This window comes from Lissotriton helveticus, chromosome 4_1, assembly GCF_964261635.1.
Source record: "Lissotriton helveticus chromosome 4_1, aLisHel1.1, whole genome shotgun sequence".
In the NCBI taxonomy this organism is placed as follows: Eukaryota; Metazoa; Chordata; class Amphibia; order Caudata; family Salamandridae; genus Lissotriton; species Lissotriton helveticus.
In genome coordinates, this window is record NC_136063.1 from 426,048,126 (window position 1) to 426,192,304 (window position 144,179).

Genomic DNA, 144,179 nt, shown 5'->3' on the forward strand with positions numbered 1-144,179 from the left:
GGTTCGGCTGCCTGGCAAAAGTGTCTTCCCCAACCTGGTGAGAGATAGAATGCACTTGGTCAGCCAACTCTTTGCAATACTCTAATACCAAATCATCAGATATCTTCAACAGCTTGTGTCCTAGAATATATGATTGCCTCATTGCCCTTCCCATGAGTATTTCATGGAGACTCAATCCAGTATTTTTGTCTGGGATACTTCTGAGTCCCATCAGGACAAGAGGTAAAGCATCAGGCCACTCCAGTGGGGTGGATGCACACACTTTCCCCAGTCTTGACTTGATTGTGCCATTCAATTGTTCCACCACTCCAGAAGCCTCTGGGCGGTATGCACAGCGCAGCTTATGTTAAATTTGAAATGATGCACAAATCAATCAAATTATTTCATTATTAAAATGAGACCCTCTCTCTGATTCAATTGTTACTGGAAAACCGAATCGTGGAATAAGTTCCCTCAATAAGAGTTTGGCCACTGTCAAGCTGTCATTCCTTCTGGTTGGGTATGCCGTACAATTTGCTTGGATTCCCTCTAACAAATTGCTTGTGGGCAAAACCTATAAGTCTTCTGTCTGGACGAGTCCCTATTAAAGTATGGTCTATGCTCCACATGCAATCCCTACTGTCTATTGAAGCTGAAACTCCTACTTTGAAGATTAATTTATTGTTTACTTCTACACTAATGCTTCTCCAATATCAGCACGTCTTTTATTTTGATGACCAATCAACGTTTAGTTTACTTGAAGTCAGTTTCGCTCCTCGGTACTCACCCCTCCTTTACAATTTTACCTCACCTACATACCCGCTGTCTCAACCAATCCCAGCGCTGCTCTCAGTGACGTCAGTTCAGCACCCGCAACTGACCCCTCCTTTGCAAGGTAATGCGAAATCTCGATTTCTTTCCATTTTACTCACTTATTTAATTAATTAACAACATAAAAACATTCGCTACTGTGCCTGATTTACTAAATTCTAAGAAAAGTCAATTTTATCCACTGCGAGTAAAACCTTTCCGCCTACTCGTCACACACTACTCGTTCTATGTTCCCTCCGCTTAAGTACTTTCCCAAGCTTTTTTTCCCACCCGCATTTCACATTAGAAACATATACATTGTATGTGAAATTTGACTTTTTCTTCTTCTCCTCTCCGGGTCAAGAGGTGCTGTTCCCAGGCACGTCTTCCTAATCAACTGTACTTGGCAGAGTTTAAATGTCACAGCTTGAAGTTTGACAGTGTCCAACGCACCTGCACACAACCCGGCAAGATGGAGATTTCAGTCACCCTCTAGGCCCAAATACGAACTAATAACAAAGTAAAAGAAAAACATGTTAGAATACGAAAATAAATGAATGCACTTATTCCTACTCTAATCCCTTTAATTTATTTTAACTATTACATAAGCTGTTTAGTAAGACATGCAAGGTTTAGTTTAACCATACCCATGTGCATTTACATGTGAGGTTAAAAGCGGCCATCTTTAATACTACTGCGCAGCTGCACAGATTTTCCCACCAAAGCGAAAGACGTCATACTACGTAGATGCAGTAGACGCATGCTCAGAAGATTCCCGCGTTTTTCGCCAGCCATATTAGGGCACTCGGGTTACTTGTTAGTAAAGCACATTGATAAGCTTCCCCTAGATTAAGTCAATGTCGTGTAGTGCAATTATGAGTATTCACAAAACTTGTTGGTTACATTATTACAGGTTATTTGAGAGGATTGAATCCAAGCAAGTTTCTTATGTACGAAACCTTGTTCAATCATGATACAATTAGGTGCAAGATCTTGTTTAAATCCTACACTGTCAGCATTAGAAAAAATAGTTAGTGTTAAAATAATTCCGAACTATGAGCATTTCCTGTTTTCCATAATACAAGTTGTGAGATATCTGATTTCAGATTGGCCAAGTTTCATAGAGGATTTGTAGGTAAAAGCGAGATAGCAAAATCTATATCTATACTAATATAATAAAGAGGGAGCCCAAAACTTTGAGGCGGGTAATCTCAGGAACCACAGCACCAATCACAACACCCAATACAGCGTTGGAAAGGGCAGTTGCAGCAGAAGGACATAGGCTATGCAGACGCCGACCATATACATTTAAAAGGTAAAAGAACCGTGCCAGCAAAGTAGTCCCTTGTGGGCGTGTCTGCGTTGTGCTGTGGGCTTGTGCTGGGGGCGTGACAAACGCTGGGGGCGTGTGGTACGTTCCGCCCTTCATGCCATGTCTCATATCGTGTGCTGTGGGCGTGTGCTGGGTGCGTGGGCGTGTGCGGGGCACGGGATTACGGAAAAAAAAGCGAGGGTTGTGCCCAATATTTCATTGTTTTTCCTTCCCAGGTTCTGTACATTCTAGCTCCGGGTGTCCACCCTGCTCCATTTAAATACACCTGCACCCCATAATCATAACCCACCCTTACTCCTTAAAATACCCCAACACCCTTAAACACTAACCCATCTTAACCCTATAAATATACCCTGTACCCCAAAACTCAAACCTATCCTTAAACCCTAAAAATACCCCTGTACCCCAAAACCCAAACCTAGCCCTGAACCCTATAAATAACCCTGTATCACAAAACCCAAACCTACCCCTGAACCCTAAAAATACCCCTGTACCCCAAAACCCAAACCTAGCCCTGAACCCTAAAAATACCCCTGTACCCCAAAACCCAAACCTACCCCATAACCCTTAAAATACCCCTGTACCCCAAAACCCAAACCTACCCCTGAACACTAAAAATACCCATGTACCCCAAAACCCAAACCTAGCCCTGAACCATAAAAATAACCCTGTACCCCAAAACCCAAACCTACCCCTGAACCCTAAAATACCCCTGTACCCAAAAACCCAAACCTAGCCCTGAACCGTAAAATTACCCCTGTACCCCAAAACCCAAACCTAGCCCTTAACCCTTAAAATACCCCTGTACCCCAAAACCCAAACCTACCCCTGAACCCTAAAAATACCCCTATACCCCAAAAGCCAAACCTAGCCCTGAACCCTAAAAATACCCCTGTACCCCATAACCCAAAACGATATCTGAACCCTTAAAATACCCAAACACCCCAAAACATATACCTCAGTACCCCCAAAATATATACCCCTATACCTATACTTACCTTATCCAACCATTTAAAAAAACATGCTTTTACCATTCATGCATTTATAACAAATTTCGTTGTAAATGTATGCGTGGTAAAAGCATATAAAATATAATACATGCGTTATAATGGCATTGCGGAGTCATGGTACTTTCGTAATGAAAGTATGAGGAGTGATGGTATGCGGAAAGAAACCCTCCCCCGGTAAATACATTGTTGGCACGGCGGCCCACATCTCCAGCAACATACTCATATTTTTTCACCACAGATTTGAAAAATGCACAGGTCTCTCTCATTGATGACCAGCACCGACATACACTTTTAGACACACCTCCCGCCACAAGTTCTAGAATTGCGAACTTTAGAGCTGGGGAGCTACGTTCAAATCTCGGCATCAGCTCAACATCCTGTGATTCCAGGCAAATCGCTTTGTCTCCCCGTGCCTACCACAAATGAATGTGTTCTTCTGTAATGTAAATTGTGCTCATGCCATGTTTTCGAGTTCGCGCTATATAATATTGCAAGGAAAAATAAAGTAGGGAAACTCGAGTTCACACACTACTGAACGCGCACTCTTAAGTGCATCAGCAGTGCACTGTGAATCGGAGCGTTTCACAGGCCTGTCACAGATAGGAAATGCTATCAAAACGAAATTCTACAAAACAATATACTACTGGCCGGCAGCAATTTATACCCGGACAACGTCGGGACGGGCTGCTAGTACTACCCAAAATGAAACAAATATTTGTTAAAATAAAACACCTCTACAGAAACTAGAGGGCATATGTACAATAGAAGTGGTGGAGCATGCAGTTATCCTCCTTGGCTTAACGCTGCACTCCACCACTTCTGAAACGTAAGGTAGCACCATATTTACAACAATATGGTGCAGCCCTGCATTGCCCCCTGTGCTGGTGCTAAATTTAGCAGCCCGGCGCAAACGCAGGCACTCTTGCACCATAGTGCAAGGGTATCTGCATTACAGGGGAAGATTGTTTGTGTGCAGAAAGGTGTCCCTTCCTGCATAAACAATCTTTAAATGGCGTTTTGTAACTTCTATCTGTGCTGCTTAATGTTACACACATGGAAGTTGCAATCATTTTAAAAAAAATGATTCCTGCACATAAACAATCAATCGCATATTGCTGTTTCCATATTTGCTGCACAACGCAGCGCATATGGAATCAGCAAAAATTCGGAGAAATTAAACATTTCTCCTCATTGCGCCAGGGTAAGACCAAGTTTTCCTTGGTAATAATTTTGGCACTGCCCCATATTTACGCCACCATTGTAAATATGGGGCAGCATCAAAATCAATGGGTGTTGTGGTGGACTGCCCAATGCAGCACCCATTGCACTCCCCTTTTCACGCTACGTATAGTGTGAAAGGGGGCCTTATTTATAAAGCAACTAGCTTACCCGTCGCGCGTTGCTGCGATCTCAGAAGAAAGGAATGTTGCTGCTGCTCAGAAAGATAATTATCTCAGTTTCCTATGTTTTCTGGGATTGGCCTATATCTTCTGAATACCTCTGAATGGCCTTTTAAGGTGAAATTTTAACTTTTTTCTCTGGTTTGTGTATGCTTTCTAATGATACTTGTGTCTCACACTCGATATTTGCCCCTGTGTCTTTCACCCTAGACTACTTCCCTTCCGGTTCTATTTCGAACCGGATTAGGCCTCATCGCATTTGGTATACTTTTGAACGCGAGCACGAGAGCACAGCGCTTACACGCTCATACCTTGCGCCCCCATCACGACTCGGGTTCCTTCCCGATCCCGCACCGTCTCGCCAACACTCCGTCTCGGCACAACGAAGACTGATTCGACATGTTTGGGCAGCTTCTCCGGCCCCCTCAACACACGTAGCTGCGCTCGAGGAGGGCCGGGTAACATTAGAGGAATTCACCTTCGGAGCGATTCTCGATGGTCGTTCGTTTGAGAAGAACGGGCTTGATCAGTTTGTATTCGAACAGCTTATAATCTTGCTTCGATATTTAAAAAGATTTTATGCCAGAAACCTTCGCGGGAGTGTACTCAACAACTTCCCACAGGTTCATGGCGATCGGATGAATGGTGTAGTAATGCATAAAGGACAGACAGACAGACATACATTCGTTTTTTTTATATATATAGACATTAAGCCAAGTTAAATTTGCTGCCTTGTAAATAAGGCAAAGCCCCTATCGCCACTACAACGTCGTGAAAAGTGATGTTGTGGTGGCGATAAGGGGCTTTTAAATATGCCCCTAGAGTTTTACATCCAAGGAGAGCAAAGATTATGTCCTTGTGAAATGAACTTTTCAGTCTTCCTGCAATCCCTTTAAAATAGATTTTGAAAAGATGTCATAGGCAGTCCTCATCACTGAAAGGATCTACCACAGTAGTTGTTAACATCTTTCTGTCAAAGGGAGTTTGCCTTTGACCAATTCTCACCAAATGCCTGCCTTTTGTTAAGCAATTAAAGCCTTTTACCACAATGTAATCCTTATTCCGGAAGGATAATATTTATCAAACATTTTTATATAATACATTGGATTCTGTAATCCCTGTACAAATGCCAGTTTCTAATTTCTTTACAATCGGCAATTTGTGACGCACCCAGTCACCATTTATGTATGTATGTACATGTATTTATATAGCGCAAATCACCGACCCAGTATCTAAGCGCTTGATTAGGGAACCCTTCTGTGGTAAATAAATAAATAATACCCTATTTTTGAATGAATAAATGAATAACAGATAGCTCAATAAATAAGAGTCAAGATTCGAGGTAGTAGGAGTTTTGCAGGTTTAATACAGCAAATACAGGAATAGGATGGCAAGGCCCAGCAGCGCTGCCGGGGTCAGGATCGGGACAAGGGGAATAACTTTTTAATAACAGTGCATGAGCATATATACATAACGCAAACACATAGCATTACATTGCAATAGGCGTAGCAGTGGGTGGAGCAAAAGGCGTGACGCGTAGCAGTCGCGAAAGATAAGGGTGAAAAGAGGTGTAACAGGGCGTATACATAGACATGTGATGCAAACGTAACAGAATATGTCATGAATGGGGCGGAAACCATGGAGGGGGCTACCTGAGGAGCCGGGACCTCTAACCTGATGGTGCGCGCAAACTAGCAATGACGTGTTACTAGGAGAAGCTGGGGGCTATGAACTCTGTGCTAGGAGCAGAGACTGAAGTCTAGAGAGTCAGGGCGACATGTACCTAAACAGCATCTAGTATCTGATGTTTAGAGAACATGTTGATATAAACTAGAAGTCAGGAGGGGAAAGGCTAACTTGATTCTAAGACTGGACCATGCATTATTCTACATGTAGTGCGTGATGAAGAATATTAAATGACCATTAAATGCAGTATTTCTCTAACGTGGAGACGTGAAGGCTAGACAATGACGGAAACTATCGATGCGATTCAGTAGCTTTAGGAATGCAGAGAAGGAGGACTGAACTGATAACTGGAATCATAACATATTCTTGGCAGACTCAGAGGCAGAGCCAGGGTGAGCCGGGCACTGCGAGGCAGGAAGTAAGTGAAGGGTCGAGGATACAGGTGGGGGCTGTATCGCTCCTCAGCGAGGCTTCAGGAGACAGGAGCTGAATCTGGTGTCCGGGCCCTTTTGAGGCCTAGAAACGGGGACTTTTCAATAGAATAACGTGCACACTGAGAAACGTGGCAACGTAGCTTTACATAGGCCTGATATTCGTAGTATTCACGAGAACTGGAAACTGGCATACTAGAGGTGGACACAACTGTAATTGCGTCATTAATCGAACATAGGGAATGCATATGCATATTTAATCATGCACACATAACATATGATGGATGACACGTAGGGACACAGAACATGGCAAAATTTACTTTTCCACATTCCCTCCTTGTCACTACGTTTCCATCAGGAAACATCAATATTCATGATACCATCTATCATTTCATACAGTATAATTTGCTCGTCTCGAATTATCCTGGAACGGGATTTAGAACGGGGCTTGGGACTAGGAATACAAGAGGTAGCACAGATGCCGCAAATCGCAGGGCCACATTGTATACAGAGGCAGCAGCTGAATATGATCGCTACTGCAATACCTAGAAAGGACAAGACTTTCCATCCCCAGGCGGAAATTATATTCCAGAACCAACCGGACCATGTCCAGGTGCCTGGATCTTGGTGTAACAGATGGGCAATTTTATGGAGTCTGGTTATAGCTGAATAAACAGACGGCGCGTTATTTGGAATGAAAATGCAGCAACTAGATCCGATGACTCTACAGGCCCCGCCCCTATCGGCCAGTATGACGTCAAGGACGAGACGATTCTGTAAAACGACAAATCTCATAGCAGATTGCTCTTCAGTTAAGTTACCTAGAGCAGAGGCAGTCTCATTTACTACAGCTTCGAGGGTTCTGGTTAACCTACGGATTAGCTTACTATTCTGGATAGGTCCTATAAAGAAAAAGAAACCTCTGTTGAAATCTGTATACTGTTCTAGAGCAGTTTCAGTATAATCGACAATTGGGGACTCCCTTCTATGTCTAATGTGTACTAGATGTGTGTTTCTATGATAATCAGGTGGGGCTAGGAAAACTGGTGGCAGTAGGAAGGCAATGTAACAGGTTCCCTCCCAATCGAGGGGCAGACGAACATATGCAGTTTGACCACAAATAAAATAAGAATGACGTGAAGCTTTGAAAATGGATTTCCCACTGTCACTATACTTGACAATAGTAGTACAATCACTATGTCCTACATGTACGGAACCATTATTTCGGACACATAATTCGCCTTTAACTGGTAGTACTGAAATAGCAGGTAAGTCTGGAGTAGTATCAGACTGAACATTCAGGACCATGAAATTCGAAGAATAGTTACCTAAATTATACACTTCATTTTCTAGATCTAACCCGGTTCTGTGGGGGAGACCTTGCTTGTCTGGAAAACATGTACTGTTAAGAAAAGACATATCTGTTGAGGATGACGTTAACGTGGACCATGCTCCACACGAACCATTATGTGAAAATGGATAAGGAAAAAGTGGCAGAACTCCCTTCGGTATCTGGAAAGGGGGGAGTCGACCACACACCCAACAATTAGTGGCATTGCTGGTCTGATGTGAGTAATGTAACATGCGGATGAAAGAATTATTTTTCATAGCGAGGCGGTAAGAGAGTTCATGAGGAGGCAGATCACTAAACGTGTGCTCTACTGTAGCATTAGCAGACTTATTTACATGAAGAACTGGGAAATACAAGAAAAATGCATAACTGGTGCAGGAAATCATAATGCTGAGAAACAATATGAAACATAGAAAAACGATACATCGAATTGAGTTTTGACTAACTCTCTCACTATGGGGGTCTATTTTATACATGTCAGAAACAGTCTAACCGTTTCACCTAGGGGAGGACTTAGACAATCAAACTGGCTGACTTATTTTACTAGACCGGAGTTTCAACTTATACTCCTGTTGCGGAGTTTTCTCTAACAGGGGAGGGTTTGTAGCAATGTCTTTTGCGGGACAGTCCTTGAGAACAATATTTTGGCAATCCTTCAAATCCTGGGAAATGTTCTTTGAGACGGGTTTCAGTCCATAAAACGTCTTTATATGTGAAAGGTGCACCCAGCCTTTGCGACCCTCCAACTTCACGGCTGTACGGGTGGCGAGGAGGACCTGTCGGGGCTCCTTCCAGCGTGGCTCCAGCGGACTTGAGCGGTCGAAATTGCGGACCAAGACCATGGATCCTGGAACGATTTCATGCGGTGCCACCTCGGTATTGTCTGGAAATGCGGCGGCAACCTGTGAACGACAAGAGTTGAGGGCAGACATCAAGGAAGCTAGGTAATCTGTCAGCATATTACTTGAAACATCGGTAATACTTCGGGGTCTAGGAGTACCCCACATGTTAGGGGGGCGGCCGAAAACGACCTCATACGGGGACAGACCTGATCTGGAATGTGCGACCATGCGCATATAAAATAAAGCGACTGGCAGAGCTACTAGCCAGTCCACACCTTTCTCTTTACATACTTTTGCAATACGGATTTTCAGAGTCTGGTTATGTCTCTCTACGAGACCGGCTGCTTCAGGATGGCGTACACAATGAAACTTCCACTGGTACCCCAACAAAAGGGAAACATGCTTCATTAACTCAGATGAGAATGGCTGGCCGTTGTCAGAATATACGACTCTAGGGAGTCCATAACGGGGGAAGAACTCACGAACCAACTGCTTGGCAGTGGTCGCGGCTGTGTAATCTGGGACTGGATATGCTTCTGTCCACCTGGACAAAGCGCATACAACTACAAGGACATACTTGAAACCTCGAGATCGTTCCATCTGAATATAATCCATCTGGAGGACTTCAAAAGGGTGGTCAGGGGGCTGGAATCCACCTTGTTCCACCGGGACACTTTTACCTGGATTAAACTGGCAACATATCATACAGGTACGGACTTTCTGTTTGGCTGCAGCTCGTAAATGCTTGTTGAACCAGATGTTCTGGATACTGTCTAACATAGCTTTTTCTCCTAAATGTGCTGGACTATGTGCGGTATTAATAATGACTTGAACCATAGAGTCGGGGAGAAACCATGTGGCTCTACCCTTCGTTAACCATCCTTGATCTGTCTGGACCCCTCCTTGTTCGGACCATTTCTTGATTTCTTCGGGAGTAGCATGTAACTGTATGTCTATGACATCTTGTGTAGGGTCTTTAACTGTCATACATGTAATCGGATCTGGAGTGTGTGTCATGTTAACTGGAATGTCTAGAGTCTGTGCTGTAAGCTTGGCTGTGCGATCTGCTAGATCGTTACCTTGAGAAATGGTGTCAGTAACTTTCGTATGTGCTTTGCACTTCATGATAGCGATAGATGTCGGTAAATGTATGGCATCTAACAGAGCTTGAATAAGGAGACCATGCTGAATCTTGGTTCCATGAGAAGTCATGAAACCTCTCTCCTGCCAGAGCACTCCGAAGTCGTGTACAACTCCAAATGCGTAGCGTGAATCTGTGTAAACATTAACTTTCAAGTTCTTGGCGTGTATGCAGGCTTGTGTCAGAGCAACTAGCTCTGCTGCTTGAGCGGACAGGGTGTCAATACGGTGTGTTTCAATAACTTCAGTGTCAGTAGTCACTGCATACGCGGCGACTAGTTCTCCTGTACTTGTTCTCATACATGAACCATCCACATAAAGTGTCAGGTCGGGGTCTGGTAACGGAACATCTGTAAGATCTTGTCTTGGCTTTGTCGTAATGTTAACTACTTCCACGCAGTCATGTGTGGCAGAATTCGGAGTAACTGATGGTAACAGTGTAGCAGGGTTCAGGATGTTGCAGCGTCTGATTTCTATGTGTGGCTGGAACAGTGTCAATTCATAACCTGTTAAACGTGCAATTGTCAAGTGCTGAGTTTGTGTTCGGTTTAAAAGAACTTCCACGGAATGTGGAACTTGTACTGTCAAGGAGTGTCCTAAGACTATGGAATCACTTTGTCTGATAGCTAGGGCTGTGGCTGCAACTGACTTGAGGCACGCAGGCAGAGCCTGGGCTACAGGATCTAATGTGCTCGAAAAATAAGCACAGGGCTTGTATTGTCCTGCTTGATCTTGTGTGAGAACAGATAATGCTGTACCTTCGCGTTCAGTGACGAAAAGTGTAAAAGGCTTACTGTAGTTCGGTGTCGCTAGAACTGGAGCTTGGCATAGGGCTTTCTTTAACTCATTGAAACTAAGTGTATGTTCAGATGTCCAAGGGAGGACAGTCGATACGGCTGCCTCCTGTGTCGTTAACTGTATCAGTGGCTTGGCTAGAAATGCATACTGAGGAATCCATTGTCTGCAGTAAGAAGTAAGGCCGATAAAAGCACGTACCTCCTTCTGGGTCTTGGGCTGAGGAAGACTCGCTATTAACTGGATACGGTCTGGTGTCAACTGCCTACCCCTCTTGGACAGTAAGTGTCCTAAGTAGACCACTTGCTGGACACAGAATTGAAGCTTAGAAGGGGACACCTTGTGCCCCATCTCGGCTAGGAAATACAAGACTGTAAGGGATGCTCGCTCGCAAGCACGTTCAGAACGGGCTGTGATCAGGAGATCATCGACATACTGGAGCAGGGCAGTGTCAGTTGGCATGTGAATGTTGTCTAGTTGTCTTTTAAGTGCTTGACTGTAAATGCTAGGGCTTTCTGTGAAACCTTGAGGAGCGCGTGTGAACATATAGCTCCTTCCATTTAAACAAAATCCGAAAAGGAACTGGCTGTCTGGATGAATAGGGACACTGAAAAACGCGTTCGTGAGGTCGATTACAGTAAAGAACGTGGCTTCGGAATCAATGGCTGTCAATAGGGAAGAGATATCTGGAACGACTGGGTACTGAGGAATAATACATTTATTAAGTTCTCGTAGGTCAATCACTAATCGATATACTGGGGGTGCATTTGGATCAGTACGTTTCATGACTGGAATGATCGGGGAATTGCATACATTGGAGTCAGTTTCTACAACCACTCCTTGAGCCATGAGCTCGTCAATAATTTTGGATAAGGCTGCTACAGCCTCAGGTGGCAATCTGTACTGTCTGATTCGTGGTAACACCACACCTGGCTTGAGAGTCACACGATAGGGTGTGATTTGCATATAACCAACATCAGTTGGACCTTGCGCCCATAGATGCTGCGGAACATTAGACAATCTGGGATCAAAATCTCGTAATACATAGTGACCCTTAAAGTCACGTAGGAACAATCGTATTCCCTCTGGGGAACAGCATATAACTGCACCTAACTCTTTCAGTGTTTTAATGCCTAATAGGTTTTCTGGACATGACTTAGTAAGTAACAGATCAGTAGTGCGGGACAATGGACCTACTTCTAGAGTAACTGGCTTTGATATTTCATTTACAATGGGTTTTCCTGAAAATCCAAGGGAAACATTTCTTGAGCCTGAGAGCGGAGCCCCTGGAACTTCGGCGTGACTAATTGTGGTCCTACTTGCCCCTGTATCAATCAAAAACTTTCTGTCTTTCCCTAATACTTGACTGTGAACATAGGGACCTTCTTGATCTACAGGTATCTCGATGAGAGGCAAGCCTACCTCCCTCTCTAGGCTGTTTCATGAATACTGCTGGTACTCTGGATACTCAGACTGTGCATACTGGTACATCTGCTGTGTAACGTGCTGTGTTGCAGCAATAGGCTGCGGTGCGGTAACTGTCTGTGGTGCATTCTGTGGCTGAGGAGTCTGTGAAACTTGTTCTTGTCTAGGCGGACGTGGTCTTTCTTTAGTCTTACCAGTAGCTATGTTGTGTTTCAGAACTGCACACTCGTTTATAAAATGACCTGGCTGTTTACAATAATTGCAGTTCCCTTTAACGGGAGCTGCAGGATGACTGGCTTGATTCGGACCCCTCTTCTGACTGTCTTGAGGAACAGATTGTGCAACTAGTACTTTCATTTTTGTGTCTTTCATACGTTTTCTCTCGTGTTCTTGTTCTTCCCTGATCCTATTCTGGTGGTATTGGAGCATCTGCAACATCTGGGACGGGGTATTAGCTTGCCAGGTACTTTCGACTTTCAAAACTCGATTTTTAATTTGTGGACTTGAATTCTCGACTAATTTAGTAACAAAAAGGTGAGGGTATGACTCACTACTTGTCTTGAGGCCACTGTTGATGCTAAAACATTTCTCAAATCTGGAATAAAAATCACTAATATCTTCGTCTTGTTTCTGTTTACAGGCTGAGATTGCATCCCAGTCTTCTTTTCTAGTTGTCAATAATCTAGGTAAAACTTGTATTAATAATTCTGGTAATTCTTTACATTTCGCTCCAAGACCGGTACCTGGTACTCGTGCCTTGTCTTCAGCTTCTAGAACTGCCCAATCGATCTTTTTCTCTCCCACCTCCCATTCTTTTTCCTTGAGCTTTTCATACACCCCTGCGAGCAGCAGAACCTTTAACATTTTAATTATATCCGGATACGTGTATTCTCCCATACGGAGCATGTCTTTTAATTCTCTATGGAACCCTGCTGGATCTTTATCATGACAGGGAATTAATTTCTTCATCTCTAGGAGTTCCATCTTTGTAATCGGAGTGTAAACAAACACTCGTTCTAGTTCGCCACCCGTTCCTCTAACTGGGTGGACTTCTCGTAACGGATTCTGTCTCTCTATGTAAAATGGTTTACTTTCTGGGGGTGAGACATGAACAAAATGCGGGTTCAGAAACGTTCTATGTTTGTGACGCTGTTCTAGAATGACACTAATTAAGTCGGTACCTAAACCTTTCCATCTATACTGGAGTAACTCGTTCAGGATATCATGTAACGGGCCTGGATCAGAGTGCTGACCCTCATACAATGTAATGAGGTGCTGAATCATATACATACCCGCCAGTCGTTGTTCGGCTGGGGGCATTTTCAGAAACATTTGTGCCACTATTTCGTCTGGAAAAGTGGTAGAATCAGTAATCCATCGGACTGCTGATCGGGCTAGTTCTTGTTCATGCATGGTACTCAACTCACTGTAACCGATTCGTGATTTCAGAATGTGATCGGTAGCTTGAAACACTTGTTCTAGAGAACCTTGTTCTGGTGCTGGATGATGAAAAATAGACTTGTGTTCTAGGCGTAAATGGCGATCTGGAAATCTAGATTTTCCTACATACGCTATTCTGTCGGGATTCTCGTCGTCTAACTCTTCAGGATCAGAGTTACTTTCTTTCTCGCTTGCTTGTGCTGCTTTACGCTGTTCGTGTAACTTTATTATTTCTTTACGGATTTTCTTGTACATACTCTCCATAGCACCGACGGTCTTGTGCTTACCCTCGGCTATATTATCACTCCACCTTGTCAGGGTTTTCATTTCAGCCGGATCTTTAGACGGGTAATCTTGTTCTCTTATTAGACAATTGATCAGAAACTTTAATATCATGAGCTGGGTCTCAGCTTTCCTTTGAGACATGGCCTCGCCAATGCTTTCTGGATCATCCCCTGTACGGATGAAACGATATATTCTGTCTAGATCTTCTTTCATATTCGGTAAGGTGACTAGATACTCGGTCACCTTTCTTACGCGGAATGAATATAAAACCATATTATCCTCGCCTGGGACTGGATCATAGCCGCATTCGGCAAGGGATTTTCTTATTTCTGCTACAGTCTGATGTCTGGGCGTACGCTGTGATGCTTGCATATGTAATTCGGCTGTCGTTAAACGCTTGTGTGGCGGCGGGGTTTGAGGAGTACCTCCCCCTGCGGCCCCTAAACTAGAGTCGTCTACTGAGGCTCTTCGTCCTGGCAGAGTGGGAAATGGAAATGTAGGCTGGACTTGTATGGCGGGCTGGACCGGGGGTACCGTAACAGGTACTCCGGTGTCTGGAGGAGCGGGAAGTGCCTGATTTACAGGGACTGGCGGAGCGCGAACAGGATTTGCATATTCTGGGACTGTGTCGTCCAAATAGGACGAAATAAAAATATCAGCTGCGGTCTGTTTGTGACGTAGCTTGGTCGGAACTAATGGTGGCGGGAAATTACTGGATGCCTCTGGGGTCGCTTTTGGCAAGCCCTCGGCAAGGAGAGGATACATACCCCTAATAAGGGCATGCCTCTGTCTGTCTGACTGTTCGGCTTTGACTTGTTCACCTATCTCGATTAGTTCTTTTTCTTGTGCTCGTTCTAAGGATTCTCTACTTAATTCTGACTTTCTGATTTCTTTTTCAGTTCTTTTATGAGCTTCTTTGCGCCATAACTCGATGGCATCTTTCTGTGACTGTCTGGCTTTCTTTTTCCATAATGCCTCTTCTACTCGCATGATGCACTCGGCATCCCATGTACCCGATACGGGCCATCTATACTTTTCTTCTAACTGTTTGGTATAATCCACCCATAAGTCTAGATACAAAATGGCGCTTATGCCATGCTTCTGATACATAAAATGACCTGGACTGTCCCTAGGCGGAACTGGAACTGCTGCTTCCAGCAGACCCTTTCTAGTTTTTAACTGACGTAACTTAGAAAACAAGGGCATGACTGGACTGTAATCTAGACACAATACAATACACAATGAACACGATACTTATTCCCCATTCATACCACGACATTAAAATACATGAAGAACATTTAAAAATAACAGTTCGAACAGAATACTACCTGGAATACGGAACACAGAATACATGAATTTCCTCGAGAACAGAACTGACTGGAACAGAAACTAGGTGCACTGCTGAAACAGTACGAAACTTACCGGTCTCATAAAGAGACACGTCAGGACCCGCATCCACCGAAGTGGACACTTCGTTTGTGGGTCTGTGTACCACCAACCCACGGACCAGAGTCAATTAAATTGACCCTGTCTAGATACTACCCCAGTAACGGTACTCACCGGGCAGCAAGAACGGAAGGCCTCAGACTGGACGGGACTGCTTGGACGCCGGACGGACGAACTTCGGACTTCTGTTACAGGTGGGCCTCCGGATACCTCGGACCTTGGACTCTCGGCTTGGGCTCTGGTCGGGACTCGCCGCGTTCCTCCACCGTCTCGTCTGGATGCTGGACCGCCTCCTCCGTCTCCTCCGTGGGCCTGAGGGATACTTGAAGCAGAAATATCTGCCGGTGCGCAGAAGAGTTCCGTCACGACTGCAGAGGGTCAGGGGGTCGGCGTGGCTTCACCGACGCGTGGGGAAAGGGCAAGTCCCTATTCGGGCGCCATTATGTGGTAAATAAATAAATAATACCCTATTTTTGAATGAATAAATGAATAACAGATAGCTCAATAAATAAGAGTCAAGATTCGAGGTAGTAGGAGTTTTGCAGGTTTAATACAGCAAATACAGGAATAGGATGGCAAGGCCCAGCAGCGCTGCCGGGGTCAGGATCGGGACAAGGGGAATAACTTTTTAATAACAGTGCATGAGCATATATACATAACGCAAACACATAGCATTACATTGCAATAGGCGTAGCAGTGGGTGGAGCAAAAGGCGTGACGCGTAGCAGTCGCGAAAGATAAGGGTGAAAAGAGGTGTAACAGGGCGTATACATAGACATGTGATGCAAACGTAACAGAATATGTCATGAATGGGGCGGAAACCATGGAGGGGGCTACCTGAGGAGCCGGGACATCTAACCTGATGGTGCGCGCAAACTAGCAATGACGTGTTACTAGGAGAAGCTGGGGGCTATGAACTCTGTGCTAGGAGCAGAGACTGAAGTCTAGAGAGTCAGGGCGACATGTACCTAAACAGCATCTAGTATCTGATATTTAGAGAACATGTTGATATAAACTAGAAGTCAGGAGGGGAAAGGCTAACTTGATTCTAAGACTGGACCATGCATTATTCTACATGTAGTGCGTGATGAAGAATATTAAATGACCATTAAATGCAGTATTTCTCTAACGTGGAGACGTGAAGGCTAGACAATGACGGAAACTATCGATGCGATTCAGTAGCTTTAGGAATGCAGAGAAGGAGGACTGAACTGATAACTGGAATCATAACATATTCTTGGCAGACTCAGAGGCAGAGCCAGGGTGAGCCGGGCACTGCGAGGCAGGAAGTAAGTGAAGGGTCGAGGATACAGGTGGGGGCTGTATCGCTCCTCAGCGAGGCTTCAGGAGACAGGAGCTGAATCTGGTGTCCGGGCCCTTTTGAGGCCTAGAAACGGGGACTTTTCAATAGAATAACGTGCACACTGAGAAACGTGGCAACGTAGCTTTACATAGGCCTGATATTCGTAGTATTCACGAGAACTGGAAACTGGCATACTAGAGGTGGACACAACTGTAATTGCGTCATTAATCGAACATAGGGAATGCATATGCATATTTAATCATGCACACATAACATATGATGGATGACACGTAGGGACACAGAACATGGCAAAATTTACTTTTCCACACTTCCTGGTATTCCCCTGTGAGATACCCCGGCAGGGTATCCACAAGGTGAAAGCCAGGCATCCCGCCGCGAGGGGCCGTAGTGGAGATTAAGCAAGCTATTGCCCAGAGTCGCAGAGTGTGACCCCGTGAGTCGAGTACGCACCGGAGCGAGAATTGTCGAGTCTGTGGAATTTTTGAGTCCGAGACCCGCCGAGGCGGGGAATCGAACCCTGGTCCACTGATGATCTCAGCTTCCGGGTCTGCCGCCTCTAACCACTGAGCCACGCTTCTCCACTTAAAAAATTTATAAAGTAAAGCCATCAGAATTCGACTATTAGAAGTTATTACAGTTGAGTTCTGACACCACGATGCCTCATGCCAAAGCAGCAGCCAGGTAACAGGCAGGTAAGGTCATGGGGCATAACTGAAGCAGCTGTTTAAAGCAACCAAAATGGAGCATCTGCTCTATTTGTTTGCTTACAACGAGAAGCAGAGAGAACATGTTTATTTTTTGCACTCCTTAGATGGTTAGAGAAAAGCTAGAATCTTTCTGCATGTTTTTGCCCATTCCAAACTAGTGCGTTTTAAAAAAAAGACTTATATTGAATTGTTTCTAAAATCTGTGTGCAACACATAACTGATAGGTGTTTGATGTGTTTCATTTTTCACTAGAGGTTTTCTTTTATTCTCATGTTTGCAAACATGCTCACTCTTTCTTATGAAAGAGCTACACAACAACGTTTTGAGTGGTTAGTGGGAAATGTGATGTTTTGACCATGTATTATAAAATAGTGAGTATGGTCTTCTATTAACAAACACTGGTGAATACCATCCCATGTTTCGCCATATATTGGGACCAGCTTAAATGATTGTATCCTGGAGACTGGCATCACAGAGGCCACTACTGCAATTTTGTCCTGATGAGACCCCCCTGAAATTTGAAGAGCGGTCGAAACACCATTGACAACATAGGATAACAAACAAACATACAGTTTCCTTTTGTGACCTATCAAATTACGGAGATATAATTCATAAAGAGAGGAGAATAACATATTCTACTTCAGAGTTCCATCACTATGTATATTTATAGCTAGGAAGAACGTGTGCTCATTTGACAAATAACTTGCAATAAGTCCCTTGTTCTGGTAATTTTGACATACCGAAAAAGTCAACCTACTATGGAGAATTAGAACGGCACAGGAGGTCTACGTTAAAGATTCCAGAAAAGAGTTTCTCACATGGACATTTGCTTAATTTGTCCCTGTACAAATTAAGCTTTAACCTCTTCGCACTTAGTGACATTGCCAACTATTTATTTTGTAGAATTAAAGACACTATTAAATAAAACAGTTAAAGAAGTATTTAATTGCGAATATTCAAGAATTATATGTGCAATTACTTTAGAGAATACTACCCCCTGCAAGTACCTCTCATAAATGTAGGTAGCACTGTGTAGGAGAGGTTAATAGGGTGTGATGATATTGCTAGAATTGCCCTGTTAAAATTCAGAAAATATGTTACACTAAAAATGAAGAACCAGGAAAACACAAAGGAGCAAGCATTGTCAGATATACAGAATTCAAAGAAAAGTTGGAGTGCGTTAAAGCAATTAAATTAATATGCAGGATATTAATAATCCAACTTTTTTTAATGAATATAAATCTATTCTTTCTAACTGAAAAGGTTGTCCAGGTACTAATTTAAAATCTTATAAGGGCAAAAAAAAAATCCTCACTGGCACATATGTGCTTAGCAAACTTTTTTGTACATGGGAGCAGATGGTGATAGTAGCAGAGGTGATGTCGAGTAGGACTAATGCTTGGATGTATTGATAATTTATCTTTAATCCTTGCAATCAGTTCAATATCGAGCCCGGTGACTAACCCTCGTCCACTTATGGTCTGTGACTGACAGTAACTTCAAAGGCTGTCAGCAGAGGCTCACGCTGTCCCTGTGGGGAGTCATCGACTGGTCCGATGGTTTGACTAACCAGCGGTAAATATCCTACTCAGATAAAATGGACCTCTATATGGATCCACCGGGTATTAGTCCTCGCTGACCTAGGTAGAAACAAATCTCTGTTCCCATTGCCTGGCCAACACTCCTCTGGCACCCTTGAAAGGCATGCTAGATGTTACAGCACATCCTATGAAAGGTCTGAAGAAGGTTGACAACACCAGGACAACTTTGTCACCCCTCTAAATCCACATTATTTTTAAGAGGTGTTCCACCACCTACAAAGATATGGCAAACTACATTCATTCATACCTGAGCAGATAATTAACCACTTCAGGTGAGCAGTGCGAAATCAAGAGCCAGGACATCCCTAGACTTGGGATCAAGAAATGCAGGAAGGAAAATATCAGCAACAGGCATTCTCCATTTACACTCCTATGGCCTCATTTACTATACATTGACGCATGGCAGCTCAGCAAGCTTTCCTGCTGCCTGTCGTGCATCAAAATTAAATATCTACAAGATATGCAGGCACATGCATCAAAAGAAAAACGGTTGCGACTGGTATTTTTGCTTTTGGGATATATCATCATGGTGAGGCACACACTTGCACTGACAGACCATTGTCCCTTACACTTGGTAACAGAGTCATCTATCAAGTATTAAGCCTGATCTGGTGCCATAGAGTAGCTGGAATCTGCTTCATTACGTACATGCAATTCACACCCTTAAAGCCAGAGATTTGTACATAAAATCCTCACGATACAAACTCGAAAATTAGTATTTTTTTTCTGAAAAGTGGGATATAAAACACAGCTTTTCTTGAATTTGAAAGTCTGTACACAGTTCTGTAGTTTTGTTAATTAATATTACAAAATGTATAAAGGTTTTTCAATAATTTTAGTACATTCAGCCGGCGAAACATATGTTTTAAGAGGGATTAGAGCATTAACCAATTTTACTCATGGATCCGTGCAGTTAGGATACAAAAAGAGAAAAAACATGAATGTGCAACTACATATATATATATATGGTGCATTCCTGCCCGTTCCCTTTCACGCAGTGCTGCGTGAAAGGGAACGGGCAGGAATGCGCCATATTTAACATTACACAGCGCATTCCTGTCCTTTCCTAGCGCAGGCACACTTTTGACTGTCTAGTGTCAATGCGGGCACCCTTGCATCATGGTGCAAGGGTGCCTGCATTGTAGGACTCCTAAACTGAGAAAAAACCTAACTTTAATACTTTTGGTATTCACAGAAGGCATTTAGGAGTCCAAAAGTTAGAAGTCCTAACTTTACTACTCCAAAACCGAGAAATATCCTATCTTTAAGACTTTCAGTATTCATAGAAGGCATTTAGGAGTCTTAAAGTTAGGACTCCTAACTTCTGTGAATACCGAAATGAGTAAATGCCTTCTGTGAATACCAAAATGAGTATGTGCCTTCTGTGAATACCAAAATGGTAGTAAGTTTAGGATTTTGTCTTAAGTTAGTTCTGTGAATCGGGCCCTTAGATTATACATTTATCAGATGGCAAAGTGTAACTAAATTAAGTCAGCTCTAGTACACACTGCCATGTCTGGGTTTGTTTTGAAATGGAACTTCCTAGGATGACTTCAATAGAATTTCAGATATTGTTCCTGCTGAAGGTAGCCCAATACCTTTTGGCTGCTGATGTGGTTAGTTCTTAATTTTTATACGGTCCAGGACAGCCCTTCTGACCTTCAGCCGTGCGATCCATCCCTTAATTCAGATCCAGAGGCTTATTTAAAAGCCACTTGCGCCGCTGGTGCGTCACTTTTTGTGTTGCTTCAATGGCGCAGGATTCTGCTCCATATTTACCAGGCAACACTTAATGCTGCCTTGTAAATATCATTCCCCTTAATGCAGTTTTTTGCTGGGGAGAGGATGTAGCCTAATGGCTAGGGCGGTCACCCTCAAATCTGGGGAACCGAGTTCGAGTCTTGGCAACGGTGCACAACATCCTGTGATTCTGGGCAAATCACTTAATCTCTCGGAGTCTTACACCAATGAATGTCTCCTTGTGTATTGCAACTGGTGCTCATGTAAAGCGCTCTTATACCGATACATTCGGGTCAAGTTTGCGCTATATAAAACTCTGCAGAAAGGGGCATGCAATGGGTGTTGTTGGGGGCGTTCCCAGCACAATCCATGGCTTTTTGACACTGCCCATGATTTATTCGAAATTATAACTTTGAGGCAGTGCCAAAAACATATGCCTCCCCAGAACAGGCAGAAGGGAGGCACAATGAGGAGAAATATCTTTATTTATCCTCGTTTTTCCTTTTCCGATGTGAGCTGCATCCTGCAGCACACATAGAAAGAGAAAAAATGCCTCATGTGATTGTTTTTGTGCAGGACATTGCCACTCCATAGCATACCACTGCACTCCACATAATGCCACTCCACTCTACGCCACACAATTCCAGTCCACTCCATGGCACACAGTTCCAATTCACGCCACACAATTCCACTTTACTCTACACAAGTACAATCCATGCCATGCAATTCCATGCCACTCCACTTCATGCCACACAATTTCACCCCACTCCACGCATCCCAATTCCACTCCATGCCAAACAATTCTATTCTACTCCACACCACGCAATGTCACTCCACTCCCCTCCACACAATTCCACTCCATGCTGTACAATTCCGCTCCACTCTGCTAAATTCTGCTCCAATCCACTCCAAACCACACAATTGCACTTTCCACACCACACAATTTTACTCCACTCCCCACCACTCCATTGCACTTCAGGTCACACAATTCCAATCCACGCAACACATTTACATGCCACACATTTCTATGCAGCACAATTCCATGCCGCTCCATTCCACACAACCCCACTCCACTTCACACCTCACAATTTCACTCCATGCCACATTCCACTTCACACCACACAATTCCACTCCACTCAACACCACACAATTCTACTACACTCCCAGCGACATAATTCCACTGTAATCCATGCCATGCTGCAAAATTCAACTCCACACCACACAATTGCTCTTAACTCCACCCCACACAGTTTAACTCCACTCCACTCCATGCCACACACTTCCAAGCCTCACAATTCCATTCCATACCACTCCACTTCACGACACACAATTTCACTCCACTCCATACATCACAAATCAACTCCATGCCACACAATTCCATTCCATTCCACTCCAGTACATGCCATACAATTTCATTCCATTCCACTTCACCCCACACAATTCCACTCCACTCCATGTAACTCAATTTCCCTCCACTCAACTCCACACCGCACAATTTCACTCCATGAGTCCTCAACTCAATGCCACACCATTCCATTCCACCCTAAGCCATACAATTCCACTCCACTCAACACAATTCCACTCAACTCACTCCACAATTCCACACCCCACAATTCCACTCCACTCCAAACCACACAATTCCACTCTACGTCACACAGTTCCACTCAATGCCACACAATTCCACTCCATGGCACACAATTCCACTCCACTCCATGCCACACAATTCCTCTCAACTCCACGCCACACAATTTAACTCTTGTTCATTCCATGCCACACAATTCCACCCCATGCCACAAAACTCGATGCCTCATAATTACATGCCACTCTACTCCATGCCACACAATTCCCCTCCATGCCACACAATTCCCCTCCATGCCACACAATTCCACTTCACCCCACTCGACTCTACATCATTAATTATACTCCATGCCACACAATTCAATGCCACACAAGTCCACTCCACACAATTCATCTTCATGCCACACTATTCCACTCCATTCCACTCCGCACAATTCTACTTCTTTAAATTCCACTCTACAAAATTCCACTCTACTCCATGCCATGCAATTCATCTTCACTCCATGCCACACAATTCTACTGCACGCCACACAATTCCACTCCAGAAAATAATTCCACGCCATTCTACTCCACTCTACTCCATGCCACAGAATTCCACTCCACTCCATTCAATGCAATTCCATGCTACACCACACGATTCCTCACCACACAATTCCACTCCACAAAATTCAACTCCTCTTTCTTCAATTCTATGCCACAAACTTCAACTCCACTGCACACCACACAATACCACGACACACAATTCCACTCAACTCCATGCCACACAATTCCATGCCACAACCTTCCATGTCACACAATTCCATGCCACTTCGCTCCTCAAATTCCACTCCAATAAATACTATTCCACTCCACAACACACAATTCCATGCCACACAGTTCAACTCAACTCTACACTACACAATTCCACTCCATGCCACACAGTTCCAGTCTATGCCACTACACGTCTACCATTTCCACATTACACAATTCCTCTCCATAGAATTCCACTCCGCGCCACACAATCACACACCACACAATTCTATGCCATTCCACTTCATGCCATACAATTTGGCTCCACTCCATGCCACACAATTCCACGCAACTGCACACCACACAATTCCACTTCACTCTACACAATTCCACTCTCCTCCACACAATTCCACTCCATGCCGCACAATTCCACTTCAATCAATTCCACTCCACACCACATCATTTCACTCCACATCATGCAATTCCACCCCACTCCATGCCACACAATTCCATGTTATGCAATTCTATGGCGCACAATTCTATGCCACTCTGAGCCACAAAATTTCACTCCATGGCACAAAATTCCCATCTACTGTATGCCATGCAAATTCCACGCACACAATTCTGCTCCTATCCACTACAGTCCACGCCACACAATCCACTCCACACAATTCCACGCCACACAATTCCACACCACACAATTCCAAGGCATTCCACTTCATGCCACACAATTTTAACTTAACTCCATGTCACAAAATTCCACTCCATGCCACACAATTCCATTCCATTCCACTCCATGCCACACAATTTCACTCCATTACACTCCACACCATGCAATTCCACTTCACTCCACACAATTTCACTCTCCTCCACATAACTCAACTCCATGCCACATAATTCCACTTCACTCAATTCCACTCCACACCACACAATTTCACTCCAAGCCATGCAATTCCACCCCACTCTCTGACACACAATTCCACTCCATACAATTCGATGGCACACAATTCCATTCCACTCTATGCCATAAAACTCCACTCCAGGCCACAAAATTCCCTCCCACTCCATATATTCAATTCCACTCCTTGCCACACAATTCCACTTAAATTTACACCACACAGTTCCGCTCCTATCTACTGCACTCCAGACCACACAATCCACTACACACAATTTCATGCTACAGAATTCCACTACATGCCACACAATTCCATGCCACATCCATGACATGCCACACATCTCCACACAACTCCACTCTACACCATGCCACACAATTCAATTTGACACAATTCCACTCCACTCCATGCCACACAATTCCACTCAACCCCTCTGGGGTGATTCAAGCGCTATATAAATACACATACACACAAACCTCACACCATTTGACTTGCATCCACACCATGTCACACAATTCTTCCATGCCACACAATTCTGCACCACACAATTCCGTTCCACTTTACTCCATGCCACACAAGTCCACTTCACTTCACTCCACTCCACACAATTCCACTCTACTCCATGCCACACAGTTCCAATTCATGCAATTCATCTCCAATCCGTGCCACACAATTCTACTCCACTCCATACAATATCACACCACAAAACACAATTGCACGTCACGCCATTCCACTCCATGCACCACAAATCCACTCCGCTCAATGACATACAATTCCACTCCATGCCACACAATTCCACATCACACAATTTCAAGTCACACAATTCCAGTCTACTCCACACCACAAAATTCCACTTGACTCAATTCCACACCACAAAATTCCACTACACTGCACACCATACAATTCCACTACATACAATTCCACTCAACACAATTGCACACCACATACTACCACACCGAGGCAACTTCATGCCACTCCATTCCACACAATTACAATTTTCTCCACTTAACTTCACTCCACACCACCTAATTCCACTTCACTCCAGTCCACTCCCCTCCACACATTTCCAGGTCACACAATTCAACTCCACTTCACTCCATGTCACCCAATTCAACACAACTCAGCTCCATGTCACACAATTCTACTCCACTCTGTTCCACAACACACATTTCCATTCCACGCCACATAACTCCACTCCATGCCTGACAATTAAACACCTACCAATTTCACACCACACAATGCTACTCCACACCACACAATTCAAAGTCATGCCACACAATTAATTCCACTCCATGCCACACAATTCCTCTCCACGCTCACACTTCCATGCCACTCAACTCCACACAATTTTGTTCATTGCCACACAGTTACCCTCCACTTCACACATTTCACTCCATTCCATTCCACTCCTCACCACACAATTTAATTTTGCACCACTCCACAAAACTCCACTACACTCCACTCCACACAATTCCACTCCATGACACACAATTCCACTCCTCACATTTTCAGTCCAGGCCACACAATTCCACTCTAAGCCACACAATTCAATGTCACACAGTTCCACTCCATGCCCTGCAATTTTACTCTATGCCACGTAATTCAATACCACACAATTACACTCCATGCCATGCAAAACCACTTTACACCACGCAATTCAATGTCACACAATTCCATGCCATTAAATGCTACTCCACTCCATGCCACGCAATCCCACTCTATGCCACGCAATTCAGTCACACAATTCCATGCCATTAAATTTCACTCCACTCCATGTCACACAATGTCTCGCCATTAAATTCCACTACACTCCATGGCACACCCTTCCACGCCATAAAATCCCACTCCACGCAACTCCATGCCACTCCACTCCGCTCCAGATTTTAAAACCAACAGTGTACGCATTCAGTGTGATCACTGTGTAGTAAAACTGATTACAGGTTAGTTCAGGCAAAGATTGTCATTGGTGTTCTTTAGACTGTAACTGTAACAGAAATGCACTTCTTTCTCCCTTGTTCTTCCTTAGTTCATGCCTCCTGACTTTTCAACTGTTCTGGACGACTCTCCTGATAAATGAAGCAATGTTTCCTCCTTTATGCCAGTGTTCTGAACATGATTTCAGGGTCGTGGAAGCAAACACCCAAAGCTTATCCATGTGAACTATGAGATGTTACTTTGCCTGCTCCTTTTTCTAAAACAAAAAACAGCATCATATTTATGTTAACATTGTACAAATTGTGCCTTTATTTCGAAAGGAGACATGGTGCATCACCCACACTCAGGCAAGAGGATAAATCTAAAGCACCACAGAATATAAATCCAGAATTGCATATACGCAATTAAATGCTCATGTGGATTGTTCCATGTGGGTGTGTTTGAAGGGCAAGTAAAAACATGTTGGGACTAAAACTGTTCGAGCGTTAGGTTATTGCTTGTTAAATCCCCAGTAGATAGGTATTTTCATCAACAACAAGGATCACAATGTGTGCATGTGAGTCACACTGGCAGCTATGAATCGCAACGCACTTTCATGCATTGTGAATTGGAATTTTGCATTCAGAAAGTCAGTTGCACTGGCTTTGTGAATATACAATTGTTTGTGCAGTTTCTAGCTGTATTACCTTGGAACAGCTTCCTTTTAGGTCACGACTACCTAGCAGTGCAAGTTATCTGGTTACAAAAGACCTGTTGTAAGCTTACCAAGCACTTACAGGGGCTTACAGTCAACCCGTGGCTTCCCTTTGGTTGGCTGTATTGTGACTCTCATTGCTGGCTTCTTATTTATTGGCTTTCCTTGTCCCAGCGTGTACATCATGGGGTCGATTCCGATTCGGGAAAAAAAACGTCCATACGATTTGTTTCCGGAGCCCTCTCCATACGAATCGTACCCGTCCGTCCGAGTCGCGAAGTACGATCCGTATTCCGTGAATCCGTCCGGATCGTCGCGATCCGTACGTATTGCAAGGCTGAAACCGTGAACCGTACGACTCGTACACATACCGTACGACTCGTACACATGCCGTACGACCCGACGAGTACGATCCGGACTGGGGTATGAGGACGCGATTCGTACGGTCCACGTCAGGTAAGGGCGAGTCGTACGGAAAAGCACACAAACACATACACACCGTACGGTCCGTACCCCCCATAATCGCAGGGGTACGCACCGTACCCCTGCGATCATGGGGTGTACGAGCCGTACCCCATTGTACGATCGGTGTACGAGCCGTACCCCCATTGTACGATCGGTGTACGAGCCGTATCCCATGTATGATCAGTGTACGAGCCGTACCCCCATTGTACGATCGGTGTACGAGCCGTACCCCTATTGTACGATCCGTGTACGAGCCGTACCCCATGTACGATTGGTGTACGAGCCGTACCCCTATTGTACGATCGGTGTACGAGCCGTACCCCATGTACGATCGGTGTACGAGCCGTACCCCCAATCGTACAATGGGGGTACGGCTCGTACACCGATTGTACAATGGGGGTACGGCTCGTACACCGATCGTACATGGGGTACGGCTCGTACACCGATCGTACAATGGGGGTACGGCTCATACACCGATCGTACAATGGGGGTACGGCTCGTACACCGATCGTACAATGGGGGTACGGCTCGTACACCGAGGCGCAAACTCTGCTTTTACGGCTGTTTTCAGCTCCCGTAGAAAAAGGGTCGTACGGTGCGTACCCGACACGTATCGTACTTGCTGGGTCGTAAAAACCAGCCGCGAACCGTACAAATGTCACGTACAGCGGGTTCCGAGGGAGAATCGTACGGAGATTAGAGTCGTACGGTGTCTTGTACGACTCGTACGGAGTACGGCTCCTGGTACGAATCGTACTTTGTCGTACGTACGGGACGTTTACAGGTACGATTCATACGGGAAAAAAATGCTCCGTACGACGATTCGGAGCGCTTTTTACTGGATCGGAATCGACCCCCATGTGTTTGTCACTTCCATTGAGCATACTGTTTTTACCATCTCTCATGTTAGCTGGGTTCTAGCCTTCCAGTGTTCATTTTTAGGAATCTACTTTTTTCTTTTTGCTTAAGAACTCCATGAGATTGTATGTGTTTCCATCTCTCTCCTCTCTCCTCCTTATGCTCCCCCCAAGTGTTCACCCTATGCTCTGTGATTCTCTCTTGTGTACATATTCCTGCCTCTTGTCACAGTCCGTGTTGTTCTTGCTTCTCCTCTGCCCCCTATATTACTGTCACGTTTGTGTGCTTTTCATGTGGTTGTTCAATGCCTTGCACTCTGTGTTGTTTTCTCCTATGCTCTGTGTTCTTCCCTCCATGTGTGGTGTGCTTCTACTGCCACCGCCCAGTCCTCTTTCCAACCTTTGTTGCTCTCTCCCTTGTGCAGTGTTTGTACTCCTCGCCACTACCCACTTCCATCATATGGTTCTCCATTACATCCTCCCACCCCGCTGTTTATGTTTTTATATTGCACTTTTACACACAAAAAACCTTAATTATTTTTGGCATCACCATTTTGGATCTGAAAATAAAATATTCCAACACATGTGTGCACACGTACATCATCACTGATGCACCCGCCAGTAGAAGACGCTACTGGCAGGTGTGGTTGCATCATCACACATTTTTTGTTGTATTTTTGACAATGCTCTACATCATGAGGAAAGATTCACCAAAAGGCATTGCAAAAGCCAATATGTCCCAAAGGTGTGACCTATTGGCTTTATCAATGCTTGTTGGCCTATCACTACCTTTTTTTAGAATTTCATCGTTTTGATGTCCTCTTTTTTCTCAATTCCAGGAATTTAATGAATATTATGTTATATTTGTTGCTTACCATTTACCTGCAGTTAAATCGTATTAATGTAATGATTTGTTCATGCTATTGGAAAGTTAATAAAGATGATAAGAAAAGCTTTTTCCACCATAACAAATTGATTTCCATTAACCTGGTTGAATATCTGGTTGAATATCGCAATGTTTGCAGACAGCTCGAAATAAATGGAAGATAACAAGCTCCGCACCCCAACAACTGCCATACCCAGCAAAGAGGCTTACTAAAAATATAACTCATGCAAGAAGCCTTGGCAAGGACAAAAGTCTTACCTTTGTAATGCAAGTACATGTCTATTACCTTTGCCAATGTTTGTCTCTACAGTATTATTTTAAAAAAAAATTAAATACTGCGGGGGATAAGAAAACACGTCTTAATTAACTTATCTCAAAACTGTACATTGAATTCAATGTTTTCAATCTTTGGAAATGGGATGATATATTTTTCAAATAATTTTCACTCAGGGCACTGAACAGAATTTAAAAGAATAAGGAAGAGTCAGCATGCAAAGGGAAACACTTACCAGGGCCAGATTTACTTTCCACATGATTCAGCCTTTTGCAGCATACTAGGGAGTAGATTTATGGACCTACAGGAGAAGCGTCATGATAAGTACACCTTCTGCCTCAGTGGCAATATGAATGAGTGTGGCAATTGGCCCGTCACCCAAAGCCATAAAAGCATTTTCCCAATCCAGAGAAGACCGAAGTGTTGCCCATCACCATCTCGGGCAACCCGTGGAATGATCGCTTTTGGCCTAAGGAGTTGGGTAGGACCCCGGCACCAGCTAGGGTGGTGAAAAGCCTGGGCATCCATATTGATGGTAATCTAACTATGAAAAATCAAGTGTCGTCTGTGGTGGGCACATGCGTTGGCCTTCTTATGCAATTGCGTAAAATTTCGCAGATGCTGTCCTTTTCCACTTTAAGGACTGTGGTGTCTGCAATGATTTTAGGACGTTTGGACTATGGAAATGCCCTCTATGTTGGGCTTCCTCAGCAACAACTCTCAAGACTGCAAATAGTGATGAACGATGCAGCGAGACTGATTTTTGGAAAATCTAGAAGTACGCATGCCTCTCCTCTTCTATGCCAATTACATTGGCTTCCTATTAGGCAGAGGATTTTATTCAAAGGTCTGTGCATCGCGCATAAGGCAGTCTATGGCAATGCTCCTAGTTATATTAAAGCCAGGCTGGTGCAGTACATTCCTAGAAGGACCCTGCGCTCGGCTGAGGACACTCTTCTGGTTAGCCCTCGCTACCGCATGGCTACCTTAGGTGGACGTGCTTTTTCAACTACCCTACCGGCAGCTTGGAATAAACTTCCACTCTGCCTACGGAAGGAACCGACTCTACTGCCTTTCAGGCGAATGCTAAAAACGGTACTCTTCCGAGAAGCGTGGGGTTTGATATAATTTGGTTACCTGTTCTCTGTAACGATCAGTCTTTTCAAGTACAAGCGCTTAGGGACCAATCGGTGATAATGCGCTATATAAATTGAATAAATAAATAAATAAAATAAATAAATAAATAAATAAATACATTTTGGCGTCAACCCTTTTGCTTTCCTGCATTATGTGGATTACAGGAGATAAAGCAAAAACTTCCCCTAATATTTGCTCTTTAGTCATGACTCAGTAAAAGAAAAATGTCGGAGCTTTGCTTTAACAAGCAAGCTGGGCAGGGTTGGGACCAACAAAGAATAGGGGCACGTATTTGGGGGAGCTTCATACGAAGGAGAGAGTTCGAAAATGCATGCAGTCTAATGGAGTGCAGAATGCAAAGGGTAAAAGTAGTTTCCTACATGTCAGCAGTGGAAGGATACTAGTAGTGAATCAAAAGGATCCTAAAGAGGCTGTGCTTAAAAGAAGGACCAAACACAATAATAGGAAGGAATTCCATAGAATAAGAAGCAACAACTGAGAGTAACAATAAAGCCAGCCAGTGGTAAGCAATGGGTGAGACATAAGCTCACTGTAAGTTCACAATAAGTTTTTCCCAGCCAGCCACTTGCGCATTCTGGTAGGCAACACCTAAAAGTAGTTCCCTAAAAGTAGGCAGTGGAAGGGCACAAGCCAGTCAGTCAAGAGGATGGTAAAGAGGCGATGCTCCACAGGGCCAACACAAGCTGGGACAAGGAAAGTCATAGAATCAGAAGTAAACAAATCAGAGTGACAATAAAGCCATCCAATAGTACGCAATGGGCGGATTGTGAACCCTGTAAGCTCTTGCTAAGCGTGTGCTGTCTGGTAGCCTCAACTTTAAAATGCTTTTTGGCTGTGCTGTTTAATATTGTGAAAAAAACGGCTCGATGCTGCACCCACTGTTGGTGCTCAAATCATTCAGTAGGTGCCCACATGCATCATGATGCATGCGCGTGCCTGCAGAGTCACACTGACATCATTTTTAAAAAAAATGTTGATTAAGTGACCTAAGATTGCTGGTGTAGCAATGTGCTACCTGGCCCTAAGAAAATCTAATTACAAAAATGTATTTAGAGAAAGAATGGCAAGGATGGAGGGGTCAGTGGAGGAGCAGCTGGGGGTGCAGGTTGGGGGGAAGCAATGTGGACTGAAGAGAGGCACGAGAGAGAGAGCAACTCTGGGGAGAGGCACACGAGGGAGACAGCAGCACAGGAACACTCTGGTAAAGTGATTAACCAAAAAGAAATGCAGTTTCCTAAATGGGAGCAGTTGAAGGACACACATCAGCCAGTCAAGAGGACGGTAAAGAGGCAATGCTCCAGAGGCAGGACAATTACAATTACAAGGACTAAAAAAAACCATCAAATATGAAGAAAGCAAATGAAAGTGACAACCAAGCCAACCAATAGTAAGCATCGGGTGGGTTGTAAGGCCTTGTAAGGTCTTGGTAGGCCCACAATAGGTCTTTCGGCAATCAGACATCTTGCGATGTCTGATAGACTCAAGATAAAAAGGATACTTCTCCCAAAATATAAAAGATTGCATAAGAGTATCTCTGAATTATTGACCGTCCATTCAATTTTAATAAAAAATTATGTCCTGTTCAATGCCCTCAGTGCGTCCAAGAGTGAGATTTTCCAACAAGTGTGGTAAAGTGCCCTTTTTGAATGGTGTTGCAGCTGTACAGTCGAGAATTGCTGTAGCCAGCTTGAATTTAGTGTAAAAATCAGGTTCTGACTAGTTTTAGTGACATACACCCACAGGGTGTAGTCACTACGGGGGCTGATTAGCAACAGGACTAGATGCCCATTGGCTACTAGTCCTCACACCCACTAACACCCCTGGCACCAGAACTTCAGATTCAACGTGATACCAAGAAGAGACCTGTTTCCACGACAAGGCAGGACTCCCCGAAGAGAGGCGCTAAGCTCAGCACCTGTGGCCCCCCTCACCTGCTGGATTTCAACTCGACCAAGGCAGGAGGTCAGTTCAAAAAGGAAGGTGAACCCCCTCTGCAAACTCCAGAAATCATAAGCATTCCCTTGGGCTAGAAAAACGAGTCCGCAGGCACAAACCTCTAAATCCACAACCTTGAAGTACAGTCCACAGAGCCGTCTGGCGTGGCCGCTCAAAGTCACCTGGCAGGTGGCTTCTGGGAACTGTAGTCCCAACCCTCAGTGAGGCTCAGTTTTCTACAACATTCCCCTGGTAAAACATTTCCATAACTGCAGTGCTTGCAGGTACCAAGGCGTGTAGGTGGTCAGTCCGACTACTACTTGCTTTATTCGACATTCCAAGAGAAGGAATCTACCTGCACCAATGACCAACCACTCATGTGGCTCCGCCATGAAGAACCTGCATCTGTTTTCACACCCTTTTGGCAGGCCTGCCAGCACCAATTGCTACAGATTCTGTTCAGCACCACAGATAGCCAGAAGCACCTCTACACGCAAGTCCTTTGAGCCAGGAAGATTGGATCTGCCTGGAGACTCCTGGTCCATGGCCTGCTCCTTGCTTATATTCCAAAGGGTTTTGGCCAACTCACCTGCAAATACCATTTAGCTATGGTACCCATTTAAAGAGCGGTAGCCTGATTGACAGCACCTTTTGACAGGCGAAGGGCGCCCATGCACCCCTCTCCGTTGAGTTAGGTAAAATTGTGCTAGCTGTTGTGAACTGGTCTAGGGACTCACGAGATCCTAACTCCAAGTGGTTGCATTGAACTCTCTCTCTAAAGTACAGTTTGCGCAAATATGTTTTTCCCATTGACCGCAATGTTAAATGTTTTTCTGATTTATTTAATGCATGAACATTTATAACTCTGGTTATCCTTTATGTATCGACTTTATTTTGATATCTAAAATTATATAAAAATCAGTTATTTTTATAAATTGTTATCAAATTTCTTTCGAGTTGTGTCAAATACATATCATCCATGTTGGTGATGTGAAATGCTTAGCACATGTTCCTCTAAGAGACCTGTCTTCTCTTTGCCACTGTATCAGGACTCAGAGAAGGTGTACAAGAGAGTATTCGGAGTCCATCTTTGTGTATTCTGCTAGTATTACATGGTAAGGCACTTGTACCATACCACATAATACTTTCCCCTTGCAGCAAACTCTTTCCAATCAAAGAATAAGAGGACAAATAATGAAAACGTTTGCACTGTAGAGATCCCCTCACCAACACCCTACAGTGCTCACTACAGCATCTTTCTCTCCTCAGCAGTCTCATTTTCTGAAATGACGCAATCAATGCTACACAAATGCAATGAACAATGGTTTGTGGTATTCCCCAATGATCAGCAGTATCCACCATCTTGTACACCACTGACATGCCTCATCTTGCCGCTATCATCAAGTATTTCAATATAGAATTCCAGGTTTTTGCTGATGACAAACATATGCTGGTACGCATGGGCCACAGTGAAGACTCAGGGCCAAACTGCCCTGATCAGGCACCCAAGAAGTAGTGTTCAGTTGGTGTGCACTACTGGAAGGGCGAGATTTTGATCGATACCTCATCACTATTGATCCAAACCTCGATCTGGTCGACTGAACCTTTGTTGCCTGTCTTTGAGGAAGAAAGTGCCCCTGTTACCAAACCAGTTCACCCAATAAAGGACCCTGCTCCCAAAGATCACAAACAACTTCTAGCTTTCAAAAGTTTATTGTAAAGATATGATAAGCTGCAAATACAGGCATCTCAGAATGAGATTCACGAGATACACAGGTCCAACTACATACATGTGCTCTCTGAAAGCCCTCAGACGAGCAACGGAAATTACTAACACAAGTTCTAAGAATAACAAAGCTATCAGCATTGACGCATATCTCTCCTTCATTTAAGTTGGAGGAAAACGCACAGGTTAGGCTGTCCCTACCCTGCTCTAGATGGTATCCCTACTTAACCAAATCCCAACCTAACAAAGGTGTCAGCAGTGAATGACCCCCAAGGGAAGTCACTCACTCTAAGTCTCTTGGTGAAAACCTATAGTTCTCCAGTCATGACCCCTCTCTGCCTACCCATCCGCTCTCTAAAGGGTCCTCCGGTATCTGCTCTAACTCCACCCAGGGGTGCTGTCCCTAATACAAACAGTCAACAACATTTGAGACGCCCCTCGCGAGACGCCTCTCACGTGGTGTAGCTTCTGGCTTTTTCCATGCTGCTTTGTGTTGGGCCTCATACGTTGGAGTTGACCTTGCTTCTCAGACTCTTCTCCGGCCCGCTGATACCCCTTAAACATTCCGGAACCCTCCTCCATGTCTGGGCCGTCTACTGAACAGACCTCTATTCATTCATTTATAATTGGATCCCCCCTTTCCTTGCAGACAGACATCTGCAGCCAAGAACCCAACTCTCATAGACTTCCAAAAAGGCTTGCAACATTTCTTGGCCCAGACATGTACGTGAAAATCAATGTTAAAACATTTCAGGCCTACAATATTTCTCATAATGATTATAGCATTCAACTTCTTCATTAATTAAAGCATGTTAATACTCTTATTCTATTATTCAGTAAACACATCTATAAATCATGGCCCATTTAATGCAATGACCAAAACATTAATACAATCTATGTCGTGAAAAGAAACACCTTCCCTTTTAGCTCTGGCCCTGAGGCCTACCACATTCTGCGTTTAACCACATACCATCTTACATTTTAACAGCTACACGACATGGATTCAGAAATAATCACATCTACTAAAATCATATAGTGTCACACATTTCTGTATTAGTTCCACTTCTACTTAAATCTCTACGTTAGCTATACATTCAGAATATAATTTCAAATACTATTAGCACTCATGGCATTTCTCCTCATGATTTGTGCTTACTACAGGTAAGTGTGATGCACTCATACATTTAGGTCAGTTTGCGCTCTCTCAGTTCCCCCCTTTGATGACCTCTCGGGGTCATCACTAACATTTAAACTGTAGTTATTGCTAGCATAACTTGTCTCTGCGCTTCCAGAGCCCTCAGACTCCTGTACTGATTATCTTGTATGGCAGCCAATCTCTGCAGCTGCTCTCTTTGGGCCCTTTCTGACCTTCTTGCTCTGTACCATTTGAATACCCTCACCAATCCCCACAATATGATCCCACAGATCAATATTATGATGATAGGTTTTAGTATATACCACACAAAGCTTTTGCCTAGGGTGGAAATCCACCCTCCAACTGCACTCATTCCGTGGCCCACCTTTTCCCAGACATTTTCTCTACTCAAGTCTTCGATCTCTTTGTGAATATCAGTTATGTTCCTAATAACTTTCTCAAGGGGCTTTGAATTGTCTGGAATGTAAGTACAACATTCCTGAACCTTCAAAGCCTTACAGACTCCGCCCTCTTTTGCTAGTAGGACATCTAACGCAAGACGGTTCTGAAGAACCATAGCCCTTATCGATTGCATCTCTCCTTCTACCAGCATTAAGGACTGAGCAGTGCTGGCAGACAACCTGTCGACGACTGTTGCCAGTCGTCTAATTTTAACATCATTAAGGATTAGACCCAAAAGAGGGAACATAGCTCCAAAGACATCTCCAACCATTTCTGCATCTCCTACATCTCTCCTTCCCCTCGATGATGTCTTGCCCTCAATGATCACTAAGTCTTGTGCATGATATATTTTGGGGAAGACAATTGCTAGGTAACATGATCCATACCAGTTGTCAGGTAGTCTCACATAGGCATTTCTTCCACATACAAAATACACATTTGGAATCACTTGCATTCCTTTCAGGAAATCTTTAGTATAGTACTCTATATTGAAAGCATGTTCACAGTCAACTTCTCCCACGTATACATTTTCATAATACGTTTTGGCTCGGTGAAGACATAGCTTTCCTCTCTGCGTCTTATCTAAAGCTATTGGACCACTACTACCCTTTCTCTTGTGTGCCTTCTCTTCCTCGGTCCAATCTGTTTTCCATTGTCCTGATTTTTTCAAAATCTTTTGTCTCCTGTAACGATCATCCACCTGCCCTATGAACTTCTTCTCGACTTCTGACACCTTGCATGTCAGGTTATTTCTACGGGCATGTGAAGTATCTAAGGTAATCCAAGGAATGAAGAACTTGGCCAATCTGTCTTCACTCTTCCAGTAATCCCATTTGTTCATCTGCTTATAATTTGGGACTTCTGGCAACACTGAATCATAATTGGAGAAATAGTATTCGAAACTATCTCTCTCATAAAATATACTAAGCAATAAGCTACATGTAATGCCATATGTCAGCGGGAGGTGATGGTATCTAATGCCTTCATCTACAGACGCCGGCAACTGCATGCAGACGTAACAGTCCTTAACCTCCATGGCATCCACGTATTCATATAAAAGTTTAGCATAAGCATTTGACCTAAAGTCTCCTTGGGACTCATCTACGTGTAACCTGCGGGCTTCTGCAGCTAATAACGCTTTCTCTTGAGTGTTTTCCCTTTTCTCACCAGCAACAGTAGGTGTAAGCGTTTCTACAGAATTCACATCAGTTACCTTTGCCTCTTCCTCATGTCCCTTTACATAAGAAATTGTTACCACTAAAGCTATTAATATTATCACTCCTACTATTAGTGTACCTATTATACATTTAGCTCTGCGGTTCTGGGTGCCGGCTTCCATTTCGTCAGACAATATGGCTCTCTCTTATCTTAGCAAAAAGTTCTTTTCTTCTCGTTCCTTTACAGTCTCTTTTTAATCCTTTAGTCTTTAGAATCCACACAACTGGAAGCTGACAACCTTCTTCGCAAAAGTCCTTTAACAGTTCAATAAAGACAACCCTAACCCTTCTCCATCAACTCAAGGGAAGTTCCCTAATATTCTCTGCTTCCTGGGCGCTAGGTAATCTTCTTTTTCTGCTTGCTTTATTTACAAAGTCCTTTAACAGTCTACTATCAGGTTTGTGCCTGCAGCTTCGATAGCATAGTTCAGTATTTCCAAACGAAGATTGTGCTCTTCATGTGCTGTTATCGTTGTACCAAAGTCGGGGAATTGCAATTCTGAGAGAAACATGTGTTTTAACTTGCTGAGGCGGGGAGGTCTGGGGAGCATGAATGTTAGTGACCCTTCTTGTTCGACTCCGGGTACCAACAGTCGTATTTCCACGGTGACAATGGGCTCAGAACTGGACACCACCACCGCTCGGATCCTCCCTGTCTCCGGTTTCACAGACATTTGTCGCCAGATATGTCCACTCAGGTGTGGAGTATCTTCTGTTAGGCACACGCACTCTTCTTGACCTTCTTCGGTCGGGTGCTTCAGCGCCCTGAGCACCTTCTTCCGGGTCTGAGTCTTCTGATATCGGAGGAAGGGTTACCTCTGGAGTTGACCTCAGGCTAGAGCTCCTTCTTTGCGGCCAATTAGCTTCTCCACGTGCCCTTCTACTCCTTCTTCTTCTTGTCTGTTCTCGCTCTCTGTCAGACCTGTCAGTGTCTGACTCGTACTCCCAGCTACTTTCTCCTTCTGTAGCGTCTTCCGTTTCGCTGTTGTACTGACCGTCCTCAGCTTGGTCAGACTCGTTCCCTGCTTCCGCTGGCACCTCTACAGCTTGGCTAGCCCCCTCTATGGCTTCTCGGTCCTCTTCTGGACGTCTATCCGAGAGAGGAGCTGTTTCTTCCCGAGGTGCTGGAACCCTTCGCGTATGTGACGCGTGGATCCAATTGGGCAGGCCTCCCACCTTCACAGCTGTGTTCGTGATCAGGATGATCTGGAAGGGCCCACGCCAACGAATATCCAAGCAGCTTCTTCTCACATGTTTTTTCACCAGGACCCAGTCCCCAGGGTACAGGTCATGGCACGGGCCCTGGCACGATGGAACCTCGGCAGCCTGCACCTGAAGGGACACAGAACGAATGGCGTCAGACAGCCCCTTACAATAGTCCAGGATCATATCATCTGTGATATTTAACAGTGCAGTAGTTGGGACAGATGGCAGCCTCATTGCTCTCCCCATTAACACCTCATGTGGTGACAACCCCGTTCTTCTGTCTGGGGTACTACGAAGGCTCATGAGGACCAATGGCAGGGCGTCAGGCCAACTCAGGGTCGTTGAGGAACAAACTTTGGCTATTCTGGCCTTGATCGTGCCATTGATCTGCTCCACAATTCCTGAGGCTTCTGGTCGGTAACTGCAATGCAACTTCTGATCGATATTCAGAGCTGCACAAATCATTTTCACAAGCTCGCTGTTAAAATGTGTTCCCCTATCTGATTCCAAAAAGGCCGGCACCCCGAAGCGCGGAATGAGTTCCCTAAGCAGTAACTTGGCCACTGTGAGGGTGTCGCACCTACGTGTAGGGTATGCCTCAACCCATCTGGAGAACACACAAACAACCACCAGGACATAGCGGAGGCGGTTGCACCTTGGCATTTCAATGAAATCTATCTGCATTCGATTGAATGGACCTCCAGACCTTCCTATGTGACTCAGTGCAACTGGTGTTCTTTTTCCTACGTTCAGCTGCTGGCAGGTCACACAACGCTGGCACACTGCTTCTGCTGCTATTCTAAACTTAGGATTGTACCAAGTCTGTCTAAACACTCTCAGCATAGCATCTCTCCCTAAGTGTACGGGACCATGTATGAGTCTGGCCATTGGACTCACCATCTCATTGGGCAACACTGCTCTGCCGTCTGCTGAGACCCAAAAATGGGACTCACCCATTACACATCCTGCCTTTTCCCATGTTTCTTTTTCAGAATCAGGAGCATTTTCTTGCATGTTTGACAGTTCATCCCAAGTATCAACAGTTTCCAGTATCATGGCTAATTCAGTCCTTACATTTATTCCACCCACTTCCACCTCTGTGAAAGAGTACCCTTGTTCCGCGCAATACCGCGCAACTTCATCAGCATATCTATTGCCTTTCGAAACGAAGTCCTCATTTCTGGTATGTGCGGTGCACTTTACAACTGCGATACCTGCTGGGCATTGCAACGCCTCTAACAACAGGCGCACAAACTCTCCATTGCGAATGGGAGAGCCTGAAGAGGTCATGAACCCTCTTTGAGACCATAACTGCCCGTAATCATGAACCACCCCATAACCATATTGGCTGTCGGTGTATATGGTGACTCGAATTTGATTGCTTGCCAAGCAAGCACGTGTCAAAGCAATAATCTCGGCTACCTGAGCGGAGTGTACTCCTTCCAGGCACCCAGCTTCCACAACTCCAGTAATTGTACAAACAGCATAAGCTGCTCTCAACTGCCCAACTTCGTCTCTTACACATGAGCCATCGACAAAGAAAATTTCGTCTGGGTCGGTCAGTGGCTCATCTACGATGTCGGGTCTGGGTTTGGTGCATAGTTCAGTCACATCAAGGCAGTCATGGTCTGTACATTCATCATCATCCTCGATATCATTTGGGAGTGGCATCAAGGTGGCAGGGTTCAAAACAGAGCATCTCTTGAGGGTCACATTCTCTGCAGCAAGAATAACTTGCTCATAGCGCGTGAGCCTGCTGTTGGTCAGATGCTGTGTTTTGGTCCTGGTCATCAACAGTTCAACAGAATGGGGCACGCACACCTCTAACGGGTGCCCCATGACGATATTTTCACATCTCTCAATGCTGACACCCGTTGCAGCAACGGATTTGAGACATCCGGGCAACGCTGCGGCTACTGGGTCTAAAGTAGCCGAGAAATAAGCAACTGGTCTACGGGCATTCCCATGGATTTGGACTAACACAGACAACGCGCAACCTTCTCTCTCACAACAGTAAAGAAAAAATGGTTTATTGTAATCAGGCATTCCCAATGCCGGAGCACGACACAGGTCCTCTCGCAGCTGTAGGAATGCCATCAAACAGTCTTTGTCCCATGGTACCGGGTCGCTCACCTCCTTGTGCGTCAGTTTTTGCAAGGGCTTTGCTTTCAGTGAAAAGTTCACGATCCACTGTCGGCAATAACCCACCATCCCTAGGAACATCCTGACCTCTCTCTGTGTCTTAGGCGCATTCATTTTCATGATCGCCTCTATCCTGTCTGGTGACACCTTTCGTTTGCCTTTCTCTATTCTGTGTCCCAAGTACTGCACTTCTGTCAGGCAGTACTGCAATTTTCCCGGGGACACCTTGTGCCCATTGGCAGCTAGGTGATTTAACAAAGCAATGGAGTCCTCCCTGCAAGCTTCTTCTGTTTCTGACGCCACGAGGAGGTCGTCTATGTACTGGACCAGAACTGACTTCTGGGGCAGCACTAGACTTTCAAGATTTTTCTTCAAAAGCTGGTTAAAGATCGATGGGCTCTCTGTATACCCCTGAGGGATACGACACCATGTTAGGACGCGATTTTCCAGCTTAAATGCAAAAAGAAAATGGCTTTCTTCGTCCAGAGGGATCGAAAAGAAAGCCTGACAAAGATCGATCACAGTGAACCACTCAGCTTGGAATGGAATCTGAAACAGTATCACTGATGGATTCGGTACCACTGGACAACACGAAACGACTATGTTATTAATCTTTCGAAGGTCCTGCACTATCCTGAATTTCCCATTTGGTTTCTGCAGACCCATAATCGGGGAGTTGCATGGACTACCCACGATTTCTTTCAGTATTCCCTGTTTAATCATGGACTCGATCACGGGTTTTATGCCTGCAATCGTTTCTGGAGTCAATTTATATTGGGGTGTTCTTGGGAACTCAGCATGCGGTTTCACTACAATTTTCACTGGGTCCACCCCTTTGACCAATCCAATCTCTTCCCCAGTGAAATCCCATACTTCTGGTGCCACTGTCTCTCTCAAGTCCCAGGGGAGCTCATCTACTGTCAAAGTAGGGTACAGCTCCACGCATATTCTTGAGTTTGCAACTTTGAAATCTGCGTCATCATCATTGGTCAATACCTCCACTCCCTGAGGTGTACAGTATATAGTACAATTCAATTTACACAACAGGTCTCTCCCTAGCAGACACACAGGACTTGAATCGCAAACCACAAACTGGTGCTCATCGCTGTACTTCCCTATTTTCACCTGTACCGGTTCTGTCAATTGGCTGGTTATTCTCCTGTTTGCGACCCCTACCACTTGTATGGTCTCTCCAGACATGGGCAGGTCTGGAACTGCAGCTGATCTGATCGTGGATCTAGTGGCTCCTGTGTCCACCAGAAATGTCGTAGGGCACCCTGCTACTTCTGCTTCAACATAGGGTCCCCTCTGGTCCACCTCCAAGGCTGCCCCGAGGGTGCAGTCTTCTCTTTCCACTCTCTGTCCGGTTAATGGGTCCACATAATAGCACTCTTCTCCCTCTACAAACAGGGGCATTTGTCTATAGGTCTTACCCATAGTCCCTACTCGAGGAGGTTGCGGGAACTGGGCTCGGGGAGGAGCCCCCCCCCCTTTGAGCACCTTTCCTTGGTATGGCGTCACCCCTCTTGTAGGCGCGCTCTGGACCTCTTCCTCCTCTATCTCTTGTTCTCCTATCTCTACATTGTAGGGACACTCGCGTTTCCAATGCCCCACCTCGTTACACTGGTGGCACCTAGTCGTTTTCTTCAAGGCAGCTATGTCTATTCTGGGTCTAAAGGTGGAACTCTCCTCATTGCCCTTGTTCTGACTGTACTGCTTCTTTCCTCCTGTACCTGTTCCTTGCTGCTGTTGCTGTTGTCCCCCCTTTCCTGCTGCCTGCATCTGTACCACCATCAACTTTTCTTTTAGTTTCTTAGCCTTGGAGTCTATCTCATCACAGCAGTACCTGGCATACCTCAGTATTTCGTCTAGGGGTTTACTTTGCCAACAAATCGAGTGTTGCTGAATCATTAAACTAATATCCGGTCTCAGTCCCAGGACGAACTTGGACACGAATTGCCCTATGTCTTTTGGATCCATTACATCCAGGCCGCTATACTGTTTAAACGCCTTCAGCAATCTCTCGTAATATTCGTGGACGGTCTCTTTGGGTTCCTGTCTGGTTCGGTCTATTCTGACCCAATCTATGTCTTGCATTGGCACTTTCTCTTTCAGCCAAGTCATTACTCTCTCGAATTTTGCCATCACAATCTCGGACGGCCCATTAGTCTTAGCATCTCTCTCTGGCTCCGTTGTGGGCCACTCAGCGCTAACCTTGCATGCTGTCCACAGATCTCCTGGTACTACAATGTCAAACAGCGTGTTCAGATCTATCCATAGGACCTTTGAGATTTTTACAAATCTCTCGACTTGCTTGTACCACTCCACTGGGTTTTCCCGCAATTTGGGGAAGGAGGTGGTAAAAGCAGCTAAATCTCCCCTACTCCAAGGGACATGTACATAGTTCCCATTTGCGACTTCACGCAAAGGGTAAGCTTCTATTCCCTGCTGTCCTCCTGGTGTCATACCAAGCGTGCTTCTCCTGCCGGTCCCTTTCTTGGACCACCTCTCTTCCCACTTATCTAGTGCCCTCCATGTCCTTATTCCAGTAATCAGTTCCCTTATGTGCGTTTTCAGCCCAATCGTTCTCCTCTCATCTAGGTCTCGATCTGTATAATGTAGCCTGTGGTTACCCTGTAATGCTTTGGTTCTTGACAGGTCCACCATATATTTGCCTGCTAGTTCGACTAATTTCTCATGGATTGCTCTCGCTTTTCGAGTAATGTCCTTTGCCATATACAGTATTTCATCTTGCTCATACATTTCCATTCTTTCCAAAGGCAGGGTACCATCTATCATGTCATCCAGGTCTGACCTTAAGCTGGCGACATCAAGTCTCTTGGCTTTTATCTCAGCTCGCAATATGTCTTTCGAAGGGGGCTCACTGGTCTCCCTACCATCCCAACTTCGAGCTCTACGTTTGGGCTCAGGAGAGTTAATGAGTGGTCTCCCTTGCTCCCATCTCTCCAGGTCCCATGCTCGGCCATCCGATCTTGGAAGGTGATGGAACACGGGCCTGTTACCCCCACTCTTGATCTGCCCACTCTCTTCTTCTTCTCTCCTTTCACCGTACGCCTCTCTGTTATTTTCCCTCTGGTCGCTACTCTCCCTTTGCCTAGTATCGCTCAGTATCCGATACGATCCTTCCTGGTTCCCCATATTCCCTGGGCTGCGCTCATTTCCGTCATCACAGGGACTATGGTGCGACCTCTCACAACTCCCATTCAGTTCTCTGGTGCCGGGCACACAGTGTGGACACTTAAAGCTGTTTCTGTACTCTTGCGCTCTCCTCTCCTCTTCACTGAGTATTGGGCGCGCCACCCTCCCATTCCCGGGGCCCCCGTTTTCCAGGTCTGTTCTACCTCCACTCCGGGCCCAATGGGTGACTCCCCTACTATCTCTCTCTCTACAGTCCCACTCCGGGCTACTCTCCCCAGCCCCGCAGTGAGTCCGTGCTCTGCTGTCCTGACTTTCCCTTTCAGCTTCTGCAGCTATGATGCTCTTGTGAGCCTCCACTGCCTCATCCCACTTCTTCATGTACTCATTTAGCTCTTGAAAGGATTTTCGTCCAGATCCCCTCAGATCCACTGGCCATCTAGGGCCCCCAGGATCCCCTCCTGGATCCCCTGCTGTGTGCATCGGGGTGCTCCACTCTCTTGGCATCGGCATCTGACTTGGGGAATTAATCGTATCGTTCCTCCTTGCCGTCCCTGCTCTTTCTCTGTCCTTCCGTACCCGTTCTTCCCCTCTTGCTCTCTCTTGGTCATATATCGATATTATAGGACCTATGGTAACAGGTACCTGTAGTGCATCTGGTAATGCGTAGGATGTGGCGCTTTCCGTTTCCGGCGCTCTTTGTACCACAAACCTCCCGACTACCTGTTGCACCTGACTAGGCTGGGACAGCTCTTTCTTTGCCTCAGGATCCCACTCTGAACTGGGAAGCGGTCCATGCTCTCCTGCATTGCCCCCCTTTTCTCCTTCACTATGCTCGACCTCTCCCCCTGCTCTATTATACGGGGGTGGCCTGTCTGTCAATAATCTGTTTATCAGGCTGTCCTCTGTTTCGCTCTCATCATCTTCTTCTAGGGGGCTTTTATTTTCGGGCACCTCTAACACTGGGTACAGTTTATTTACTTCCATGTTATGCACTCTCCATCTTTTAGCATCCGCATCCCACCTGGCATCCTGTACTGCCCTTACCGATCGTTTCACCCTTTCTTGTCGTCTGTTCATATTCTTTTCATGCGCTGCCCTAATCCATGCATCAAGAGCTTCAAACTGGGTCGGTCTAGGCAAGGGTCTCATTGAGGTCATGACTGATTTTAATCGATGTAACACCTCTAATCTGAACGTCCCGTACTTCGGGAACGTCAGTTCCTCATTTCCTTCCGTAATCTCACTCCACTCTGATATCCAAAGGATCGTATGCAACCCAACATTTACTGCCATGTAACGAGCCGGCGTACCCTCCGGCGGGGCTTCTTCCCCTTCATACGATCCCCGCTTCTCTTTTTTAAACACCGCTCTCAGCCATTTAAAACACTTCATAATTATGCGCACAATATCCAGCCTCGCTACCCTGTTTACTTCCTGATGACAATCCACCAATCCTGTCGCGGCTTTGTTAACTTGGCCTATCGCAGCGCGGTCTTTCTCCGGTCGGCCAATCACGTCGCGACACTTTCTGACGTCTTTGCTAGCTGGCCTATCACGGCGCGGTCTTTCTCCGGTCAGCCAATCACTGCGCGACACTTCCTGACGTTACTTTTCTCCGCTTCGCAGCAGCACCCCTCCTTTCTCAACTCGTCTCCCGGTCATGCATGCGTCCCATTCATACACCGAAAAATGACTACTTCCGACCAAGCGGTCACTTCCCTCGACTGTACGTCCACAGTCTATATGTAATTGTCAACACAACTGACGAAATGTCTATCGTCTCTCTGATAGGTTGCTTACACACACAGTAACCTCCGACCAGCGTCCGTTACTCACGCACTCACTCTTACGTTCCCCCTATCTCGGTCTTTCGGGTGATCAATGGTACCTCATGACCCCCTTCACACTATTTGACAATTACTCTGGGTGTCCGATACACCCGAACCACTTAAGCTCTCCTTGAACTTAAGATTTCCACCGGTTGCGCGCGCTCACAACCTGTTCCACAGTCACTCTACAGACATTCAACTCCGCCAGACATTACAACATAGATACAATACAAAAACACCGCAATCTAACACGCATGACCCTTTATACTCACTCTCGACCGATACTGCTGCTTTTTCTGTCTCACGTCATCCGGATCTTCTTCAGCGGGCGGTTCTTCCGATCATCGATCTCTAGGGGCCTTGGGGTAAGCTAACCTGGCCTAGGTCACCGTCCTCAAGAAGGCAACCATCCTCTATAGCTACCAACTGGAAGGGCGAGATTTTGATCGATACCTCATCACTATTGATCCAAACCTCGATCTGGTCGACTGAACCTTTGTTGCCTGTCTTTGAGGAAGAAAGTGCCCCTGTTACCAAACCAGTTCACCCAATAAAGGACCCTGCTCCCAAAGATCACAAACAACTTCTAGCTTTCAAAAGTTTATTGTAAAGATATGATAAGCTGCAAATACAGGCATCTCAGAATGAGATTCACGAGATACACAGGTCCAACTACATACATGTGCTCTCTGAAAGCCCTCAGACGAGCAACGGAAATTACTAACACAAGTTCTAAGAATAACAAAGCTATCAGCATTGACGCATATCTCTCCTTCATTTAAGTTGGAGGAAAACGCACAGGTTAGGCTGTCCCTACCCTGCTCTAGATGGTATCCCTACTTAACCAAATCCCAACCTAACAAAGGTGTCAGCAGTGAATGACCCCCAAGGGAAGTCACTCACTCTAAGTCTCTTGGTGAAAACCTATAGTTCTCCAGTCATGACCCCTCTCTGCCTACCCATCCGCTCTCTAAAGGGTCCTCCGGTATCTGCTCTAACTCCACCCAGGGGTGCTGTCCCTAATACAAACAGTCAACAACATTTGAGACGCCCCTCGCGAGACGCCTCTCACGTGGTGTAGCTTCTGGCTTTTTCCATGCTGCTTTGTGTTGGGCCTCATACGTTGGAGTTGACCTTGCTTCTCAGACTCTTCTCCGGCCCGCTGATACCCCTTAAACATTCCGGAACCCTCCTCCATGTCTGGGCCGTCTACTGAACAGACCTCTATTCATTCATTTATAATTGGATCCCCCCTTTCCTTGCAGACAGACATCTGCAGCCAAGAACCCAACTCTCATAGACTTCCAAAAAGGCTTGCAACATTTCTTGGCCCAGACATGTACGTGAAAATCAATGTTAAAACATTTCAGGCCTACAATATTTCTCATAATGATTATAGCATTCAACTTCTTCATTAATTAAAGCATGTTAATACTCTTATTCTATTATTCAGTAAACACATCTATAAATCATGGCCCATTTAATGCAATGACCAAAACATTAATACAATCTATGTCGTGAAAAGAAACACCTTCCCTTTTAGCTCTGGCCCTGAGGCCTACCACATTCTGCGTTTAACCACATACCATCTTACATTTTAACAGCTACACGACATGGATTCAGAAATAATCACATCTACTAAAATCATATAGTGTCACACATTTCTGTATTAGTTCCACTTCTACTTAAATCTCTACGTTAGCTATACATTCAGAATATAATTTCAAATACTATTAGCACTCATGGCATTTCTCCTCATGATTTGTGCTTACTACAGGTAAGTGTGATGCACTCATACATTTAGGTCAGTTTGCGCTCTCTCACTATCAGAGTGCATTTGGGAGGGTGAAGCATTGCAGCTGGAGGAAATTAAAGATCCTTTGCAAAAGACTATCCCGGCAGTCCGGCAAGGGGGACTCCGGTAAAGTATTAGAACTTGCTGCTTCCACCTACCGCCATCAGGCTTTCTACCCCTGCGGCCATCTCCAATTCCACCTCAGGGATCCATACAGACCCAAGACCAAAGCCCCTAATTGCAACACCACCTGAACCCCTGGCTGAACGACGGCAGGAATGCCATGCTCTGTAAATTTGTAATATATAATTGACCAACCCTAATCGCTTTTTAAAATGTAATCTTGAGTGATTTGCAACTTGTATATATGTAATTCTAACCACTTTTATCTGTAGTAGACGTATTTACTTACTACCCTTCTTATGTAAACTTAGAGTTTTTCTGTTTGTTTCTTCTCCTTGAGTGAATCTTCATCTTGTATACATGCAACTCTAACCTCTAGTATCTGTAGTAGACGTATGTACTTACTACTGTTCTTTTGCAAATTCAGAGTTGTTCTGTTTGTATCTTTTATGTGACTCATGTACTACGAAGTCCTTATGTAGTGTACCTCGTCCTTTTGTAGAGCGCTCTGACACCTTTGGGTAAAGTTTGCGCTATATATAATCGCATTAAATAAAATGAAAATAAATAAAATAAGGACTGCACCAAGGCAAGTCACTAAGGGCTTTACAGTCAAAGAATGCAAAGAGCATTCCCTGACTCTCACCCTGCAATTTTCTTTGCAGCTGCTCACAGTATCTTAGCGCCTAGGGGGCAGATTTACAAGTCCCTTGCGACACTTTTCGCCGCTGTTGCGTCACTTTTGTGACGCACCGGCGGCGAGAACAATGCACCACTATGCAACATATTTACAGCATGACGCATCTAGTGAGATGCGTCACGTTGTAAAGCCCTGCGCTACATTATACCTGCGTCAGGTATAATGTATACAGGGTGGGCGTTCCATCGCAAGGAAGCCCTGTAAAAGTGACGCAGTGAAATCTACAAGATTTCACTGAGTCACTTTTACGTCCCCGCTGCATCAATACCTTGCACATGCTTGTAGTAGGCGTAAGGTGTGACGCAGCACAGCAAGCCTAGGAAACCCCTGAGCAGTACTGGAGTTGCATCGCGCTTGCAACACAACTCCAGCACTTCATCACCTTTACACCGTCAGATGCGTCACGCATCTCTCTATACTTGTGTCATGGTGTGCCGCATTGTAAATGCTGCGCATCCATGGTGGCGCAAGCGATTTCAACCGTCACACAAAATAACTCGCGCATCCCTGCTGATATGCAGGGATGCGCCAGTTATTGTAAATCTGCCCCTAGGTGTCTGTGTTCAGTGTTGACTTTTGGGCTCCTCTGAAGAGATTATAGTGCTTGCAGCAACTGGATGAGTTTGCAGATGAACTGAAGGTAATGCATTTTTGCAATGGAACGCAGGGCCGAGGTCTAGCCTTGCTGCACCCACTAAGTGGGTGCAACTGAACAGTGAGCCCCAAACAAAAAACAGCAATTACTGTCCATAATTTAGAAGTTCAATTAAACCGCATACTGACCTTGTGCCTCCAGTCTAAGAGGCTGTGGAAACTTACAACTATTACCTTAGCGTAGTGAGAAACGTTATTCCAACTCCTGACGACAAAGCTAAATTCTCACTGATCTGGCATAAATGTTATCTCAGCTTCACTGCAGCAATTCACTGGACATCATCTTACCACGTTCTACCCTCAAGAAAATACACTTCAAGTCAATCAAGTCTGACAGATTGGGCACCAGAAGAGGAATCTCAGATTACGAAAGTAAGAAGGGGCCACCAAAGACATAGTCGACTGGGCTAACTTTATTTCCACATTATCACGTCCACCCAGTGGTGAGACGCCTTCCACCTCACCCAGCCATGAGGGAGAGGTAATGATAGAGAGAGATGCCCCTCACACGTTTTGGCATCAGTGCATGAGCTCAGGGTTATGCAATGTTGCTGTTTTAGGGCCTTATTACGAGTTTGGCGGTCTTCCGCTGGGACCCCCACCACCGCAGTCCCAGGAAGACCGCCAAGCCTGTGGTGCACCCGCCCGCTGGATTATGAGTTTAACCTAGGACGGGCGCGTGGGCGGTACTGCAGCGGTCTCATGGCTGCGGCACGTTAGGCTCATAGGAGAGCCTAGCAAGCATACCGCCACCGTGAGAGAGCCTGCAGCACGTTCCTGCATGTGTGGCATGCACCATATCATGCATGTCACACCAGGCAGGAATGAAGTACAATTCCAGGGGGGCACAACATGTGCCACCCCCTCATATGCACCTCCAAGGCCAGATAAGTCCCTTATCTGCATTTCAGGCACCCTTTTCATGGCGGGGTCCCCACCATAAAATGAGTGGTGAAAATGCAGGTCGCAATATGCTTAGCGGTGCAGCAGTCTTGTGGCAGTCCCACCGCCACACTCGGGCGGACAGGTGGTGGAGGTCAGCCCGCCACTGTGAGCACGGCCATCCCAGGACTTCTATACTCATAATAAGGCCCTTAGTGTGGACACACTTATAAAATGGACGAATATAAATGCTGATTGGTGTTTTATGGTGCATGTGCAGCTATTTCAGGTAAGATGAGGGTAAAGAATGAAAATCTATCACACGATAGTGACATAAAGAGACATTTGTTACTTTCCTATTCATGTTTTAAAATGATAAATAAAGATGATAAAAATGTCAACCATGCCTGTGACCGTTCTATCATCCCCAGTTAGACCTCAGCTTGCTTTCAGAGAACCACAATATCTATTCAACATTGTCAAGAGATGCACCCTGAGCAGAATCAACAGATCTTCTTTCACATACGTATTAATAATTGGAATATACAGTCCACCATGATTTCGGGGTCAAAGGTGGGCCACACATAATAAATATTAAATTTGGACTGCTTTCCCTAAAGCTATACAGTACAACAGGAATCACCTTACTTTGTGGAATCTTTAAAAACATTCTGCAAAACCCTTTTCCTGTGAACAAGAATTCTCTTTGGCATGTGGCATTCCCCTTTTCTCTTTATGTCCTCTACGCAATATTATTATTAGCAGTAGTATAAGACAAAGAAAGGCAGTAGGGCTATAGGACAGCTGTACTAGTATTTATCCATATTAGTTCATTAGATAGGCCCAGACACTCAACTGTTTGTGATTCTACCGCCAACTAATCACTACACAAAACTACTTAGCACATACAGGACAGGAGTGTCTATTATCTACACATGTGTTATCATTGATTATATCAATAATCTTTTCTAGAAACTTCACATTTCCATCATTGATGATGCCCAGACATCATAATTAATATAGACCAAATATATAAATTATTCAACCCATAATTATGGGAATACACAGCAGTCACAGAATCTTGATGAAAAAAATCTTGATTAATTTCTATTCTTTTTGTAGATGTAAACATAAATTCAACCCAGCCAACACGTTTTGTACTAAACGGACTTCATCAGGGTTGTAAGTATCATCTCTAGTTAGGCTTTGCATTGTAATTGAGTGGATCCCAGACGATAGTATCAAAGATGAGTCATCAAATATTCTAAGTTCAACTCCAATTTATTTATTCCAACCCTCCATCTTTCTCATCAGAAGTGAATTCATTATGATCAATTATATTGCTCTTCCATGGATCCAAAGCAACAGCTACCATCTACCAGGTTCAGGTTGAAATGATACACCTGGTTTTGAGCATTTACTTACAACCCTGAGGAAGTCCGTTCAGGACGATACGCGTTGGCTGTGCTGAATTCATGTTTACCTGTGCTGTATTAGTGAACAAGCTCCTCTCTGTACAATGGCAGTGGATAAACGTAGCCATCCACCATCTGAAGAGCTTGTTTGTGCGTTGCAGAGGTCAGATCATTAAAAAGTACAGCATTGAGTGAGTCTCCTGAAGGGTTGTTGCAGCAGGAGTATGACAACTGCAGGTGGGGAGGAACGTGGGCCGATGAAACGAGCACCAAATTTAGGGTCACGTGAAAGCTATTATGAAAATAGGACAAAAGCAGGACGTTAAAGGCACACAATTTATGAGCTGGTCTCGTTTGGTATCTGAGGTACTTCTCATATACCACCTGGGGAAAGTGTGCTATGTACGGGCCAACAGGAATGGAAATTCAGGTCACTACTTTGCAAAGTCCATCATTATGACAGAAGTGGGAACCAATGACAATCCAGAAGGAAGATGGCAGTTTGATCCCGCACCATCCCGTGCTTACCCCCATCACCGAGCAGCGATTTGGAGGCAGAGTGCCAAGCGTTGGATCATGGATGGCGTCCTCTTGCTTGTGCCGATAGCCAGAATGCACTGACACTTTTGTTTGTCTGCACATATGTTGCGGCTTTGCGGCATGCAAATATACGGCCATTTACACTCTGCTGCTTGGTTGCAACTTTACCTGACTAAAGCTTGGTGTCGGGAGCATGCCATGGCCCCACAAAAGGGCAGGGCCACCTGGGGAAGCCACGGAGCTCAAAGGGTGGCTAAGTCCCATCTGGAAATACAAGGAATACAGACAGAAGGGGTGAGGAAGTGAACGTGGCAAATATACCATTGGATAGAGCACCCACACAAGTAGGACGCCCTATTTTAAACCTTCTTAAGACAGGAGTAGTGAAAGATCTGATGGAAGCTTCGTCTAAAGAACCATTAGTATCCTATTTGGTAGATGCTTTGATGGCAGCAGCAGTGGCAGCTACACTGGCTGGTACCTCCTGTCCAGGACAGGGCCCAGGACCAGGAGCTGAGCAGAGGCAAGCCGACTCTAGAATCTGAAGAACCCTCCTGCCAGCAATTTTTTAAAGCTAATCCACTGTTTCTCCCTCCCAGAGTGTCCTCACCGGGGTCGGCAACAAACAAACTGTACAGGATGTTCAATCAGAGGCTTTGGGACCTACCTCAGCGACAGCAAATGTAAGTATTCTTTCTTGTATTCTGCGGCCAGCTGTGGGGGACTTGGATGACATTGGGCAGTTATGCAGTGCTGCCAATGAGGAGATAGAGTATGACTTAATCTCTGGAGATAATATGGAGACGTACAAATGTTGCTCCAAAGATGTACATGCAAAGATAACTGGGGATAAGGACCATTTGTCTATTTCTGGGATTCCTGAGGCTCCTAATAACAATGTGGCTCATGCCTCACACCTCGACTGTATCTCTATTCAGGGAGGTGAGCTACTTCAAGACCAGAGTACAACAAGGCAGTCTAGGAAGAAGCCCACTAATCAGATCAAGACTCACCAATTATCTAAACCTGTAAGACAACGCCAGTCTAGCAAGGTATGGGATCAAACAGCTAAGAGCAGCCCTCTCAGGAAGTGGGTGACCTCGAAGGGAGATGTGAAATAGCTCTTCTCTTGACTATCTGCAACACTTCCAGGGTCAGAGGTGGTAAGACAGCGCACCGAACAACACACTCAGCATTCGCAGCATAAATGCTCTACCCCAAATCCCGACTTTGCCTTAGACATTTCCTCTGGTACTTTGTCAGATCATTCCCCTCCACTCGTCATCAAGAAGGGGCACATAGAGGGGCATTTGGATGAGACTACAAAAGAACCATCATTAAGAACAATCTTGCTATCTCTACAGACCCAACAGGTAGAGGCACAGGTCTTTTACACTCAGGCAAGGGCAGACAATCTACAGATGCAAAAATCATTGGACAAGGTCTCACTAACCTCACAACTGAGCTTGCAGATTTACAGGAGAGGGTGGACCATACCAAGGAAGCAGTGATGACAACAGCCAAGGACTTTGGGAACCATGAGGCCCAGCTAAAATTTCTCTAAACTAAAATCGAGGATATGGAAAATCGTCACAGGAGAAATAATCTCAGGATTTGTGGGATACCAGAAGGTAAAGAATACTTCGATCCTCTGCAGAATCTGGTGCAGCTGTTTAGGGAGGCTTTTCAGATCTGAATGACTGGGAATGGGACTCGCAAATTCAACGTGCTCATCGTCTTCCTCTCAATTGTGATTCCTCTAACACCATTACTGCTCAGCCCGACCTACATTGATATGTATTGGAAGTTTCTGCCTGAGACTGGCTATTTTCCTTGCAGCACAACCAACATCTCCAGTCTTAATTGACGCCTTGTCAATCATTGCATGGTCAGATCTCTTGTACATCCACAACGAACCGGAGATGGAATCTACGTAAACTTATTGTCCCGCTGAAGACCACAGGGGCGCAAGTTTTCTTGCAGGAACCAGCCCGCCTCAAAATGATTAAGAATGGGCGATCTCAGATGTGTTTCTCAGGTTTCTCAGAGGAGGACGCTATGCAGGCTTTAGCCCGATTAAGGGGGGCAAATAATAGTGTTGATAAATAGCATATAAATGCAACAATAGGCATCTTTCTCCTTCTCTTTTCTCTTGTGGGCGCCAAAGGATTGTAAATGAGGGCCAATAGGAGAGTCAGTAATAATAACCAAAATAGCGTGCACTCTTACTTTTCTGTCTTGATCTCTGTCTCACCTTTCTCTCTCTTACGCTTGGTTGGGGGTTGGCTGCTCGGGATGCAGGGTGGATGGATATGAGGGCTCCCTTGGACTGTTTCCACCAACAGCCTCGGGGTGGGAGGATTCCTTCCACCGAGCACAGGGCTGGGATAGGGTGTGGGGCTTGATGGTTGACTTGAGTGGGTGTGTGAGGAAGGATATAGCAGACGTTCCTTTGTAGGCAACCTTGCCCACACTCAGGGGGTTGGGGTGGATGAATAAAAGAGGTCAAAGTTATGGGTATTATGCAAGGCATATACTAAGTTTTTCTTTGTACATTGGAACCTTATGTTGGAATATCCAAAGTATGGGAATTCAGGTTATTTAATTTGATGGGTTTGACAGAAATCCACTTGGTATATAAAAATAGGGCTCTACTTAAGCAGCTGGGTTATAATATAGTTGTTTGTAAGTCCCAAACCACATCGATTTGAGGGGTGGCAGTGCTTTCCTCTAAGAAATTTGAAGGTCAAGTGTTAAAAACTGCAGCTGACCCCCGGGGAAGGTGCGTACTGGTACAATTGACATTATATTTGTGTAAGTTTGTGCTAGGTGTCGTCTACGAGCCAACACTGATGACTCAGAAGTACTTGATACCTTATCACTTAAACTATTAGACTGGGCAGGAGAGCTGATTTTAATGGACAATTTTAACTGTGTAATGAACTAGAATATAGATTCGACCAATCGTAATGCCATCCCTAGCAAACCTAGAACTAAGGCAGCTCTCAATGATCTGATTAAGCTATATGGGATCTGCGACATTTGGCGGCCTCTCTATCCAACAGAGCTCGGCTACACACATCATTCCTCTCCGCAAAAGTACTATTCAAGGAAAGATATTGTTTTTACTAAACACCTACTTCTGGATAATATGGAAATGAACATGTGCCCCAGGGTTATTTCTCTTTTTTACTCTATATGAATTTGGAGAAGTCCAGTAGCTCGAAGTTTACTTTTTCGTGCCACTTACTAACTAATAGCGAGTATACAAAGTATGTTTTAGGTTTACTCAGATTTTTTTTCTATGAATAAAGGATCAACCTCACAAGCAAAAGTATGGGGCACAATGAAAGCATATATCTGGGGTATAACACTGCAATATGTGGTTAAGCAAAATAAAGCTATCTCAAAAGATTTCCATTCTCTACGTCAAGCTGCTCGCAAACTTGAAATATTACATGCTCTTAAAATTACCTAAGAATCAGCTGATAAAAGAGAGGTGTTTTTTCAACTTTTAGAAATACGATCATGTTTAGGACGCAGATTGAAGGACAAGTAGAGGCCAGATATGTTAAATACAGGAAATTGCAATATGAATATGGTGAAAGGGTTGGTCGAGTTTTAGCTCATCAAATCACACAGCAAGGATCTAAGGGCATAATTGAGGCAAGTAGGGGAAGCTCTATACAAATTAATATGTTTTTCCCTCTTGACCTATATTTCTTTATTCTTGGCTAAAATAAGCTCATACTAAGGGCACAAAGAAGCACTGAAACATTACTCTGCTACAAAATTAGACTCTTTTGAAAAAAAAAATTCTTTTATTTTTGTTATTTGTCTTTTCAGCTGAAAAACATTGCTTTATGAATTACAATCTGATTTCAACTATATACATTACTTTTTTATTGTAAAATAAATTACATATTTGCATTTAATATGTGTTACCATTTAAATTGACATTCTATACATGAGTGGAAGAAAATAAATTGTGAATATGAAGACCAGAGTGTATGGGATACCTCACCCATGACACAACATTAGAGGGTTGAGTTCTTCACCCCTAGGGAGTTATCTGTATATGTAGGTTGTTGGCGGGGAATGAAATGTGTATGTATGCAGTGCATGTGATATGTAAGTAGAGAGTGTAGAGGTGTGTTTGAGTGTGGGGGAGTGTAAATATTCATTTTTGTATCAATTTGTATTATGAAGATACCAATCATGTGTAGTATAAATAGAGTTTTTTGATGCTAAATTTCTTGTACTTTAATAGGATTCATGGATTCATATTCACAATTTTTTTTCTTCCACTCATGTGTAGAATGTAAATTTAAATGGTAACACATATTACCTTCTAGCTGGAATGCCTGTTGATTTCCCCATATGACTGAATCTCCATAGTAGGCCGCTAGGTGGCGAGCGTGTGCGCGGCTCTATCGAAGCAGAGCAAAGCAGACACAGACGCCGAGTAAGCAGGAGCCACGGTGGGAGCTGCAGTGAGAGGCTTCTTTTGGGTTTTCTCGGGGGTATCCAGCCTCAGCCCCAGCCCCCGCACTTTGATTTTCAGCTCTCCAGCTTCTCCTTCAGCCGCGCAGATGGGAGGCCGAGAAGCCGAGACCTTGGACCTTGCCCCTGCCCCTGCATAACGTCCAGAATGCTCCGGCCAGCTCAGAGCCACCGAGGAGGAAGGAGAGGTGTGGTCGGTGTGTTCAAGGGGAGAGGAGCCCACCGTTTGGTGTTTGGTGTCCGGTGGTTCGCAGGAGGCAGCCCAGTAAGTTGGCTATTGCGCTTCACCTTGCAGCTCGTTGATTGCTACAGTTGGCTGCTTTGCTGTGTTCTAGGGCCGGGGCCAGCATTAGCAACGCCCCGCCGCCCCCATCCGGAAAACCCTCCCCCTCTTGGACCTTTCTTGGACCTTTTCTCAAACCTTTCTTGGCCTGCCTTCGAGAGGCTGAGTGGCAAGCGAGTGGAAGTGAAGGGCAGGGTAGGGACAAAGCACGAGCGCGGTTGCCGTTAGAGGCAGCCGCTAAGTAAGAGCCCGGGGGGGGGGGGCAGCCCAGGCCAAGCTAACTAGGTCCGTTTTGGCTCAAGGTACCCCCTGAGTGCACCGCTCGTCCGAACCAACTGCCCCCCTCAGTGCCCCACCTCAGCCCATCCTTGCCTTAACCTGCAGGCCATTCAGCTTTTTCTCCAGCTCCAATTCCAACACATTACTGTGGAAGACAAACATGCGTTCAGGTACCAAACGACAGGCTACAACAAACAAAGCATCACGCAGCAAAAAGATCAAGAAGTTAGACGCATCAAAACAAGGTCAAGCAACTTCGCCCCTAGTCGTTCTGCAGGAGGGGGTGTGCGACGGAGAGGGGACAAGCGAGACAGTACGTCCGCCCTCGCCCCCGGTCAGCCCCAGCCGGTTACGGGGAAACCAGCAAAAGATCAACACATTTTTCTTTTTAATAGACCCTGTATCGGCAATGTTGGCAACAACGAGGGAATTCAGGAACCTACCAAGTCCCATCCAACCGGTCAAGAAGAAAAACTCCAGCCACCCAGGAACCCCAAATTGTGGCAATTCATCAACGGCCTTAAACCAAACTTCAGAATCTTTCATCCAATCTAAACCGGTTCCACTAATTGAACAACCATTCAAGTCCCTCACAAAAAAAACAGATCTCGTACAGGCAATGATTCACAATTGTAGCTCTCCAAAAGCAAATCAAACAAGCCCGGGTAAAAAACTTGTTCTGCCCTCACCCATTTCTCCTGGTCAGGACTCTTTAGAAATCTTATTCAATGATTTCAATAATAAATCGATAATGGGCGATAGCAATCATGCTCTTGATCACAACAAGGCCAAAACCAATCATGGGGATGGACGTTTAAAAACACAACCAATCCAGAGGCCTACAAGGCAAGATGACCAGATTGACCACTCGACTGGATTTAATCTTACTAATTTGGTCAATGCGACACTGGTCTCGGCCCCAAGCCATCAGTCGCAAAAGCTAAATCTAGATCTAAATTTGGTCTATGACCAACTGGCCGAGGAACGAAATCTAAATCCAGTGGCGTCTACGCCCCATAATGTGGTTGCCTCTAGCACGACTCATAGAATCTTAATTGACGACACCTGGGGAACTCGCAGCATCTACCAAAAAAAATCAATACAGTCTCCTATATCAATTTCTTCGACAAGTTCGACCTCCCAACAGGAGGAGCAGATTAAGATCAGCTCCAGCGAAGCGCCTTCCGGGTCCTGGGGGAAGACTCTGATTAGCACTTTGGACCAAGCTATAAAGGCTCTCAACTACCAATTCGATAAGATGGAGGTCCAAATACACTTGATAAACATCATTGCAGACCACATTGCCCAAATCAGTTCTAAAACGGACACAATCATCACTCTCTTGACAAGCAAACAATCCTCGGATACTGCCCTGGCAAAACAGGTTCTAACTGGCAAAGGCCTTACAAGCCCATTGTCCAGTTGCGACTGTGGGCGTATCATCGAGAAACTGGCCACACTCCCTGCAATACTCAAAGATATTCTGGGAGCAGTAAAAAAAGGAAACAACCAGATCATAAATCTAGTTCCATCAGGAGAAAATTATAACACGGGGAAACCAAGTGCTCCAACCCTTCAATCTTCATTATGCGAGAGTCCAGATGGGAACGGGGATCCTTGCCCGCCACCCCACCGAAATTCGCAGAATAAAGCTTCCTCGATCTCGATCGTCCATTTGCTCAGAGGTACGGCCGATCCTGAACAGCCGCCCACCGACAACCTTACAAAAAAACAAAGGAAAAGAGCAAGGAAAGCTAGGTCCAAATTAAAACATAAACAAGGGATCACCATCGACAACTTCTTTTCAAAAACTTCGATCAATCAGCCAAGAGCAAATGGATCAGCAAACACCTCTTCCAACACTGTCACTATTTTATCGGAAGGACAATCCCTCATCCAGGCAAAAACTTCAATGAAAAATTCCAAACTGTGGGCACAGTCCTGCGGCACAGGCCAACCATCCTCAGAAGGACTGAGCAAGACTCAGAAAGCACTGACTGCTCGTACCAACATAAAATCACCCTCGCAACTCGCCTAAAAAACGACATCATTGGTGAAAACCTTTACTCCGACACCAAATGCTAATCAGACTCCCGTACAAGGAATTAGACCAATTGCTGGGAGTGACCCGCTCAAAAAAACATGTCCCTCGGAGCAACTAACAATCAACCTAAAAGGAGTCACAACATCATGTATGACCCAACGAGGAATTGGCCAAACCCACGCCCACTCAGTACACGATTTGACCCCGATCAAAATAACCAAAATTGGGAATGACAGGCAGTGTACCAAACAAAAAACAATGGCCCAACCGGGAATAATGCAACACAAACCAGGAACCCGTGTCCCACAAAGGAACATCACCCCGATTTTAATAACCAAAAACAGGCAAAACAGCAATTGTACAGTGCAATCACATCCGGTTATTGAACCCAAAAACAACCATAAGCCACCATTAACCCTTTCTCCCGCAAGGGGTTCCAGCGACAAGGGTTCAACACAAAACGTGACCAAAAAAACAAAAAAGCATCCAGTGAGTAACCCCAATCACTCTATCACACGCCCTCAAGAATTATTGAAAAACTTGATACCAGATCTAGAACCAATGCTAACATTTACCCCCGAATATGAGTCAAAGGGCTTGCATGACATTCTAAACAGAGGAAACTTACTGAAATTATTTGGACTTGTTCCCGAGCTTAGAGGTATAACCTCTCAAGACCTTGTCTCAGTTGTGTTCGGCCAAAAAACAGATCATACAAACATCCAAGTTTCGGTTACAACCTGGGCTACCAAGGAGATAGCCGCAAGAATCTTTGAAAACAAAGGATCATTTGAACACTGGGGAATTATCATTACACAACATACACGCAAGAAATATCCCTTCCCGCTTGTAAAAAGTTTGCAGAATACAAGCAGTGAGGACAGAACCAACCATAAGCAAACCTCGTGTCTTCATGGTGCCCTTTCGGCTACACTAGCCCAAGAGAACTGTAGTAATGATATATTCCAAACGCAATCTTGTTCAGGCGGGTCCCAAACCCAGGACTGGTCATGGATCCCGTTAACCTTAAATCAAAAGTATACCTAAGAAAAATGAACTTTTAAATCAAAGTGCACGGCCAAAACTTGTATACAAGGACGGGGTTAAAATGCCTAAAATAGGCATCTGCAGTTGGAATATATTCATGGATTTAGTAGTATGGATCAAGACAGTGATACTCAATTGTTTTTTAACAAACATGACATTCTACTACTACAAGAGACCTGGAATCTGGTATACCCCGCCATTCCTGGCTTCACCGAATATCACATCCTTGCCGAGAGAACATCCAAGTTTGGGCACCCCAGTGGTGGGTTATCCACTTACATCTCGCAGAAACACAATTGGGAGCCGGAAAAACAGGACGTGGGACTAAACTGGGTGCAGGTAACCAAGATCTCTATAAAACCCCGCCACCAATTGTTATTAATAAACATTTACATTCACCCTGATCGAATGAAAAAAAAAGAGAAACTGGCCGTGCTTACTGAACTTATAAAAACACTCCAGAAATCAAACTCCCAAAGTTTGCTGATTCTATCAGGAGACTTTAATTTAAACCTAAATGATGACGATTTACATACTCACATCTTTAGACAAAACACCCGGGCTGAGCCCAACTCATCAATCTCAAAACAACTGACTACGTTGGGATTAACTATCTTAAAGTCTGAAACAGTAGGCGGATTGACAACAGCTCCCACATACATGAGTGGCAAGGTTTTGTCAACGATCGACTTTACCTTAATCAGTAACAAACTGATCGACTTATTGGAGGGCTATGAAATAGTAATGCGATCTGAAAGTGACCACTTTCCTCAAATCATTTGGATCAACTTAGAGGTGCCGGAGTCTGCCCAACTAACTGCTCTCTCTGCTCATACAGAGAAATTCAATTTACGAAGACTGCGTTGGAGGGGTAGCGGAACCAAAGCCATCCACGAAACCGCAAGCGACTTCTTTGCTCTACACGAAAATGAACAAAAAGAAGATCCGGTTTCAACTTGGGAAAATCTGTTAGAGAACCTGTCCATTCAACACTCGGTACCCCTTGCTTCGCATCAAGTCCCACTAGTTTTACGGGAACCATGGTTTAATAATAAACTAAGACAGGAAAAGAGAAAATTAGCCCAGGTGCAACGGAAGGCAATAAGGAGTAACATCGAGCGCTCCTCACTAACCTACTCCCTTGTTAGGAGCAGGGCCGGCCCTAGGCATGTGCAAAGTGTGCACCTGCACAGGGCCGCCAAACCCCAGGGGCCGCCACGACGAGGATCGGATCGGAAGGATCGTTCGTGGCACTGGCGGCCCCCTGGCAGGATTTGGCGGCCTCCGGCTCCGACCCCGGCTAGCAATGGCACTTGGAGACATAGATTTCTTGAGTCGCAACCCATCTTTTGCTAACTTAAATCACTGCATCCTAGGTAGTCTAGTGGGAGCCGAAATAAAAGCCAAAATAAATGGTTGCCCTTCTTCTGACTCCGAGTCCGACATGCAAAAAATAACTTCAGAGAGAAGATGGTGCTAGTGCGGGGTGTGACGCAGGCAGCTGAAGCAGATGCTTGGTGCTGGTTTCCCTGCTCGAGTGAGAGCATGCTGTGCTGGGGATAACGCTGAGTGAGAAATAACAGTGACGGCGGAGTCGGCGACTCACTTCTTTTCAAATAATGGCAGCGTTGTTGTTTTCAGTTTCACTTGCTTGCCCAGCCAGCCAGCAGTTTGGGTCCCAGGGCCGTCAATCTTAGCCCTACTACGGTCCGGACCCCCTCTTCCGGGGCCCCCACCTACGCTCCCTGCACAAGGCCACCATGAGCCTAGAGCCGGCCCTGCTAGGAGTATGAGAAAAAAGTATCGTAAAATGGTGTGGAAAGCCAAGAACAAACAGAAGGAAGAAATGTGGGTGAAATTGCTAGTAGCCAGTAAGACGCGCAACACAAGGGACTTCTGGGGTATTATTAACAAATTAAACAACGCAGACGTAATATCCCAGGATCCCGGCATTAGCAAACAAAGCTGGGAAGACCATGTCAAAAAGCTCTATTTCAAAATGGACGAATCTCTTTCTGAAAATTATTGTTGTTCCAATCCCACCACGAATTCAATCCACCCGAAAGGAGCAGTAGAAAACTCAACAAATAACCGAGATATAGGAAGGCTTATTGACCTGCCGATACAGTCAGACTCATTTTCCAGCGATAGAGTCAAAAGGTTTATTAACAAACTTAAAACAGAAGGGGCACCAGGACCCAACGGTCTTCCTAATGCAGTATTTAAATATAACGCTGATTTTTGGGCCCTCCAGCTGTCTGCCCTGTTTAACCAAGTTTTTGCCCGTAAGCAGCAGCCTCCATCATGGAATGGTAATATCATCCACCCCATTTTCAAAAAGGGGGACAGCAGACTGCCACAGAACTATCATCTAATATCTTTGATAGACGTGGAAGCCAAACTATACGCATCCTGCATTCTGGAGGAAATACAGGAATGGGTGGATAATAACAATCTAATCCCCAGTTATCAAACAGGTTTTCGAAAAGGGACAAGGAAAACAACAAATCTCACAGCCCTAGCACTCCTGATAGAAAGAGCCAAAACGAAGAACAGCCGGTTATACGGCTGCTTTATCGACATCAGAGCCGCCTTTGACCGAGTTAGTAGGGGGAGACTTTGGGCAAAACTCAAGAAGTGGGGGCTGTCAACAAACCTTCTCAACTCTCTAATGCTCCTCTACACGGACACTTGGGCAAGGGTTAAACAAGGACAGGGCACAAGTCTCACGTCAAAAATTCCAACTGAAGACGGACTGAAACAGGGCTGTGTCCTGGCTCCTTGCTTATTTAATCTATATCTCGCCGATCTAGGGAAAAAACTTGGTCAAGTTGTAAGTCATGCTCCGAATCTCTGCAACACCCCAATGCCAATTATTCAGTTTGCAGACGCATTGTCCTTTTAAGCCAAACTCCAATCGGGCTGCAAAGGCTGATCAATGCTCTACAACTCTACTCAGACGAAGAACATCTGGAACTTAATAGAGACAAGACAAAAGTAATACGTCTTGTAGAGCAAAAATCAATCAAATACAATTGGACATGTAACCACCTTGCAATAGGGGAACAGCCGCACTATCGGTATCTGGGGGTCACCATTGGCAAAGATAATTCAAAAAAACAACACTCTGCGGTGTTAAAAGCTAAGTCCCAGGCGTTAATCTACGGATACAGGCGTCTCTTGCAAAAACTGGATGGTCCAAATTATACCCATCTTTTAAAAGTAATGGCCGCTCAGGTTTTACCCACATTATCGTATGGGCTGGTAACATGGCTTGGAGGGGAGATTGGTCTACTAAATACTCTACAAAACAAAATTTATAAAGAAGTATTCAAACTGCCTAAATGCTCCTCACCAGCGCAGGTGAGATTAGAATTCGGGCTTCAAAATCAAAACTTCAGGGCCAAGTCAACATTTGTTAAATTTTGCCACAAACTTCGTGCCGCCGACCCAGACACTCTAAATAATCTTTGTTGGCAAGCAAGTAATACAGATCCCACTCAGCCCTTGCCCATTCATTTGGAGAAATGCCTTGTGGACTTTGATCTGCCAGTAACATGGAATAAAAAAGTTGATCAAGCCAGCTTCTGCAAAATAGTAAATTCCATTGCTAAAAGGAAGTCTGTTTTAGAAGACAAACAAACATTGTCCCATCGACGTCATGCCTGGTCAGTCATTTCTTCTTACTCACTCCAACAACCTCAGGCCTATTTGGCAACCCATTTTAGCCACTATTTAAAAAAATACCTTATCAACCTCCGTATGGGCCTTCACGAATCTAAGGACTTACTACCTTCCTGGAAACCCCAAGATGACTGCCCAAAATGTCGACTCTGCGGATATCATACTGAATCTCTAGTTCATTTGTTTTGTGTATGTCCATCCCTTATGGTATCTAGAAGACGCTTTATACGGGACATATTGAACAACCTGAAAATAAGAACATGTCGTCAGGCCGTTATTTTCTGGCTGGGAGGTTCATCTCCAATCCTGACCTATCGGGGTCTCAAATTTATGATGGAAATTAGAAAGCAGCTACAGGCCTCCCAATGATCATTTTACATATTGCCTTGCCCCTACCCTCTTTGCTAGTGACCCCCAGCCCACTCTATAAATCCTTATCTTGTAAGAGGGGGCGGGTTTCGAGTAGAGCTCTAGTTTTAACTCTTTTTTAAATTGTTATCTTCTTGTTTTTTATAATGTAACCTGCGTTGCAAACACTGGTTAATCTTACCTTTCTTATTGTAAGGATTTTTATTAATTCAACAATAAAAATATTTTGTATTGTATTGTTGTATTGTAACACATATTAAATGCAACTATGTAATTTATTTTACAATCAAAAAAGTAATGTATAGAGTTGAAATCAGATTGTAATTCATAAAGCAATGTTTTTCAGCTGAAAAGACAAATAACAAAAATAAAATAAAAAAAGATTATTTCAAAAGAGTCTCATTTTGTAGCAGAGTAATGTTTCAGTGCTTCTTTGTGCCCTTAGTATGAGCTTATTTTAGCCAAGAATAAAGAAATATAGGTCAAGAGGGAAAAACTTATATTAATTTGTACTTTCTCTTCCCCCCTTTTCCCTGACCTTCAAATTACTCCTTTTAGGGGGGGTGCCTTTACTCTATCAAGCTCTATACAAATACCACACTTGTACCAATTTTCCTGTTTTGACAGGGAGCTATATAGCCAGCCGCAAGAATTTGATCATGATGAGTGCTGAGAATACATTCAGCAGTATCATCTATCACTTCTTAGCAAGGATTTACAATATGCTGGAAATTGAGGCTGCACTAATGACCCTACCTTCTGGCAAGGCGGCCGGTGAAGACTCTCCACCTATTGAGTTTTATAAGATGTTTAAAGAGCTATTGACTGTACAGTTTGTACAGTCATTCAGTTTATTCAGGCCGGGGGAGGTGTGCTATCCTAGAAACCTGAAACACAACTTACTTTGTGGTCTTTTTAAAAAAGGACAAACAGGCTGAAAATCTGTGTTTATTTAGACCTATCTTGTTGTTTAATACGGATGCAAAATGGTTTCGCCAAAATCTTGGCCAGCCGTCTTGCTCCAGTAATTTCAGTCTTAGTATCCCCACAGCAACATGGATTTCTCCAGGCAGAGACACCACTGGGCACACTAACATGGCAATTGCGGCATTAGATGTTGCTGGGAAGTGCAACATCAACATGGGTATGATCCTACTTAATGCAAAGAGGAGTTTGACTGTGTTGCATGGGGCTGTTTATGGGTCACTCTGATGAAATCTTCCCTAATACCAAAGACATGCAAAGTGATTAAGGCACTTTATAAGACCCCATGTGCTCGGGACACCCACGCTGGAAGCTACTCAAAGTATTTTCTAATTTAATGAGGGACATGCCAGGGATGCCCGTTCTCCCCCTTATCATTCGCTCTATATAAAGAGCCTTATTTACAGTCCGTCCTCAGGAATACAGTAATTCAACCTCTGGTTCTTGGCGGTCAACAAACGAAGCTGATTGCATATGACAATAACATGATGATTTTTTCCTCTAATCCAGAAACAGCAATTAGTCAGATCACCCTGAAGGCACGTACTTTGGGGACTTTTTCTAACTATAAGCTCAATCTATGTAAAACCCAGGCTCTTTTAAATTTTAAACCCGACCCATCTACTCCAGGGGTTACCACCTCGGCGGTCTATTTACATGTCAGGCTATGCCCGAGGTTTTCAAAAATGTTAAACTGAACTATGAACTACTGCTATCCTCAATAATCCTTAAATTAAAATCATGGAATAAGTTTCCACTCACTATTGTTGGGCAAGTAAATATTATTAAAATTAATCTTCTTCCTAAATTTCCATACCTGTTAGGGCAATTCCATTGAGAGTCATGGATTCTTTTTTTAGATTCCTGGAGTGCGCTACTGGAAGCTTTATCTGGGGGTACAGGCACGCAAGACAAGGCATCCGATTCCTGAAAGTTCCCTACAAGAAAGGAGGGTTTTCACTCCCAGATTGTAAGCTTTATTTCTGGGTTGTTTTCACAGGTCGCCTGCGCAATTTACTAACTCCAGATGAATCAGACTCAACATCATTCGGCTACCGGCTCGCTCTTGGAGTAGAGGTCAGGCTTTTTTTTTATCGGCTAGGGGACCCGAACTATTACAAAAGGGTATGCTTTAAGGTACTAAAATATATTATCTGCATATGGAAGAGTATTTTTTTAAAATATGCTATTGGTTTTATTAATAAAGATACCCCAATATGGGATAATCCTGTATTTCCCCCTATTTTCCGGGATCCCACTTGTCGGGTTTGGGCTCGTTGCAGGATCGTAACAATGGGCTTACTATTTTATCTGAATGGCCTTCGGTCTTTCTCTGATTTGCAAAATGCCTTTGCGGTTCCCCACCACTCCTACTTTAAGTGCTTGCAAGTTAGAGACTTTATACTGGTGGGCTGCGAATATATGCATGACTATAAAAGGTCAGAGCTCGCCTTCATACTATTTTAAACCTGGTATTAAACCTACGATTAGCATGATTTATCAGGTGCTTTCACAGCATGCAGCAGAAGACATTCCTCTATTAGAAGCAAAGTGGAGCAAGCTTCTCTCGTCTGAGGTTTTGGCTGAAGAGTTCCAAACGTCCTTAGATCTGTTAGCTCACTCCGTACACTCTGTCAATCTTAAGTTCCAACGGTTGCATACAATATGTTTTTTATATTATACCCCAGATATAATTTTAAAATGGCGGGCAACTGCTTTCACAGATAGAACTAAGGGGCATATTATCAAGCACGGAGTTAAAATTATCGCTGCTTTAGTGGCAGAAAACTGCCGCTAAAGCAGCGATAATGGGCTTGATAATATACCATTGAGAATTCCAATAGAAGCCCAGGTTTACACCAAAACATGGGCTTCTATTGGAACTCTCTATGGCATATTATCAAGCCCATTATCACAGCTTTAGCGGTAGTTTTCTGCCGCTAAAGCGGCGATAATTTTAACTCCGCTTCTTGATAATATGCCCCTGAATGTCTTAAGTGCAATCTTTTTACTGCAGCTATCCTGCATATGTTCGCACTCTGCCCTCTACAAAAATTCTGAGAAGGGGTGATGACATTTATGTCCTTAAGTTTGGGAATACCAGTACAACAATGTATTAAAGAGAGAATGATGAGTGTTAAATTTCTTCATGAGGGAGGCATTCAGAGACTAATATTTATGATGTTGATATTTGTCTGGGTCTGTATCGCTAGGGCATGGATCTTGGGGAACCCCCTAAGGATACAAATGAATCGGACCTTGCTCTGCCAAAGCAAGAGGTCCCTCCAGGGGCAGCTCTAGGCTCATGGGGGCCCTGGGCAGGGGGCGTAGGTAGGGGGCCCCGGAAGAGGGGTCCGGGCGGGGCAGAGCTCGGAGGCCAGTGAAGAGGGGGGGGTCAGGGTGTTTGGAAGTGGGACAGAGCCGGAGGCCGCCAAATCCCTGCCAGGGGCCGCCATGCAAATATGTACCCATCCTCAGAGGATTATTATATTAAGGATATATATTGGCGTGGCGGCCCCTGGGGTTTGGTGGCCCTGTGCAGGTGCACAGCTTGCACATGCCTAAGGCCGCCCCTGGTCCCTCTTTGCTGCTAAACTTTGAGTAGATTTTGAATAATTTTTGTTGGGACTTTATTAATGTCAACCATGAGTAATCATATACAGAAATGTTTTATGAATCATCAAATGTATTCAGAAAAAAAGTCTCAGATTCTTTTGATATTGTTTAAGATAATCTTAGCTAATTAATTAACTATATGCATTTTGGCATTCTTCCTCTGTCTTTCTTTTCTCTTCTTCTGATGTTCACCTTGTATGAATTGTTTATATGCATCTGTAATATATTATGACCTGGGAAAAAAAGGAAACTAATGACGAAAGGACGACACTATATGTAAAGGATGCTCAAAACATGTCAGGGCCATTATCATGCCAGTGGTGGCCATGGGTCACAATTCTTCTAAATGACACTGTTATCTCAGAGATGGCCACAATATGCAATAGCCACAATGATCTCAGAGATGACTACCATTATGCTCACAAATGTTATGGATAGAAGCTCCTCCTGCCTAGTCTCTGCACAGACAGGCATGCAAACGAATTCGCCAATATTCACAGGCAGACACCCACAGAAATACACACACACTTTGGGGCTGATTTAGAGTTTGGCAAAGAGGTCATTCCTGTCATTTGTGGTAGGGCAGGTTATGGGTTAGACTATGGGTTAAAACCAATAACAATAGCACGACAGTGGCATATTATGCCACACTTATAATTAATCCCGTAACGATTTAGCATAGGAAGCAATAGAAACAAGTCATTAGCAAATGGATGTGGAGTGCTAAACTTTGGAGGAATTCCTGGTTTCCAAAATGGAAGATTGTTCCATACGCAAAACACATAGCACAACAATGTGTCAGCATTATAATGGAAATGAATTAATAATATGGCAGGGTAGCACAATCTCAAGCAAAATGACAGTAAATTCAATATAGTTATGTATTCCGTTTACATTAATAAAGTGATGCAGGTCAAGATTTTTTTTCATACAGTCATAGTTCATTTGTTTGATTCATTTATTTTGCAACGTGGACAAAAATAGCAAGTTAAGTCAAAGGATTGCAGATGATGACAAATACAATAAATGTTTCTTTTGCTTTGTCGTGTTTGCTTGTCAAAGCATAAGGCAAGTGAGTTCTCAGGATGTAAACTTACAAAAATAGTTGTAGGTCTTGTGGCGCATGTTGTGTTCCAGCATGAACTTTTTCAAGGCTAAGATTAAACTTCAAAAACTCAGTAGCAGAAGATAAATAATAATTGGTTGGTTGCAAGGACAGACAATAATTGCTTGGTTGCTATGATAGACAAATAATTGGCTGGTTGCAAGGACAGACAATAATTGACATTGGAATGATTTTAAAGATCACAAATTTCAACCATTTGTTTTGGATCTGTAAACGTCTAATTTGGTTTGTCAGCTTATCAGTGGATGAAAACCAGGACAGTAAGCATCTAATTAGATGATGTTGCAAGTGAGGACATCATCTACAATCTGTTAACTTACCTTGCTCTTTTTGTCTACATCGCACAATAAGTGAACCGAATAAATGAACTTTTATTTAGAAATAAAACCATCTCAACTTACTTCACTGAATTATTGTAAACTGTCAGAGATGTCAGAGGGAGCCAAGGTTTCGGGTGCACCCATGCCTGCCAAGATAGTGCCAGGTTGGGTTTAGCAAGCAGCGTGTAGTTTGGGTAATGCCAACTGTGCACTTTTAGCTGAACGACGCAGATCCTTACTGATGTGATCAGAAATTCAGAAATTTGGGGACATCACAGGAAGGGTCTAACACTTAGAAGAACATGTTCAAGATTCTGTCATTAAGGAACTGAGGAAGTTTGTAGCAACTTTCCCAGCCTTAAGACAAGCTTCAGACTTCCATCAAAGAAATCTTTACAGGGAAGGTTTTGCAGGGGTGGCAATAGAAACAAGTCATTAGCAAATGGAGGTGAAGTACTAAACCTTGGAGGAATTCCTGGCTCCCAAAATGGAAGATTATTTCCATAAGCAAAAGAGGCAGGATCGCTCCTGCAGGTATCCCTTTCAGCAAGGTCGCCAGCGAGAACAGGGCAGGAGAACCATGTGCTGTCAGAATGTATGCCAGTCACAACCTTGTTCCCATCAAGAGCATAATCCAGAAGCAGGGGCGGGAGCGGACCTTATGGGTGAGGAGTGAGCACCCCAGGAGTGTGTGCTGGTAAGGAATACCCATTTTTCTCTCATAGAATTAGGACAAATTTTGAGATGGTTCAGAGTTAAGTGGGAAGACATAACAAGCAATCTGTGGGTCCTGAAAAAGGGTTCATGGAGTTTTATGGATCCCCAACATCAGACCTCCCGAGACCAACCACTAAGGTTCTCAAACCAAGAGGTGGCCCTCATAAACAAGGAGGTGACTGCGTTGGAAAACAAAGGTGGGATTTTCAGGTCGGTTTTACATGCCAGTCCACATTCACCATTTCCAGGAGAACAAATGTGAATACCACATCTAGTTCATATCTGCATTTGATGACCAGCCAAACCTTTGAGTTAGGCATGTGAAGGCCTATGATGACATTTCAATTGAAATGAGGCCAACAAGAGAGAGGCAATTACTGACTGCCTTGAAGAACCCTTTCAAGGCACCCCAATCTGCATTCATTGCTAAGTGGGTTAGTTGAAGTATGCATCAAGCAAGTAGAGATGCATCAAGTTTTGGGGCACATTCGGAGAGGAGTACGATAGCTTCCAAAGCAGTCGCAGTGGGAGGACGACTAGAGGACATTATGAACAGTGCAGATTTAGGCTGTCGGAATTGACCTTTAAGAAATTCTGTTTTAAACCCATTTAAGAGGCAGCATCTTTAGCGGTAAGTAGGCGTGGAATATGCAGAATCGCCTCTGGTCCTGGCATAGAATATAACATTTCCTAGCTATCAAGAAGAAAACTTTCAATTCTACTAAGGGCATGGGGGTTCGAATTACCCCCACCCAGAATTGTTAGACGGACGATTCTGCCCTCCCATTATTAGAAGTAAGCCTCTTTCCAGGATAAAGGTTATTGTACTACATGGAATTTATATACGCTTTAAGGTTCATGAGTAGAGCTGATGTTGTGGCATATATTTATGGTATTAGATTAAAAAAAACTGGATAATACGTTTGCATTGCCTTTACTACATACTGAGCAGAACAATGACCAGTGAAAAGATAAGAAATTGGGATTACCTCCTGCAAAGAAAGAGGTGGGGAGGAACAGACAAGGGGTACCATATTGGGCAGGATGATGTGACTGATGGACAGCATGGTTATTTTGTGGCACTTGAATTTTGCTGTCTTTTTTGGAAATCTTGTTTTTTTATTAATGAAGTGAACTTGGAACCAGCTGCATTATGAAATAAAATAAAGAAAGACATGCATAAGCTTTGTCTCTGTGTCCTTATTATAAATTAAAGTTTCCTGCTCGCTAGCTGGACGTTGTTACTCTCTCCTCCGCACCACAAGCAGGTAGTCTGCAGTAACGTAAACTCAGTCTCCCCCACAGCATGCAAGGTTGTTCGTCCTACACACACAAGAGTCACCTTGGAACGCATGTTGCATGTTGATGCGCATTTATAGGCGGTCGCCTTGCACGGTTTTAATGATGTCTGCCTCCAAAATTTGCCGCAAATCTTTAGCTACTGATACCATTGAAGCTTTTATGGTAATTACTTTTCGGACTGTCAAGCCTTCCTGTCAGAGCCGGTAGTGTATGGCACCTCACACTCCGCCGTAACTATGAGAAGCGCTTCCTACGAATGTGAAAAATGGCAGAGCTTTTAAATTAATGCGCGTTCAGGCAAGATGGCTGCCACCGCTACTCTTGAATAACAAGTACGGAAGGATGGCTTGAATTAAATGTGAGTAGTTGAGTTTTGAAACCACGAGAGCTTTTCCATACTGAATATGTCATTCTAATAAACTTCATGGTACCATTATTGCAAACAAACAGTACGTAGCTACAATACTGAACACATTTTTTAAAGTATCAATCCGATTTTAGTGAATATAAGGAAATTACTTTAAATGTTCACAGTATTATTCAGAAAGCTTAGCTCAATGTCACATAGTCTAGTGGCGCATTCTTTCCTTTTATTTCGTTCAAGTTTCAAAATTAAACTTACAGCAAGGGAGACAGAGGGCTACAGCGCTGCAAAGACCAGGGGGCAGATTTACAATAACTGGCGCATCCCCAGGGATGCGCCAGTTATTGTGCGCCGCAGCTCCGCCACCCATGGTGCGCCGCTGCGGCGCACCATGGTGCAAAAACTGCACAGATGCGTGACGCATCTGTGCCTTAAAGGCGGCGCATTGCTGGAGTTGCGTCGCAAGCGCGACGCAGCTCCAGCAATGCTCTGAGGGGGCCCTATCTGTCCAATGCTGCGTCAAGCCTTACGCCTGCTTCAAGCAGGCGCAGGGTTTTGACGCAGCATTGGCCTAAAAGTGCCTGCGTGAAATCTTGCAGATTTCACGCAGGCACTTTTGCGAGGCGCACCTGCCCCGGAACGCCCACCCTGCGCCGGAACGCCCACATGTGGCGCAGGGCTTTACAACGTGATGCATCTGCCTAGATGCGTCACGTTGTAAATGGGTCGCAGGGATGCGCAACGTTTACGCCGCCGTTGCGTGACGCAACGGCGGCTTAAACGTGGCGCAAGTCCGACATAAATCTGCCCCCTGGAACTCGCTGCCTCTGCACCTCAGGCAATCACCATCGCTGCCTCAATTCAGGAAGGACCTCAAGACCTGGCTCTTCGACTGAACCGCAGAAGTTCCCCCACAGTACCTTGAGACCCTAACTGGTGAGTAGCCACGCTATGAAAGACTCTTGATTGATTGAGTACTGCGTGTGTGTCTGCACCACAGGCTTTTGGAATGGCTTATTTTGATGATGTCTTTTGTGCCCCAAAGGGCAGCGTACAGGTGGAAATTGTGCATAATGAGGCACAATCTGTTTTAATATAACACGTGTCCTTTGTAAAGTGCGCCTTCACTAATTCGCTATTTACCCGATGTTTATTGCTATCCAGCTCAATGATTCTCATTTTATGGACCTCAGAGTGATGAACAGCTAGGTGGATTTGCTGGGATTTGAAACTGTGACCATAGGGTCAAATATAAATCACTGCACTGGAGATATTAGAAGAAGAGCCATCAGACACCATTATTGCCTCTAAAACGCAGCAAAACAGGAACAGCGTAACGGTGGAGGGGGTTGTTTCACACAACTTTTACTTGCTTTTAATATGTTGTGAGCATTAATAGACATATGGACAGAAACGGGCTGCCCATAGTGCCCTCAGCGTGCCAACAACAGCACTAACTGTACTTAAAGCTCCTATGGCAGGCCATTGTTGCAAATGTGACTGTCAATACTTAAAATACAGTTTAGAGTATGTAAAGCAGCATACTTCTTCAAACCATGAAACTGCACTACTAAAAACCTAGGGGTCCATTAGGATCTCCGTCCGCCAACCCGGTGGAAACGGGACCGTCCGCCACGTGTGCGGCGGTCCCGCTATACCAATTATTATGCGCCCGCCAGAGTGGGGGGCGCATCCAGCATTTTTAACATTGTGGCGGGCTCTCAGCACCGCCCGCCACTATGCTAAAAATGCACATTGTACATTTCAATGCACAACATGACAGGCACCGCGGGGTGCCTGTCATGTTGTACATATAAATGCTGGGGGTACCATAGGTACCCCCCATGTGCACCCCCTATCCCCCTTCAGCCTGGGGGCCCGCAACGGGCCCACAAACCAAAGACCATATGTCTTTCCGTGGCGGCAATGAAAGGCATACCCCGAAGCCCATCTTTATATGGCTGGCGGTGTCTGATAGACACCGCTACCATATTAGACCTTTTCTGCGGCGGACGGACGGTCTTTCCATCCGCCGCGGTCCCCCCGCCATTGTAATATGGCGGGGGGTAAATTGCTGGCGGACGGTGACGGATCGCCACCGCCTGCATGGTGGTGGCGATACGTCCGCCATCCTAATCGGCCCCTTAATTATGAAACCTGAGTCCTAAAAAATAGTGCAGGACCTCATTAGCATAAGCAATGCACTTAGACAGTGCACAGTAACGTCGTTCTGAATGATGTGGCAGGAAGTGATGCCACAGTCTTATCATTTCTGTCACTTGAAAGAGAATGCCCAGGTTACTTACCGGTAATCTTCATTACTCCGAGTCCTAGTCTTCCTCGCCACAGTAATTACTAATGAGCATCCTGCTCCTACAGAAACTCCAAGCAAAAGTTAACAGACTAGTCTTCATAGCCCTCCAATATGGCCCCCAGTGGTAACCACCAATCAATAAACCACTGAGTAAGGAAACAATGAGGCAAAGGCAACAGAAGCACCAACCTCAAGCCGGCAATGAGAAAAGAAGGCATGAGGCGAAGACCAAGGTGCTGTCCAGCAAAACACCCATGGAAACAACCAGAAAGGCGGTCCACGAAACTGCCACAAAACGAGTAGAACGCCTCCGAATCAGACGAGAGGGAACCACCTACTGAAACAGACACCAAAAGGAGATCCTCCCAAATTCACCAACAGAGAGCAGAAGAGATGGCAACAAATCTCGATGGAGCAGCCAAAACGACAAACAATGGGCTACCACAGAAAAAGCAGCCGTGCGAGGCAATAATACACCAAGGCAAGCTACACAACCAAAAATGTGCAAAGGAGTCAACAGGAAGCACCGGCCCCACCAACCGACTAAATAAAGAGCACAAGCAGGCACAAAAGAAGGAAGGACACGCAAGAGCACCCAAATCTTCACAACGCCCAAAAACAGCAAGTCCCCCAACTGCAACAGACCAAAGTTAACCCCTTGCAAAGCACTCAACACCACGACAGGTCCCTCAGAGAGGAGACAACACAGGACAAGGGCGTAGCAGTGCCAGAGATACGAAAGATGAGTCTTCAAAGGCCTCACAGGCAAAAAAGGGAGACCAAGAAAAAAACACCAAAGGTAGCCCCCCCGAACATGGAGGTCAGAAAGGGCCAAGCCCAACCAACACTGACCCCCTAAAAATATCTAGGACCCGCTCATGAGCCAAACCATAGAGCAGACACCAAATAGCAAAGGAGACCCAATGCGTAGTGAAAGACAACAAAAGCAGAGGGGTGCCCGCAGAGAAGGATAAGACCCGCAACCCCAAATGAACAATCATCCAGGAACAGGGAATACATCACAAGAGCCAACCCAGAAGGAACACAGACTGGAACACCGGAAGAGGAATCAGAGGGTCTATGAAATGGAAACAAAAGGAACTGCAACGTCCAAACAGGATGCAACGCCGCCACCAACAACAGAGGAAACCACGGGGGCGAAGCCAACCCGGACCCACCAGAGGCACCCATGCCCGATCACACCCAAACCTCAGCACAATCGCCGGAATCAGGGGAACCAGAGGAAGGCAGACAACAGGCCCCTCGGCCATCCATCCTCCAAGCCCATGGAAAAGACATAAATGTGTAGAAACAGCGCAACGTGCCATGGACCGAAGACGCAAACAAGTCCACCAACGGACACTCAAAACACCACATCAATGGCTGGAACATATAAAAAGACCCCAAGGAGGGAAAGAACCCAAACAGACAGTCCACCATCACATTCCCCCGGATTGGGAGAGAAACCGCAGACAGGGAGGCCAACCACGACCCCGGCCTGGAACCATGGAGTCGACAGTGGAAACTGAGGGAATGAACATCGCAACCGTCCCAATAGAGAGAAGCAGAACATGACAACATGGGAGTCTGTCCGGACACCAACACGGCGAACCAGCACCAAGGCCGGTAAACACCAAGCGACCCATACGAACAGCCTTCAGCTCCATGCAAACGGAGGAACAAGAAAGCAGAGCCACCGACCACAAGTCTGCATCAAAGATTCATTCAGATCAGTCACCCCCGGGTAACAGACAGGCACTCGCAGTGACCATTCGAGAGGGAACAAACAGAAACGGACGACATCGGAACAGATGACTAACATCCAGCCACCAACAGAGAAATACCCTCACTTGGGCAGGCACAGGAACCCCCAAATCGAAATCCAGACCATAGGGGTGTCAAGGAGAAAAACAGTATAACTCACCATAACAGACAAAGGGAGAGGAACCCAAGGCACCACCAACAAGTAGACGGACAGAATACTCGGACCCCCAACCAAAGGCACACTGGAGGGCAAGTCCCCGACACCAGGGACCGAAAACAGATGGCAGAGGCAATGTCAGTGCATGATGCATGAACACCAAACCAACAGGGCACCAAGTGAGCCCCAATGTACATCCGATCCAGAGAAGGAACCAGGAATCAAGAGAATCTGTGACCCACAAGGACAAGGCAACGCACACTTCTCTGGAGCATAGCCCCAGAGAAAAAAGAAGCAGACTCAACCAAACAACAAGATCACAATCCCCCTCCCTTGAAAAAAGCTGAACCAGAGGTGCCAGAACTGTAGCAAAGACACAAGGGCAGGAACACAGGCCAAAAGGCAAACCAATACGAGAGGCCAAAAAGACAGGGAAATGGAAAGAAGCATCCCGCAAACCGAAGGAATCCAGAAACCCAATGAATGAGCAGAGGCAGGAACACCTGCAAGGACACCAACCTGAACATGACGGGATCAAAAACATCAATCCAACCAAGGGAGATCCACCACCGGACACAGGCCCCGTGAGACATTCCACCAGGAAGAGAACAAAGAATACACTCGGCCCCCGCCGATCCACAGGCACCGGAACAATAGTGCCACAGTCTACAGGGCAGCGGAAGCACCCAACAGTGCATCCAATCAAACAGTGACCCGGGGTTAAGGGGTGACCCAAAACCATCAGGGGGAGACAGCAGGAAAACAAGAAGAAAACCTGGCAACACCACCAGGAGAGCCCAGCGGACCGACACAGACCGCATCCAGCCGACCAGAAAGAGAGACAGCTGACCTCCCACAGGACCTACACCTGGAGCAACTTGCGGTAGTAGAAGAGGTGGAAGAGGTGGCAGGGAACCGGGACCAGTCTGAGGAAGAACTACCCCGGCCATGCCCTAGACCAAGAAGGCCGGATGAGCCAGTCCACGACGAGCAGGAGCAAGTGCAGAACCATTCATCAGAACCACCAGGTGAGCACCAAAAGGCGAACACCAGAAAGAGAAATGCACAGAATCAAAACTCACAGTGCAGTATCAGCCCACCAAGAACAGAATCACAACAGGTATTAGCCCTCAGCACCTGGTACCACCAGGCGGCCGCCCAACCAGGCACTAACTAGGCGGGACCCATAACTGCTGAGAGTAAATGAGATCAGGTGTGGGAAAGGACAGAATGGGCACAGGCACAAGGAGCCAAAGGAAACGAAAGAAAGAAACCGCCCCCATTATCCCATCCGGGCGTGAGTGGGAAAATGTCCATGCCCAGTCCAGCATCCATCGCAACCGAGGCGGGGAACCGAACCGCAAAGTCCTGCAAGGGACAATGTGTACTCAGAAACCGGGGGAAATACATTAATCAAAGTCATAAAAGGTGGGTCCTTCTCGCTTATTTTGAGAAATACATTAATCAACATCTCACCATTCAGCCTCCAACACCCTCAAAACAGATGAGTAGAGAGGCAATGACACTGGCACCACATGTCGAATTTGCGCAAAGGAATGAGAGACCCCCACATCCACCACGGACTCGGGAAACAACAGGGTGGAAAGGAAGCGTCCAAGAATATCCGCAAGAACCGACCCCTGCAGAAAACGACCATTGAGGTCCACAACTTCCTCCCCCTCTGAGTCAAGGGAAGGACCCTGTACACATCAGGCCCTTATGGGAGGAGGAAGCGAGTCCTGAACATGCAAGGCATCATCGCTGAGTCAATGCAAGGTAAGTGACAGAGTCCTGAGTACCAGAAAAACCCTCCGTGGCCAAAGAATACAATACAGCATCAGCCTCCATAGCTGAAAAACAAAGAATGACTAGCAATATCACCACGGCAAGCAGGAGCACTCAAAAGCATACCATCACCATGGAAACCAGAGAAAATAGCCCCAGTCCGGGAGCGGCACCCCCAATGTAAGCATGTCACAGCATGACCCCAAGAAGGAGCTCAGCAATGAAAGGTCTTAACAATGAAGAGCGCCAACTCTATGTGACTCCAACAGCCCTGGTAACACACAAAGCAGAAGTGCAAGCTGGCACAAAACCCGGGATTGAACCAGGGACACTGAAATCTCCAGGCGAATGCTCTCCCAAGCGTCCAAAACAGGGAGGCCCAAAAAACAAGGTAAGTCGAGTCCGCTAAAGCAGGACCCAGTAGTAAGCAAAATGAGAGGGGCATGCGGGAGAAGGGAATTCGCATGTGACCCAACAGCGCGACCGGGAGGGAAGTCAATAACACCCTCTGAGTTCGCATAAGCGCAAGGGGTGGTGCAAGACCCTAGAAGTACCCGCGAGGCAAGCGTTGAGAACCCATATGCGGCAGCGCGACTGGGAAACAGAAACACACGCTGCATCAGAAGCGCAGACAAACCGCGAGTAAAAGCAGCCCCCCCGCACTGCATTAATAAACGACCGCTAGCAGGAAACCAAACGCCATGGCACCAATCAGGAAGCCGTTGAGAGCAACGCACAGCGGACCCAGAAAACACGGCGGGTCTGCATCAAGCGTAACAGCAGCATCAGGAGGAACCAAGAAACATGCAGAGTCCGCTAGAGCAGAACTTGTCAACACTAATACCCAAATCCAGGTACCCAGACAAGACGCCGAGTCCGCTAAGGCAGGACTTGGCAAAATGAGGTAACAAATACAGGCACCCAGAAAAGATGCCGAGTCCACTAAGGCAGGACTTGGAGTCTGAAGCAGAAACATTACTGGCACTGAAAACAAGACCCCGGGAGCCCGCTAAAGCAGGACAGGGGAACATGCATAAAGTGTCCAACAAAGGGGGACAAAAACAGAGTAAAAAACGACATTGCAACCCCCCCAAAACGGGGCTTAAGAGTCTGCTAAAGCAGGACCGCCGCCCCACATGAACAGCACTCGGAGTAGTGCAGAAACAAAAAACAGGTCGTTTTGTGGATCTTGTATCCTTTTATGTGATTGGTGGTTGCCACTGGGGGCTATAGGGAGACTAGTATGTTAACTTTTGCTTGGAGTTTCTGTAGGAGCAGAATGCTCATTAGTAATTACTGTGGCGAGGAAGACGGATAAGGAGGTAATGAGCCTCTTTTACACACTGGCCCATCTACTTATGGAATAAAATTTAGACCAAAATTAGAAAATCTTCCAGAGCAGCGAACGATACTCAGACACTTTTTTATATATAATAGATCACTTGTTCACCGCACTCCTTCAGAAGATGAACGCTGACATATCTGATACATGCTGGTCCTGCTCCCTAACACATGCTGATTTGAAAATTTTACTTTTTACGTGCCCTTATGTACATAATTTCTGGAAACGCATTGGGAATCCAATTACTCTCATATTTGAATCTACTATATCCTTTTCTATTACCAATATTTTTTAGGAGCTTTATCAGAAGATTGGAACAATTGTTCGTTTAACATACAAATTCTGGATTTGCTTTTAGGAATGGTCTTCCAACAGATTACCAAACACTGTAAGGATTATTCTAAATTATCATTTCAAGCTTGATGGTATTCAGTTTGCCACAATCACCGATTAGATACATTTTATGTATATCATGTTGCCCTTGCCACAAAACACTTACAATTATGGTCCCCAATCACAAAGTTTATTGACTTTCAAGCTAGACTCTCCTGTTCACACAATGTCTCAGAACAAGAAGTGTTGAAGCCTCCTTGACATTCCATAATATGTATTTATAAATATTTGTGCATGTTTATTATAGGGTTATTGTTGAAAACTTTAGATTAGTTACCAGACGTTGTTTATATCCTTATATACTCTTTTGCCCTTCCTTATTTTCTGTATTAATTTTATAAGCATAACTTCATGTATGATTATATGTTCTTATCCCATACTATGTAATTCTATTTTATTGTTTCTTCCTTTTGTTCTTTTTCTTTTCTTGAATAAACGTATTTATGAAACTTAAAAAGACAGAAAATTGGCGTTTTTTACATTTAGAGATAAGATACAATGTTTGACCCTCAGCAGGGGTTCTTAACTTTTTGACTTCTGTGGACTCCCCACTGAATCATTACTTGAATTCGGGGACCTAATAAGGCCTTATTGAAAGTCAGAGACCCCTGGACTAAGCAATTTCTAAGGTTTGGACCCCAAAACAATACACAAAAAATACAAAAACTAGCATACACAAAACAAAGTCTCAAATATTGAAAAGATTGTTCAATTCACAAACAAATATAGAACCAGTTTTGGAATTTTCGATTTAGCTTCTTTAATCGTATATACTTACTTAATTTTAATTTAATAATTTTAATGATATTTAATTTTGTTAAATTGTTGCAGACCTCCAGAGTAGGCCTCACAGACCGCCAAGGGTCCTCGGACCACAGGTTAGGAACCACTTCTCTACAAGATATCTGACATTAAATGTATAAAAGTATGCAATGTATGTATTCATATGGAACCCACACTGATACGTCTGTCTGTTTGAGTTCTTGTGGGGGCAATGGGGAGCTAGAAATCCATTTCAGCTATTGGCCAGAATAAAACCTGAGTAAGGCATTACAAAGGTGTATTACCTGCATGACTTTTTCTCACAAAGATGCAAGAGTCAGACATCTACTTGCTAGGAATGTCACCTAGGTGTGTTAGTTACAGAATTTAAAGACCACTTTAGACGACCTTTGTTTGTCCAATTGATTTTGTCTACTATCACAACCTTCATCTACCCACACTGTCCTTTGTTGGCCATTGTAATCCTTTCCCCTTCGTGGGTGTATCATTTCCAATATCCACTTGTCCTCCTCCGTGCAATTATAGATACGTTGGCAAACAGAGAACGTGACTGTGCAGTGAGCAGTTCATTTGTGTTTTCTTAGCCCCTTCCGTGCTGCGCACGACCAACGGCCAACGCAGCCCCGCCCACCCTTTAGAACGCCCGCACTGCAGCGGAAAAAACGCCCGATTAAAGCGTTAAGAGTGAAAAGATCTGCTCCTGCATTTGCAGCTTCTTATCCAACTGGATACTAGTGCTGCTTAAGTTGCCCTCGGACTCTTAGGGGGAGAATTACAAACATAATGCGCTGGGTTAGCGCCGCAAAAGTAACACTGACCAGTGCAAAATGTTTTTTTCCTACATTCCAGTGCAAAACTTGTTTTGCACTGGAGAAAACCATCAAAGTTACTTAGTGTCGAGGGGGCGTTACATGGGTGGAACATGGGCATTCCCATGCAACCACCCCTGCCTTTTGATTCAAAACATATTTATAAAGATTTGTAGACATGGTTTTGCATCAAACGTTAATACTGCTTCAAAGGAGGCTAACAGGAGAAATGCTTTCATTATTCTGTGCTTTTCCTACTTTGCATGTGAGCTGCATTGTGCAGCACACATACAAAGTGGGAAAAGCTTTGCATCGAGTCTAGGCATAGTAGTTTGTACAGGAAGGGCACCCTTCCTGTACAAAACCTATGCTAGACTCATGCACACACCCTAGCGTTATGGTGCTACGGTGTGTGCCTGGCCCACGCCAGCTGAAATCAGCGCCGGCGAGGGGGAGAGGGGAGGAGAGAACCATATCTCTGAAGATATGGCTCTCTCCTGCTCCCTCCCTGTCGTGCAGCGCAGCCTCACGGGGGACTGCACTGCGTTGCACGTTTTTTTCAAAATCTGCCCCTTGGTCTCCTCTTCGTAGTCTGTGCATGTGAAGTGCAGTTTGCTGCCTGTCAGTAACTCTTGTAACTGAAATATGTAATACATTTCCCATCGGAGAAGCGCAGTCTGCGTGACGTGTTAGTCAAAGTCAAAGTCAAAATTTATTATGTTTTGGCTCTCATTGAGGGCCACATAAAATTATACACATAATTTACATACAAAAATGACATCATAAAGCAAAAAGAATAGACACAAGTTATCTGCGCGTAAAGCAATCATCAACGTCTCCCTGAGCTTCATTAATAAATATCTAAAATCCCTTTAAAATATTTAAAAATTCTGGAACAGAACATTTCATTAGGGGGGCAATAAAGTGCATGGAAAAACATTTTTACATTTACAATTCCCAATTGTAAACAAATTGGTTTTAACCATTTTTGGCGCAAAGGGCGCAATACAGGACAAATAAACAAAACATGGTTACGATCCTGTACAGCATTATTACAAAAATTGCATAGAGGAGATACCCCATACCATTTTGCTGAAAGCGAATTGAGTGGAAGCAAATTATGTCGTAGAAGGTACCATAATCTACGGACACCATGAGGAGTATTCCAATTAAGATATTGTTGGGCCAATTTTGGGGTATATGTTTTAACCAGGGCTTCCCTTTCTTTTTGATTAGGTTGGGCAAGTATATCCGACTTGAAACAAAGTTCCCAAGACAAGCTTTTTAGTTTCAGCTTTAGCTCAGATGGTGAAAGTAAAAATAACGTACTTTCATCCAATTCAAGCAGCGATACCGCTTTTCTAAAGTTTTTTACCAGCTGCGAGAACTCGTTAAAGTTGACCAGGAGTTCCTTTTTTAAGATTTCTCGTAAGGTACCCGGTTTACCTCTGGCCAAACAGGCTACCCATCTTACGAGGGCGACCAACCCCTGCGCCCAACAACTTCGGAGTCCGAATTCCAGCCTGCATGAAGATGTAGAACAAGCTGTGTTAAATGAAGACATTTTTCTTAGTACCTTTCCTTCCATTTTTTGCATGAAACCCCATTGTTTCAACTCCACTAGTTCAATTCCATATAGAAGAGTTGCAGGAATTTTCGCTCTAAATACATCCATACATAGGGAGAAATGCCTCTTCCTGGTAGCTTTATACAAAGAACATAATCCCATACCATGGGCCGACGCTTTACGAGAATTATGTTCAATGTGAGGCTTCTCACTAAGATTAGCAGATATTATTTTACCTAAAAACGTATAGGTTTTAACCACCTCAAGTTTTTGTCCGCTAATAGTCCAATTATAGCTACTAGACCTGCATTTCTTCTTACCGAAGATGCACATGATTTTACTTTTAGAACTATTAATTTTCATATAGTGTGCTTCAGCAAATTGATTCAATGCATGAAGACGATTAGATAGACCTTTCGGGGTCAAATCTAAAACAAGTATGTCGTCCGCATACATTAGAATCGATATGGGTAACCCTGCGATTGACGGGGCTACTCCCTCACAAACTGCAATGGAGGTTGGTAAATCGGCCGTATACAAGGAGAACAATATGGGTGCCAATATACACCCTTGTTTTAATCCGTTCAGAGAGGGGATAGATTGAGAAAGGCCCCTCTTACCACCTTGTAACACCTTACACCATGTATTCGAATGTAAAGACTTAACTAGATCGAGTAAGTATCCTGGCATACCCAATGCAGCCAGCTTTCTCCACAGCGTTGGACGGTCCACTTTGTCAAACGCCGTGGAGAAATCTATAAATGCTGCGTACACGCCGCCGCCTCGGACACGAGCATATTTATCCATAATTACCTGTAATAGTGTTAAATTATCTAAGGTTCCATGCTCTTTTCGAAATCCTGTCTGTTCCATAGGTAAAATACTGTTTAAATCTGCCCATTCCATTATTAACAATAATAAAAGTTTAGCGAAAATTTTTCCTATTGAGTCTAATAAAGCTATTAGACGATAATTAGAGGGTTTATCTCGATCTCCTTTTTTAAAAATAGGGATTAATATACTTCCCCGCCAAGAGTCGGGGACTGTTCGTAATTTAAAACATGCTAGAAATACTGGAAGAAGAATCCTACTCCAAACGGTAACATCTTGTTTAATTATAGACATGGGCAGTTCGTCAGGACCCATAGCTCCGGAAGAGCGCATGCTCTTTATCACGGTAGCTATGGATTGATCAGTAGGAAGTTCCATTTTATAATCAATATTTGGGCCTGGATCCCATGTATCCCCCCCTGCACCATTAGGTGCATATAAGGTAGACACAAATATGGTCCAGGCATCTTCTGTAATAGCGATTGGAGTGGGAGTTGTTATAGAACCACATCCTTGCCTTATTATGGACCAGAAATCTCTAGAATTATTGCATGTTGAAGCCTCTCTTAGCTTGATCCATAGAGAATCTTCTTTTTCTCTTTTTATCTTGGATCTCGATCTTACCCTCCTTCTTTTTAATACAGCTAACTGATGCTCATTTTCCCCAGATCTATTAAGGTATTGTTTCCTGACAAGTTTATTTATCTCCTTATTTAATATTAATAGTGAACTGGGAGAGAAATGTATCTTTTTGGGATTTCCTATAGTCCTAGCCGTCGCGGTGACTTTTTTAAGGAGATTTTCAAGATAAAGGAAGTCCCTACCTTGCCAATGATCACGTTCTAATAGCAATTGGGCAAGGATTTTTTGTACGTCCTTGAGATTGGTAAATCCCCAATAACATCTATTCGAGTTACACTTAATAGAGAAACCTCTATTCTTTAAGGACCAAGAGTTAGTTTCAGGGGGAATTAATGAGACAGTTATATTAATAATTTTATGATCACTCAAGGGGGAGTGAGAGATCTCCACATCTTTAAGAAAAGAGAACGTATCAAAGTCCGTTATTACATAATCCAAAATAGATTCCCCCCTAATGGATCCATGTGTATAGTTAGCGGGAGTATCTGAGGGCATCCTGCCGTTTATGATAAGTCCCTCTAGGGAACTAAGTTCCTCGAGGAGAATCATACCTCTTTTATTAGTTTTTATTTTAGTAGGCAGGAGTGCTTGAGGTATATTATATGCTTCTTCCTTAGCTTTATTTCTAAACATGTCTAAAGTGAAATTAGACACTTTACTATTTAAGTCCCCCACCAATAATATATATGGGGGGTGATCCACCTCTAGTAGTTGTTTAACATAGGAAAACATACGCTTTAAAACTGCAGTAAACTTATCTTCCGGAGGAATGTAGGCATTTAAAATTATAAACGAAGACCGTTGGGCAGCAGAGACTAGATTAGAAATAGTTATGGATTGGAAGAGATTACTCTCGTCTGTATAATGGGAGAATTGCCATTGTAAAGCATTTGATAGCAAATAGGCAATTCCACCTTTTGCGTGGCCTTTTTTAGAGGGAGTCGCAGGGGCCTCCAGGACAAAGTAATCTTTCCCTCCATATGGGAGATTTTTACACCATGTTTCCTGGATACATAACACATCTGCATTCAAAGAGAATAGAAAATCAAATTTCTCGGGGCAATTAGACAAACCGGCGGCATTCCAAGAGACAATTTTTAAATAAGTGTTAAAGATGCGAAAATAGTCGTGGGTTTTTCGAGGTAGTATTATTTGAAAGAACTCCTGGTAACCAGTTCCACATCGAATTGTCTTCAGTTAAAGGAATATCTGTGCTATCAGGTAATGGAAGTACCTGAGAGACCATTCGTTTACCTCTGGAGACCCAGATTTTTAGATCTTTATTACATACAGGATGCTCATCTTGCCCAGAAGCCAACTTTGTATTTCTTTCGCTAGAGGAAATACACAAATTATTATTATCATAAGGTAACACGTCAATTCCTCTACATTGAAAAACTTCCGCTTGTTGAAGAACAAGATTGGCAATTATTTTAGAGTAAAACTTTACCCTTGTTCGTTGCCCATTTATGGATCTTATTGGGAGAACTAAATCAATATCATTCGTTAAGATTAATTTTAAGCTTTCTATCTCTTTAAAGCAGTTAAGTAACCAAGATCTATTCATTTTTAGATCTGAATCAAATAAAGGGAGTTGTCATTCATGCACTCTTGGGTGCCTGTTATGCACCTGAGGGGTTTTTATTCATAAACCTCAGATACTTCTAAAGCACTGCACACAGCCTTTTAGTTGCCACGGAGCACTTTCATAGGGTGATGGGTTAGTGTATGAGGGGTGAGGTTTGCTGCAGTAGTCTTTGCTTGATGAATGCCTTTGACTGGTAACATTCTGTGGCTCTATATTTATCCAACAGCCAGAGACACCATCAAGCACTCTTATCCCTTCTTCCGATGAGTCCTTACAAGAGTCTGCTGATTGATGAAACAGCAGCATTGCCTTTAGCTCAGCCCAAACATGTTTGTCATGGGTTAGGTCCTGGTGCACTCCAGCCAAGCTGCTGGTCAGTGCAGCGGAAAACAGGAGGACTTGGTGACTGTGGTCTGCCTTCTCTTTATGTCATGCGAGGGCAAACCACAGTCCCATCCTCAAACACAACTTCATGTGGACTTTGTTTGCCTGTTGGTTGTTCAGCAGGTCTGACCAAAAGTAGAATCGCTCTAGGGCTACCAACCTGACGGGTTCTATTGTGGCATGGCTATTTGGTGTTGGAGATCCAATGGCCTTGCCAGGCTGTCACCCTGAATTGTGAGATCCAGAATTCATATGGGTCATAATGGTTTAATGACAGGTCACGAAGGACTGTAAAATAGCCTTTGCATGTGAACATCCCCTGAATGCACCATCTGTTCATAGTTCTACCTCAAAGTTTGTGCCATGGTCTGCAATCCCGCAATTGGAAGTTCAAATTGTAGTTGTCACATGGCAAATGAAGCATCGTGGAGGCGCCAAATGTTTCATCCTATTTTGGGTGATTTTGCTTAGGAACACAGCATTGAAAGACTCTGGGCCTGATTTACAAAGGGACTCTCCACTCAAGGGGGAGGCTCAGCAGTTGTGGGGGAGTTTCCGCACTTGGAGTAGAATCTCCACCATGAGAATTCTCATTGCGGTCATCTGCCCTGTGGTGTGGAGACTACACCATGACTGCGAGGCCTCAACCAAGAGTGCGGAGGCCCTTTGTGAATAAGCCCCCTCTCTCCCTACTGTTAACTGCTTGTCTTCCCTATTTGTCAGGAGAATCTCAAGAAGAGTCCAGGCACAACTGATCTCACAATGAACAAACGTCTGTGTGACAAACCTGCCCTGCATTTTTAGAGATATACCACAGAATTGCTCTTACAGTCTTTGGGGGAATGGCTATCCATCTGTTGTGCAGTTGAAGAAGTGTATTTATCAATTCATAGTATAAGATTGTGAATGCTATACTTTCATGTTACTCCACAATGTCCCTTCAGTCTCGTGTCAGTTGATGGCAGGCTCTTTTCACCTCCAGCTCACTCCATATACTACTCACTGGGTGCTTACCCACGCTTCCAGGGATACATCTGACTCACTCTTGGCCGCGCCAGATGCTCTTCCACCACTCACCTAACCATGATCTGTAGTTTTTTAATAAGGCTTCCAGGGATTGGCCCTCTGTCACCCCTGATGCCATAGAATTTTCACTGCTGACAATACTTCCTGGCACTGGTGGTCTGATCCCATTTGGATAGTCTTCTGTGGCTCATGAGTAATCTCCAATTAATAGTCAAATGGCAGTTTAGTAGTACTTGCCACAGAATGTCCTTTTTTTGTTGATCATGGGTAGTCTCTTTGCAATGGTCCCTTTTAATTTTAACAATGTGCCCAGTGGGATGGTTCTCTATCGCTTCTAAATAAACTCCATGTAAGACTCCCTCTGCAGGTGATCAGGTACCTGCGGTGGAATGGTCTTCCGCTGATCGTGGGTAGACTTCATGTAAAACTTCCTTTCCAAAGGATGCTCTTTTGTTGCTTCTGCATGGACTTCATACAATGCTCTCTTGGTGGTTTAAAAGCGCCTCCAGTGGAGTGATTCTCTATCCCTTTTGGGGGGCGTCACATAATGCTGCCTTTGTGGTTTAAATATGCTGTCAATGGAGTGGTTGTCAGTCACTCCTAGGCGGTTAGTATACATTACTCCCATGGAAATTTAATAGTGATGTTTAGTTACTGCCTTGGTGATTTATTAGTGTATCCAATGAGATGGTTCTCAGTCACTCTTGGGGTGATGTGCTCCCATGGTGGCTTAGAAGTGCTTCTAATGAGATGGCTCTCTGTTGCTCCTGGAAGGACATCATATGAGGCACTCTTAATGGTTTAACAGTGTCTCCAGTGGGATAGTGTTGTTTCACTACTGGTGGACACCATACACAGTTCCTTTGGTGGTTTTTAACAGTACCTCCATTGAAATGGTACTCTTTGCTCCTGGGGGAACATATTATGATACTCCTGTTACAATGTGATTAGCAGTATTGCTGCTCGTGCTGCCATGACATGTCCAATGTTCTTGTTGGTGCGGGCGAACTTTCGCTTAGGACGCGTTACCGTCTTCTTGCGGACTGCAACTCATCATGGTTGGGAAAAGAGCTTTTGTATAAATACCGGTTTGCTGATTATTGACAAGCCGGACTTGCTTGCAACATGGGACGTATTCCTTTGAGCCCGCTCTTCACCTATTAAGTCACATCGTCGAATATGGACTGATGGTGCGGTCCTTGAATACATCCAAACAGCATACTCTTTGCCGCATACTGCAGGTCTAAGCTCATCTTTCAAATTTAATGGTGTCTCACCACTTATAGACTGCAGTTTGCTTTTTAACCTTGGCATACTAATAAGACATCTCTTCACCTTATTTATACCTTGATGAAGTCTCTGTGTGAGACGAAACACGTGTTGGCGATTTACGTGCTGGGAGAATCTATTTTATGAAATTTGAATAAAGAAAATATTGAGGAATACTAACTTGGACTCTATTTGAATTCATCTTGGAATATTTGGACCCCCTTCTACCTATTGGGAATTGTGTTTTATTTGTCAGTCTATTGTACAGAATAGCCTAAATTTCTCATGTGCTGAGGGCTCTACACGAGAGCCTAAAATTGATATATATATATTTATTTGGAGTGCTGTAATTAGAATTTCTTTCAATATTCTATGACATCCTTGTTAACATTCTATTGTGTGGCGGTTGGCAGTTGATTTCTTCCCTGGCCGTGCTGGTTGGATGACTGAGCTGTCTCCTGAGAATAAAGCAACACAGCCCAATGGAGAACATTCCAAGTGTGTATGATGGTTTGGCTGGTCCTAGAGGTCCGGGCAAACCATCTTGTGCACTTAGAGGAGTGGAAGCCAATCCTCCCCTGCTTTGACGTCACAGAGCCCAGCCCGGCCTTGCCTCACCCCAACTCCCACATTGAACAATAACATTTTAATAACGTCCTTGTTAGATTTGGGGGTCTCTGGTTGGCACAGGTAGGTACTTGTGACAAATAGGGACCCTTGCCTCCAGTCAGGATAAGGGGATTACACTCCTAAAATAACCCCTGCTCACCCCCTTGGTAGCTTGGCACGAGCAGACAGGCTTATCTCAGAGACAGTGTGTTAAGCATTTGTGACCACATACAGTAACCCAATGACAACACTATAGATGGACACCACACAAGGTTTTATATCAAAAATAAGTATACTTTATATAGAGTTACCACAAGACCATAAACAACAAATATACACACTACTGTTACTTTAAGATGGTAGATTTAGCTTAGTTAAGTTCAGTTCTTGAGATGCGACACTTTGCGTCAATGTACCTTAGGTTGCATTGTGCTTCCACGACAAGCAATGTCGCAGTGAGGGAAATACGGCAAAGTTCAAGTACAAAGAAATAAAGACGTGAAGATCTTCCAGATGCGGCACGCTTCTCCGGGGATGCGAGAAGTTCTCGGTTCGATGCGTGGACTGTATCAGCGACAGCCTTGTTCCACGATGCGACGGCAGCAGATCCACTTGTGACACTCTTCTCCCATGATGCATGAAGCTTCCGCACGATGCGACAACTACAGCGGCGACATTCAAGATGTGACGATAGCAGCTCCGACGACGGCGTGCTTCTCGGGGATTCGAGGTGCTCTTGGTCGATGCGGTGCAATGCGACAGTTCCAGCGGCGACACCCTCCGGCTTCGGAGTTGTGACGGCAGGAACAGCGACGGTGACACACTCCGACCTCGTTGCGAGACTCTTCTCTCGATGCGGTGCAATGCAATAGCTACAGCGGCGGCACCCTCCTTCGGAGTTGTGGCGGCAGCAGCAGCGACGGCGACACGCTTCCTCTTGGTTGCGGCACGCTTCTCTCCGATGCGGTGCAGTGCGACAGTTCCAGCGGTGACAGCCTCCTTCAGAGTTGCGACGGCAGGCACAGCGACGGCGACGCGCTTCTTCTCGATGAGTCGCGCTTCCAACTCCTTGCAACACACAGTTCCTCAGAAGGCCCAAAACAGCACTGCAGGCACTTCCAAAAGAAATCTGGGGAGCTGGGGGGTGAAGTCTGTTGTGCCTGAGACTTCAGCAGGAGGCAAGCTCTTTTCCAAGCCCTTGGAGATCCTTCAGAAGTTCAAAGCAAAGTACACAAAGTTCCTTTCTCCTTCCTTTGGCAGTAAGGCAAACACTGCAGGCCAATCCCCCAAGCAGCACTTCAGATTGGGAATAGTCTTTCCTCCGTTTCTTCAGGTTCCTCTCCTCAGTAAAGGTTTCTTCTTGCAGTCCAAAGTGATCTCATTTCGTGGGATCAGGGTCCCAATATTTATACCCCAAAATCCTTTGTTCTCTGAGGTGAGAGTGGCCTTTGCCCAGTCCAAACCAGTTTCCGAAGCACTCTGTTTACCAGACTTCTCCTTTCCTTTCACAGCGCAGGGCAGGCACATCAGACGCCCCACAGGAGGTGGAGCCAGTGTTGTGGAAAGTAAGTGCAGTCCTGGAGCACTTTGTTTACAGGACTCCTTCTCTTCTTTCAGTGTGCAGGGCAGATACATGAGCCGCTCCCCAGGAGGTGGAGCCAGCATTGTGGAAGGCAGGCACAGCCCTATTCAAGGTTCAGGTGCAACTCCTCCCTCCCATCTAGATGCAGATCTCTCTATTCACCACTGGGCTGACTCATCCTGTCTCTTGGAATCCCCCAGCCCTGTCACTCACAAAACCAGACAAAGGAATACACAACCTAGCAGAGGCAGGCTTTGGATAGTTACCTACTTTCTAAAATTGGTATTTACAAACACAGACTGTTAAAACCAGCTTCACTAAAAGATGTATTTTATCATACTGAGCTCAGGCATACTAAACTCGAATGTCTACCATGTTCTCTGAGACAGTTAGGATTATAAACATGTAATAATCTAACAGCCCATTCTGGCCCATGGAGAACAGGTATCCTTGCAATAGTGAAAAACAAAAATGGCTGTAATTCACTATTAGAACATGCTACACACATTAGGGCTTATCCTACCTTATACTTACAATGCACCCTGCCCTTGGGCCTTCCATAGGGGTGACTGATATGAAGAAAAGGGAAGGTTTAGGGACTGGCAAGTGGGTGTACTTGCCCTGTCAGTGTGACAGTACCAGACTACAAACAGGCTCTGCAATGGCAGACCTTAGACACATTTTACAGGGCTGCTTCTGCGGGTGGCACAACCGGTGCTGCAGGCCCACCAGCAGCATTTGGATTTACATGCCCTGGGCACACTCAGTGCACTGTACTAGGGTCTGACAAGTAAACCAAACAGCCAAACATGGAACCACTGATTAATACATCAATTTACAATAGGGAGCACTTGCACTGTGGCACTGAATAGAAGTGGCACAGTGCCCAAAGCATCTAACACCAGCAAAAATACATGAGGCAACAGCAAAAAGGGAAGGGAGACCCACGCCAATGGTGCCAGGTCTAACAGTCCTGTTATTATCATTTTATTTTTATTTTTTGCACTGCTGAAATAGCAGTGGGGCGACGCTCTTCTGCCTTAGCGGAGGAGCCGCTACTGCTCCTCATTGAGAAACAGACTGGAAGAGCTGTTAGAAGCACTGTTTCCCTTCTTACCTTTTTAACCCCACCTTCTCCGTAGTAGGAGCTCTGACCCAAGACTGGTAGATAACCAAACGTCTGCCTGGTTTGTAATTAGGGCACAGTAAAGGAAATTGAGGTAGGTATATCAAAACTGGAGAAAGCCCCAGCAAAAGGGACTCCAGCCCATGGGATGTAGCAACACTACGGTGAAAGTAAAAGCAAGTATATTGAAGCTTGTCTTAAGTGCACTTGCAGTGAGAACAAAAGGCATTTTTGGGGAAGAAGGAACCTTTGACATTGAGTGCTTAATTAACCTTAAGAATGGTCCTAAGTATAAATCAATATAGGACAATTGGCAACCTTCCTGAATAGGTATGAAAAAGCCACTAAACAAAGCAGGAATCTCAGGGATTGAAAGACACCCACACGAAATGGAGATATCAAATTAGTCACTTGAGGGTCTGAGTTAGGCCTTCGTCGAGCCACAACTCCACTGCACATCTTCCACCTTGTTTCACCAAATCAAATTACTAGTGATACCCCAGAAACATTTGAAGAAAGGGAGCAGGATTTACTAGATGCTTCAAGTTTTCCCATACAGCAGGAGATACTGCAGACACACCTCAAAGAGCTCCTGGGCATGGAGCCGCGCCGGTTAATGGGCTGTAAGGGGGGGGGGGCAGACGATTCCAGCATATGTGAGCACAGCAAACATGCTCAATGTAGCAGGCAACAGTGTGACAGGCGCAAGAATGATACAAGAAGCAGGTACAAACAGACCCTATTTGCCACCCCTAAATACATTTTGTTCAGTATCCTTTCAGTCCAAAGCGACGCATTGGAACAGTGGGGCGCACAGTCTATCACTCGGGATAGCCTGAAGATGGTTGCAGGACCAAGGGCCAGAGAGTCCCTTCATTTGAGTGACACTCTCCTTCTGCTAGTGAGGAGGTCAGTGATAACAAATGACTTTCTGCATATTGGGCAGAAATGTGCTCCTACCATTACAAGAACACCCAGGCCCTGGTTTATGGAACTGAGTCACCATTCATGTTCTTGGTTTCCATCTGCTCTCTTGAACATCATCTGACTATTCCCTAAAATACGGGTTAACGCCCAAAACTTTCAGGTTGAATTATAAACTCTTTTTGAATGCTATCAACACAATTGGGCTAATATGAATTGTTACATATATTTATGGCAAGTAAAGCGGAATGCTGCGGTCTATGGTGGCATTCTTTTAGAGTTCCACTAAGGCCTGCATGTCGGAGCCCCAGAAACGCATAATTGTGGGACTTGGATGACTAGCGAGAAGGTGAAATACCCCATGTAGGGGATAAGGAAATTGATGACCTATGGAGGACCCTAAACCGGTACAAAAGGGGGTGGTGATGGACGGAGCATCTGAATCAATCAAACACTCACACCCAGTCAAAAGATCTGGGTTTAATCCATCACCGTTCTTTGGCCCACTCTGCCACCCCAGTTCAGACATGGCTATATGCAAATCAGTCTGACCCTGTGCCTCATGGGAACAGTCCAGCCCAAACTGCCAAGCCATGTCTTCCCTGGACCGGAAACAAGCTTCCGAGGACCGGTTTCTGGCATTCCAGCCGTCTTCAGCCCGGCTTGCTTGAATTGAATCCAGTGGAAAAGTGAGCAAGGGACAAACGTCTGAGCATACCCTGCCACACTTATGGCGGCCAAAAGCGGTACAAAAGGGGATGGTGATGGACGGAGCATCTGAATCAATCAAACACTCACACCCAGTCAAAAGATCTGGGTTTAATCCATCACCGTTCTTTAGCCCACTCTGCCACCCCAGTTCAGACATGGCTATATGCAAATCAGTCTGACCCTGTGCCTCATGGGAACAGTCCAGCCCGAACTGCCAAGCCATGTCTTCCCTGGACCGGAAACAAGCTTCCGAGGACCGGTTTCTGGCATTCCAGCCGTCTTCAGCCCGGCTTGCTTGAATCCAGTGGCAAAGTGAGCAAGGGACTCACGTCTGAGCATACCCTGCCACACTTATGACGGCCAAAAGCGGTACAAAAGGGGATGGTGATGGACGGAGCATCTGAATCAATCAAACACTCACACCCAGTCAAAAGATCTGGGTTTAATCCATCACCGTTCTTTAGCCCACTCTGCCACCCCAGTTCAGACATGGCTATATGCAAATCAGTCTGACCCTGTGCCTCATGGGAACAGTCCAGCCCGAACTGCCAAGCCATGTCTTCCCTGGACCGGAAACAAGCTTCCGAGGACCGGTTTCTGGCATTCCAGCCGTCTTCAGCCCGGCTTGCTTGAATCCAGTGGCAAAGTGAGCAAGGGACTCACGTCTGAGCATACCCTGCCACACTTATGACGGCCAAAAGCGGTACAAAAGGGGATGGTGATGGACGGAGCATCTGAATCAATCAAACACTCACACCCAGTCAAAAGATCTGGGTTTAATCCATCACCGTTCTTTAGCCCACTCTGCCACCCCAGTTCAGACATGGCTATATGCAAATCAGTCTGACCCTGTGCCTCATGGGAACAGTCCAGCCCGAACTGCCAAGCCATGTCTTCCCTGGACCGGAAACAAGCTTCCGAGGACCGGTTTCTGGCATTCCAGCCGTCTTCAGCCCGGCTTGCTTGAATCCAGTGGCAAAGTGAGCAAGGGACTCACGTCTGAGCATACCCTGCCACACTTATGGCAGCCAAAAGCGGTACAAAAGGGGGTGGTGATGGACGGAGCATCTGAATCAATCAAACACTCACACCCAGTCAAAAGATCTGGGTTTAATCCATCACCGTTCTTTAACCCACTCTGCCACCCCAGTTCAGACATGGCTATATGCAAATCAGTCTGACCCTGTGCCTCATGGGAACAGTCCAGCCCGAACTGCCAAGCCATGTCTTCCCTGGACCGGAAACAAGCTTCCAAGGACCGGTTTCTGGCATTCCAGCCGTCTTCAGCCCGGCTTGCTTGAATCCAGTGGCAAAGTGAGCAAGGGACTCACGTCTGAGAATACCCTGCCACACTTATGGCGGCCAAAAGCGGTACAAAAGGGGGTGGTGATGGAGGGAGCATCTGAATCAATCAAACACTCACACCCAGTCAAAAGATCTGGGTTTAATCCATCACCGTTCTTTAGCCCACTCTGCCACCCCAGTTCAGACATGGCTATATGCAAATCAGTCTGACCCTGTGCCTCATGGGAACAGTCCAGCCTGAACTGCCAAGCCATGTCTTCCCTGGACCGGAAACAAGCTTCCGAGGACCGGTTTCTGGCATTCCAGCCGTCTTCAGCCCGGCTTGCTTGAATCCAGTGGCAAAGTGAGCAAGGGACTCACGTCTGAGCATACCCTGCCACACTTATGGCAGCCAAAAGCGGTACAAAAGGGGGTGGTGATGGACGGAGCATCTGAATCAATCAAACACTCACACCCAGTCAAAAGATCTGGGTTTAATCCATCACCGTTCTTTAACCCACTCTGCCACCCCAGTTCAGACATGGCTATATGCAAATCAGTCTGACCCTGTGCCTCATGGGAACAGTCCAGCCCGAACTGCCAAGCCATGTCTTCCCTGGACCGGAAACAAGCTTCCAAGGACCGGTTTCTGGCATTCCAGCCGTCTTCAGCCCGGCTTGCTTGAATCCAGTGGCAAAGTGAGCAAGGGACTCACGTCTGAGAATACCCTGCCACACTTATGGCGGCCAAAAGCGGTACAAAAGGGGGTGGTGATGGAGGGAGCATCTGAATCAATCAAACACTCACACCCAGTCAAAAGATCTGGGTTTAATCCATCACCGTTCTTTAGCCCACTCTGCCACCCCAGTTCAGACATGGCTATATGCAAATCAGTCTGACCCTGTGCCTCATGGGAACAGTCCAGCCCGAACTGCCAAGCCATGTCTTCCCTGGACCGGAAACAAGCTTCCGAGGACCGGTTTCTGGCATTCCAGCCGTCTTCAGCCCGGCTTGCTTGAATCCAGTGGCAAAGTGAGCAAGGGACTCACGTCTGAGCATACCCTGCCACACTTATGGCGGCCAAAAGCGGTACAAAAGGGGGTGGTGATAGACGGAGCATCTGAATCAATCAAACACTCACACCCAGTCAAAAGATCTGGGTTTAATCCATCACCGTTCTTTAGCCCACTCTGCCACCCCAGTTCAGACATGGCTATATGCAAATCAGTCGGACCCTGTGCCTCATGGGAACAGTCCAGCCCGAACTGCCAAGCCATGTCTTCCCTGGACCGGAAACAAGCTTCCGAGGACCGGTTTCTGGCATTCCAGCCGTCTTCAGCCCGGCTTGCTTGAATCCAGTGGCAAAGTGAGCAAGGGACTCACGTCTGAGCATACCCTGCCACACTTATGGCGGCCAAAAGCGGTACAAAAGGGGGTGGTGATGGACGGAGCATCTGAATCAATCAAACACTCACACCCAGTCAAAAGATCTGGGTTTAATCCATCACCGTTCTTTAGCCCACTCTGCCACCCCAGTTCAGACATGGCTATATGCAAATCAGTCTGACCCTGTGCCTCATGGGAACAGTCCAGCCCAAACTGCCAAGGAGGACCCTGACATAATCAGAACAATCGTCTTTAGAGGTTTTCTGCCATAACCCAGTGACAGTACGGGCTGAGAGAAGAGGTCATGTCGCAGTGACGCGTCTCCCCAACCCGCGGATGGAAGGGAGGTGCTGAGGAACAGTGGTGTTGGGGTTGGAGCATGGTGTGGCATGAAATCAAGGTGCACCTGATCAGGGGTCCAACCCGAGAATGACAGGAGGTCTGCGGATAACAGAAGAGTGAATAGTGTGGGACCTAAGAGACCGCCTCCAGGAGACCCAACAGCGAGAGACTCGCCGAGATGAGGAGCAGAGGCTGGGAAGAATAGCAGACTTCCAGAGGCCTGATACAATGGGGCACTTACCACAGCAATCAGCCCTGGAAAATTAGCTTCATAAAGATGGCTAGAACCCTTAGAAGTGGCTGCCATCTTAGAATTGTCATCCAAGGAGGGAAATGACAGAAGACTTAACAAGTAATTACATGCACAAAGGTAAGTAGATAATAGAGACAAGGCATGAGAAAGTTATAATTTCAAACAGAAAAGGCTGAAATGTTCTTCCAATTGACAATAATATGAGAGGATCCCACCACATTGGAGACATCAACAGGGTACTGACTCTTACATTCCTTTGAAGGAAGAAACAAGCATTTGCAATGCAATAGGTCTCGCATTTGCGAAAGTTAAAGCTAAAGGCATTGTTAATGACAATGCCTTTTTTATCTGTTTTGAAAACCAACACATAAATAAATGGCATTGCCATTTACAATACCAATAGTTCAAACTCTCGCAAATGCGAGACCTATTGCATTGCAAATGCTTGTGATAAAAGGGCCATCTGATGAAACGAGATCCAACATTATGACCAAACCTGCCAGCCCTTCAAAAGTGAATTAGCGCTGTACCGCCTTTTTTTTTCTCCAGTGTCGCACATGTGAGCATGAAGAAACGCTGGCAGCTGATGGCTGGTATGCAAAGCTACACACATGGAGTGTAAGGACATAGGTTCCCTGTACCTCTATGACTGGGACAGGGCAACACAAGAGTAACCAATGGGCATCTTCCAGGCTTCGATAGCTGTATATTGGAGTCTCCTACCAGCCTACCTGTGACAGGTGCTTTTAGGTACACATGATCCACCGCTTTGTAGAGTGTTACTTTTAATCATACAATGTTAAGCTTGTACAGCCCTTCATATGAGTGCTGGCACTGCATCCTAAAACCACATAAAGTACTCCAACACCCTGCGGGGCTTAGTTCACACTCTAGAAAACCTCAAAACATAAATCAGAATGCATATATAAATCCAGATGATGCTTCCTGATGATCCCATCCAGCACTTAGATGAGCATTCTTTGCCCCTGAAAGATCTACCACAGTTTGCAAACGTACTGATAAGTTTGGCTCCCGCTATATCGAAGGGCCATTAGATGCCCTCCTGCTGTTACAGGGCTTTACCTGTCTTATGGAGGACTTGTTGAGAGTCAGGAGCATAGTGAGGGACATTCTTGAGAAGTGAAACAGTAGGGGAGCACTGTAATGCCTGAATGAAGGACAAGAAACATCCTGGCACACAGATGAAAAGTGCCTACAGCTATTTGTGTCTGCATAGCATTCAAGTACATGGCTCTGTTGTGCGCATTGCCAATATAAATGCTATGCATTAAAAATGTTGGTGTTTTGCGGCCTCTGATTACATGTACGCAACAATCTGTGTTATCCAGCACAATTACTGTAAATTGCCTGATGCATCAACTGAAAACATAAATGAAATCTCGACTAAAATACAAAAACCTACTCTTGCTTCGAGAGGGGGAATTTGGGTGCGGGGGAAGGTGCAGCCCCAGCTGTCAAGAAATCGAGACTATATGCCTGTTTACTACCTCGAACCCTGAGGAGGATGTGAAGTAACCCCACACAACATACTTATGTCATCATATGTTGTCCGATTTACTATACCGGCTGGTCTATATTCCCAGTTTCGGGTTTTTATGTATGGGCATCCTATTTCTTACATTACATTTTGCACCTAGCAGAAAGTAATGGCGCAAATCGCAAAAATAAAGCTCCCACCAGAATATCACATCATAAGACACCCACTGTCAATCGAGAATACTGACAAACATTGGGCAGCTGGTGACATTGCTTAGTACATTCAAATACGAGAAATACAGCAGCAGAATATGTGACCATCGATGGTATTAGAAATCAGCTACATTCTGCATATAAAGCTACAGGTTAACCTGGCAGCACATGATAAACTATCATAGGGCAACAAACGTCCGCGAGACAAAGGGAAAATATATGTAGCAGTCACAAAAACAGTTTAAGACCCCGGAACAAAAGAGACAAGTTTGTTCGGTTACCTGAAGGCCCATGCACACTAACTTTCCAAGGTATCTTAAAAACAAGACTACAACTCCCAGCATGCACTGCTCTGTGCAATGCACGCACATGGAGCCGGAGACAAGGAAAGGAACCAGCCCCACCTCTGCGGAGGATGAAGATCCCCAGAAAGTCCTACTCACCGCACTCGCAGCAGCCTCGGCGCTCAAGTCTCACGTTCAGCGGCCACTGTACCAGTAGAGCCAGGCCAAGAGCACTGCAGGAAGTGACGCACACACGGCCCGGGTGGCTCTCGGCGCCAGATGAGCTGCACCTGCTTCTGCAGAGCTGGACTCAGCGGACTCTCCCGTTCCACCCGGTCACCGCCTCTGCCGTTCCACTCGGTTACCAGGGCCGGGTTCTTCTGCTGCCCACGGCCTCCTGCCGCCCACTGCCACAGTGAAACGGACAGGCTGTGTTACCCAATGGTGCTGATGGATTACAACAGGTGAGAGCGAGTCGGAGAGCTTGGCCTGAAATGCCGGCGGGAAAGCGTAAGCACGGGGTGGATGTGTGTGTTTGTTTTTGTGTGGGTGTGTGAAACGTCGGAGGTAAAGCGAAAGCACAGGGTGGGGGGAGGGGTGTGTGTGTGTTTGTTTTTGTGTGGGTGTGTGTGCGCGCGTGCACTTACTGCATGCAGTTGGCTTGCGTGGACGGAAGGGGGACAGGAGATGTGCACAAACTTGGCTGTACGTGCGCGTACACCTGCTCAAATCTCCAAAAGCTCTGAGCGTGCCCATCTCCTGTCCCACTTCCAAGGCAAGTCCCTAATAGAGCTCGCTGGCGAATGCGCTTCGAGCTGCGTATACCAGGCTCGACCTAAAAATGAGACAAGAAATACCTAAGGATTTCGCACCTATTGAGTGTGACCCTAACAGCTTTGAGATAAGATTTCAATTTTTTCAATTTCAAATCTTTATTTCGATCACATGATCATAAAAGATGTACAAAATTACCACATTAGTTAAAATTCCAGAGTACAAGTAAGTCGTTAGTATTAAATAAGTTGGAAATTTGAAAAGAGAATGGTAATAAAAGGGGTGGCAGTGAGTCAAGGGCTAAGAATTTTCAAGAGTCTCCAGCCATCTTTATCAGTCTGGTTCGGGTGTGCCACATTGCAGTTAGAAATTTTGCCATGGCAAACACAATTGGCGACGATAAATCTGTCTTTAAAACTCTATATGCAAGTAAAAATGTTCTAAAACCCAGGTTTTTAAGAAGGGGGACGAGCCAAAATTTCCTGCTTTTCTGGTAGGCTTGACAGAAGAAAATCACGTGCACCTCATTCTCCTTTGTGTGGTCACATGCCGGGCACGTCTCTGTGGGAGACCGGCAGGACCATGCTTTGGTAAAGGACATTAAAGGGAGGGTCCCGTACCTCCATTGCAGGAATAGTTTTCTTGTTAGGACAGGAGTCATGCCATCCAAAACACTTTCAAGGTTTCAATTTACAACACTCACAGGAAAGAAGGTACTGCTATTGAGGTCATGAGACACATGGGAAGAAATCATGGAGGTCCACCAGAGGGTTAAGACTATGAGAAAGGTGACCCACGATTGCATCAATAAACTAAGCTAACACATTGCAGCATCAGTTACTGCCCTTGTGAAACCACTGGTTTTCATGACAAAAAGTTGCATAACTCCCAAATGGCAGCCATGTGTCAAAATCAGGGAGGCAACTCCTGTTTACTAAAGCGGTCATGGTAAAGGGCTGAAAGACACACCAGAAGTTAGCTCTATGACACAAGACAATGAATTGTAAGTGATACGTAAAGACCTGATACAATAAAGCAAACAATGGCCAGTGTCACATAGACTATTACTAAAACATCCATGAAAGCAGATACTGCTACTGAGGTCATGAGACACGCGGCTAGAAATCATGAAAGTCCACTTGGAGGGTGAGGAGTGGGGGGTGTTAAGGCTATAACAAACGGTGACTCAAGATTGCACAAACAACAAAGTAAGCTAACACACTGCAGCAACTGGTACTGCCTTTGTGAAACCACTGACTTTCATGATAGAAAGTTGTATATCTCGCAAGCAAAGGAAGCCATTTGTCGAAATCAGGAAGGCAACCCTTATTTACAAAAGAGGTCAATGCAAAGGGCTGAAAGCAACACTGGAAGTAAGCTCTCTGGCACAACGCAGTGCATTGTAAGTGATACTTAAAAAACTGAGTTCAACTAAGCACACAATGGCCAGCACACAATGGCCAGTGTCACAGAGACAATGACAAAAATGTCTAATGAGATTATCACCATAGCAAACCATAAAGAATCTTTCAATGCCCACCTGTGAGCCACAGAGAAACACATTGATGAAAACCAAACAGAAAATAGAGAAAACTACAGACTGGGAGCACTACCAATGGAACATGCAACACAAAATAACAGCATTAAAGGACAGGAATAGAAGAGACAATCTTCATTTTTACTGAATTCCAGAGAACATAGAGAAAGAGGACATGATAAATGTCTTGCCCGCTTCCTCCGAGAACTCACCAAGATATATTTTGAACCTCTCTAAAGCCACAATGGGCCCACTGGATAAGAACATGCACCAGCAATAAGGAGAAGGGCCAGAGGCAAGTGGTTGTGTGCTTACAATGACTCCGACAAGAAAAAAAAACTCATCAAGTTGCTAAGAAGCGCAGCCCCTTTACGTAAGAGGTACACAAAATCTTTGTCTCTCAAGATTTCCCCACTGATGCCAATCTTAAAAGATAAAAGTTCCTAGCACTTTGTATAAGACTGATAAAACTCAACATTAGACACTGACTACTTGACCCAGCAATGATGTTGATCCTGATTAGTGGAAAATTCACAGAATATATAGACCCTGGGGTCTTTAAACATTTTTTGGACACATTTGAGATACTCGAAATGGAGCGCATCCTTCAAAGTCCCAACCTGACAATGACAATGGACCATCTGACTCAGCAAATGGTAGAAAGAGATATATTTGAGTAAGTGCCGAATCAATGGTCTTCAGGAGCACGTTCCAAGCATCAAAAACTGAAAATAAACAGAAACAAATCTTATTAACCCATCAAAGGTCCGTAAACACTACTCGCTAACGGACCTGGTGTAGGCTAATGGCACATAAGATTAGACAACAAAAAAATGGTAGACGAAATAGACCTGAACTTTGCATCAGATAGCATTGCAACCATTGATCAGCTGCTACTAATCCCAATAGATGATTGAAAGGTATGATCAGTGAGCAAACTGAATATAGTTCAACCTATATGGCGAGCAATGTTGTGCTCCCCCTGCCATAGCCTTTTTCTTCCAGGGCCTAAGTCCTTGCATATATCCTACAACAGGCATATTTAGGATCCATGTTGTGTGGGCCGAAGTACTTGACCTGATCAGACTGCAGGTGGTGTTGAAATGTGTCAGTCAACATCTTCCTAGTGCATATCCCTGTACCCGGTCCACTTTATTGACCTTCACACTACTTTCAAGTGCAGGTGGCACAAGTTGTTGGGGGCATTTTTCCAGCCTTTATTGATAAACATGTTCATGTTATCAAATGCCAACCGTCAAGAGCTCTCGATTCTTCCTTTGTAAGCTTGTTGGTGCTCCCTCCCACCTGCTGCTGTCAGCTAGGGGTCACACCTTCTCGCTCAGCTAGGGGACACTACTTCTCATTCACATAGGGGACACGCCTTGTTGTTCACCTAGGAGACAATCCTTCTCATTTAGCTAGGGGACACTCCATGTTCAGCTAGGGAACACTCCTTTTCATTAAGTTAGGGGACACTTCTTCTTGTTCAGCTAGGGGGCACTCATTTTCATTCAGCTAGAGGTCTCTCCTCGTTCAGCTAGAGGACACTGTTTTACATTAAGCTAGGTGATACGTCTTGTTCGGCTAGGGGACACTCCTTTTCATTTAGTTAGGGTACACTCCTTTTCATTAAGTTAGGGTACACTGCTTTTCATTAAGTTAGGGTACACTGCTTTTCATTAAGCTAGGGGACACTCCTTTTCATTAAGCTAGGGGACACTTCTTCATGTTCAGCTAGAGAGCAGAAATGCTCCTTATTTACAAATATATAATGCAGCACACTCGGAAAGAGGCAGTAACAAGGAGAAATAAAAACAGTTCTCCTCGTGCCGCCTCTTTCGGGTAGGTGCACCATTTTGCCAAAAACCCATTTTTGCAAGTCGGTGGAAATCTGGTTTTGTATCAAAATACATGAGAGAGTGCATGGGAAAGCCCATGCACCACCCGTGTGACACCTTCCTAAAACAAAGCAATGCTAGGCAGTGCTATGAGGCTTAGTAAATAGCAAAAGGGATTTTTTATTGGGACTGCGCCTCAAAAGTGACGCAACCATGACGCAAAATCAAAGTAAATGTGGGCCGATATGTGTATACTTTTGTTGTTTACTAACAATGAACAGTAATGTATTCCTTCTAATAAGGTATACAATACAAGTGTATCAGTGAACCTGATAAGTGAATACTTTCTTACCAGGAACACGCAGACTACCCTTTTAACATGTATTGATTGTGAGAACACATCCCTGTGAGAACTGCCACAAAAAGGCAAGATGCTCTGCCCATGGGTAGAGGGTACTGAAACATCAATCAGGGAGCTACAGCTCCAAGAACATCTGGCACAGCTGTGATTTTTGCCAAATATGTTCTGCATACAGAAGACCTAAAGTATGCACATCTATATGCCTCTAGTGTATGCTAGTTTACTATCTTACCTGCCTGCTCTCTGGTAGGTCTCACTGTCTTGTCCCAATTTGGGCCCTCCCACTGGCACAGTCTGAGGGAGGCGTCCCATGAGAACTGTATATTTTCTCGCTTCACGCAATTGGTAGATTAACCGGTAGGTTGAGGGCTTACAGGGATCTACCAAATGCGACCAAACTCCTTGGCACACATCAGGCAAGTACAGAGAAGTATTAATTCCATACTAACTATACCTCAGGAGCATTTAGCTTCCAGTCTGGTTCAACTTCCTGAATCCTTAGCAATAGTTGTGACATGGATTACACTTTCATTGCAAAATTACACATAAGTGTTGTTACTGGTGGGTGATGTGTTAATAGGGGGGAATATGGCGGGTGAATGACGTCAGGCGGGGGTGGGAGGGTAGGGTAGCACTGGGAGCGGTGAAAGGGCCGCCGCACAGTGTGTGTGTGCCCGGCCCATACCTCGGGTGCTCAGCAAACAAAGCAAGCATCCTGGACGTCCCCCGACGCAGCCACATCTCCAGCCACCTGAGGAACCTGCACTGGCTCCCCGTCGACAAGAGGATCATGTTCCGGCTCCTCACCCACGCACACAAGTCTCTCCACGACCTGGGCCCCAAGTACCTCAATGACCACCTGACCTTCTACACGCCCACCCGCCAGCTACGGTCCACCAGCCTCGCCCTCGCAGCCGTACCACGCATCCGAAGAGCCACCGCCGGAGGAAGATCCTTCTCTTACCTGGCTGCCAAGACATGGAACTCCCTCCCCATCCACCTTCGGCTGACCCAGGACCATCTCGCCTTCAGGAAACAACTCAAGACCTGGCTGTTCGAGCAGTAGCATACCCCTTCCCCAAGCGCCTTGAGACCCTGCCAGGTGAGTAGTGCGCTATACAAATGGTTTGATTGATTGATTGATTGATTAATGGTCCCAGGTGCTGCCTGTTGGTTCTGGGTGGTAGGCCAACATATGTAGAAGATGCCACAAGAAGCAGAGCAGAGTTGACATAAGATATACACCTCGGACACGGGAACAGTTGAGTTTGTTTGATTCAGTAGGAGCCATAAGATAACCAGTGAACCAGTCTTTCGTCATGAAAAGCCTGTAGAGAAATATCCTACTGCGAGCAAAGACAACCAAATTACCTGACAGCAACCACCCCTAACTTCTCCACTAGGGTACACTGCTTTTCATTAAGCTAGGGGACACTCCTTTTCATTAAGCTAGGGGACACTTCTTCATGTTCAGCTAGAGAGCAGAAATGCTCCTTATTTACAAATATATAATGCAGCACACTCGGAAAGAGGCAGTAACAAGGAGAAATAAAAACAGTTCTCCTCGTGCCGCCTCTTTCGGGTAGGTGCACCATTTTGCCAAAAACCCATTTTTGCAAGTCGGTGGAAATCTGGTTTTGTATCAAAATACATGAGAGAGTGCATGGGAAAGCCCATGCACCACCCGTGTGACACCTTCCTAAAACAAAGCAATGCTAGGCAGTGCTATGAGGCTTAGTAAATAGCAAAAGGGATTTTTTATTGGGACTGCGCCTCAAAAGTGACGCAACCATGACGCAAAATCAAAGTAAATGTGGGCCGATATGTGTATACTTTTGTTGTTTACTAACAATGAACAGTAATGTATTCCTTCTAATAAGGTATACAATACAAGTGTATCAGTGAACCTGATAAGTGAATACTTTCTTACCAGGAACACGCAGACTACCCTTTTAACATGTATTGATTGTGAGAACACATCCCTGTGAGAACTGCCACAAAAAGGCAAGATGCTCTGCCCATGGGTAGAGGGTACTGAAACATCAATCAGGGAGCTACAGCTCCAAGAACATCTGGCACAGCTGTGATTTTTGCCAAATATGTTCTGCATACAGAAGACCTAAAGTATGCACATCTATATGCCTCTAGTGTATGCTAGTTTACTATCTTACCTGCCTGCTCTCTGGTAGGTCTCACTGTCTTGTCCCAATTTGGGCCCTCCCACTGGCACAGTCTGAGGGAGGCGTCCCATGAGAACTGTATATTTTCTCGCTTCACGCAATTGGTAGATTAACCGGTAGGTTGAGGGCTTACAGGGATCTACCAAATGCGACCAAACTCCTTGGCACACATCAGGCAAGTACAGAGAAGTATTAATTCCATACTAACTATACCTCAGGAGCATTTAGCTTCCAGTCTGGTTCAACTTCCTGAATCCTTAGCAATAGTTGTGACATGGATTACACTTTCATTGCAAAATTACACATAAGTGTTGTTACTGGTGGGTGATGTGTTAATAGGGGGGAATATGGCGGGTGAATGACGTCAGGCGGGGGTGGGAGGGTAGGGTAGCACTGGGAGCGGTGAAAGGGCCGCCGCACAGTGTGTGTGTGCCCGGCCCATACCTCGGGTGCTCAGCAAACAAAGCAAGCATCCTGGACGTCCCCCGACGCAGCCACATCTCCAGCCACCTGAGGAACCTGCACTGGCTCCCCGTCGACAAGAGGATCACGTTCCGGCTCCTCACCCACGCACACAAGTCTCTCCACGACCTGGGCCCCAAGTACCTCAATGACCACCTGACCTTCTACACGCCCACCCGCCAGCTACGGTCCACCAGCCTCGCCCTCGCAGCCGTACCACGCATCCGAAGAGCCACCGCCGGAGGAAGATCCTTCTCTTACCTGGCTGCCAAGACATGGAACTCCCTCCCCATCCACCTTCGGCTGACCCAGGACCATCTCGCCTTCAGGAAACAACTCAAGACCTGGCTGTTCGAGCAGTAGCATACCCCTTCCCCAAGCGCCTTGAGACCCTGCCAGGTGAGTAGTGCGCTATACAAATGGTTTGATTGATTGATTGATTGATTAATGGTCCCAGGTGCTGCCTGTTGGTTCTGGGTGGTAGGCCAACATATGTAGAAGATGCCACAAGAAGCAGAGCAGAGTTGACATAAGATATACACCTCGGACACGGGAACAGTTGAGTTTGTTTGATTCAGTAGGAGCCATAAGATAACCAGTGAACCAGTCTTTCGTCATGAAAAGCCTGTAGAGAAATATCCTACTGCGAGCAAAGACAACCAAATTACCTGACAGCAACCACCCCTAACTTCTCCACTCCCCCCTACCACCACCACCAGAACTACTGTAGGTTTAAACAGAAATGGCCCTTCAGATCAGATTTAACCAGGGTGGTACGGTAGAGATGCAATATTGATGCAGAAATGTGTTCGCTCAACATGACCAAACTATACTTTGCCCTCAAAAAACATGTTACTGCTCTACTTCTCTGTTAATGCTATTATTATAAAGTGCTGGTGCTCTAAGCTGGGATAAGGGCTTTAAGTGAGGTTGGTCTTTCCAGGGCTCAGCATTAGTAGTTACGAGCAGGCTCTACCAGGGCTCGTATCTTTCACTCACCATCGACAAAAAAATCCTCACGCTGCGTTGTCTTGCTTTCGCTTCAGAGAGGGGGAATCTTCAAGGCACTGTCTCTGGGGCACTCACCTTCAGTCCACATCTGTAGGAACATATGACCTCAAAGGGTCTGGTTTGTTTAGGGGCATTGTCTATAGGAGATAGGGCACATGTTGATATCATTTCAGTTATTCTCTGTGGGTTATGGCTCTTAAAAAAATTGTCAAGCAGCAGATTCTGGTTTGTATTAGACATGGGGGTCTCTAGTTGACAGTGGCTTGCACCCTGCCCAAGTAGGAACCCTGCCTTCTACTCAGGGTAAGCGGATTACACAGGTGAGATAGACCATGCTCACCCCTTGGTAGCTTAGCACGAGCACTCAGGTCTATCTACAAAACAAAACACACACAGAAACAAATTGAAAACACTACAAATGGACACCACATCAGTTTAGAAAAGTAAACAACTGTTATCCAAACCAAACAAGACCAAGATGACAAAAATCCAAAATAGAGAACTCAAGATATCACTTTTTAAACGGTTAAGCAATACTGTCAATAGAACCCTATGGATGCGTTGATTTTGGCCCAAAGTACCTTTGATGCATCAAACTCCAAGACGAAAAACAACCGCAGAGGAAGGAAGCGTGGAAAACACACAGGATGCTTCCGGTCTTGAGTCCCAGGGGAACTGAGGTGTCAGTTCTGTTGCACTCAGGAGAAGTGTTGTGTTGATTCCTTACTGCGAGGAGAAGAAATGCATTGAATTCTGAACACGGTTCCTTACTGCGGGTGATGCGCTAGAAACTTGGCGCACAGGTGCGTGCATGGAAAATCCTATCGCACTGGGTCGATGCGGTAGTGAAACATGCACTGTTTTGATTAGTGGGCTGCACAGCAGGTGATGTGTTGATTCCTTATGCAGCACAGCACGGCCTGCGTCAAAGTCAGAGCGGGGCTCTCAGAAGTTGGAGACACAGTGCTCTGGACGCAGGCTGCGGTTGTTCTTCCAGAATGAGAATAGGTGCTGCGTCTATTTTAATGGCTGCGGTGTGGCACTGAAGGACGATGCATGGATTTTCTTCTCTTGAAGCAGCAAAACCACCTCCAAGAGCCCAGAACTGGAGTCGGCACCACTTGGCAGGTCAGAACTCCCAGCAAAAGAGTTCAGGGGAGCTGCAGGTGAAGTCTTTGATGGCTTTGAGATAGACTTCCAACAGGAGGCAAGCACACACAAGCACTTGGAGAATCTTCTCAAACAAGATTCAAAAGCAAAGTCCCGTCCTTGTCCTCTCCAAGACAGAAACTGCAACTGCAGGCTAGCCCAGCAAGGCAACACAGCTTAGGGGCAGTACTCCTCCTGACAGCTCTCCAGCTCTTCATCTTGGTAGAGTCTCCTCTTGATCTAGAAGTATTGTAAAAATGTGGGGTTGCAGGTCCAATACTTATACCCCTCTTTGTTGTCCACAAGAACCTGCCTTGTCCTGCCTCGCCTACAGACACACTACAGGGGGGTGGAGACAGCGTTGTGAGGACAGGCACAGCCCTATTCAGGTGTCAGTGACAACCCATCCCACCACTCTAGCTCAGGAAGGCCCTTCAGCCTGGTGATGGCCCGCCATCAGGATGTGCAGGGCACACCTCAGCTCGCTTTGTGTGACTGTCTAGAGTGAATGCACAAACATTCCCAGTCAGGAAGGCAGAGACACAGAATGGTAAAGCAAGAAAATGCCAATTTTCTAAAAGCGGAATTTCAAACACACAGTTGAAAAAAAAACTTCCTTAAAAGATGCATGTTTAAATTCTAAATTCAGGGAACCCAAACTCCAAATCCCTATTTCTTCCCAATTGAAATTTACATGTGTAAGACATAACAAGGCAGCTCCAATGATAACCTATGAGAGAGATAGCCCTTGCAATAGTGAAACACATGCCTTACATGTAGTAAACGGGAAGGGTTGGGCCTGGGAAATGGGTGCACTTTCTAGGTCGACATGGCAGTGTAAACCTGCACTCAAAGACACTGCAGCGGTAGTCCTGAGACATGGTTACACAGCTACTCATTGTGGGCTTGCAGCACTCACAATGAGTGCTGCATGCCCACTAATAGCATTGATTTACAGGCCCTGAGCACATACAGTGCACTCAACTAGGGGCTTACTAGTAAATCAAATATGCAAATCATCGATAACCAATCATAATCACAATTTACACAGGGAGCACTTACACTTTAGCACTAATCAGCTGTGCTAAAGTGCCCAGAGTACACTAACCAGCAAAAACGAAGTCCAGTACACCATCAAAAATACAAGGGTAGAGGCAAAAAGACAGAGGAAACCACTTCGAGGATGCCAGGTATAACAGTTGGTATATATTAGACCACGCCCTTTAGCAAATAAGTGACGCCTCTTTTGAAGGATGCCTATTTACCCTTTTGGCCACACCTCTTTTTTTTCCTGTCAAAGTAACAAAGGCATTAGGAAGAATACTAACGAGGGCCCATGGACATGTCTAAACTAGGATACGGCACCTAGAGGCCAGTTAAGCGTAGACCCAAGCTCGAAAGAAAATTAATAATAAAAAAATTTAATATATTTTTTTAAAAGAAGTCAGAATGGGGATTATTCTATGTTTTGTATTACGAACAGACTAAAAAGAATGGGAGAGCCAGCCAGGATAGATTCCAGGCAGGGTGAATGCAATTACCACCCAGGATATGGCTTTCTGATGGTTTAATGTGCTTCATTAGGGAAGTATGATATAGGGCACGTGCACGCCTAAAAAAGTGCTGCACACGGGAGTTTCTATTTTTAAAATATATATATAACCACAACGTGCCACGTATAAAACGTGGTATCTTGTCAGGTTCTTTATGCTAGAAGATAATCGCGGGGCAGATCAAGTCAGGTGAAGACGTTGCCTGGCAACCGCGTGCAAGTCAGGGGCCGACGTGAGAGGCGGGAGAGCAAAGGCCTTTTCTAAATGCAGCTTAGATCACCTACTCCATTATGTAGAGGCAGCGAGTGGCGGGAATCGATGCTTCTGCGGAGCCGGCAGGGTGACTTTGAACGAGGCCGCCTATTTCGCTATCAAACTATTTCTGAATCGCAGAGAAGGGGGTGTTTTGTTACACTGGGGAGAGCCTCGAAGCCTCTTTGGCCCAGGAATGCAGCGTTTTGAGGACGCCCTTCTTGCTAGGTCTACTGAGGGCTTCTTCCTAGCTTTGTATTGTACGTAGGTGACGTAGTTGTGACGCCGCTGCAGCCGAACAGGCAAGAGGAGAGGGAGAAAGTTCACCTTTGAAATGCGTTATTTTTGTCATGCCGGGCTTGGACATGAATGGTAAAAATGTCAAACGTTCATTTAAAAAAATCCTAAAATAGCCCTTTGTAGGCTCCCTGACCTGTCTCCGTCACTGTCATAAAAATATAAGGTGCAAATATTTATTGTATTTTTGCATAGAAGGGGTGTCAAGTCTCACGTTCTGAAAATACAATCCACAGGCAACGCGCATCCCAAACGCTGGTTTGTCCATCTTTCCATTAGATTCATAAGGATGTAACATGAGGTCTCTGCTCATACAGAGAAACAATTGCTTATAACACTGCCAGATGAGCACTCTCATATGTCCACTTTAAGTCTTGCACTTTCATATGTCCACTTTAAGTCTTGCACTTTTTTTATGTGTCCATATTTAAGTTTTGTACTTACACGAGTCTATTTTAAGTTTTGAACTGCTGAAATGAATGGTGTGTGGAGTAAGAGATGGTGTCTGTAGCATCACCAGCATGAAGTATGGAGTCCAATACAAGGTGGTGTGTAGGTCTGCCCCTGCCAACTCTCCAGTATGACCTCTACAAGCTAGCCTGTCCCCTCCACAGTCAAGGCATGTTAAAAACTCGGGTAGCGAGGGCTAGCCAATGCTGCATAGCAGACACTACAATGTAAGTTTGTTTCCACCAACAACAAGAATCAGCAAAGGCAATAGGTTTCGCCTATTCAAGATCTATTGGCTTTGTCAATGTTTCTGCTGTGCAAAACGGCTTAAAGTGAAATTATAAAAAAAAGTTTATGCACTATGACGCAGCTTTTCCAAAGCTTTGGTTTTTTTGTCCCCTCGTGGTCCTGTGCCAGATGGCGCACACAGCATAGAAATAAACAGGGTAAGACAACAATCACAACAACAGAACAAAAAGCTGCAGACCAGCCGTTGTGGAACTTGCATTCTAACCAACGGACCCTTTCTCCCATGTACCACTACAACAGTAAGTTCCTAAAGAAAGGAGGCTCTGTCGCCACTTCAAAAATGATGCTGAGACACTTTTAATAACTGGTGTAGTCATTTTGGGGACTTTTTTTTACCTCTACACATAACAGACTCAAATAAAGAGTCGTTTAATAGCCGACATGCGGGCTTACTTCAGAACGCTTTGGATCACTACAAGCATGCACAAATACTTTTTACAGGTTGGCAGCAGGGCACAAGTTCTAAAAAAAGAAGTGGGGGGGACGCTGACGTCACGACAGGAAATGACGTCACGAAAGGTGGCTTGCACCATCAGACTCATTGCCTCCCCTCGCTCCTGGTAAAATAAGTGGGGAGATGCCGTCCACCCGCTTGGTACCCCGACTCGAGCCCTCATTGACAGCATCATGACGTTGCAATCAGAAATACTACAACAGGTCCAGTTAATACATTTGTTCTTGGTCACAATTTTGACAACAAAAACGTTTACAACACGCAATTCAATAACATTAGTGCCTACTTGCACTTCAGGCCTCATTTATGAATTGTTGCTTAAGGGCAGCACCTCAGGCCTTCCTACTGTGCTGCCCTAGCGCAAAAGAAAAGGGCAGGAATGCGCCGTAGTACGTACCCATCAGATACAGCGCATTCCTGTACTATTCCCCTGCGCTGGCGCACAATGGGTTGCCGTGCACCAACGCAGGCATCTTTGTACTATGGTGCAAGGGTGCCTGCACTGCGGGATGATTGTTTTTGTACAGGAAGGAAAACCTTCCTGCACAAAAACAATCACAAGAGGCTTTTTCCTCTTTCTATGTGTGCTGCAGAACACAGCAAACATAGAAAAGGGAAAAACAAGGAGAAATAAAGATATTTCCTTAGTCGTGCCTCTCTTACGTCTCCCCTGGGGAGGCATAGGTTTTTGGCGATGCCTTAGAGTTACGATTTCTCGTAAATTTGGGGCAGTGTCAAAAAGCCATGGATGTTGCAACACCCATTGCACGCTCCATTAACGCAGAAAATTACGTTAAAGGGGAACAATATTAACAAGGCAGCATTAACCAAAAAAAGTGGCCTGGTGCTGCTTGATGAATATGGAGAAGACTCTTGCGCCAACGTAGCGTCAAAAAAAGTGACACACTAACAGCTCAAACAGCTCAAAGAGCCCCTTAGTATCTTAGTATCACAATAGCTTTATGTGGACAATTTTCAAATTCCTTAAACAAAGAAGTTCACACTTTTTCTAGGTCAGGATAACTGACCTCCAGCTCTTGAAGACACAGGGGCTGAGAATGGGATATGTTATTATTTTAGAATAGATATATAGGCAGGCAGATATTCCTCCATCCTGATATAATATCATAGACGATATTTGTGGAGACACACATGTATGGTAGTCATGCTAAATTATGAACAGATGCCAGCTGGGAGCTCTAGTATCAACTGTAATATTTTGTGGTGGTCAAACGTAAATTTGACAGTGCACATTTGCATCTTTGTTTGGGGGCACACAAATACACAAAAGCATAACATATAAGCGCCCTGCAGTGCTGCATGTAACATACTAGCGCATTCAGGGATTTGTAGTCTACGTGTCTCCTTCTTACACTAGTGATAAAAGTATTTTTTTTTTTTAAAAACGACAGCACTGGAAACAGCGCCCTGAAGACATGAAGCAATTTGACAGCTCTATAGGATACATTCAGAGCCTATCAATTCTTATCCTGTACTCAAACAGCTCTAATCTTTAGAGTGCAGCTTTCACAGGCTTTCCAAACACTCACTTGAAGTAGGAGAAAAAGCAGAACAAGAAGCAACGCAGGAGAGGGTGAGAGGGACGGGGCAAGCAAGTACATGGAGGGAAGAAGAGGCTGAAAACTCATGCACTCCTATGGAGCACTAGTTTAAAATTAACAGAAGAAGTACATTTGAAAGAGGGAGCCCAGTGGAAGGACACTGGCTGCAGACAAGAAAGTGTACTTGGTCCAAGCTCCATGGAAGACCAGAAGAAATGAAGAACAAGCATTTGCAATGCAATAGGTCTCGCAGCATTAAAGTTTGAGTTATTGGCATTGTGTATGACAATGTGTTGCATTACATTTTTAGCAAAGTCTGTATTGGTGTATAACGATGATTTGCAAGATGATAGCGATGGAGTGGGGATGGATGGATAGATGGATGGATGGATGGAGTGGAGGGGATGGATGGAGTGGGGGATGGATGGATGGATGGATGGATGGAGTGGAGGGCGTGGAGGGGATGGATGGATGGAGTGGATAGGTCTCGCATTTACACTACTTTATGCTATTGGCATTGTAAATGACAATGCTTTTTATTTATGTTTTGGTTTTAAAACATAAAAGGCATTGTCATTTACAATGCCAATAGCTTAAACTTGCGTAAACGCGAGACCTATTGCATTGCAAATGCTTGTTTAATATAAGTGATTTAAAAGTCTGTGGAGGGCGTTGCCTCGGTTTAATGCATGACTCACTTAAACTCCTGTGGAAGGGATGCCTGTCAAGAGTCTGGGAAGGAGCTAGAGCTGTAATTATTGTTAAATGGAAAGAATGCTGTAAAAGGACGGAAATCGTGATATTGATAATTTTAAGAAAAAGAATGAAGTGAAAATGGCATGAATAAAGATTTTAACGTTAACTTTTGGAGCGCTAATAAGAGATGCTTCTTTCTGGTTGTGCATGGGACTTTTCATCCAACAGTTGCTCGACAGAGTGGACTTTATACTTTGAGAGGCCCCAGCCGCCCTGCACGCACCCCAGCACCAATTGATTTTTGGTGTAGGCTGTTGGGAGGCACATACTACAGGATAGAGAGGTCTGTATACAAAGGCATTTATGAGGCCAGGAAGTAGTAATGCACGAGTGCTCTTTCACATGCTATTGCACTTTTGTGAAACAGCCCCAAACGTCCAATTCCATATTAGTGAAAGTGCACACACAGAGTGCAGAGCTTTTTATGTGCACCAAGTGTGTATCATTATTCATTTTTGAAATTTCTTGGAGCCAGTTCACAATGGCATGTAAAAGTAAGTACGTAAAAGACTACTACAGGAGCGCTGCTTCATATATTCCAATATGCCCCTCGGAATATGCCCCTTGGTGTTCTGCCATTGGACAGTGGCTGACTTTGCCCCTTCGTTCTCCACCTCTCTTTCAAGACAGTCTGCCTCTTGCCAATGCTTCTTTCCGCCCAGGGAAGTAGAAACCCGGCACTGGTTAAAAGTGTAGCTCGCCGAGCATTAGGCATAATAGAAGGTTTGGAATGGTGCTACAGGTCACACGAGTAATAAAGGGAGGTGGAGGAGAGGGTCCCTGTGCCATGTCGGGTGGAGAGAGGGTCGGTGCGCCTGGGAGGTGGGGGAGTTGTCCCTGCGCCTGGGAGGTGGAAGAGATGGTCCCTGCGCCTGGGAGGTGGAGGAGAGGGTCCTTGCGTCTGGGAGGTCGATGAGAGGGTTCCTGCAGCTGAGAGGTCGAGGCGAGGGCGTTTGCAGCTGAGGGGTGGTGGGGAAGGTCCCTGCGCCTGGGAGGTGGAGGAGAAGGTTCCTGCATCTGTGAGATGGAGGAGAGGGTCCCTGCACCTGTGAGATGGAGGAGAGGGTTCCTGCAACCGAGCGGTTCCTGGTGTGCACACAGGAGTCCTGCAGAAGTGGGTTCCTGCAGTGCGGTGCAGAGTGCTGCAGAGAACGGGGTTCTTTTAGTGGGACTGGGAAGAGGAGAGGCTTCTTCACCACAAGCCTGTGAGCCCTGTACAATCTCTCCGGTCCCAGGTGTGCCACAAGATGCTCTCTCCGTGCAGGCAGTGTACCGGAGTGCTGCCAGCGGACAGATGCCCCTCACGTACCAGTAAGTGGGCACCGAAGGCAGGGGGCGTTATTCACGAATGCGGGTGTTACTCTGGGAAGAGTTTCTTCAGTCTCAAGGTTGCACGAGATTCGCCGTGCATGGCCAGTACCAATCTGCGCAATTTATATACTGAGACCTGTAGAGCTCTGTCCGGGAGCATTTTTGACAATGGGGCTCTGGGGAGCGAGAAAACATGGGCAAACGTTACATGCTAAATAAATGTTTAGCAAATAATATTAAACCATATATACACTGGGGTAGGGGAAAACCTAAAAAACAACATGACCTGGTGTAGTGGAGTTTGGTGCTCATGTAAGGCTCTCTAGTGTTTTTGTGCCAGTCGCGCTATTGCAAAAAAAAGTCTGGGTCGCGTGAAGCGATTGACCACACATACATAACCCGAACATAAAAGTATGAAGCAATCTGAGAGAGGGGAATGTGCAAAGAAATGTAAATACGTTCATGATATAACTCGCGTGGTATTTCCACAGTATATATCCAGGTCCCTGGAGGGGAAGGACCGATGGGAGCAAGGGAAAGGACAGTGCGCAGAATGCAATAATTTGAAGTTTATTTGCACACCGCCCAACATAAGAGTTGCCGAAAGGGGGCAGGAGAAAGCATAATCAATAGGATTGCAAAGAAAAATACGCATGTAAGTAGTGAACCCCTCCTACCAATGGAGGAGGAGTGCATGGCGGCTGCAGCTGTCACGAATGCATATACCACGTAAATATGCAAATGAGGTATGACAAGGCCATATTACGTCACACACAAGAAGCCCAGAGGGGGCAGACGCGAACATAATTATAAGCCATGTAATAATGAATAGGCTTGCAGGTAGGGAACCCACGAACCACTTCTACCGAGGAAGGGGGATAACGTCACCGATGGAAGCATCGCAAATGCATGTACCATAAACAAGTAAATATGGCATTACGAGGCCATATTAAGTCATACACGAGGATGGAAAAAAAGGCCATATTAAGCCACGCAAGAGGCCAGCAGGGGCAGACAAGAAGGCGAATCAGGCAAATATAAAAATTATTACTTATATTCTTTCGCTTTATGGTAAATTGTGTGCACACTTTGACACGCTGGTTTTTGTTGCTATACGAATTATTTTTAACTTGTTATGAAGAGCGTTTGTAAAAGTCAAATGTAATGATCGTTTCAGTAGTCTTTGGGAAGCTGTGATCATAAACAGATTTAAAAAAGTCTCCGACTCCTCCATAAATCTACAGTAATTCAATAATTTAAAAGTGGCTTTGTAAGTTCAAACACTAGGTTACTCACTCTTGAAGACGGCTCAGAGCGCTTTCAAGATGATGAATCACACGGAAAGAGATCAACGAAACCGAAACCTAAGAGGCGCGCGACGTGAGCTGTCTCGGTAGAAGCTCACGCACGGAACGCACCACGCCCCCTCCCGCGGCTCCGTGACGGGTCCAGTAGAGTGCACATAAACCTTGGCCGAAAACATGCCGGCCGCGGCCAGGAGTGCGCCCTGTGGGTTGCAAGCGTCTAACGGGGACCCTACAGATGCCCCGCTGTTTTTTTGTTAGGTGGAGGAGTATTTCAGCCCGTGATACCGCAAAACGGACGTCGAGCTCAGAAACTCGACACCGACGACTGCGCCGGAGGTCAGGCTCTCACGAGAAGGTAAGAAGCAGTAGCGCAAGTTTGATGTGCCCGGGGAAGCGTGTGGCTCAGGGGAGCACTGATTTATGGTTGAAGAGCGATCTGTGCGACAGGGGAGAGCAGACAGTGGGGACTGGGTCGCTGTGTATGCGCATGCGCTGGAGCTTTCCAGGAGACAGACACAGCGAGCGCGTTCGCGCGCGCGTGGCCTGCGCCGATCGCCTTTTGCGAGATGCGCGCGGCCAGGTACTGTCTCCTGGGAAGCAGACCCAGTGACAAAAGATCTCTGGCGAGACAGCGCTTACGCGCTGTAACGCCACGAGACCTAAAAAGTGGAAAGATGAGGAATTGCCCAATGAGAAGCAAGGAAAGGAGCCTGACATCGAAGCCAACAAATCGTAAGTAAAGGTAAGTAATGGGTGGGCTGTAAGCCCATTTTAAGCATTTTTTTTATTTTAAGAGATTTCGCAATCGCTGTGCATGCAAAACCTAAAAAGGAAAAAAAATGTGATGCAGTTTTCACATGTGCAATGAGAAAACAGGCTTAGTCACGTTTTTCATTCTCTGCTTATGTGCCATGCTTAGGGAGCGGAGCCCAGAAAACTGTCAGCTACTGCATGCTAGTCACTGCTGCCAATGAGAAGTGGTGTGCAATGGAATTTTATATGCTGTGGGGGGCATGTGGATTGTGGTTTGATGGCAATGCAAGCAATCAATCAATTATGCCATTTGTATAGCGCACTACTCACCCGGGAGGGTCTCAAGGCGCTTGGGGGGAGGGGTATGCTACTGCTCGAACAGCCAGGTCTTGAGTTGTTTCATGAAGGCAAGATGGTCCTGGGTCAGCCGAAGGTGGATGGGGAGGGAGTTCCAATTCTTGGCAGCCAGGTAAGAGAAGGATCTTCCTCCGGCGGTGGCTCTTCGGATGCGTGGTACGGCTGCGAGGGCGAGGCTGGTGGACCGAAGCTGGCGGGTGGGCGTGTAGAAGGTCAGGCGGTCGTTGAGGTACTTGGGGCCCAGGTCGTGGAGAGACTTGTGTGCGTGGGTGAGGAGCCGGAACGTGATCCTCTTGTCGACGGGGAGCCAGTGCAGGTTCCTCAGGTGGCTGGAGATGTGGCTGCGTCGGGTGACATCCAGGATGAGTCGGGCGGAGGCGTTCTGGATGCGCTGGAGTCTTTTCTGTAGCTTGGCTGTGGTTCCGGCGTAGAGGGCGTTTCCGTAGTCCAGTCGGCTGGTGACGAGTGCCTGGGTGACAGTCTTCCTGGTCTCGGTCGGGATCCAGCAGAAGATCTTGCAAAGCATACGCAGGGTGTTGAAGCACGATGAGGAGACGGCGTTGACTTGTCTGGTCATCGAGAGGGAGGGGTCCAGGATGAAGCCCAGGTTGCGTGTGTGGTCGGTTGGCTTGGGTCCGGTGCCCAGGGCTGGGGGCCACCAGGAGTCGTCCCAGGCGGAGGGCGAAGATCCCAGGATGAGGACTGCCGTCTTGTCCGAGTTCAGTTTCAGGCGGCTGTCCTTCATCCACTCGGTGACGTCTTTCATCCCTTCGTGTAGGCAGGTTCTGGCGGTGTCGGGGTCTCTGGTGAGGGAGAGGATCAGCTGGGTGTCGTCGGCGTAAGAGATGATGTTGAGGTTGTGCTGGCGTGCGATGGCTGCGAGAGGTTTCATGTAGATGTTGAAGAGGGTGGGGTTGAGTGAAGATCCTTGCGGTGCAATGTAGTTGGTGAATTACATTTGAATGCTTTGAAGGCTATGGGGAGTGTTTGCGTGGTGATGGTTCTTTACAAGCTGAGGCCTATGCAGATTAGTGACGTGGACTTGGTGTTTTATGTGCTGTGACAAATGTAGATTACTTGCATGACAACATTGGTTTAATGTCTGGGGCTTTGTTGATTGGTTGCTGGAGATAGTGCTTTACATGCTGGGAATCCATGTAGATTACTTAGCACTGATGTTTACAAGCATGGGGTGCTTCCATGGTCATGATGCCTTCTGAGGTGTGGATGCTGTTTGGATTATGTACAAGGTGATGCTGCTTGACATACCTGGAGCTATGTGAATTACAAATATTATGGCCTGTGTTATTGACATCAATTATCGTCTACATGACTGGCAAGCCAGTTGTGTGTGTGCATGGCCACGTGCCTACAAAACTGAATGATGAGCCAGTAGATATTATTAGATAGTTATCATTGATGAAATAGTAGCAGGTGTGGATGGTGCAGGTGCTTCTGCAACCAGGACCTTAAAGCTGCTGCCACCAGTTTCAACTACATGAGTAAGCATGATAAATCACCACTTCTCTGCCCACATAGGCTCTATAGTTAAATTTGATTGTATGTTTATTTGGTTTTCTTGTTATGTTCCAGTAAGCTTTGTCTTAAATTCTGGAAGACCTTCCAAGCATTGTCAAAGTCATTGATTACTTATTGGAGGTAAAAGTGTTTGTGTTTGTGGTCTCCACATTATGTTTCAGAATTCTGTACGCAAAATTCAGCTTGACCTTCCAGACATTCTCAGCATCATTGACAACCTATTTACTTATGCCTGAATCAGACACAACTCCGTGCCACCCTCCACTGACAGCAAGAAAGTGGATCACCTTACATCAAAACAAGTGAGAGGTTCTCAAGAATGATTGCAATGATCTAACCATGTCCAAGAATGGCCTGGACCTGCTAAAGCTGGATATAGTTATACTTATTTATTTATTTGCGGTTTTTATAGAGTGCAACACTCATCCCGAGGGATATCACGGCGCTTATACCAAATAGCAACTACAGATGGCGGATGCTAGGAGCTACAGTTTGGCGAAGAGGTGGGTTTTCAGTTTTTTCCGGAACTGGAGATAGTTTGTGGTATGTCTCAGGTCGGTGGGGAGCTCATTCCACCTTTTTGCTGCCAAGTAGGAGAAAGAGCGACCTCCTGTTCTAACTTTGTAGATGTGTTTGGTCTTGGCCAAAGCTGACTGAACAGACCGTAAGTTCCTAGTGGGGACATAAAACTCGATCTTCCCTTGAAGAATTATGGGGCCAGTTTTATGTAGAGCTCTGTGGGCATGGCTAAGCAATTTAAAGGCAGCCCTCTGACGCATCAGTAGCCAATGGAGTGTCTTTAAGCATTCCGATGCCGAGTCTAGTTCGCCCTTGTTGCAGATAAGTTTAGCAGCCAGATTTTGCAAAACCTGCAGGCGAGAGAATAGATGTTCATTCATCCCTACAAATAGCGCATTGCCATAGTCCATGCGACTGACCAGTAGGGCCTGTGTGACTGAGCGCCTGCAATCCAGGGGTATCCATGGGAATATCCTGGCTAGGAGTTTTAAGATGGCAAAGCCTTTGCCACAGAGGGATCGAACATGATCCTTCATGGACAAAACATCGTCTATGATAATTCCCAGGTTCTTGGCATGTTGCTTTGGAGTGGGGGCCAAACCTAGTGAAGGTGGCCACCATGTGGCATCCCATACACGTTTGGCACCACCGAACAGCAGAATCTCTGACTTACCTGCATTCAGCTTTAGGCAGTGGGCATGCATCCACTGGGCCATTTCGGAGAGGCAGTCATGTAGCTTGGTTTTAGTTATATCAGGCCCTTCATCCATGGTCACCAACAGCTGCGTATCATCCGCATAAGAGCAGATGCCGATGCCCCACTTCCTTCCAATGTCGGCAAGAGATGACATATAGACATTGAAAAGAGTGGGGCTCAGTGAGGCGCCCTGGGGGACCCCGCAGCTGATGGGATTGGGTCTGCAGTGGAATTGACCCATATGTACTGCCTGAGTGCGGTTACTCAGGAAAGACTGTAGCCAGTTCAGTGCCGTGGATTGAACTCCTTTGCTCCGAAGTATATTCAACAGGCAGTTGTGGGATTCCGTGTCGAATGCCGCTGACAGGTCAAGCAGTATCAGCGCCACTGCTCCACCTTGATCGGTGGAGGATCTGATACTGTCCGACACTGCCAGCAGCGTTGCCTCAGTACTGTTATTGGCTCGAAAGCCAGTCTGGGAAGAATCCAGAAGGGAGTTACTTTCTAGGTACCTGGTCAACTGTACATTCACCAGTTTCTCTAAAACTTTAGAGAGGTGAGGGAGCTGGGAGATCGGTCTATAATTCTCTGGGTTGAGAATGTCAGATCCCGCCTTCTTCAGGAGGGGGGTCACAGAGGCGTGCTTCCAGGCATCCGGGAAGATGGCGGTACTTAAAGATTTATTAAAGAGTTGTGTGATCAGGGGGCAAAGTGTGGACGCAACTCTTGAGAACAAGAAGTGGGGGCAGGGGTCCAGGGGGGAGCCAGCTTTCACTGTGGTCAGGGCTACTAGGACCTCATCTTCGGAGAGTGGTTCGAAGCTGGTTAAGCGGGGTACATTTCCTAGGTCTGATGGAGTGGTGAGGACTTCGGATAGCGTCCCAGTCTTGGATGGATTCTCAGAGTTGCTATGAGTAAATTGGGGCGTGAAGGTGGAGTAGATTCCCTTGATTATTTCAGAGAAGAAGATGTTAATGCGTTCGCAAGCCTCAACCGAAGGGGTGAGGGTTTGTGAAGTACTCGATGGTTTGCTCAGCTCCTTCACTATTTTAAACAGTTCTTTCGCGGAGTTACTGTTTTCCTGAATGCGCTGAGCAAAATAGTCCTTCTTTGCATTTTTAATGGCTAAAATATACTGCCTCCGCTTATGAACATAGTCTAGTCTGGCTTCACTGTCTTTAGATCGTCTCCAGAGATGTTTAGATTTTTGGCATTTCTTTTTAAAAGTTTTTAGGTGAGGTGTATACCATTTCTCTGTTATAGGTTTTTTCCTGGTTTCCCGCATCGGGGCTAGTTTGTTTAGTGTTTGCAGTATTCCTGTGTTTAGCAGGGCAACATCATTATAGACAGGGGAGTCATCCAGTAGTTTAACATTAGCCTCTTGGAAATATTTCTCAAATTTGGATTCATTGATTAGCCTCCAGGCTTGTTTGGAGATCTGAGGAACTACCTTAGATTTCAAGGATTTACCGGGGAGATCAACTGAGAAGGATATAAGGGAATGGTCCGACCAAGATAGAGGATGGACCTCTCTTATGTTGGTGGATTCGATGTTAGTAAACAATAGGTCTAGTGTATGACCGGCTATGTGAGTGGGGCCCACTACCCACTGCTTGAGGTTGAGGATCCCCATGTCATATTCCTGCTGGGAAGTACCTGGAGCATAGTGGATGTTAAAGTCGCCAACAATTAGATAGTTTTTATGTTTTAGACAGAGTGGTAAAAGTTGATTCAGTAATTTGGCACTAAGACTAACTTGTTGTCCAGGAGGGTTGTATATAACTGCACCAGCAAGGATGGTAAGACCCTCATAGAGTACTTTAAAAGGCAGGGTCTGATGCTCGGTGTGGGTAGTTGTTAGTTCCACGAGGCATGTTAAGTGATCCCTAAATATCACAGCGACCCCCCCTCCTCTTTTACCAGATCTGTCTAGTGTAATGATTTTATAATTAGGGGGGAGGGCGTTGGCTAGATCCGGAGCATTGGTGTCGGATAGCCAGGTTTCCGTAATGAAAACTAAGTCAGGGGTCTTTGATTTAAGTAAGTCCCAAATATCCAGGGCATGTCTAGGTAGGGATCTAGCGTTAAAATATAGACAGTTCAGGGTCAGATGGTTTCTAACGTGAGTTGTGTGATGGTCTAATGAAAATTGACCCATACAGGACCAACGACAGGCGAGGCAGGAAATTGGTCCGTAAGATAAACCTGGCCCCGTTTGGGTACATAGGTTAGTTTTATGACCCTTTTTATCTTCCCAAAGGGCTAACAGCTCACTGCGGGAGTAGCAGATAAGTGTGGACAAGTCCCGGCCGGTCGCGGACGGGTGCAGACGGGCTTGCCTTTGGCGCGCCCGCTGCGCGTTTGAGGGGGGCACATTGTTAAGTGAGAGGGCGTGGCCTACGTCCGTGGGAGTGGCCTGTGATCGGGCGGAGAATGGCGGCAAGAACGCCGACCCGCGGCAGCCCTTAGATCGGCAGCGCGGGGAGTTCTGATCAGGTGAGGTGGGGGGAGTGCTCAGGGGGAAAGTGCAACAGTGCAAAATACAGTTTTGTTTTTAAAAGCAGTTTTTAAGATCAAATTGTTAAAATAAACGAACGAGCTCCCGGCTATCTCGCCTCAGGAGTGGTAAATCTCTACTGCGGGCTTGTGATCAGCTCGCTTTTAGGTGGGTTCGCGGAGGGGGCGTGGCCTACGTCCGTGGGCGTGGCCTGTGATCGGGCGGAGAATGGCGGCAAGAACTCCGACCGGCGGCAGCCCTTAGATCGGCAACGCGGGGAGTTCTGATCAGGTGAGGTGGGGGGGAGTGCTCAGGGGGAAAGTGCAACAGTGCAAAATACAGTTTTGTTTTTAAAAGCAGTTTTTAAGATCAAATTGTTAAAATAAACGAACGAGCTCCCGGCTATCTCGCCTCAGGAGTGGTAAATCTCTACTGCGGGCTTGTGATCAGCTCGCTTTTAGGTCGGTTTGCTATCATGCTCATTTTCTTGCCTAGCCCAAGAGGCCCGAATGTCCATTGACACGCCAATTAGGTCACAAGAGATTCTCCCGATCCTAAAGAACCTGCATCGTTGGAAGGTACCAGGCACAGATGGCTTTTCGGCTGAATTTGATACACAGTTCATCCAGCAATTGGGATGCCAAATACTGATACTTTATGAGGCCATCTTGTCTAAAGGCTCCCTTTCCCCGACTCTAAATACAGCACTCATTTCTACATTATTGAAGCCCCACAAGGAACTAACAGACTTGGAGTCATATCACCCACTCTCAATTTTAAATATGACTATAAAATCCTAACCAAATGACTCGCATATCGTCTATTACCGGAACTACCAGACTTAATTCCTGATGACCAAGCAAGCTTTATAATATGTCTAAACACCTCGCTAAATATTTGCAGCCTGTGTCATATTAAGAGTGAATCAGAAACTTCGAGTCAAATGGGGGTACGCAGCTCAAAGGAGTCCAAAAAGACTGAGTAGGTAGAAAAAGTCACTTCTTTATTTTTGTAAATTTTAAGAACATTCCCAATTCATAAGTCAGCCTACGCGTTTCGCTCCCTTACGGAGAGCTTCTTCAGGGCAACAAAGAGATGATCTTTTCTAGATCAGTCTGTTGTTCATCATAAATATATTTATTCAGAGTGTATCTTTCTTCGTTCTGTCACAGTGTCTCAACAATCGCGGGCGAGCTGCTCAGGAAATACCTTGTTATCCTGGAAGGTCAGTGCAGTAGCCCAAGGGTCAATCGCAGAGGTTGCCTCAAGCAATATCGAGATAGTCCGGTAATTTATAGTATATACATTAGCATCTGAGCGTGCTAAGTGCGGAAGCACAAATCAGCGATCCGCTCTACAGCAATAAATAGGTATTCACTTGTTGCGACAAAAAGAACTAATATCTATAATGAGATTCTCAGTCGGAACTTGAATGCCGTGAACACTACAGAATCGTAGACGTGCATAACCACCAAGACACGATGCAATATAAGTGGTCTTGCTAGAATTCGAGAGAGGACTGAGAATCTCATTATAGATATTGGTTCTTTTTGTCGCAACAAGTGAATACCTATTTATTGCTGTAGAGCAGATCGCCTGCGATTGTTGAGACACTGTGACAGAACGAAGAAAGATGGAAAGGCATGTCCCAGGGCAAATCCTAATATGGCTGGCGGTGTCTGAAAGACACCGCCACCATATTAGAGCTTTTCCGCCGCGGTCTCGCGGCGGACGGTCTCCCCGTCCGCCGATGACCCCCCCAGCCATCCTAATCTGGTGGGGGTCTTCACACACACCGCAGCGGTGAATCCGCATCCTCCGGGCCGGCGGTGGCTTCCGCCGGCCCGGAGGATGCGTATTCAACGCAATCATAATCGGCCCCTATGTATCCAGAGGGGGTTGATTCAAGTACATTCAGTTCAATGTTTTGAATAGAGCCTACCTCACCCCGGCCCAGATTAACAGAATCTTTCTTTGTTCTAGGACATCCTGTGCTGGTGCTTTCTCCAAGATGCGGATCTTCTCCATATGCTATGGTCCTGCCCCTTACTACAGACCTACTGCTCTCGAGGGCTACAACAGCTGGGTACTGAAACCAGCATCCCCATGCCTAACCCACCAGATGGGGGCTATTGGATCTATTTCCACATCCTAATCGGAAGAGGCCTGCTCTTTAACTCCTAGATCTCATCCTGAGCAAAACGTACCACTACCATACATTGGAAACTAGCTATGGTTCCCATCCTGCTGACTTGGGCTAGGGCTGTGGCCTCTTGGGGTCGAGCTGAAAGTACTTTGCATCATAGGGAAGAACGAGTTGGAAATATTTTATTGCCCGGAATTGGGATTTGATCTTGGTGACATTCAAAGCCATCACCAAAGATGACACTCACCCACCCTGACATTCCCCTGACACCTGAGTTGGCCTAACAGCTAGGTCGTCTGACCGCGTTCTGGGGAACTGGGTTCGAGTCTCGGCAACGACGCTGAACATCCTGTGATTCTGGGCTAATCACTTAATCTCCCCGTGTCTAACAAAGATGAATGTGTCCTCATGTAACGCAACTGGTGCCAAGTAAAGCTCTGATACCCGAAACCCTCGGGTCAAATTTGCGCTATATAAAACTATGTAAAAAAAAACTGCACACGGTTTTCTATGATTCCGAAATGACGTGTAAGGTTTGAGAAGTAAAACAGAGAAGACCATGTTTAGATGCGCTTTCGGAATGAGAGACTCAGGGGCATATTACCAAGCAATAGCGATAATAATCGCTATTGCTTGGTTAGAGACAAAAATTTACCGCTAAGCTGCGGCGATTTTTATCGCAGATAAACCTTGGTATTACCAAGGTTTATCGCAAATGCGATAAAAAACGGCCGCAATGCATGAATATCGCTGAGAAGTCAGCGATATTCATGCATTACCGAGCTAATGCTCTTAGCCATGTTATCCACCTCCCATTGGATAACATGGCTAAGAACTGCTCAGGGCAGGTGTTAGCTTTTGGAGATATTCGCGCTTAGTGTGAATATCTCCAAAAGTTGGTAATAGGAGATAGCGATGTTAGCGACTGTTTCCAGTCGCTAACATCTTGGCACACCCACTTTGCATGTCATTAGTGATAAATATCACTGACATGAAAAGTGGGGTCCGAGATGGTCGCTATCTCCTACTAGCTGTCGCTAACTGATCTTAGCGACAGCTAGGTAATAGGGAGATAATTTTACCTTCGCTTTCTTGGCTTTTAAAGCCAAAAAAGCAGAGATAAACCCCCTTGATAATATGCCCCTGAGTTCCTGTGCGGGATTGAGCTCGAGGAGCACTGATAGGTCAACATTCTCATCTATGACTCAGATGATAGTGGGAGGGAGGGGTGGGCGAGTTACGATTTTGGTATTTTGGTTTACATGCTGTAGGTGGTAATGTTTAAGAAAAAAGTAACTGTATTTAGCAACAATGATAACTTGCTGCTTAAATAATCTGTGGAAAATGTGTAATGTGAGATGGGTCAACATCAGCATGGTCATGCTATAAGCCTATCTCTGTATCCATACCATTGCCTTGTACACCATTAAAACAGTTAAAAACACACAATCATGCTCAGGATAATCCAGCTAGCACAGGTTTGCCAAAGCTAATGGCAAAAAAAACCTGATGTCCTTGGATATCCCAACCATGTGAACCACTGCTACCATATACCCAGCAACCCACAAAAGGGTACCTGTTCTCACCATGTCTTTCAGGTGTCTGTCATTATTCGCCATCCAGTGCCTCAATGTACGCTAAGAATACCCCATGGGTCAATTAATAGAATATGTGCCCTGGTACCCATCACATGACAGCTCTTCCCCTTATGCCAGTCAATACCAAAATCTTTTCCAGATATTTGTGGAAATCAATTCCGCGATGTGCTCTATGCTTCCTCATATGGCACTCAATACCAGAAGAATCCCTTAGTCAACCTCATATGGCAGTCAGTGCCTTAATATTCCCTAGTTAATATGTTGTGACTTGTCCTAGCTATCCCCTTATACACGGGATGCAATGTGTTGGAGTGTGTTGCCAAACTACCACTCGTATGCCAATTAATTTCCAAATGTGCTCCAGATATCTTCCATAAACCAGTCAAAGCCACCAAGAATCAGAGAAACCTCCACCCCCACTCCCACACAAAGCATTTTATTTTTGAACAGCCGCCTCACCTACCTGCCTTTCGGCCATTGGTATCTCTTGGTCCTCTCATGTAGTGTTGAGCAGCTGGGTCTCGGTGATGGGGATGCCCGCGCCTACTGATGCAGCACTGCGCGGCCTTATAGGCTAGAGCGCTCCACCTTCCAGGTCAGCCCTGGGACAGAAGATGAAGACAAGGCAGGAGATGGGCTAGGAGCACAGCCTTCACAGGGACATGAGAAACACAGGCCAGGGACAGAGGAGAGGTGTATCAGACTGCCCACCTCTTCCTCTCTTTGTCCTAGGATGGCACGCTCTGTTAGGAGCAGCCAACAAGAAAGAGAGCCAGGGAGCTGGGCACTTGCCATTGCTGGGGACAGAGGGCATTTAGCACCATCAGGCTTCTTAAAGGTTCAGCCCTTACCCTTACCCTCTCGTGTACCTTAACTGTGCACGTGGAGGAGGACTGCACCGAAGCACACCCTTGGTCAACACATGCCAAATCAGTTGGTAAGGCTAAGGTATTTGGTAGATGGTCTGACCTCTGCTCCACCTACTTAGCTGCACTAGTGGATGGAAGCACTGGTGGGTCACGCCCCATACACCCTGATTGGCCATGTAACACTAATCTTACATGTGCTTCATGCTGGTCCTAATAGTTTGGTAACTTCAGCATGTCTGAAGGCCTTAATCTGTGCAGGTATGGGTTGCTCCAAGGTTATCAGGGTGGCATGTACTTTGAGATTCATTTATCCCTGTTAGATGGTTGAAGTGTTTTACACTGTGCAGAAAGGCCTTGCCAAGCGTAACTCCCGGAACTGTTGTATGGTGAAAGAAACACGCATGGTGTACTCTGACACCTGTGCAACACGTCTAAACATCTGACGCATGACCACTGTCAATCGCAAACCCTTTTTCAGCACCTGTGAGGTTGTAAGAGAGGACATGACATCTCCCAGCCTGAGAGGATGGATGGATTTAAACTTGGCTCTACAGTTTTCACAGCAAGCTTGAGAGCAATCCGTGTTCTGGACATGTTGCTGCCTATGTAACCACACACAATCCTTCTTGGAAACATCAGTGGATCGTTCTTGGCTAATTGGAGTCATTTCCGTGATATCACTGGGAGACTTGCCGCGTGCCCGGATTAACCACAGCAGGGCCTAGATTTCAGCCTGCAAGGAAGGGGTCACCCAGGCTGTCCTGATGCAGTAATGCCTACTTGCATATGGTCTCCTTGGAAAGATCTGACGATGGCTCACAGATAATTTAATCCATTTCTGTGATATCATTCAGAGGCCCTTGATATGTCTGCCAGCTCATTTAGAGGAATGACTGCACAGTGCAAGCATCCAGCAAGCCTGCTAGCAATTGCTCTCTGACAAGGTCACTGGGGGGGTGCACGTGCATTTTCGTTGTACGCTGCGTCCTCTGGAGGCTCTCAGTGGGCGATGCCGGTACTGTGCCACACAGCAGTGTCATCTTGAGAAAAACACTTTCTGTATTCAAGTGCACTGCAAGTACCATATCTTTGCCACTTCGAATAAACGCATTATTAAACCAATAATTGCCGTAGAAATCTGACAGAGTTCATTCCTCTAAGAGGAAACAGGTATGTCCAAAAAATATAGGACCTTATGCAGAAGGTGGGCAAATGAGCTGTTTTGCGAGGATAAATTCACATTCTGGGGCATATTCACAAGCCCCTATGGCCATCACAATATCACTTTTAACGACGTTATGGTGGCGATAGGGGTTTGCCTTATTTACAAGGCAGCGTTAAGCCACTTAGGCTTAACGCTGTCTTGTAAATAAGGCCCCCTTTCATGCTATACATAGCGTGAAAGGCGCAGACAATGGGTGCTGCTGTGGGCATTCCACCGCAACACCCATTGATTCTGACCCTGCCCCCTATTAACAAGGGTGGCGTAAATAGGGTGCACTGCCAAAATTAAGACCAGGGAATACCTGGTCTTACCCTGGCAAAACGAGGAGAAATGTTTAATTTCTCCTCGTTTTTGCTGTTTCCATGTGTGCTGCGTTGTGCATCACACATGGAAACAGCAAAACGCCAATGATTGTTTATGTGCTGGAAGGTGTCCCTTCCTGCACATAAACAATCATTTAAAAAAGTGACGTTTTGCAACTTCTATGTGTGTTGCATTGAGCAGCACACATAGAAGTTACAAAACCCCATTTAAAGAATGTTTATGTGCAGGAAGGGACTCTTTACACAGACACCCTTGCACTATGGTGCAGGGGACCCTGTGTTGGTGCGAGACAGGTAAGTTTAGCACCAGTGCAGGGGGAAACGCAGGGCTGCACCTTATTCTTGTAAATATGGGGCCTCCCTGCGTTTCAAAAGTGACTGAGCGTATCATTAGCATGCGTGGCTTAATGACACGCTTCGCCACTTTACGAGAAAATATGCCTCTTTGTATTCAGAAGATGTGAATATAGCCTCCTAGATTTTCCAACATGTACAATTAAACCAATAAGATTTAATTGTAATTGTAATTGCATTTATATAGCTCTTACTACCCGTGATGGAGCGTCAAAGCGCAAAACGTAAACATGCTCAAATCTGTGCACAGGAATGGGGAGTGAGCCTTCTACAATAGGGATGTCTTGGAATCTGGTGAACACTCACAAACATGTGTAACAGCAACAGGGGTACTTGTTCCTATATAGATATGGGTTAAGAGAATGGCTGGTATAGTTAATGGTGAGGGGATCTTCCTTAATAGGAAGTGATGCCTCACACACCCACATGTCATGCTTCATCATCAGACTGTTTGCTCCTCATGAGGCCGGCGCTGCAAACATGCACATTTGTAGGTATTCACAAGCATTTGCAAGGCATATACTCACTATATGGTCAGAGGTATACTCCAGTCAATGGCAGAATTAAATCGGAGTGCAGGGTGGGATTCAGGGCATGTGTCAATGCTGGTGGCACCTGGGTGGCAATCATTTTTGGTGCCCTGCCATGATCTCCTTGGCCACAGATTCCAGCACTACCACCCTCTAACAGTGCCCCTCATCTCTCTACAGCTCTTCTCTCTCATGCATTTCATTTGTTTTATAGGGCTACACATACCAGTGTAGGGTGTCAGAGCACTTTACATCATGCAGACATTATACAGACTGTGAAACAGTAAAGGTATTGGATCCTACATCTGACCAACCCGGATCTCAACAATAGGAAAAACAGAACAGGGTGGCTGGACAGGATTATTCGTGAAACAATTCACCAGACACACAGTCAATCTGTACCGTGTGACCACTGGATTTAATTTTCCAAACAAGTTTATTTTTCTTTTTTACATTTATCAGCAATTTTTTGAAACACAAGCACAAACAAAACCACTGTCAATTCAAGAGGTTCATATATACAGTATCTACAAATGCACACATTTACAAATTTACAACAAAGAATCAAACAAAAGATTGGTTAGACACACCAAAAGACAATCACAAATGTATAATAATTCAAATAAATTGCAATTATATACAGTGCAGAGATTAATCCATAAGCGAACAAACGGGAACCAGTCCTAGAGATTGAAAAAACCAAGTGACAGGCGGGGTTGAGATCAAAAACAAGCCTGCCTGTCAACGAAAGCCTGTGGTGTAATGTTAAATAGGGTTGCAAGGCTAGGATACAGAGTGGTGGTATGATTTACATCCTAGAGGCACCCTTTGTTGTAGCCACAGGGTGGTATTGTCGACGCGTTTCGAACCTAAGTATTCAAGGTTCTCTTCAGGACAGGGACTGGGAAACAGATTCTGCACGCGGGCACAAAGGTTGCCGTGGCGTAGGTATGTCGTGTTCACACCTGCAATAGGCGCAGAGCAGGACTTAAGGCGTGGTGTCAGGCTTCAGAAGCTTGCAGGTATCAGGGCGGCTCACATTATTTTGCGCGTGTAGGTCTGGCTATGCAGACCACAGGGAGGGAAGCGGCCGGTCACTGGCCTCAGTTCAGGCCGGCAGTTAAAGTTGGCCCGTTTTCTGAATGAAGTAATCAAGCCACAGAAGGTCCGTGTTGCTCACTCTCTCCCAGGAACAAGCTGTCTGTAGGTCCATTATACAGAGACAATAAATTTTACGTCTATAGGAAATGTTACACAAGGCAATGAGAATTACAAGGTGCACGAATTGCATGTCATCCATGCTAGTAGGCAGTATATTTTAAGAAAGTTTCATCTGGAGAATCACAAACTCAGGATTTAAAACAAACCTTAGTGGTTGGCGTTGGCTTTGCTAATAAGAATATATTTCTACCTAAACAAACCTTTTTTAGCAATATCATGATAATGAAAGATCGAGGGGAAAAAAGTCTTAACATATACCATGCATTTTGCATGCAGCTATTTGATGTGACAGTTATAAGCTGCTATACTGCAGCCTATGAGGTACTTTCTGATGAATCAAAACTGCCACTAGACAAAACTCCAATCTCTCTCCAGCAGGAACATTAATCACCAGAGTTATATCGACATTTTTATTGTTGTCTGAAAACTGCTGGACACACAAGGAACTCTGCAGCAGATCATTTTAAGCTTGTGTTATTTCTTAACACAGCACCCCTAAGTTCAGCACCATGCGCTACTGCACTGGTCGCACACACTAAAGCTGGGTCCTGGTGGGAATGGGAAGAAACACACCCGGAATTGGTAAAGGTATAGGATAACGGCTTACTCAATGGAGAAAAATTCATCCTATGAAGAAATGAAAAATACATTTAAGTGCAATTGCACTTGTGCAATTGCACTTAAATAACTAATGTGAGTAACAGAATTCACATTAGAGTTCCGCTACTCCTGAGACGCTGTGTCTATAGTAGACTCACAGGAGTTGGCTTGGAATTCTTTTTTGATTCCATGGCAGTGTTTATTTTAACTATTGCCTACCAAGGTTTTGTAGGCACACTGGATGCATGTGAAAGTTATTAAAGTATTCAATTTATTTGTCAAACAGTTAACCTAGTTAACTTTTGAGATGTTATTTGGCCTTCAAGGTCCTCTTCTTAGCTTCCCCTAGTAAACCAAGAGAGACGCAGCGCCCTTATTGACTTTGTGGATACTCCTGGACACAGCACCGGCAAACGGACCTGGGGAGCCCCGTGACAGGCAGAGCGGCGGGCGGACATCAGCGCGTGGGACTCGCTGTCCCGAAAGCCAGCAGCGCGCACAGCCCCGCCCCCATCCTACCGGATATCATTAGCCTGCCATTTCCGCCCCGCGGGACGCGCGCGGGCGGCGCCGGGCGAAGCCTGGACCAAGGGCGGGCCCGTTTAAGCCCGTTCAAGACCGGTTGAGGACGGGACGGGCAACCCCCCTAACATCTGTAAGTACTTTAATTGCACTTGCATTTTACTTCTAATAAAATGGCAGCCAAGGAGACCAGGAGTAAGGCGGCCAATTCACACCTAACTTGAACGATGGACAATTTCATTACCAGGGTCAACTCAGTCATTAATCAGGGGATCACGATAATGGAGAGGCGGGTCTCTCAGGACTTAGCACTTGCCAGGAGGTCATCAATCGGAAATATAGCCAATGCCCGGACACCAGATCATCATGGCCCTATTATTAGTATTGGTGTACCCGTGATACCTGATTCACCAAACATTCAGTTGGGAATTTGTGATCTGGACCACCCTTCCATAGGGGACCTATTTACGGTCTCTGAGTCACTATTAATGACACCCCTTAAGTTACAGATTGTGGCCAGTCCTTTTAAGGAGCCCAACACTAGGCAATTATGAGAGAGATGCCAAGGGGCGATCCCAAAGTGTAAGCAAGAGAAGGTTAACAAAACTGATGGTAAGAAAGTGAAGGCGCCCAAAAACATCCAAGTAACTACTGCCGCAGGGGACCAAGCCATTGCGACTACCTCTGTAATTATAGACTCCTTTAATGGTGGTCTAACACTCATGGTACCCCGGACAGAGGTTGGGGGCAAGAGCTCAGGGAGCCCAGGGAGAAGGGTATGGAAGGAGGACCCCCTTTTGGCTAAAATGGGTGATCTTTTGAAACACCTTCTCCGCCCAGTTGAAGATAGCCTGACCAAGATTGAACAGCAATTAAGCAAGATAGAACTTGCATCATTGGGAATTACTGATTCATTAAAGATGGTAACTACATCAAGTGTCAATGTTCCTTTAAATGACTCCCTGGGAGGGAAGGTCGCTATTGACCGGGTAATCCCGTTAGCTTCGGCTACTGCCTCACAGGCTTTACCTGTTCCCCCAGCTAAGGCACCAGTGATTCCAGTAACAAACAAACCAACCCAGTGCAAATTAGCTCAGTCGAAGGAGGGAGTTGGGGACCCCATAGCTCAGGCTCCCGGGGGGGTAGTTAACATTGACTTGCCTCCAGAAGTAAGCCCCTACCTGGTGGTTTTGGCAGGGGTCCCGGCCCTGAGTAAACCAGGCCAATAGTCATTTATGGCTCTAAGAAATAAAGTTGCCGATTGGCTAAACAAGTATAGACCATTGCCAACGCATATCTCGAGCAAAATACTTATGGTACGTAGGGTGTCCTGGGTGGGCCATATGGTTAAGGACATTAGGGGGGACTGCGTCCTTGTTAATTTTAAAGATCCAAGGACAGTGGAGCACATTTGTAATTGGAAATACTACAGCCCAAAAGCCTCCATCCTATCCCTTCCATTGTCTTACTTTTACCCCCCAATTACTTTTCCACTGCAGACGAAGGGTGGACATTAGTAAAGTGGAATGGGAGGGGTTCGATTAACAGGGACAGGTTGGAGCCTTCATCAATATCAGGTCAAATCTCTACTCAAAACCAGTTTAGTAGCTTGGAGGCTGTTGACTGACTTCAGGTTCATGAAGGGGTTTGTCCAAGCACTCTTGCCCTATCTAGCAATAGTGTTGCCATTCCACCTCATCCAACCTTATGTCCAGGTCCCAAACCGTTAGCTGTAGTTCCAGTACCCATAGAGAACAATCTAGAGAATGCATGGGCCTCTGATTTAATCCAAGGCGGTGGTTCTATTGTGAATCTTAAAGTTGTTTCATGGAACATAGCAGGATTACAAAACAAGCTATCCTTTCCGGACTGGAACACTTTTATTGAGGACTATGACTTGTGTGTGTTCCAAGAACCATGGAGTCTTGAGCCACTGTTCAAACCTGGTTACTCTTGTTTCCATATACCTGCCATTTCCTCTGGACGCGGTCGCCCATCAGGTGGTCTCATGGTTTGGGTTAAGGCTGCGCTTAACTATAAAGTTACCCCTCACTTATGTCTATCACCAGACCTGATGAGACTAACGATCAAGGGCATGAAGGGCAAGATAACCTTAGACCTTTTTAACATCTATGCAAGGGGCACTCAAGGAGGGGCAAAATCTGCAACTATTTCCATCTTGTCTGAAGTGCTGCTCTCCTGCCCATCTGATTCTTTCACTCTGATTGCAGGCGACCTAAACTGTACGTTCGAACCTTTGGCAATTGATGATATTCTGAAAACCCACGCTGAAGATGCAAGATGGGGTATACCTCTACTGTCGATCCCGCCAGTTAAGAAATGGTCACCGGTGGTCATTCAACTGAAGGCTTTAATGCTGGAATTTGGTTTAAGAGCTACTAATGGGCGTACGCCCTCTGATGTCTTGGGGGCAAACACTTACAATAGGGTGTCATGCCCAAGTAGAATTGACTATATAATGGTTGATAGGAGGTTATGGAAATATGTATGTGACATGATTAATATATCGGCTAGTGATAACGACCATAACCCTTTATCCCTTTCCATGCTGGACTTGTGGCAAAACACGATGTATCGCCCTATCATTAGTTCTGAGATGTTATCAAAGGCAATTATACCATCCAATTGCAAAAGGTTTATCAAATGGCCAAAATTCATTTTGAATGAACAAAAAAAATATATCTTCGGGGGAAATTTTAAGAGATCAGACCGCCAAGCTCTCGGTTGCTTGCATGAATGAGATTGGGCCCTTAGTCCTGAGGTCCTGAGCCCAAAAATGCCCACGGACTCGATAATTCTCGCCTCGGTGCCTATTCTAATCATGGGGTCCCACGCTGCAACTCTGGGCAATAGTTGCTTAATCTCCACTACGGCGGCCCACCCGCTGCGGGATGCCTGGCTTTCACCCTGGGGATACCCAGTAGGGGTTATCTCACAGGGAAAAACCAGGACGGGTTCCCAAGGCAAGCGCCTTGATGCCTTCGGGTGATACGTGCGCTATATAAGTCGCAATACATTTACATTTACAGTGGTGGAGACAATTTATGTTGAAACAATTGATCTGTTGGGCTCGCTCTTTTTGGAGGCTCCATCTCATAAAAAGCGCTCCATGAGTAGCAAGCCAATGGAGAAATGGTTCAACAAGGATTGTAGGGTGAAAAAACAAGAACTGTTATTTGCCGTTAAAACCTTCAATACTTTTGAGGTACGCAGGGCGAGGCAACAGTATAGACGAGCCATTACAGAGGCGAAAAAGGCATGGGAAGAATCGCATTGGAATGACTTGAAGATAGCAAGCCAGTCCAAGAATGGCGAGCATTTCTGGGCCCTAGTAAGAAGATCTAATGGCTGTGATCCTGACCAAATCCCTAATCATATCACTGATGGGGAGTGGTTTGATCACTTTAGGAGACTCTACTCAGGAGATGAGATTTTGGCGAGATGTGGGTCATTAAGTTGCCCCTTGGCATCCATTGTTATTCCCTTGGGCTCTTTTGACCCCATAGGGAAAACAGAGGTGCTGGCGGCCATAAATAAAATTGTCACAGCCAAGGCCTCGGGACAAGATGGTATGCCGGGTGACCTATTTAGAGCCAACGCTGAGCACTGGGCCACCTATTTTGTTTTCTTAATTAATGCTTTGTTGGAAGGGTCTCCAGTCCCTGATTCCTGGAAGGGAGCAGTAGTGGTTCCCATTTATAAGAAGGGGTCCAGTCCTCCTGGAGAGGATCCTTTTATGGGCCGAAGAAAACAATATCATCTCGCAATTCCAGGCAGGGTTTAGGGCACGCACAAGCACAATCAACCAGGCTTTTAGGCTGACACTTTTATATTGGAAGGTGGTAACCATTGGCAAAGGCGGTCCTTACCTTGCATTTATTGATCTGAAGACCGCCTTTGACCTGGTTCCCAGAGAACGCCTATGGTTGGTTTTGCAACATATGGGGTTTCCCCTGCCCATTCTGAGCCTTCTGGCCCGCATGCATGATGGGAATTACGCCCGCATTCGATGGGGCACTCAGGAACAAATAACAGGCAAAATTCCCGTCAATAGAGGCGTCCGCTAGGGATGCGTTTTGGCGCCAACCCTGTTCACTCTGTTTGTGAATGGGGTTGTTTCCTTTTTATCCGAAACTAATGCCGATGCTCCAGTTCTGGCAGGTGTTAAAGTTCCAGCATTACTTTTTGCGGACGACACTCTGCTGGTATCGAAAACACCAGTGGGTTTACAGAAGTTGTTGGATCGGTTCTGCCTTTTTTGTAAGGAGGGGGGCCTAGTTATTAATACTTCTAAAACAAAGCTCCTCTATTTTAATCCTAGCAGATCGTCCAAACCCACCCTTCTCCTCGATGGTGTGCCTTTAGAGCATGTGAAAGTTTTTGATTATTTAGGGATCAGAGTCTCAGATAATCTGAAATGGCAGCCACACATCGAAAAAATGGCCTTAAACCATAAGCGGGTTGTGGGTGTGATAGGGAGGGAACATCGTGCATCAGTCTCAATGCCCATCACCCCAGCACTTGAGATTTATGACGCAAAGGCTGTGGGCTGTGCACTATACGGGGCTGAACTCTGGGGCTTTGGCAACGTGGATAGCCTTGTTGTGGCAGAAAACAAGTTCTTTAGAGAGCTTGTCTCGGTCCCCAGGGGGACCCCGACTAAGCCTCTTCTGAGCGACTTGGGTCGTCGCTCAATTAAGGATTTAATTACTTTACATCCCCTCCTTTATTTGGCTTGGTTATGGCACACAGCTGAGCTATTTGGTTATGCTAATGGCCTTAGAGAAGTAATGAGTCTCCAGGGGTCACATAAGATTGATTGGTTAGCTAATGTAAAAAGGCTCCTCTTGGCCACCGGTCTCAAATTTGCTTGGGAGGCAGGGATTCCGCTGTCCAAAAGCGAAACTAAGAGAGCATTTTGGGCATGGATTGATAATCAGGAGCATAGAGACCCTAATTTAGGTAGATTGACTGATGAGTTCCGCCAACACAAGCTTGTGCCTCGCTTGGAGCCCTACATGGATTTTATTCAGAAACCGAGAGATAGGGCTCTTTTTATACAGTTCAGGTTGGGTACCCTCCCTGTTCGCGAACGCACGAGCAAATGGAGTCCTCCTTATCAAACGCCCATTGACTGTCCATACTGTGCAGGTGTAGCCGAAAATATATCACACTTTTTTTTTGTGTGTCCGGCTTATGTTAAACCTAGAATGAAATGGTTAAAACCCGTATGCCAACAGCTTGAGACCAGGAATTATTCTTCTGCCCTCAGAATCCTTAAAAGCAGACTCAAATACAACCCTAGCCTGAGGGGTGGCCACATTTTTAAGCTGGGCCTGGCTCATAAGATTTAAAGTTATATGATGAATACATTTAACTATTAATTGTATATTTTTTCAGCAAAGCTGTCTGGTTTAATATATTTTTATCTTTGTGTTGTAATAATGATTATCATTGTGATTCTCTTTTTACCCATATTTATTATGTACTGTGTTTTTTAATGTAATGCTTTTAAGATATTTTATATCGAATAAAGCTTTGTTGAATATATAGTAAACCAAGACATGGAACTGTATGTAAACAGAATGCTGTGTGAGAAGCATGGCCGGTCTCAAAGCACCTTTCGCCCGGTCTTTTCTTCTTGAAGTGTGAAGCGCCAAGTTGATGAGAACATGGGGAGACTCAATTCACGAAAAAGAAAGTAACTTTACGAGTCATAGGCTTGAGTCTTAGATCAGAGCCTTCGATTTTCATTAAAAAACGTAATCTTAGCTCGGAACCCAGGGCCTATGCGGATAAATCAGAGAAAATCCTGATTTACATTGCGCACACCTAAACTTAATCCAGTGGATTTTCCAACTGTAGAAAGCCTGCAAGTTTACAGAGAAGGCATGAACACTTATAGGTTTTTTGTCTTTAGCTGGACAAGATTTTTGCAGGACCGCAGACCTCTTTCCTTACACGGCTGGAATGTACGCGAGTGTTTTGTGCTTTTTAGGTTTTGACTGGCCATGCGCTTTGCGCATGTGCCAAAAAAACCTCTTGAGTTGTGTGTGTGGGTCGGGATACGCCCCCTCCTCCGATTGGCTAGCTCCATAAATGGAGGCTAGCCATTGGACGAGGGGCCTGTCCGTCAATGCCGGACCAGATTCGGGGGCATTCCCGAGATTCTTTGGCTTTTGGCGACGTCACGCTACATCAGCCAAAAGCCGAGAACGCCCCCGAATCTGGTCCGGCATTGCCGGTGTTCCTGCCTTCCTGCCTATTGGTGGGATTTTGATCCTGGAATTTCGTTGGCACATAATGATTTCATCTCAGAGTACCACACCAGGGCCTGAATATTAGCCGACTTGCGTTATTCATTCTAATTTTAAGTAATTGGTCTTAAGTCCGAGGGGGTGCTTTCTGAAGGCTGGGAGGGGATGTCTGAGGCTGGGAGGTGCTGGCTGGGGGTGCTGTCTGAAGGCTGGGGGTGTTTTCTGAAGTCTAGCTGGTGTTTCCCAGAGAAACATATACATGATGCTTGTGAGACGGAAGGCTGTGCCCCATTGAAACAGTTACCAGCAGTCTCTGCCCTTGTGTCCTTGTATGGCGAAAAACTACTTTAATTATACCTGGGTCGGAAAATGCATAAAACCTCATGTGTGAAGGTGCCTTTAGTCCAGGCTTGTCAGTAGTGTTTGTGGGGCTTAAGTGAAAAAAAACAAATGTGTAAGTCCAAGTTATTCAGTTTATGCAAGGTGCCAATAGCACCTCAATGAGAGCTAAAATGATGCAGTGTGTGTGGGGGGGCTCGCAGTGTGTGGGGGGGGCTCGCAGTGTGTGGGGGGGCTCGCAGTGTGTGGGGGGCTCTGTGTGGGTGTGTGTGGGGGGGCTCTGTGTGGGTGTGTGTGTGGGGGGCTCTGTGTGGGTGTGTGTGGGGGGCTCTGTGTGGGTGTGTGTGTGGAGGGCTCTGTGTGCACACACATTTTTAGGTTTTGACTGGCCATGCGCTTTGCGCATGTGCCAAAAAAACCTCTTGAGTTGTGTGTGTGGGTCGGGATACGCCCCCTCCTCCGATTGGCTAGCTCCATAAATGGAGGCTAGCCATTGGACGAGGGGCCTGTCCGTCAATGCCGGACCAGATTCGGGGGCGTTCCCGAGATTCTTTGGCTTTTGGCGACGTCACGCTACGTCAGCCAAAAGCCGAGAACGCCCCCGAATCTGGTCCGGCATTGCCGGTGTTCCTGCCTTCCTGCCTATTGGTGGGATTTTGATCCTGGAATTTCAGGGAAGCAGTGTAGCGCCATAATGTTGTGAACGGGAGGTGCGCTGCATCATTGACAAGGCGTCTCTTGCTCGTACGAGTCTCCTTCTGGTGCGATACGTAGCTCGAATTCGTTTGGTGGGAACATTGCCTGTCTTTCAAGTTTCACACGATTGTATCGGCGGAGGGCATTTCATAAAAACATTGTTTTGTGTAATTTTTCACATCCAATCTTGCAAGGACGTGCATTTAATTTGCTAGTTGTATGTCTGCGGCATTAAGGAGATGCGCATGACGTTTCGTGGTGATCTTCATTTATCAATTTTCAAATGTCAGGGAGATAAATTATTCCTCCCGGCTGAGAACTTTGAGGGGCTTTGGTGGCGGCGTACATGTCTTGTTGTTGCGTCTTTACTGCACATGGGATGCTCGAGTGGTGCTTTAACTTTGTCGATTAATCAGGCACGCGGTTTTTACAACCAAAGCTACCTGTGTGTGATTGTGTAAACACCATTATCAAATAAACCTCTCTGTCTGGCAGACGCAGCAGTGTCCTCTCGGAGCGCGCGGATGATTGTGATGGGCGGCAGCTGCGCAATGGTCAAACAGGCCTCGTGCACACAGAAATCCTGCTCCGCCTGGCGGCGTGATTGCAAGTGAGATTATGTCTTGAGTAATGCCGGCCTCGGGCGCTGTGGGGCCGGCCGTCTTTGGGATGATGTTGTAGTGATCGCTCGCCCGGTATGCAATTATCCTCTTCCAAAGTAAACACTGACTATAGGCCCTCATTAGAAGCACCTCACCATTCCGCAGCCTATACTCGCCCTTGTGGCTTGCTCTTGCACAAGAGATTTCGTTGCCATCTTGTGATCCCTCACCAAGGGCAGACACACCTCTACCCTCCAGAGTGAGGTGCTCTGTACGCCACAGGCAGCTTCGCATCCAAACCGCCCCGTGCATTATCCCTCAGCGTCTGGTCCCCCCAGTTATTGTTGTTTCCTGGGTGTGACCTCGATTTCTTTGGCAGAAGCGGTACTTGAAATCCGTGTGTGTTAAAAGCTGACAAAATGAGGGCGGGAAAAGAGAGCGCGAGAGAGGGGACATTCTACGCAGGGGCTACTAGCGAGCATGTTCCGTTATTTATAGTGGGGAATAATTGTTTTAAGTGATAATTGTGCATATTTTTCCTTCTTGAGCTCAATTACAGCCCTGAAGCAACAGAGCTTCATAACGCTAATGTAAAATCCGTCTGATGTTTTGCATATCACTAAGACTTCTGGAAGAACCGATCAGCTGTTGAATATTTATGTGCCCAGAGCCTGTCTCTACAGCATCTTATTTTTACAATTTGGCAAGCTTTGTTTTACGGTATGAATCAGCAGGTCAGCCCGCTCTTGAATATACCAAGCAGAGATTAGTTTTGGAAGCTTTGGTAATTCAACTTTTATGAAATGCGCCTCTTCTGGCGATCACCTTGTCTTTACCCTCATTCTCCCAACTCTACACACATTATTTCAAGCCTCGAGCTTGGATTGGTCATGCTGTGCCGCTGAGGCTGTTATACAGTGTGTTGTTTTTTCCATGATCTCCTCACTCGTGTGTTGGGCATAGCTTTAGATTCACTCAAAGACTGGCAGCTCCACCATCCCATGAGGTGCCGGGCAAAGACCAATCATTGCCTTATGGTTAGAAGCGCTTCAAACTGGGAGTTTCTTCCCGAACATACAGGGATAGCACGCTGATGCTCTACTGTGCATTCTGGCAATTAATGAAATCATGAACTGTGTTTTTATGGGGGATGGTGCGGTGATTGAGGTTTTGGAGGGTGGCGATTTTGGAGTGAGCGACGGGACCGTGTTGGCGCCTTAATTCACTCGCGCTGGTCTTTTGGATGGGCGAGTATCGTTGTGGCCGTTGGCACATAATGATTTCATCTCAGAGTACCACACCAGGGCCTGAATATTAGCCGACTTGCGTTATTCATTCTAATTTTAAGTAATTGGTCTTAAGTCCGAGGGGGTGCTTTCTGAAGGCTGGGAGGGGATGTCTGAGGCTGGGAGGTGCTGGCTGGGGGTGCTGTCTGAAGGCTGGGGGTGTTTTCTGAAGTCTAGCTGGTGTTTCCCAGAGAAACATATACATGATGCTTGTGAGACGGAAGGCTGTGCCCCATTGAAACAGTTACCAGCAGTCTCTGCCCTTGTGTCCTTGTATGGCGAAAAACTACTTTAATTATACCTGGGTCGGAAAATGCATAAAACCTCATGTGTGAAGGTGCCTTTAGTCCAGGCTTGTCAGTAGTGTTTGTGGGGCTTAAGTGAAAAAAAACAAATGTGTAAGTCCAAGTTATTCAGTTTATGCAAGGTGCCAATAGCACCTCAATGAGAGCTAAAATGATGCAGTGTGTGTGGGGGGGCTCGCAGTGTGTGGGGGGGGCTCGCAGTGTGTGGGGGGGCTCGCAGTGTGTGGGGGGCTCTGTGTGGGTGTGTGTGGGGGGGCTCTGTGTGGGTGTGTGTGTGGGGGGCTCTGTGTGGGTGTGTGTGGGGGGCTCTGTGTGGGTGTGTGTGTGGAGGGCTCTGTGTGCACACACATTTTTAGGTTTTGACTGGCCATGCGCTTTGCGCATGTGCCAAAAAAACCTCTTGAGTTGTGTGTGTGGGTCGGGATACGCCCCCTCCTCCGATTGGCTAGCTCCATAAATGGAGGCTAGCCATTGGACGAGGGGCCTGTCCGTCAATGCCGGACCAGATTCGGGGGCGTTCCCGAGATTCTTTGGCTTTTGGCGACGTCACGCTACGTCAGCCAAAAGCCGAGAACGCCCCCGAATCTGGTCCGGCATTGCCGGTGTTCCTGCCTTCCTGCCTATTGGTGGGATTTTGATCCTGGAATTTCAGGGAAGCAGTGTAGCGCCATAATGTTGTGAACGGGAGGTGCGCTGCATCATTGACAAGGCGTCTCTTGCTCGTACGAGTCTCCTTCTGGTGCGATACGTAGCTCGAATTCGTTTGGTGGGAACATTGCCTGTCTTTCAAGTTTCACACGATTGTATCGGCGGAGGGCATTTCATAAAAACATTGTTTTGTGTAATTTTTCACATCCAATCTTGCAAGGACGTGCATTTAATTTGCTAGTTGTATGTCTGCGGCATTAAGGAGATGCGCATGACGTTTCGTGGTGATCTTCATTTATCAATTTTCAAATGTCAGGGAGATAAATTATTCCTCCCGGCTGAGAACTTTGAGGGGCTTTGGTGGCGGCGTACATGTCTTGTTGTTGCGTCTTTACTGCACATGGGATGCTCGAGTGGTGAGTGGGGCTTTAACTTTGTCGATTAATCAGGCACGCGGTTTTTACAACCAAAGCTACCTGTGCGTGATTGTGTAAACACCATTATCAAATAAACCTCTCTGTCTGGCAGACGCAGCAGTGTCCTCTCGGAGCGCGCGGATGATTGTGATGGGCGGCAGCTGCGCAATGGTCAAACAGGCCTCGTGCACACAGAAATCCTGCTCCGCCTGGCGGCGTGATTGCAAGTGAGATTATGTCTTGAGTAATGCCGGCCTCGGGCGCTGTGGGGCCGGCCGTCTTTGGGATGATGTTGTAGTGATCGCTCGCCCGGTATGCAATTATCCTCTTCCAAAGTAAACACTGACTATAGGCCCTCATTAGAAGCACCTCACCATTCCGCAGCCTATACTCGCCCTTGTGGCTTGCTCTTGCACAAGAGATTTCGTTGCCATCTTGTGATCCCTCACCAAGGGCAGACACACCTCTACCCTCCAGAGTGAGGTGCTCTGTACGCCACAGGCAGCTTCGCATCCAAACCGCCCCGGGCATTATCCCTCAGCGTCTGGTCCCCCCAGTTATTGTTGTTTCCTGGGTGTGACCTCGATTTCTTTGGCAGAAGCGGTACTTGAAATCCGTGTGTGTTAAAAGCTGACAAAATGAGGGCGGGAAAAGAGAGCGCGAGAGAGGGGACATTCTACGCAGGGGCTACTAGCGAGCATGTTCCGTTATTTATAGTGGGGAATAATTGTTTTAAGTGATAATTGTGCATATTTTTCCTTCTTGAGCTCAATTACAGCCCTGAAGCAACAGAGCTTCATAACGCTAATGTAAAATCCGTCTGATGTTTTGCATATCACTAAGACTTCTGGAAGAACCGATCAGCTGTTGAATATTTATGTGCCCAGAGCCTGTCTCTACAGCATCTTATTTTTACAATTTGGCAAGCTTTGTTTTACGGTATGAATCAGCAGGTCAGCCCGCTCTTGAATATACCAAGCAGAGATTAGTTTTGGAAGCTTTGGTAATTCAACTTTTATGAAATGCGCCTCTTCTGGCGATCACCTTGTCTTTACCCTCATTCTCCCAACTCTACACACATTGTTTCAAGCCTCGAGCTTGGATTGGTCATGCTGTGCCGCTGAGGCTGTTATACAGTGTGTTGTTTTTTCCATGATCTCCTCACTCGTGTGTTGGGCATAGCTTTAGATTCACTCAAAGACTGGCAGCTCCACCATCCCATGAGGTGCCGGGCAAAGACCAATCATTGCCTTATGGTTAGAAGCGCTTCAAACTGGGAGTTTCTTCCCGAACATACAGGGATAGCACGCTGATGCTCTACTGTGCATTCTGGCAATTAATGAAATCATGAACTGTGTTTTTATGGGGGATGGTGCGGTGATTGAGGTTTTGGAGGGTGGCGATTTTGGAGTGAGCGACGGGACCGTGTTGGCGCCTTAATTCACTAGCGCTGGTCTTTTGGATGGGCGAGTATCGTTGTGTCCGTTGGCACATAATGATTTCATCTCAGAGTACCACACCAGGGCCTGAATATTAGCCGACTTGCGTTATTCATTCTAATTTTAAGTAATTGGTCTTAAGTCCGAGGGGGTGCTTTCTGAAGGCTGGGAGGGGATGTCTGAGGCTGGGAGGTGCTGGCTGGGGGTGCTGTCTGAAGGCTGGGGGTGTTTTCTGAAGTCTAGCTGGTGTTTCCCAGAGAAACATATACATGATGCTTGTGAGACGGAAGGCTGTGCCCCATTGAAACAGTTACCAGCAGTCTCTGCCCTTGTGTCCTTGTATGGCGAAAAACTACTTTAATTATACCTGGGTCGGAAAATGCATAAAACCTCATGTGTGAAGGTGCCTTTAGTCCAGGCTTGTCAGTAGTGTTTGTGGGGCTTAAGTGAAAAAAAACAAATGTGTAAGTCCAAGTTATTCAGTTTATGCAAGGTGCCAATAGCACCTCAATGAGAGCTAAAATGATGCAGTGTGTGTGGGGGGGCTCGCAGTGTGTGGGGGGGCTCGCAGTGTGTGGGGGGGCTCGCAGTGTGTGGGGGGCTCTGTGTGGGTGTGTGTGGGGGGGCTCTGTGTGGGTGTGTGTGTGGGGGGCTCTGTGTGGGTGTGTGTGGGGGCTCTGTGTGGGTGTGTGTGTGGAGGGCTCTGTGTGTGTGTGTGTGTGTGTGGAGGGGGCTCTACGTGGGTGTTTGTGTGTGGCATTTGCGAGAGATTAAGCTATTGGCATTGTAAATGACAATGCCATTTATTTATGTTAAAAAAAAAAATAGCAATGTCAAGAGCAATGCCAATAGCTCTAACTTTAACAAAGGCAAAACCATTGCATTGTAAATGCTTGTTACAGAAATGTGTACACTTACTGCAGCCTTTTGTGCCTTTTAGAGAAAGTCAGAAAATTTGCTGTAAAAAACATTTAAAAGTTTTATGAAAAACCGCGTAATAAATCGGCTTCCCAACAGCATCCCACCTCACCAGAAGCACCTGTTTTCCAACCCTAACCTTAAATTTACAACTGTAGACAATCGGCCACACTTACAGATGTTCCACAATCATAAGTCTATCTGCGGGTATAAACATGTGGGCCTGCTGAGTCTATGAATAAGGCTCTGGCATTTATCTTGGAGAAGGCGTTTTATCATTTAAGTAATGTATAGCTGGGGTA